The sequence below is a fragment of the Corythoichthys intestinalis genome, chromosome 2 (assembly GCF_030265065.1).
Source record: "Corythoichthys intestinalis isolate RoL2023-P3 chromosome 2, ASM3026506v1, whole genome shotgun sequence".
Lineage (NCBI taxonomy): Eukaryota > Metazoa > Chordata > Actinopteri > Syngnathiformes > Syngnathidae > Corythoichthys > Corythoichthys intestinalis.
Window position 1 is genome coordinate 27,733,539 of NC_080396.1, and position 119,536 is coordinate 27,853,074.

Here is a 119,536-nt window from a genome sequence, read left to right on the forward strand (position 1 = left end):
GAAACAAGCATTTTGACATGTATAAGAGAGCTGCATTTTATTTATATATATATATATATATATATATATATATATATATATATATATATATATATATATATATTAGGGCTGTCAAAATTATCGCGTTAACGGGCGGCAATTAATTTTTTAAATTAATCACGTTAAAATATTTGACGCAATTAATACACAAATGCCCAGCTCAAACAGATTAAAATGACAGCACAGTCAAATGTGTACTTGTTGTGTTTTTCGGAGTTTTGGCGCCCTCTGCTGGCGCTTGGGTGCGACTGATTTAATAGGGTTCAGCACCCATGAACATTGTGTAAGTAATTACTGACATCAACAATGGTGGGCTACTAGTTTATTTTTTGATTGAAAATTTTACAAATTTTATTAAAACGAAAACATGAAGAGGGGTTTTAATAAAAAAAAATCTATAACTTGTACTAACATTTATCTTTTAAGAACTACAAGTCTTTCTATCCATGGATCGCTTTAACAGAATGTTAATAATGGTAATGTCATCTTGTTGATTTATTGTTATAATAAAGAAATACAGTACTTTTATACCGTATGTTGAATGTATATATCTGTCTTGCGTCTTATCTTTCCATTCCAACAATAATTTACAGAAAAATATGGCATATTTTTCAGATGGTTTGAATTGCGATTAATTGCGATTAATTACGATGAATTAATTTTTAAGCTGTAATTAACTCGATTGAAAATTTTAATTGTTTGACACCCCTAATATACATATATATATATATTTATTTATTTTGCTATATATATTATATATATTGTTAGAGGTTAGGAAAATCGCACCATATATAACTGAATTTATTCGCATGCATTCTTATTACCTTATATTTTAATCTACAAGTAAAAGTGCCTTTATTGGCCTTCGCAGACTGTAAATTTTGCCTCCGCAGGAAAACTGTAAGTAGTGAAGTTTCAAATTTCTTCTTTACTTCCCCATAAGTGGGCGACTCAACCAGTGATATACGGTACAAGGGTAAGTACGCATTGTTTAGCGGAAGGGCGCTAGGGTCACAGAGCGCCACAGCCAAAGGCTGACATAGGCGTCTAGGCCGGTGGTGCTCGAGAGGCCTTCTCGTCTGGACACCTGCTCTCCACTACATTTCAACGTCACTCCATGTTCTTAGTATGCTAATTTTCTTACGAATGGAGTATACAGTGCCTTGCAAAAGTATTCTGCCCCCTTGAACCTTGCAACCTTTCGCCACATTTCAGGCTTCAAACATAAAGATATAAAATTTTAATTTTTTGTCAAGAATCAACAACAAGTGGGACACAATCGTGAAGTGGAACAAAATTTATTGGATAATTTAAACTTTTTTAACAAATAAAAAACTGAAAAGTGGGGCGTGCAATATTATTCGGCCCCCTTGCGTTAATACTTTGTAGCGCCACCTTTTGCTCCAATTACAGCTGCAAGTCGCTTGGGGTATGTTTCTATCAGTTTTGCACATCGAGAGACTGATGAATACAATATGGTCATAGTGAGTGAACCAAAGTCTTACCAAACACAGCTATTCAGGTCTGGCGAAAATTCTTCTAGTTTTAATCTCGCAATATATATCGCAAACACCCAAAAAATCGCAATGTCAAGTTTTTTCCAATATCATTCAGTTCTAATACCAAGAATGCTTGGCCCGGTGCGTAACCTCTTCAATCGCAAATCAACCTGTGTTAATGTCAAGGCTCAACTCCAAACTCATGTATTTAAAAAGTAAAAACAATATACGTACACTCCATTGCATGATTACCTTGATGGTGCCACAGGACATAACTCAGCTCTTGAGTCATAATAAATGCAGCATGAGCAAAATCTATTTTAATCAACACACCACATTGGCACGTGGGTCCTCCTGGAACAATCCCAATAGGATTTAGTCTCCAGTCATGGGATGAGATCTGACACGCTAAGATACAGGGCACATACAGCTGGGAAATCAGATGATGATGATGATGATGATAAGAAGGGCACCTTTATGTTGAACTATAGCCATATGAGCCAAGGGATTATTGGTATGACCGTGCACTCTAGGGTCGGATGCATAGGAATGTATAGTGTACTAGTAAATGAAAGTACAACTGGTTATATAGACAAATAGATGACTGGTGCATTGCAGTGGTGGAGCAAACCATTTCTTTAGCTCATCCAAAGCATGCAGTGATAGAAATTGGACCTGACCACGCCAGAGGCTGGAGATGAGACACTCTGGCACACACGCACGCACGCAATAACACACACACACACACTGAGAGAAACATCATAAAGCTCAGAAGGACAGCTTTTGACGTTAGCAAACTTGGAGGCCCTGCAGTGCAGAAACCCAAGAGACAACCTCGGGTCCTTAGAGTGGCTGCAGAGTCGGCAGAACCAGTTCGAGATGCTGCGCTTGACTGGGTGGTTACACAGTAAACATTTATGAGCTGGAACACAAGAAAATAAGGCGCATAGGTTTAGGAAGGCTTATAAGCTTTTGATGATTTGTTATGGGTGCTTGAGAAATTGAAATGAAACATAAAAATCTCATGGCTCTTAATTGTAAGACGGGATTCGTTGAGGAAAGTAACTCATTTTAATAAATGGGTTTAGGGGATTTAGCGGCCTCGAGTGGTGAATACCTATCCTGCAACTCAACAAAAAAGTTTTGCCCCGTGTGACCATGCAGCTTTAACCAAACTGCTAGGACAAAATATTGCCACGATGAGCAGTGTATGTCATAGTTTATGTATTTGGATTTCCAAAGTTGACCTTTTCACTCCTGAATTTCTTCATCCATTAAATGAGATGGAAGTGAAATGTTCTAGAAGCTCCTTGTAACCGAGCATGGATGGCCAGTGTGCAAGATAATCATTCAGATCACATCCGCTACACCCCTTAGACCAGCCCACCCCATCTCCCCTCTGCCTTCTAGCTGAAACTGCCATTGTGGCACAACCAGTTGCTTTGACAAAGGACACAAGTTCCCCTGGGTGTCAGAATGGCTAAAGCCTTCATGCTTTCAATTGACTGAAAGCGTGTGTACGTGTGCGCGGGTCTGTGTGTGTACAGGAGAGAATGTTGGGATCTATTTTGCAGTATTTAGTGGCTGTATTTACGTGACAAAGTTATTTTCTGTTGCTTCTGGCTAGGGCCTGCATTCTTGATGCGAATGCATTATGTGGGACACAGTTTCTAATACTCAACCCATGGAAGCAGCAGCCATGGCGATGATTTATGTTTTTCTTCCCCGTTGGACTGCTGATTACATCTTGTGTATGTAAATGAACAGACTGGCATGTTTGTACGATAGAAGATTTGCAGTTCCAGAGGTTAAGTGATTATAATTGCCTATATTAATATTTACACCATAATTATACAACAAACTAGGCTGCAGTGGCAGATTGAAAGTCTCGCATTGGAATGCCACAGAGTGGATGTAGGCCTATAAAGCCGTTAGCGCTTAATCCGAAATCCAGAGTGTCCATAAATTGGTGGTTGAATACAGTAGTTTAACGATGTTGTTTTGAAGTTTCATCGATTTTTTTTGTTTGTTTTGAGGGGGTGCATGTTTAGTCCTAGTTGGGCTAAAAGACTGGGGGCTTAGGACAAAAGTTTCTCAAGTTTAAAATTAGGAATGCTGTCCCATTCTTGTCTGATACTGGCATCTAACTGTTCAACTGGGCCTTTTTCACACCTTCGTCTTCATGATGCGGAAATTGTTCTCTGTAGGTGAAAGCTTTGGGCTGCATGCTAGCCATTTCAATACCCAAATACCTTTTCTTACACAGCAGGGATGTTGTAATTATTGCTGTGTGTTGTCTGGCATGATTGTGTTGAAAAAATGCAAAGTGTTTTATGAAAGAGATGACATCCAGATTGTAGTATACAGTGGGGCAAATAAGTATTTAGTCAACCACTAATTGTGCAAGTTCTCCTACTTGAAAAGATTAGAGCAGGGCTCGCGTTAACCAAATATTTTCCGTCGTTGACCGGTTTTTTAAAACGGTGACGGAAAAAACTGAAGTCCATCCGTCATTTTGACAGGTTGCAATTCACACCACAGACCACAGGGTGGCGAGTGAGCATATTAATTAGCTATTGTCTCTCTTGATGCATGACGTCGTTGGCCTTACTCGGAAAAATGTCAATGCAACTGAGTGTTTGCCTGGCACGGGCAGACTGTTCTCCCTGTATTTTTCAAACACTGAGAGCAAAGTCTGGGACACAGTCACACGGCCTCTCGAGTAGGTACAAAATCAATCGACAAATCAGATTTGTTTATTTGCGTGACGTGTTCTTCACGAGCAACGTCACTCTTGCGCGCCGAAAGTCGTCTCTACAACAACACTGATGGCGGGAGAGCCGAGAATATGTTCCAATCCGCGGTAAATTCAGTTTTAAATGAGCTAAAACACATCGACACGAGACATTGACAACAGTCTGTCTCGCGCTAGCCATGTTGAATAAACTCCGTTCTCCTCGTATGTTTACTTCCGCGCGTAAGTCCCTCGTCCTGCCCTCGTCGCTTTGCTAACGGCACGTCTGCCCGTCGCTGATTGGTGCACTCCGCTGTCTGTTTGCCTCTTGTTAAGCTTGTTCGGACAGAATATTAATTAAAAATGAATGAAAACTAAATACTATTGAATATGTCATTATTATCATTTTAAAAAATGTAAGTGACGGGTAAAAATAGATTATGACCGGATTTTTATGACACTGTCAGTCAAAATGACAGACAACGAAAAAGTCTAGCGCAACCTCTGGATTAGAGAGGCCTGTAATTGTCAACATGGGTAAACCTCAACCATGAGAGACAGAATGTGGAAAAAAAACAGAAAATAACATTGTTTGATTTCTAAAGAATTTATTTCCAAATTAGAGTGGAAAATAAATATTTGGTCACCTACAAACAAGCAATTTCTTGCTGTCAAAGAGGTCTAACTTCCTCTAACGAGGCTCCACTCGTTACCTGTATTAATGGCACCTGTTTGAACTCATTATCGGTTTAAAAGACACCTGTCCACACTCTCAGTCAGTCACACTCCAAACTCCACGATGGCCAAGACCAAAGAGCTGTTGAAGGATACCAGAGACAAAATTGTAGACCTGCACCAGGCTGGGAAGACTGAATCTGCAATAGGTAAAACGCTTGGTGTGAAGAAATCAACCATGGGAGCATTTATTAGAAAATGGAAGAACTACAAGACCACTGATAATCTCCCTCGATCTGGGGCTCCATGCAAGATCTCACCCTGTGGCGTCAAAATGATAACAAGAACGGTGAGCAAAAATCCAAAAACCACACGGGGGGCCTAGTGAATGACCTAGAGAGCTGGGACCACAGTAACAAAGGCTACTATCAGTAACACAATGCGCCGCCAGGGACACAAATCCTGCACTGCCAGACGTGTCCCCCTACTGAAGCCAGTACACGTCCAGGCCCCTCTGCGGTTCGCTAGAGAGCATTTGGATGATCAAGAAGAGGACTGGGAGAATGTGTTATGGTCAGACGAAACCAAAATAGAACTTTTTGGTAGAAATACAGGTTTTCGTGTCTGGAGGAGAAAGAATACTGAATTGCATCCGAAGAACACCATACCCACTGTGAAGCATGGGGATGGAAACATCATGCTTTGGGGCTGTTGTTCTGCAAAGGGACCAGGACGACTGATCTGTGTAAAGGAAAGAATGAATGGGGCCATGTATCGAATGATTTTGAGTGAAAATCTCCTTCCATCAGCAAGGGCATTTAAGATGAGACGTGGCTGGGTCTTTCAGCATGACAATGATCCCAAACACACAGCCAGGGCACCAAAGGAGTGGCTTCGTAAGAAAAATTTCAAGGTCCTGGATTGGCCGAGCCAGTCTCCAGATCTCAACCTCATAGAAAATCTGTGGAGGGAGTTGAAAGTCCGTGTTGGCCAACAACAGCCCCAAAACATCACTGCTCTAGAGGAGATCTGCATGGAGGAATGGGCCAAAATAACAGCAAGTGTGTGAAAAGCTTGTGAAGAGTTACAGAAAACGTTTGGCCTCCGTTATTGCCAACAAAGGGTACATAACAAAGTATTGAGATGGTATTTTTGGTATTAATACTTTTGGTATTGACCAAATATTTATTTTCCACCATGATTTGCAAATAAATCCTTAAAAAATCAAACAATGTGATTTAATGTTTTTTGTTTTTTTTCCACATTTATCTCTCATGGTTGAGGTTTACCCATGTTGACAATTACAGGCCTCTCTAATATTTTCAAGTGGGAGAACTTGCACAATTAGTGGTTGACTAAATACTTATTTGCCACACTGTATGTTCTTCTGGATATACAGTACCTTTCAGCATTGACGTTGCCTTTCCAGACGTGCAAGCTGCCTGTGCCAGAGGCACTTATGCAAACTCATTTTAAATAACTTGTGGTCCAAAGATATGTCTGCACTTCTGGGTCCTGTTTAGAAGAGGCTTCTTTGACTACTGTCGATGCGTGGGTAACGTGTCTTTCATACAGGCTTTATTTAATCTGTAAAAACACACCGCTGTAGAATGATGAGGGTGTAAAAGAAAAACATAATAAAACTAACTGTCAACTTTAGCTCGGTAGTTGTTGATGGATAAAAGACCAAGTAGCACTGGTGCCTAATGTGCTCCAACACAGCAGGTATCATAGGTCCCTTTCACACATGCCGAAACACTGTGGAAATCCAGGGATTTAAACGGACAGCCCTTGTGTGTGAACACACTTTCCTGGGTCGACTGACATGGAGATTACGCCAACATTTCATGGGTCGGGTCTTAATATAAGCCTCCCAGAACAAGGCTTACGTGAACGCAAGCGTTAAATTCCCAGGTCACAGCACAATGGCTGATGACGTAAATATCATGGTGGGCTGATCGTCACTTCCTCTTTCTTCCCAGTAAGACGAAAAGCGGTAAACAAACATCACAATTATCAACATAGCAAGCTGGAAATAGCTAAATTAAACCGAAGAGGTGTCGAATGGCACCCAGCAAGATAGTATCTCGGCACCCTCCTCTTGGCTCGCCTGGGCTTACAGTCTTGATGAGCATGAATTGGCTGCAATTGGCTACGACATCCGGAACGCTCCCACAAACAGCTCTGTAAAAAAACACGATTTGACCAACATTGTGACAGCCGATGCCGACCAAAAATGATGTAATGTCCGGGTTATGAAATCGCGCCAGCAGCCCTCCCCACACAGAGAGTGCCAGTGGGTAACACGGGACAAGCCTGTGAACGTGTCCAACCCGCATCATTTCCAGGATATCTCTACATGCATGAAAGCAATGACGCGAGTAAAGGGATGCGAGGGGGCTGGGGTTTGTCTGGGGCGGGGGTTGATCGGGGCCCTGGCGCTTCCCCTGCCATGCGGCCGGTGGCTCTGGTGGACGGGGCCCCGCCTACGGGGCCACGCCTACGGGAGCCTGCCTCTTAATTCTCGCTCTCCTCACTTTGCACTGTAAATACCTCTCAACCTAGCACCTACATACTCATTCATTCATTCATGCATCACACACACCAAGGTTGTGGGATGATGGGACCTGTTTGGGGGGGGGGGGGGGGGGGGCATCACGGTTACGTCTTCACGGCAGGCCAGCACACACATCATACTCCACGGGGGAGCTCCTGCAAAGGGCAGTGGGACGGGCAGCTGGGAAAAAATTCCATGCGGGCCCAAGCTGAGCTCTCCTATTTTAATGCATACATTGTACTACCCTCTCCACACAATCTCATCACAGTGCTGGGTAATGGCTGCCAGTCAGGGACCTGGCAGCCACAGTAATAGGGTGGTAGGTGGGTCCCACACTTTTTCTATATGGCGTGGACCCTGGGCGTGGCCTCTCCTATGCCTGGGCTGCCGGCCACAGGATTGGGGGAAGGTCAGGGCTCCGATCTTGGGTCACCCCTCGGCCCCTACTCGGTGTTCTCCTGCTTCCGCCTTCCCCTCTCTTCTCTGCCTGGGTATTCGTTCCGGCGCGGGTCACTGGCTGGATGCCTGCGTGTCAGCTGGGTGTCGCTTGCTCCGGTGGGGGGCCCTGCCCTGGGTTTGGTGGGCCATTGTGTGTTCTACGATGTGCCGTGCCGGCTGAGGGCCTGCGGCAGTGGCTCGTGAGCTCGGTGGGCGGGCGGGGGTGAGAGCGGGCATGGGGGTTGGTGGTGCGTCCCCTCTCCCCATCCCTGAAAGCCGGTTGATGGGGGCACGGGTGGCCCAGGGAACCACCCTGGATCCCTGGGGGGTGATGATGGCCCCTTAGCTGGGCTGAAGGAGGAGGGATGGGCTGCGCTGGCCCCTCCTCCTCGCCTAATGGGTCGGCTGGGGGGAGTGGTGGGGGGGCGTGGCCCTGGGGTGGCGCCCGCGTGGCGTCTCTGCTTGTCTGCGTGGCTATCACATGTTCGGTGGGATTCGCGGACGGCTGGATGTGAATGGGCGCACTCGGATGGGGGTTCTCGGTGCCGGGATTGGCGATGGGGTGGCATAGGGTGGGTTGCCAGCGGGCTCACACTCACAAGGGATTCACATTACTGGGTTCTAGATCACAGGGCTGATTTGTGTAAACTCCACCCCTCCCAATCACTTATCTTCTAGACCCCCCCCCCCCCCCCCCCTCTTTCCCTGGTTAACAGCCCCCCCAAATGGTGTCAACCGGTAATACATTTAGCTGACGATAACACCAACATATTCAGTTAATGTAGGCGTTCAATGTATTTCTTGTTGTTTGTCTTTCTTTCTCTCCTTCTTTTCTTCTGTTCCCCCATAACCCCTTCTTGTTCGCTGCTTTGTCTAGATAAACGAGATATGTTGAATGATCACAATGGGAGCATATCATACTCCACTGTGAAACAATAAAACTATTCAGATCAACTGGACACTCAGACTTCCATTCTCCGTGTCAAACAGCTGAACAGGACCGGTTTAAAAAAAAAATGACGCGAGTAAATCCCGCGTCACCTTCAGTGTTGGTAATTATAATACAATTAGTAATTAGTTACATTAGTCACTACTTCTTCCAAAAAGTAACTGAGTTAGTAACTGAATTACTCTATAGTAAAAGTAACTAGTTACCAGGGAAAGTAACTATTTCCGTTATTTTAAAAAGAACTTGTTGTATGTCAAAGAATTTGAAATTTTCTGATCAGTATTCGAGTCAGTGGAATAGAGAAGAACAGACAGGTAGTTAACTTGTTAGGTGCTTCAGCAGATTTGAATTGCTTACCACAGATGTCGACAAAAGCTTTGCCCCGGGACATAAATTACACATTACATACAGGTTCTTTCTTTTAATTTCGACAAACTTGAAATAGTGTCTTTATCTCCACCTCTTAAAGGACAATTTTTCTTCTGAATGCTCTGCCATCCCGACCCTGTGCATCTGTTTTGCGTATGTGTGTTTGCCGCACGCGCTGTTCCCGTTTGCTTGTGAAATCACCGGCTCTGATTGGCCTACCACGACACATGACTCTAACCCTCAGCCAATCACAATAACTTCCATCGCATCTCTCGAGGGGCTGCATTTAGGTAGGCTCGTTTCCCGACAATTCCCGACACCTTCAAAGCGCCTGCTGTCCTCAAGATGGAAGCAGAATTGTTGCTGGCTGACAGTGGGAGATGGGAACGAGGCTAGCATCAGGTGTAGCAAACACAGAAACGTTACCAAACTTTGGAAAGCATTGTCTAATTGAATGAGCAGGGACAAACAGCTTGGAGTCAGAAGTTGGTGCGCTATTCTCGAACCTGAACGCACCCCAAGTCTTGGATGACAAATCAACAGAGCAGAGAGTCGACTCGACACGGCTGGTAGTTTATTCAATTTATTCAGAGTAAGTAACGCACCGCTTTTGACCGTCAGTAACGGTAACGGCATTGTAACGGCGGAAAAAGTAATTAGTTAGATTACCCCGTTACTGAAAAAATAACGCCGTTACGTACATAACATTTTTAGGTAAGAAATAAGAATGTTTCTGAATAAGTTTTTTGAGTGAAAGCAGTGAATTTGTTGGTTTTTTTTTTAATCACATCTGAGATGCAATTATTGGCCGTTTTCAGCAATGTACATCTAAAATAAAGACATAATTCTCTAAAAATTCAAAGTTGAATATTTGGTGAAATGTCTTGTTTTCTCATGTATATTTAAAATTGCTCTTTACCTAATTACCTAAAAAAAAAAAAAAAATGTTTTATTCAATTACTCAATTAATCTTTGGAATTTTCAGGTGAATACTCGATTACTAAAATATTGGGAAAAAAACAGTAAATTAAAGCCGACGTTCCACCATATTTGCTTGTTTGTAAACCCATGCCGAAAGTGACTTGTGCAAGTGTTGACGTCACGAAGCAAGAGCATTCTATTCATATGGTTGGGGAGCAATCCCCGCAATCGAATCGTTCCGCTTTGGAGGCCAGAATCAAAAGTATGCGTCTTCACCTGCTGTTTTCACCATCACCGTGTAAAGGTGAGGCCATTCTGCAACACAATCGTTGCGTCTTGCTGTCGCAGTGTCCCCATGTACTATAAATGGCCCCTAAGAGAGCGCTTTTTATCCTCAATTATGTTGCTACTTGACCTAATTAGTGGTAATTGGTCTTTCAATGTGCAAGGTGGATGACAGGTTAGCATGTTCGTCTCACAGTTCTGAGATTTAGGGTTCTATGCCAGGCTTCGGCCTTCCTGTGTGGACTTGCATGTTCTACTCGTGCCCGCGGGTTTTCTGCAGAGCTTCCTCTGACATCCCAAAAACATGCATGGTAGGCTCCAAATTGTCCATAAGTATGAGTGTGTGCGTGAACGGTTGTTTGCCTCATTGAGCCCTGCGATTGGCTGGTGGTAACTGATTCAGAATGTACCCTGCTTACTGCCCATAGTTTGCTTGGATAGTTTCAAGCACCCCCATGCCCCTTATGAAGATAAGCGGCTCAGAAGATAAATTAATGAATGTCTTTAAGTTTTTCATTCCACAGTATGTGCAATTGACTTTACCAGTGTCTAATTGCTACCTACCCCAACTTTTATAAGATTTGTTGTCACCGTGAAATTTAAAATCAACATATTTTATATCAGTTAACTGCTGTATGTTCTATTTTGAATAAATTATTGAAATTTGCTACTCCCGCTTTATTGTATTGAGGTTTTTTATTGACTGTTTGTAAAGTTTCCATACATTTCAGGAATGCAGTTGTAATAGAAAAAAAAAAAAGGTTAATTGATTAATGAAGTCACGTTTTCCAAAATGTTTTTCCAAACAAAAATAGAGAATAGATTCCTACACAAAATATTGCCAAAACGGTAATAGGCAGGAATTTAATATACATACTTGATAAATTTGTCCTCAATTGTGTAAGATGTTTTCACACTACACAGGTATGTTTTAAATTGATGGAAAAATAGCTATCAGAACATCCACTACTGCCCTTCCATAAACACCTGCCCAATATAAAAACAAGCTGATTGCTGTTAGGATGTAAAACAGCCTACATTTTAGATTCGTCATGGTGCTGGGTGTGTGTGGGTTGACGATGGATGGCCGCTTACTAAAAGTGACTTTCCTCACGGCCACAGCACACGGCAGCAGAGCACCATATGTGGAGCTACTCACTTAGTTTATGCATGGCTGCCTCTTCTAATTAGCAGAGAATAAAACAAATCAAATTAGCCCTTGTAATTTCAAGATCCTTCTCACCCCCTTGAGGAAAATTACGTTTTCGAGCATGCGGGGGGGTCTCTGATCTGCTTAAAAATGTGGAATAAAATAACATATTACCATGTCATTTGAGGTGCATGCAGACAGGGAAAAAAGAGATTCATGATGCAGATGTCATGTCAGGCTATTTTTACTCATAATTCGCCACAATGTTTTAATCTGCATGCATTTTGGGTTACAACACACCAGGAACCAGTCAGCTGTGAGGAATTAAAACGAGCCCTACAGCTCAGCACCTAGTTTTTTTTTTTTTTTTTTTAAACCGGGATGTTTTTGTTTTTCATGAGCTTATGCATCTTAAAATTCAGTGACTATTCCAGGAGTGAAGTAAATGTAAAGATTCACATTAAAAAAAAAAAAAAATCTTAAAATACCTGTATTTACAGTGGATTTTGGATGTACAAAGGTACAATAAATGTGCATAAATTAGTGGACTTTTTGGGCAAAACATTTTAATTTTCTTTATATTCTTTTTCATCAAGAAATTATTGGGGCGAAGTGGAGTTTATCTGAGCTCACTTTGGTCAAGAGGCAGGGTACAGTATGGACTGGTTGCCAGAGAATTGTAGCGCTAACAGACAAACAGCCACTTACAGTTAACCTTATGGACAGTCTTCAACAAACATTCCAAGGGTTTTTTAAAATGTGGATTTCAACCCCCAATGTCAGAACCTGTCACATGTCACAATCAGAGTAAATATTTGAAAGAAAAGCACTTACTTGCCATGAATACAAAACAATAAGATAAAAAACAATAAGCCACATGTAATTATGAGGTTCCTTTTTACTTCTTTCTTTACTTAATGCCGGGAATCCCCCTGTAGTTCTTTTTGTGTTGTCTGATGTTCATCTTTTTTGTCATAAAAGCTATAAATACATGTAAACACGTGAATATGAATGTAAAATATGTCACCACCTGAATTAAGTAGCCCCTCTTCACTGGGCTTGCACAGCATGCGTGTACTTTAGTGTATCTGGAGGAAGACGCGTTGTGAAGTTTCTTGACTCACGCAGGGCGCCTTTGCATCGCCAAAGGACAGATGAGCTTATGCAGGATACCGGCTCCCCCTGCTGGAATGTATTGGTCAACGGCGATCCCACTTTAGAACTGAACAGCCGTTAAAACAAAACTACTATGCAGGAAGTACGAGGCAAAAGCATTAGCGACTAATGATGGTATTGCTGGGTATTTGTTGGAGTCCTCAGTGACTACTGGAGAACACTATTGATTAGGTGGGTAGTACCGCGTTACATGTACTCCGTTATATTTACTTGAGTAACTTTTTGAGAAAAATCTACTTCTAAGAGTAGTTTTACTTAGCCATACTTTTTATTTTTACTTGACTAGATTTATGAAGAAAAAAACGCTTCGCCATTATTTTGAGCTGCACAATAGTCATTACATTGTTCCTCTTTATTCTACATAATAGATTTTTTTTTTTGCAAGCAATGCTTTTGCCAAGCATTGCCAAGAGTAGCGCTACTAATTTCACTAATGAGCAGTGTTATTCAATCTTACTTTAAAAAGTAATTAATTATAGTTACAAATGACTTCTCCCAAAAAGTAATTGCGTGAGTAACTCAGTTACCTGAATGTAAGAGTAATTAGTTACTTGGCAAAGTAACTGGGGATAATTTTCATGTTTTTTTTTTTATTTTTTCCTCAAAAAAACAAAAACAAAAAACAAACAAACAAACAAAACAAAACAAAAAAAACCCATAGGTCACACTATGTGAAGTTTAAAAGGTTTTTGGGACAAATGGCCCTAGCCCAATTCTTTACCCTAATTTACCCTTTACCCTGAATCAACCGTTAAAAGTTTTTCAAACTGATCCCATTTTTTGCCGATTTAGGAGCATTTTCGATAAAAAGTTAGTTAGGTTCGCTAGGAAGCTTCTCTACAACAGTGCCTTCCATCGAAGTCTACTGCTTTAAGATGGCAGCCGTTTACTAACGCATCTAGTTCCTATACTGTACATGTTGCTAACGTTGCCGTGTTTTTTAGCATCTAGTTCTATATATATGTGATATCTACCATATCTACCATATCATGTGGGCTTAGTTTGTAGGCTATCGGCTACAGTCAGGTATTATTGGAGCCACCTAGCATCGCGTTTGCTCGGTGTCACAACTTTTTTCCCCCCTCCCCACTCCTGCTCTGCTCTGTCGTCTCGGTGAGTCCGTCTCCCTCAGACCTTTCTCGCGTCATTCAAGTACGGTAAGTAACGCATCCTCAGTAACGTAATGGCGTTGCCAAGATGGGAAAATTAATTAGATTACTCACCACTTAAAAAAAAAAACGCCGTTAGTAACGCCGTTATATTCTAACGCCGTTATTAACAACACTGCTAATGAGACATCCATACCTGTCAACCTGAAGCCGTTGGCAATCTTACAGATAGTGACGTACGCCCTTACAAATTGGTGACTAATCTCACGTTTTATATAGCGTGCAATATGAAACAAAAATAAAACTCAATTTTTAAAATAATATGAATTTATTTGTAATATTGTCACATATAACCTGGCGCATTCAAAGAACAATCAATATCTTCAGCTACATCATGATTACAAAAATTTAACAGTCACTTTTGTTATAATTGTATGTAGCACTTTTGGCAATTTTAGCATTTAATGTTGTGAATCAGCCGTTAAAATTGCACCCGTTTTTGCATTAGTTTCCTTCGTTCTACTTTTGACATATGAAAGTTTTAAAACTGTTTCATCATTTAAAGATAGATTCAAGTCAAGACTTTGCCAATTTAGGAGTATTTTAGATAAAAACTTACTTAGGTTCGCTAGGAAGGTTCACTACAACAGAGCCTTTCTGAGAAGTCTACTGCTTTAACATAGCGGCTGTTTACTAACACCGCCGAGTCTGTCATTTCACATCTAGTTCTATATGCATGTGATATCTAATGTAGCATAAATTGGGCGTAGATTGTAGGCTGTCGGCTACAGTCAGCAAATATTGGAGCCACCTAGCCTAGCATCGCGTTTGCAACAGTGTCACAACACTGTTCCCTCCTTCCCACTCCCGCTCTTTCTCCATGTCTCTGACTTTTCTCGCGTCTTTCAACCAACGTGGTAACGCATAGCAACGCACATTGTCTCGTTGCTGAAACGGTGACAAAATCCGAACGGAGAAAAAAAAAACGTAATGCACGAAAAACATACAGATTTTGAACGTACGGCGAACACATTTAGAGATCAGTGCTCACTTGTACAAATTACGCCGAAACTGTACAACTTGACAGGTATGGACATCGCGACAATAATCACATGACTCCATTACACCAATCAGACGCAAACTTGCCGTTTTATGAACTTGCTAGCCTGTTCAATCACGTGGCGTCTTTAAAGCACAGTAACAAATAAAGTATCTGACATAGAGCGCTGCCCTCAACATGAATCGAGAGTGTGTATTTAAAACTCTCTCCCAGTTTTTATTTGGCACAGATTGACTACGGAAAACCAGAGATATGATATTTTTAATTTCATAATAGCAACTATGAAGAAATTACAGTATTCACTATTCAAACTCGGAACTATTTTCTCCACTAGAGGGCAGGGCACTCATGCTCTTTGGGCAAATGATGCTTCATTACTTTTTTTTTCTCTCTCTTGCTGGAATTTAATGATTTGTTTTTATTTATTTCTTTGGCTTAATGTGGCTATGTACTGGGTTATTGTACAGTATCATTATAACAACAGTTCATACAGATAAGTTTGGGCTGAGAGAAAAAAATACCATTGTTAAAAAAAAAAAAATCAAAACAAAAATAAGCAGTTACTCAAAATGTTCCTCATTAGATAGATAGATTGCAAGGCAAAGGCCCTGATAGTAAAATACCTTAAGTTTTTGCTTGAATGGCATTTCTTCAGTGCGCTGCACAGCCTGAACCGTTTGACCGATCAGCACAGTTCGAGTATAAAAACGACCGTAATTTTCGCGCGCAGGGAGTTTTTCGAATGACCCCAGAAAATTTTCCGTCTGCCCGTAACGTTGTCAACATGGTTAAACCTCAAACATGAGAGACAGAATGTGGAAAAAAAAAAAAACAGAAAATCACATTGTTTGATTTTTAAATATTTTATTTGCAAATGATGGTGGAAAATAAGTATTTGGTCAATACCAAAAGTTCATCTCAATACTTTGTTATTTACCCTTTCTTGGCAATAACGGAGGCCAAACGTTTTCTATAACTCTTCACAAGCTTTTCACACACTATTGCTGGTATTTTGGCCCATTCCTCCATGCAGATCTGCTCTAGAGCAGTGATGTTTTGGGGCTGTCGTGGGGCAACACGGACTTTCAACTCCCTCTGCAGATTTTCTATGGGGTTGAGACCTGGAGACTGGCTAGGCCACTCCAGGACCTTGAAATACTTCTTACGAAGCCACTCCTTTGTTGCCCTGGCTGTATGTTTGGGATCATTGTCATGCTGAAAGACCCAGCCACGTCTCATCTTCAATGCCCCTGCGGCTGGAAGGAGATTTTCACTCAAAATCTCTTGATACATGGCCCCATTCATTCTTTCCTTTACACAGATCAGTTGTCCTGGCCCCTTTGCAGAAAAACAGCTCCAAAGCATGAGGTTTCCACCCCTATGCTTCACAGTGGGTGTGGTGCAATTCAGTGTTCTTTTTGCTCCAAACAAGAGAACCTGTGTTTCTATCAAAAAGTTCTATTTTGGTTTCATCTGACCATAACACATTCTCCCAGTCCTCTTCTGGATCATCCAAATGCTCTATAGCGAATTGCAGACGGGCCTGGACGTGTACTTTCTTCCGCAGGGGGACACGTCTGGCAGTGCAGGATTTGAGTCCCTGGTGGCACATTGTGTTATTGATAGTAGCCTTTGTTACTGTGGTCCCAGCTCTCTGTAGGTCATTCACTAGGTCACCCCGTGTGGTTCTGGGATTTTTGCTCCCCGTTCTTGTTATCATTTTGCCGCCAGGGGGTGAGGAGGGAGTTGAAAGTCCGTGTTGCCCAACGACAGCCCCAAAACATCACTGCTCTAGAGGAGATCTGCATGGAGAAATGGGCCAAAATACCAGCAACAGTGTGTGAAAAGCTTGTGCAGAGTTACAAAAAACGTTTGGCCTCTGTTATTGCAAACAAAGCGTACATAATAAAGTATTGAGATGAACTTTTGGTATAGACCAAATACTTATTTTCCACCATGATTTGCAAATAAATTCTTTAAAAATCAAACAATGTAATTTTCTGTTTTTTTTTCCCACATTCTGTCTCTCATGGTTGAGGTTTACCCATGTTGACAATTACAGGCCTCTCTAATATTTTCAAGTGGGAGAACTTGCACAATTAGTGGTTGACTAAATACTTATTTGCCCAACTGTAGTACTGATGTGTTCTAAGTTTTAACCTTTGCGTTGTTACCTCCTCTTGCACCGAGAAAATAAATTTGTTAAAAAGAATGAACTGTTGGTTTTGTTTCTAGGGGGCGCTACACACATTTATGCATATTTTGATTTTTTTTTTTTTTTTATTTACATTTTGTCAGAGTTTTCACCAGTGTTCACCTGGCTGTTGAGTTTGGTGAGTTTTGAAGCATTCGGAGGGGGTCAAAGTAGAGCTCAAAGCATCGGCGGGACAAAGAATGACTGCTAGGGGGCGCTACATAGTGAATTTGGAATTTGTCTTTACACGGTATCAAATATTGCACCTGTCTTGACCTGCCTGCCGATTTTAGTGCATTTTGAAGCATTCTCAGGGGGTCAAATTGAGCTCAAAGGGGCTGCGGAACAAAGAATACCTATGATAATAATAATAAAACCGAGGAACCACAATAGGTTACCTAAAAAAAAAAAAAAAACATTGTCACCTGCATGTCGATAGTCTTCAGTTATGTACAGAGCCCCCCATGTGCCAGGGTAGAAAAAATTAAAAAAACATAGCTAATCTGTACACACAGATTACTAATTTGTACCCACAGTTTACTAAACTGTACCCACAGATTACTAATCTGTACCCACAGTTTACTAAACTGTACCCACAGATTACAAAACTGTACTCACAGTTTAGCAATCTGTACTCACAGTTTACTAATCTGTACCCACAGTTTACTAAACTGTACCCACAGTTTACTAATCTGTACCCACAGATTACTAAAATGCGGTTTTAAAAGGTAACTATTGCACATTTTCTTTGGTAGCCGTCTACATTTGCAGGTGTCATCAATCAATATTTTTAGTAGCCGCATTAGCGGCTACTAAAAATAGCTAACTGACAAATGAACACTACTTGAATTAAGCACGCACGGACACGACAGCAGCACAGAAAACGTGCAAACACAACATGCCATATTGATTGATGACACCTGAAAGACGCCTTCCAAAGAAAACGTGCAATAGTAACCTTTTAAAAAACCCTTTGTTCGCCGAGGGCAAATGGTGCAGATGGTTGCTCGGTCGGTCCCTCGGCGTTTGGACTTGCTAAACATTGGCGACTACTGTTTCCGGGACATTGCTAAATTGTGGGTACAGTTTAGTAAACTGTGGGTACAGTTTAGTAATCTGTGGGTACAGATTAGTAAACTGTACCCACAGATTAGTAAACTGTGGGTACAGATTAGCTATGATTTTTTATGTTTTCTATCCTGGCACCCGGGGGGCTCCGTAGTTATGGATGATTCTTAGTCAAATAAAATAAAATCAACTTTTATTTGTTTAGACCAAATCACAACAACAGTTATCTAAAGGAGAAAACAAAACATGTTTTAAGGTGCAGTCGCCCCACACTGGATTTCGACCTACTTGAGCATTGTACCTTTTTTTTTTTTTTTATTTTTTTATTTTTTAACCCCCCCCCCCCCCCCTCACCCCCCAGGTAAGACTAATGCCCACCCACACCTGGCATCCTGGTAACACCACTGACAGGATGTGTCCCTGAAATTTCTTCACATCAACAGGAAGTGTCCCTGAAATGTCCCCAAATCAACCAATCAATCAATGGTCGAAGATCTGTATAAACCACTGCAAAGCCCCATAGCAATTTCTTCAGAAATTGCCATTTCTAGTTACTTGAGTATTCTTTTTACTGGATACTTCTTTACATGTACTTGAGGACATTTTTATTTTTTTTATGACTACTTTTACTCTTACTTGAGTAATATTATTATTAATTATTATTATTATTATTATTATTATTATGGCTACTTTACCCCCTTCTGATTAGAAGTAGCACAAACTTTTTTTTTTTTTTTGCTCACCAGCACATAAGGGATTTTCTCTTGTGTGTGTTTGAGTGTTTTTGTATGTGCATATCGGGGGGGGGAAAAGGTTGTAAAAGTTGCCAATATGTTCTCTAGAGAGTAAGGATAAGACACATCTTTCAGATGCGATAAGTCAAATTCCAACAAAAAACATTCAAATGTGACTTAATAAATCAATACTCACTCACCTACTGTATGTCCCTCAATGTGCCCGCTTGCAACAAATCAATTCAGCGGAAGCCATTTTGCAGCAGACCTGCAGGTGTTGGCAAACAAGATGTGAACGGAGACGCGGGGGACCTTTCCTGAAGGCATCCTTCTTGCACGCGACACATGCACCTGCAGTCTTATGGGAGTCACACTGTGCCATGATCAATTATTCATGTCTTACATCTTTATCACAACGTTTTGCTCTAACAAATCCTATACCATTCACTGAAATGGAAACAAAATTAAACTCTTTTTGTTCATAAATGTTATAATCATTAACATATATTTTATTTATAAATACGTGTTTACATTTAAGTTTAACATATGAGTGGAAGACATTTAAAAAAAAACAACAACAAAAAACAGTCGTGTAGATCTTTGATGTCATCGTATGCAGCACATACACGCGCACGTGCCCACCCCTCATTCAGTCATCCTCCCTCCTTCCCTATCATTTCCCCCAACTATCAGATGCAGTGCAGCTATGGGCTGGACGCATCTCCATCTTTGCCCTAAAACAAATCCAGAGCTCCTCTTGTTATTTTTTGAGGAATCCACATTCTGCTCTTCAGGCGAACAAACCACCACCACCGTGTTTGTCGCGCACCCTTTTGGCGCAAAGCTCTCACCGCTGGATGGACGCGGAGCTCCAACTACCTGTTAGCACCTCGCATTAAAAAACGGAGGAATTTTGAGCGCACACTCGTTGATGGACAGTGTGAGAGTGGAAAAGACCAAAACAGCTTAAGAGGAAAACTGCGCTGCATCTTTTCCTCACCTAATTTTTTGCCATTTTTCTTTTTCTTGAGAAGATGTCAAGTGGTTTGTGGTGACCTTGAGGTCGAAAAATCCCGACAGTCTCGCTGTAAGGCGGAGGTGGAAGAAGGTGCGCGCCGAGGACCCAATCGTGGGCGCACTCTCATCAGGTTATGACCGCGTTTTCTCACTTGGACACCAGGCTGCTCCTGCCGCTGATGATACTGATAATGGGATGCTTGATGGTTGGTGGAAGTAAGTGTCTTAACTATGTCCGTTGTCAGTGCTGTAGTGCACGTGTCGTTTATTGATTGACAGAAATATTCAGAATATAATAATAATAGAGGAACACATTAAAAGCAGTATACAGTGGCCGTGAGTCATAGGACTATTATGTTGTCAACTTTTATCATATTATAATTTCATTGTTTGAGTCATTTAGTCATTCCCCTTTGAGTTCTTGGACAGTTGAAAAAGTATTGACTGATTTTGAAGTTATCTTTCCCATACAATTTACTTATAAGGGTATAAGCACTTCTACAAAATACTTTTGGCAATTATGTGCAGCTGCTTTAGGTCAGTATCACATGAAGATTATTCCTTTTTTTTATTTTATTTTTATTTTTTAAATTAATTTTTTTTTTTTTTTAAATATATAGTACCCTTGACTCAGCTAGGGGTCTGCAAGTCCGGTCCTCAAGAGCCGGCATCCAGCTCATTTTCCATGTCTCCCTCCTTTAACACACCTGAATAAAATAATTAGGATCGTTATCAGGCTCCTGCAGAGCTTGCTGATGAGCTGATCATTTGATTCAGGTGTGTTAAAAGAGGGAGATATGGAAAACAAGCTGGATAGCATCTTTCGAGGACCGGACTTACGGACCCCTTCCTTAACTAATTCACTGCCAGACCTCTGTTAATGGCAGTCAGTGAGTAAAGAGCTATAACGCATTTGAGTGCTAACAATGTTTAAACAGTATTGCATATCAATAATAATAATAATTTAATAAACAAAAATTTACTTTAAAAACTTTAAATAAAAATAAAATTACTCATTTAACCTTTTAAAGGGAAAGAGGTTTTTTTTTCTGTCATTTAAAATAACACAAAAAAAAAACTTCAGTCCATAAAGATCAACATACTGTACATGCATCACATCATGTATGGGGGCCACAATATTAACATTTGAGCCTACAATACCAAAAATGTGATATATTTGGATGCCGGGTTTCAAATTGCAATATATTTTAATCTATTTACCAATATTGTATTTTAATATTATTTTTAACATAATATTTAATATAATTTTATCATTAAATACATGTTTAAATTAATAACATATTAATAAAAAAATACTAAGATTTAAATGAATAAAAACTCCCTGGGTATGTCTCCCAATAGCACTCTAAAAGTATAAAAAATAAAAAATAAAATGTTTTCTTTGTGCCTGCCGTTGACAACAACAGATCTCCCATTCATTTAAAGTGGGAGGACTGAATGTGAATACTCATGCATACACTCCATCATCAATTGACAAGACAGCTCCCACAGACATTGCGCCACACCTTCCAGTAGGGGGCCGACCCAGGCAGAACGTTGAGTTGGCTTTCACTGCGTTCTAATGCCGGATTTAGAGGGAAACAGGACGAAGGTTTTACGGCATACAAGCAGGCAGGGGTGTCTCACGAGGGTTTTGGTCGACAATTCAAGGCAATTATTATATTAAATAGCACTATGCATGCACTTTGAAACGTGAAAAAATCAATGGCTAAAGTTAGTGTAACTTTGGCTTGAAATATTTACGCAAAATGAATGATAACTACCCGTTTTTTGCTTTTAACCCTTTAACACCGAACATGTCGGCAGTGACGCGTTACGCATATCGTCTTTGAAGCTTCGTCACGCTGTAATTACGTCACTCACGTGCCGCTGGTTGGTCTCTTTTGAAAGTGCGGAAGATGATGTCCACACCAGTTTTTATTTGAAGTCAATTGACCAAGAAAACCAGGAGATAATGTCATTTGAGTTTTATGGTTTTATTGCACTCATAAATATGCATTAAAACGCTGCATGGACCATGTATCTCCATATTTCCATTATTTCTTGTCCTTTATCAAAACCGAAAGCACCACAAAAGACTACGTATCCCAAGAGCCGTTGTGATGTCAAAAAGGACGAACCGAATGTGATCATTTTTAATAAATTTCCGAGCGAAGCGCCAACTAATGAAAGGGAGGCATGCGAAGCAAGCAACGGCTGGTTGGTTTGAGCGAGCGTTTTTGAAAGGTGCAGAACGAATCTAAAACTACATTTAGTGCAGGCTAATGCATTATCTCATTAACTCAAGGAAGAAGATGAGCCGTATTTATCGTTGTTTTCTTTGGATGAGTCGGCGTCTTGGCGAGTAGAAGTGACAGAAGCGCGCAGACGGCGAAAGAGTAGGCTGTGTGACGTTGTGTGTGACGCAGCTCCATGACCTGTCCAAGAAGACGCTTTATTGAGTGCGCAAAAAAAAAAAAAAAAAAACTTTATTGGGTCACATGCCTGAAAATTTTAAATTGAACTGAACTACTTGTCAATATTTTTTGAAATACTATTTTCAATGTATTTTTCTTCACTATAATCTTTTCAGTTTTTATGTAGATGTGTGTTCGAGAGGCTTGATTGCATGTACGTATATACTTTTGATAAGGTGATGGGTAAAACACCTAACTTCACAAAGAGATATCCTCCAAACCCTTTTTGTGTTAGATGATATATATTTTTTTTTTCTCACTATTTTGCAATGTATATAACCTGTTTTGACCATAGTATGTGTAAAGGCCAAAAACGCCTATGACCATACCTGCTGTTTGTGTTGAATTGTCAAACATAAAACTATTCAATCTTATTTTTTTATATTGAATGTTTATCCTAAAAAGTTGAACAAATATTATCAAGCTTCAAAATGGTTGGTTGTCAATGGGAAATCAACATTACAAATTTTGAAAAAAGATTTTGGGATTTTTTTTGTCTTTTTGGGTCTAAAATGTGGATTATAATTGGTCAGTGACGAAATCAACAGTTTGGACATGAAGTTCAAGGTGTCCTAAAAAAAGGGACCCATCTTGGCCATTGTAAACAATTTTTTCTTTGAAATATAAAGGCAACATCAAATGCATGCAAATTCGGCCAAAATAGGCTTAGGTGTTAAAGGGTTAACCAAGAATCTAGACTGTTTTACGTTCATATCTATAGAAATTGCACGATTTATTTGCAAGTATTTCCAATTTAAAAAGCTCTTTGTTTCATGACAGCCACCACGTTCGATTACACAATAACGTAAGTTTTTTGCTTAAAATATTTATGTAAATTGAACGATAACTGCCCGTTTTTTGCTTTTAATCAAGAATCTAGACTGTTTTACGTTCATATCTATGGAAAATTTAAGCATTTATTTAAAGAATTATACACTTAAAAAGCTCTTTGTTTCATGACGGCCGCCACATTGGATTACACAATAACGTAACTTTTACTTAAAGTATTTATGTAAATTGAAAAATAAATGCCCGTTTTTTGCTTTTAACCAAGAATCTAGACTGTTTTCCATTCATATCTATGGAAGATTAAGCATTTATTTACAAGAATTATACACTTAAAAAGCTCTTTGTTTCATGACGGCCGCCATGTTGGATTACACAATAACGTAACTTTTGCTTGAAATATTTATGTAAAATGAACGATAACTGCCGTTTTTTTGGTTTTAACCAAGAATCTAGACTTTTTTACGTTCATATCTATAGAAGATTTAAGCATTTATTTACAAGAACGTTCTACTTAAAAAGGTCTTTGTTTTGTGACGGCCGCGCATGTTGGATTTTGTATCGCTACACATGACATTTAAGTTGCTATTTCTGGCAAAAATGTATATGATATGTTAGATAATGCCATTGATCCTGAAAATATAGGTGATTATCTCTGCATTTGGTGATTTTTGTGCATCTAGCATGAAATCGGAGAATTTTATAGCCATTTTAAGTGTTGTTATACTTATATAAAAATAATTAATTCAGATTTTATTATGGAACAACTTTGATTTTTTTTATGCCACTGCTCATGGAGACTCATATATGCCTAAGGGAGGTGCCTGTTTTGGTTTTAGGTCGCTAGTGGCTTTGATTTTAAAAATATTCGAATTTTAAGTTTTTTAAAATATGCCCCCTACGGATCGGCTCCGAGCCCCATGTCCTGTCAACTGATAGTGAAGTCTACGACTCATGTTTGAGCGCCATTGACATGCAACTAATTTTGACTGGGAGGATTGGCAGCGATCATTCAGTTTCTCCCAGTCAAAATCGATTGGACATCTAGCGCCGTCCATGGAAGCCAATTCGATATAAGGGGTTGAACTGATTCAGAAAAACAACGCAAGTGCTGATGAGCATCTATAGTGTTAACAGAGCGGGCAGTACAATCACAGTATGGAACTTTGATTGTGTCCCCTCTTAAATACTTTGTGTACTTCTCATGCTTAGAAATCAGTGCAAATATCCGTGTGTTTATGTTAGGATATTTTTAGGGGTTGGTGCAAATTTTAAATCCAGGGGTGCTTGGTAACCTCTAAAGATGGTGAATGCCCACAAGTGAAGTTAAACAACAAAGTAGAAAAGACCATTTAATGCACTGACTTTACAACTCATAACATCAAACTGTCATGCCTTTGTGCCCTAGTGTGTCTTGTCATTGTGATTACCCATTGATTTCACCTGTGTGGCTCGCCTTGTGTATCCACCAATCCGCTGCCTCTTGTATCCCCCACCTGTGCTTCATTGTCTCGTTACCCCTTTTCTGTGTATTTAAGCTCCCAGTTTCTGTTCACTTCTTGCTGCGTCATTGTCGATTTCATGTCAATTCCAGTGTCTAGTTCACCATCCAAGTCCTTGTTCCTGGTTTTTTGATACCCAGTTTTTTGTTAGTACCCTCAGTTGTGTTTGCCTTGCTGTTTTGTATCACCTGGACTTTTGTTTGAACTTTGTGTATTTGTTATGATTATTAAATCATTTTTGAGTTGATCTCCACCTTGCCTCGCCTCCCCGCTTCCCTGAATTTGGTCCACCTCGTCCACGCATCCTGACATATTGCGTCATTATGTGTCACAAGGAGTGTGCTCGCCAGACTCAGAGTATTCCTGGCAAGGATTCAGTGATCTAATAAACTGTTACAACTTTTTGAAGCAATCTCTCACTCGCTGTAGGTTTGCTAATGGAGCCTGATTGTATTGTTGAACAAGATTTATAGTGAGTAAACATGTGCAGTAGTAATTAATCATTCATACAGTTATGTGCGCTACATGTACTAAGATAGCCATATGGAAAACATAAACGCCACTAACCAAATGAAGTGATTTTGTGGTGATTGAATTCAAATTAGAAACCTAACATTGATGTGCCTTGTAATATAGTAGTGCTGCAACATTTAATCGATTAGCTCGAGTAATTCAATGAGAAAAGATTTGTATTTTGCTGCTTCAAGTATTCGTTTAATTAAAGTGGTGTTGTAATGGTTTGTTTTGAAAGTGTTTGCATTTAGTTTTATTGATTGGGTTGCATAGACTGACCTTTAGTGGCAGCAGTGCATATGACATAGCTCATTTCACATGGCTGAATCCAGCTGCTCCAGTTTTTGTGGGAATATGTCTTTGAACCGTTTAAGAGCATTGTTTTAAAAAAAAAAAAAAAAAAAAAAAAATTAGCATTATATAGCATTTAAGTTAGCTGACTTTTGCTATGTAAGTTAGCTAATTGTTCTTTTGTTGTACTTAGATCCTAATTATTATTTTATATATATATATATATATATATATATATATATATATATATATATATATATACCTTTGAGGCTCAGATCAGGTATTTTAATTTTTTATGTTCCTTATCATATTACTCGCTTATTTAAACTAACTAGTTCATTGATTAATCGACTACTAAACTAATCAATACCTGCAGCCCTATGATATATACATCTCAATTTAAACAGGGGCGTGTACCTATTTTGCTCAATAATGTAAGCGGGAAGTACTGCTTGAAATCCAGAAGCAACCTCCACTTATTTGGGGCATTTGGATGGTTAACACCTCCATACTTCAACTAGAAAAACAGCTGTTGTAAAGCTGTCAAAACCCTAATCGATTATCCACCAAGGGGGATTCCAAAGCAATACCTCTTGCTGACTGCCTCTCTGGCCATTTTAATTAGCTGCATTGCAAATCTACAGGTGTTTAATTCATCCAGTCAGCCTTCCGCTTACTTGAGCTTAGTTTAAGCAAAGCACCCGTTTTCAGATGAGTCCATCAATGAAGAAGGAGAAGGCTAAAAAGCTAAAAAGCAAAGGAGATCGTATCAGACAAGGCAGCCCTAATGTTACTAAATCATTATCAGTAAAGTACAACTTGCAAGGTAGTTTTGACATGAGACAATAATCATAAAAATAAATGCTGTCGTGCGTTGTTTCCAAAGAAGTCATCCTTCTCCTGTCCAAGTCCGTCTGATGCGATCTCCTTTGTTTTGCTTTTTTCGGGCGAAGGTAAGAAGTGATCTAATTAAAGGGCAAGCAGCCAATCAGAGTGTACTCCCACTAGCTCTGATTGGTTGGTTTGTGCCAAACTGAGCGCGCAGAGAAGACAAACAGCGCGCAGGGGTCGAGAGAGTGGGGGCCCCTTTCACATATACTTGAACACGGTTAAAATAACGGGATTTAAACGGGCAGCCCTTGTGTGTGAAAGCAATTTCCCGGGTCGACTGACACTGATATGACGCGGACATAACCCGAGCAGCGTCTTAGTATAATGTCCGAGACTTTCCATGGATGAGGCATGTGTGAAAGCACGCGTTTGATTTCCGGGTCACAGCACGATGGCTGATGACATAAATATCATGGTGGCCCGATGGTCATTTCCTCTTCGCAGAAAGACGAAACTTCGCAATTATCAACATGGCAAACTAGAAATGGCAAAATTAAACAGAAAACATAACGAAATTAAATTGCTAATGAATCAGAGAACCGAGGAAGAGAGTCCATCGTCCATCTTTGGAAATGTGTGATTTATTTTGTTGCCGATGTTAGGGTCCGCAACTGCGAAAATAGGGTTGTACCTCAAAGCAGAAAACAACGGAGTGATGCATTCAAGGGTTTATTAAATACAAACAAAAATACACACGATCACGGAAAAGGGGGGAAAAAAACACAATGGGTCCGTGACAGAAGACGATCAATAATACTAACCTAAGCGGTAGACAGGGAGCCGATAAGACAACAAAACAAATACACTCAAGTACCAGCAAAACTTGGGGTCTTTCAAAACATGGACGGCAGATGAACAAGCTACCAAATGCACAAAATTTGAGAGTAAAAGGTGTCAAATGGCGCCCAGCAAGTTAATATCTCGGCACCATTCTTTTGGATCGCCTGGGCTTAAATACAGTCTTGATGAGCTTTAAATGGCTGCAGGTACGACATCGGGAACGCTCCCTAAACCATCTCCGTACCAAAACATGATCTGACCAACAGAATGTGACCGCTAATGCCAACCCAAAATGACGTAATGTCCGGGTTATAAAATTGCGCACAGAGAGCGCAGAGTCAGCAAAACGTGACAAGTTTGTGAAAATGTCCAACCCGCGTCATTCCTGGGATATCTATCCATGTGTGAAAGCCAAAACACAAGTAAATCCCGTGTCACCTTACGCGGGAATTTATCGGGATATATTTGTGAAGGGGCTTAATATGCAAAAACAATTATGGAGCACAGAGTAGATTTTTTTTTTTTTTGCTCAATATATTTTTCTGTGCTCAATCTGTTTGCTCGCTCAGACTTGTGGCAAAAATATAACCCCATACAGATGACGCAGCAACGTGAGGTTCAGCACCTTGCTCAAGGATGCTTAGACAAGGTCAGCAGGGCAGAGAATTGAACAATCAGCCTCTGAGTTTGGAAACTACTACTCTACTACTTTGCCACGCCGTCCCACATACAGTATATCAGATTATAAACACACAGACACATACTTTGAACGGTGCACCTCGTCTGGTGTGGCATTTTAATTTTTACAGGTTAATTTAATGAGCTGTATGTCTTCTTGTACGAGCATCTCATAACACAGGGGTGGGCAAACCGGTCCTCAAGGGCCGCAGTGGGTCCTGGTCTTTGTTACAACTGATCAAGCACAGGCATTTTAACCAATAATAGGTCCGGGGAAACAAGATGCACCTGATTGCAATCAACTGATTGCACTTGTATGACACCAGATTGGTGAAAAGGTTTCCTCTTGATAGGTTATAACGAAAACCCGCACCCACTGCGGCCCTTTGTGGAATAGTTTGCCCACCCCTGTCATAACACAATGTGCGGCTTCTATATACTAGTCCTCCTCAAAATAAATTAGCATATTGTGATAAAGTTCATTTTCTGTAATGCACTGATAAACATCAGACTTTCATATATTTTGGATTCATTACACACAACTGAAGTAGTTCAAGCCTTTTATTGTTTTAATATTGATGATTTTGGCAAAAAAGTCAAGAAAAACCAAACATCCCCATCTAAAAAAATTAGCATATTTCATCCGACCAATACAAAAAAGTGCTTTTTAATACAAAAAAAAAAAGTCAACCTTCAATTAATCATATCAGCTATGCACTCAATACTTGGTCGGGAATCCTTTTGCAGAAATGACTGCTTCAATGCGGCGTGGCTTGGAAGCAATCAGCCTGTGGCACTGCAGAGGTGTTATGGAGGCCCAGGATGCTTCAATAGCGGCCTTAAGCTCATCCAAAGTGTTGGGTCTGGTGTCTCTCAATTTCCTCGTCACAATATCCCACAGATTCTCTATGGGGTTCAGGTCAGGAGAGTTGGAAGGCCAATTGAGCACAGTAATGCCATGGTCAGTAAAGCCCTTAACAGTGGTTTTGGCACTGCGAGCAGGTGCCAGGTTGTGCTGAAAAATGAAATCTTCACCTCCATAAAGCTTTTCAACAGATGGAAGCGTGAAGTGCTCTAAAATCTACTGATAGCCAGCTGCATTGACCCTGCCCTTGATAAACACAGTATACCAACACCAGCAGCTGACATGGCTCCCCAGACCATCACTGACTGTGGGTACTTGACACTGGACTTCAGGCATTTTGGCATTTCCTACTCCCCAGGCTTCCTCCAGACTCTGGCACCTTGATTTCCGAATGACATGCAAAATTTGCTTTCGTCTGTAAAAAGTACTTTGGACCACTGAGCAACAGTCCAGTGCTGCTTCTCTGTAGCCCAGGTCAGGCGCTTCTGCCGCTGTTTCGGGTTCAAAAGTGGCTTGATCTGGGGAATGCGGCACCTGTAGACCATTTCCAGCACACGCCTGTGCTCGGTGGGTCTGGATGTTTCTACTCCAGACTCAGTCCGCTGTTTCTGCAGGTCCCCCGAGGTCTGGAATCGGCCCTTCTCCACAATCTTTCTCAGGGTGCGGTCACCTCTTCTGGTTGTGCAGCGTTTCCTGCCACACTTTTTCCTTCCCACAGACTTCCCACTGAGGTGCCTTGATACAGCACTCTGGGAACAACCCATTCGCTCAGAAATTTCTTTCTGTGTCTTAGCCTCTTGCTTGATGGTGTCAATGATGGCCTTCTGGACAGCAGTCAGGTCGGCCGTCTTGCCCATGATTGCGCTTTTGAGTAATGAACCAGGCTGGGAGTTTTGTTAAAGCCTCAGGAATCTTTCGCAGGGGTTTTGAGTTAATTCATTGAGTCAGATGATTAGGTTAGTAGCTTCTTTAGAGTACCTTTTTGTGATATGCTAATTTTTTGAGATAATGATTTTTGTTTTTTCTTGACCTTTTTGCCCAAGTCATCAATATTAAAACAATAAAAGGCTTGAACTACTTCAGTTGTGTGTAATGAATCTAAAATGTATGAAAGTCTAATGCATTACAGAAAATAATGAACTTTATCACAATATGCAATTTTTTTTTAGAAGGACCAGTATATACAAATAATAAAAAAATAAAAGATGGTGGGCATGGTTTATAGTCTTGTGCAGTTTATAGTCCAAAAATTACAACAATAAATGGTTCAGTTTCATTGAATAACAGTCAGTGAAGTATTAAATGAACAATTGTTTTTATTATTAGTGGTAGTAGTTTGCGGTGGCAAAGAGCTGCACTGCATCATACTGGCAAGCATTTCCGAGGAGATTTGCAGCACAGTTTTAACAAATGGACCTGTTGATGAACGTAACGTGTTGCCTCAGCAGTTGCCATGATGCAGAAAAACATTTGAAATGATCACCAACTTCCTGTCAGTCGTCAAGAGGTTCATAAAAATCCAATCTCATCTCTTGATATACTGTATCTACATCAGCATGCGCAGATTTCATTGTCTTTACGGCAGGCGCCGACCACCCATTTATCCTTCACGGAGAGCCATTAGCCAGATGAGGCTGTCCCAGTCGATCAGCAAACTGTTTGTTCCCTGTGATTTAGCATCTGGCCTTGGATGGACCACATGAAAAACGCCAACAAGTAAATAAATGTCACAAGGCTCATATTTGTTTTTAGTGTCAGGGGAATAAAGGCTGAAAGGAGCAAAATTTTGCTGCGCCGTAGTTGTCGTAAATACTTTACAAATTAGTAATGAGCATAAAGTGTACATTTACAACAGTGGCCTCCAAAATGGCATATGGAGAAGCTGCAACATGTGTGGTCTTGTCCTTCACCACAGTTTTTCATAATTTCATCAATCAATACTACATTTTTTCCACAACAGGCTTTCCATCTCTTGCTTTTTCATGACTCTCTCCATCATTGATCTCATCTTCCTCACAGGTCATCCATCTCACTTAGCATCATGCTTCTCTCCCCCCCAAAACCAAAATATTGAATGTTCTCTTGCCATCTTTTTATGCTGTGACTCATTCGTCCCTGTCATGTTTCTGCCAATGTTCAGTCTGCTTATCTTTATGTCTCATTCTAATTCACAATGCCCTCGCTAGAGTTTGACGTCACAACTGAAGTTGATTGGTTTGGTGCAGGAGAGTGGTGGAATTTCACTTCAATCGTGTGCAAGTGAAAGTGCAGTGAGATAAGAACATCCTCTATTTGCTTTGCCATGACAATGTCTCCAGATGCACAGGAAATTTCTCCATGCCCACATTGTCAGGAAATGGACCAGAATGTACTGCAGCAATAAAACAGGTTTAGTAGGTAGTAGAAACTGGGAAAAATCCCATTATGCTGCTGTTTATATTCAATGCACCCACACACATCTGGTCTATAATCCTGTAACAGAAACTGTGGCCTCAAAGAATCATTGTCTGCTAAAGGTCCTGTCAGAACAGTTAGCCCACAAGTTGAGGCAAGGGCGTAGGTTTGCATAGAGATGGTAGGGACATAACACAACCAACCTTTCAGGATCCTCAAATTGTCCCCACCAACTTTCAGGCAACCTTATTTGTATTGTATAATGTTCAGTTATGTAGGTAATTTAGATTCTTTTTAATGTTTTAAGGATAGAATTGACCCTATTATTAAGTGATATATTTACATTATTTTCAGACTTACATTTACCCCTTTTCACTTGCTGAATGTGCCGGACCGTTATTATTTTATTAAACTTTATATGCACGTTTGATTGGCTGATGACATCCCTCCCGCCCCCCACCCACACACACGCACACCCACACAGCCCCGACAAAAATACTTCATGTCGACAACATGCCGCCTCCACCGACCCCTTTGGAGGAGGAGGGATATTAGAAGTTTTTTTTTCTGCCAGCAGCAGCTACCCGGATAGCAGACCGACGTTAAAAAGATGTTGGATCAACATTCCGCTGTCGATCTTTTATCGTTGAATCACCGTCACTTTTGCACCCTCAATTAATGTTGTTTCAACGTTGAAATCCTTACAAAACCTAAACGTTATTTCGATTATTAATAATATTGGAACAAAGCTGAATCAATGTTATGTTTTCAACCAAAACGCCCACACATCCATAATTTCAATGACTTTTCAATCATATTTCCCGGTCAATCATAAATCAACTATCGTATTGGCCCGAATATAAGACAACCCTGATTATAAGACGACCTCCTCTTTTTCAAGACTCAAGTTTGGAAAAAGACTTTTTGAACACCAAATTTTTATACAGAAAATAATTACAGTACATCTGAAACAAATGATTTGAGAGAAAAAGCATGTTATTTTGCCTCATTCAAATCTTTATTTACATTTACATTTAAATACGTAAACTAAAGTGCAACCACATTCGTAAATGAATGGCTTCTGGTTTTTGAAATGTAAATAAACCAATCTATTGTGATAAAACAACAAAATTGTAATAACTGCATTAACCATCATAGTGAAGTCTAACTGTAACTGTCGTCTTGAAACAAATCTGAATAAGGAAAAAAATTGCAATAAAATATGCAAACTGGTTAAACTTTACAGTAGCTGAGATCTGTCATGACAGAACATCGCTTCAATGATATCTGGCACCACCTAGCGTCGTGAATGGGTATAATGTCTAGACCGCGAATATAAGACGACCCCCACTTTTTCAGTCTTATTTCAATGCAAAAAACACAGTCTTATATTTGGGCCAATACGGTATTTGTCAACATTAGTTCATCAACTATAAAACAATGTTAACCCAACCATCGCCTGATATACCATAGAACAACGTTGTTTCAAGGTCACTTGACGTCGAAAATTTTGATGTCAACCATACTGATGATTTTGATGGAAAATCAATGTTTATTCGATGTCGGTCTGCTGTCTGGGTACTGTAAGGAATGTAAAAGACGTCAGTGTTGTGGACATGGGAAGCACATCACTAATTTGGCAACTGAAAGTCCAACCTGCATCAGAGTTGGCATAACATTAAACTGTGTGAACATGCTAACCTGCAAAACTCGAGTGGGAAGCTGCTTAAAACGAAATGTCCTGTATGTGTATTCTGCTGTTAATGTTATGAGTTTTTCTCAGTTAAATTTATTAATTTAGACGGACAATGTTGAGTGGTCTAAGGACAAATGTTTATTTTTTTTTGCATTCCTGAACAGTTAAGAGATTATTAATAGGTTTGTATTCATTGTGTATGTTGAATTTGCTCATAAAATACAGAAAATTATTCTGTAAGTTTTCAAAAATGTTTTTTCAGTAGTTTTTGAAAACAAAGGTTTGAATCAAGCGGTGTATCACCTGAACCAATACGCATGAAAGTCAGTATAAGTCAAAACAGATTTATTTTGCATTGATCATTTTGCCTATCAATTAATTAGGTTCATATTCATGAGAAATGTAGCCCTGACCCCCATTCACCCAATCTGTTTGTCTCTTCCTAAGCAAAAAGTGTACATGCAGGTTATGCTGTAATATCGTCCCTACCAATATTGAGACCAAACCTATGCCCTTGAGTTGAAAGTTCTTATTGAACCTAAGTGGGGCGAAGCTGGAGGCGGTGTCTGCTCCCAAGTCGGAAAGGGGTTCAAAATGAGAAATGCGTGTTGACCAGGCCACCATGTGGATCGGCACAGAGATTCATTCACAGAGCCATGATGCATATCAAGTATACATTATATATGATCAAGATCCAATTAACATCAGTGGCGCCTCCAGAAATTTTTCATAGGAGTGGCCAGATGGGGCCACTTAAAATCTGCCACACCAAAATGATTTATTTTAATATAAACACACACACAAAAAAAAAAAAAATCTCCGTCAGACTTTACCATCTACCTTAGCCGTCAATTTCAATGTTGGGGCCACATAGTTGGTCCGGGAACAGGTCGAAAACCTGTTTTTGCGAAGTCCTGCCTTGCTTCTGTGACCAGTGTTAGTGCTCACTGACTCTTCGAAGCGTCGCTCTTTTGCCAATCCATTTTGACTGGGAGAGCCTGGCAGCGGTCTTCCCAGTCAAAATAGATTGGACGTCTCGCAATGTCAGTGGTGTTGAAAGATAAGCATTAACAGCTAGTCCTCCCAATTTAAAAGAATTGGGCATCTAGAATATCTTTGTCAAAGATAGGCAATGAGTTAAATATAATGGAACGAGATGAGAAAAAAAGGAAATCAACATTATGTTATTCTGCTTTTATTAGTGATGGGAATTTCGGCTCTTTTTAGAGAGCCGGTTCTTTTGGCTCGGCTCACTAAAAAGAACCGGCTCTTTCAGCTCCCAAATGGCTCCTCAGTTTTTTTGTTGCTTGAATTAATTTACTACCTAAAATAATGTAAAATGATGTGTAAAATGAATTACTAATGTAAAAAATATACAGTATATCAAATATTTATATGGCTTTATTTATATTCTTAACATACTCAACATGGAGTAAAACATGGAGTGCTACAAAAAATTATGAAATACAAAAACAAAGACCCATCTCAAAACAAGGTCAACAAAAAGTTCCAATCTCTGTGTATATTTGTAAGCTTTTAACTATTTACAGTAAAACAACATAAGTAAGCTTTGATTACCACACAACAAATTATAAATTAAAATTTGTAAAACAAAAAGAAAAAGCAGCATCCAGGTAAAAGTTGTGGCTAGTCTTTAGCGAAGATTGGCATTAAGAAAAAACATATCATAACCATATATCATCTAAGTATATATAAATTAGGGCTGTCAAACGATTAAAATTTTTAATCGAGTATATCACAGCTTAAAAATTAATTAATCGTAATTAATCGCAATTCAAACATATAAATATGCATATTTTTCTGTAAGTTATTGTTGGAATGAAAAGATAAGACACAAGACATTCAACATACTGTACATAAGTACTGTATTTATTATAACAATAAATCAACAAGATGGCATTAACATTATTTACATTCTGTTAAAGCGATCCATGGAAAGAAAGAAAGACTTGTAGTTCTTAAAAGATAAATGTTGGTACAAGTTATAGAAATTTTATATTAAAACCCCTCTTAATGTTTTCATTTTAATAAAATTTGTAAAAAATTTTAAACATAAAATAAACTAGTAGCTCGCCATTGTTGATGTCAATAATCACACAATGCTCATGGTGCTGAAACCCATAAAATCAGTCGCACCCAAGCGCCAGCAGAGGCGACAAAACACCAAAAAACACAAGTAACAAATGGACATGACACTGTGCTATCATTTTAAACTGTTTGAGCGGGGCATGTGCATTAAATGCGTCAAATATTTTAACGTGATTAATTTTAAAAAATTAATTACCACCCGTTAATGCGATAATTTTGACAGCCCTAATACAGTATATATAGATATAGATTACTGTATATCTAACCCCTCCCCTTCTCCTCATTGCAGCGTGTGTGTGTAACCAACCCCTCAGTCTTCTACCACGGATCTTGACCAATCACGTGCGGCTTTAACCGAAGGAGGGAAAAAACAGGAGGAAAAAAATAGTTGGCTCCTATTAGGAGCCGGCTCCCGTCGTTCACTTCAAAGAGCCGGCTCTAAGAGCCGCTTCGTTTGCGAACGACACATCACTAGCTTTTATTTATTTTATTAATTTTGTTTTTAAATTAAATTTTGTTGATTTATTTCTATATATATATTTCCTCGTATAAATATGTAAAAAAAAATCATGATTAATAACGAAATAATAATAACAACAATAATAATAATAGAAATATAATTTAGACTTGGCATCCACATTTGTGTACGTCAAAATTTGGGTCATGTAGGCCACACTTGGATACCAAATGTTATTAATGTAGCCTACATGACCATAAATGTGATGTGACACAAAGGTCTTTGGTTTATTTTTTTTGTTTTTGTTTTAATTACCAAACATAGTCACTTGTCTGTTAGGCTTATTTCTATTGGTTAAAACCTCTATACCATTTTCATACTTTTATAAAATTGTGTATGTGTGTGTTACCACGGCAACAGCTGCACCAGCTGCCCCAGTGAACGTGTCGGTAACCCAGCTGAGAGCCCATTCGGCCAGGATCACCTGGAATGTTCCTCTGGGAGACACAGTGATTGGATATGCCATCTCGCAGCAGGTACACTATATGCTGTTTTGTATGAATATTTTGCTTTCATGGTGGTAGTCAGTGTGCCACAGGTGATGTGTGAATATTTTCAATAACTGGTGTCCTGCGATTGATCGGTCACGTCCTTCGCTTGTCGCCAGGTTAACAAGCTTCAAGATAATTGTTGTCGCACGCATTGTTAATCTCAATCGGTTCATAATTAAAATCAACTGTAACTTTATTTCTGATCGGTTCAAGGTCATTAACAAACATAGCATCACAGAAATTGGAAAAACTCAACACTTCATTCGATGTACCTTTATTATTTAATAAGTTATCATGAAAGAGCGACCTAAAAGCAGTTCCACTGTGCGTTTTTAGAAGCCTGCACCATGTGCAGGCACTAAAAATAACAGTTGACAAGGTCCACAACATGTTTTAAAGGCAGAGGGGGAGATGCGTTCGTGGCCAGAATGTATTTTTTTCTTTTTTTTTTTTTCTTTTTTTTTTTTTTTTTTTGCCTTGAATGTCAAGAAGGGGTGTTTCTATTCGACTGGGAACACTATTTAAAAGGGGGGGAAATCCTTAATTGGAAAGAAACAATGATAAATGCTAGAATAATTTAGGGTGTTTAATAAGTCAGTAAAAGAATGTCAAAGCAACACTAGGTAACTTTTCAACCTTTTTTAACCAAAAAATTTCATAACATTTGTGTGATTCGTCGACTGACAACTAGTTGAATGACACCTCTTTTATACAGTGCCTTGCAAAAGTATTCGGCCCCCTTGAATCTTGCAACCTTTCGCCACATTTCAGGCTTCAAACATAAAGATATAAAATTTTAATTTTTTGTCAAGAATCAACAACAAGTGGGACACAATCGTGAAGTGGAACAAAATTTATTATATAATTTAAACTTTTTTAACAAATAAAAAACTGAAAAGTGGGGCGTGCAATATTATTCGGCCCCCTTGCGTTAATACTTTGTAGCGCCACCTTTTGCTCCAATTACAGCTGCAAGTCGCTTGGGGTATGTTTCTATCAGTTTTGCACATCAAGAGACTGACATTCCTGCCCATTCTTCTTTGCAAAACAGCTCGAGCTCAGTGAGGTTGGATGGAGAGTGTTTGTGTACAGCAGTCTTCAGCTCTTTCCACAGATTCTCGATTGGATTCAGGTCTGGACTTTGACTTGGCCATTCTAACACTGGATACGTTTATTTTTTAACCATTCCACTGTAGATTTGGCTTTATGTTTTGGATCATTGTCCTGTTGGAAGATAAATCTCCGTCCCAGTCTCAGGTCTTGTGCAGATACTAACAGGTTTTCTTCCAGAATGTTCCTGTATTTGGCTGCATCCATCTTCCCGTCAATTTTAACCATCTTCCCTGTCCCTGCTGAAGAAAAGCAGGCCCAAACCATGATGCTGCCACCACCATGTTTGACAGTGGGGATGGTGTGTTCAGGGTGATGAGCTGTGTTGCTTTTACGCCAAACATATCGTTTTGCATTGTGACCAAAAAGTTCAATTTTGGTTTCATCTGACCAGAGCACCTTCTTCCACATGTTTGGAGTGTCTCCCAGGTGGCTTGTGGCAAACTTTAAATGAGACTTTTTATGGATATCTTTGAGAAATGGCTTTCTTCTTGCCACTCTTCCATAAAGGCCAGATTTGTGCAGTGTACGACTGATTGTTGTCCTATGGCCTGACTCTCCCACCTCAGCTGTAGATCTCTGCAGTTCATCCAGAGTGATCATGGGCCTCTTGGCTGCATCTCTGATCAGTTTTCTCCTTGTTTGAGAAGAAAGTTTGGAAGGACGGCCGGGTCTTGGTAGATTTGCAGTGGTCTGATGCTCCTTCCATTTCAATATGATGGCTTGCACAGTGCTCCTTGAGATGTTTAAAGCTTGGGAAATCTTTTTGTATCCAAATCCGGCTTTAAACTTCTCCACAACAGTATCTCGGACCTGCCTGGTGTGTTCCTTGGTTTTCATAATGCTCTCTGCACTTTAAACAGAACCCTGAGACTATCACAGAGCAGGTGCATTTATACGGAGACTTGATTACACACAGGTGGATTCTATTTATCATCATCGGTCATTTAGGACAACATTGGATCATTCAGAGATCTTCACTGAACTTCTGGAGTGAGTTTGCTGCACTGAAAGTAAAGGGGCCGAATAATATTGCACGCCCCACTTTTCAGTTTTTTATTTGTTAAAAAAGTTTAAATTATCCAATAAATGTTGTTCCACTTCACGATTGTGTCCCACTTGTTGTTGATTCTTGACAAAAAAATTAAATTTCATATCTTTATGTTTGAAGCCTGAAATGTGGCGAAAGGTTGCAAGATTCAAGGGGGCCGAATACTTTTGCAAGGCACTGTATCTTGAAGGGGTCTGTATTGCTTTCACTGGCACTAATTAAATTTGAGAGTGGAAGGAACCCTGCAAACACACAAAAAAAAAAAAACTACAAATGCGCTGACTGCTTTACGGCATACGCCACTTCCCCCTTTTCCCATTTGTTTTAAAGACTGTGTGTCATACATTTCCATAGTCCGGCCCAGGAGCCAAATGCGGCCCGTGGTCAAATTTCATCCGGCCCCCAGCCTTTGTCATAAAATCACTAACGTCTGAGCCGCACACAGACTTAAAAAATATGTCAGGCCTACTGATACCAGCGTATGAAGTAGCTTACACACCAAATGCTGCTCCTCATTTACCCACTAAAAGGCAGCAGCACTCTAAGCAACATTACCCCTTGTGACCCTATACTCCCAATTTTCTAAAATTGCGACAATCAACAACAACAACAACAAAAAAACGGCTTACGCTTGAAGGATAGGTGGAAATTGAACTATTTCTTCACTAAAATATGCAACGACTGTGTCTGCCTCATTTGCAAAAAGACAGTCGCTGTTTTGTGTTCAAAGTGTTAAATGTGAAGCGATATTACCAAACAAGACACGCTGACATGTACGAAAAGATTACAGGAAGATACGTAGTGAGAAATTGAAGCAACTTCAAGCTAGTGTAATTTCACAGCAGCGGTACTTCGCAAGAGCCCGAGAGTTGAAAGAGAACACCACAAAGGCTAGTTGCGAGATTGCTGAAATTATTTAAAAAAAAAATAATAATGCAAATGTGACACACAGAATGGCTTGCTAAAATTTGCTTAAATATATTGTTCTAGGATGTCAGCCAAGGTCAGCCCCCCACATTTTTACTACTCCAAATCTGGTCCCCTTTGCAAAAAAGTTTGGTCACCCCTGCTGTAGGTGCACCATTCGCTCAGGGTGCAAAATCTGCCCGGGGGGCCTGTGCCTTTTGATGATGACGTCACCAACAACGCTCATGTAGCATTCGTGGAACGTGGGGAGTCGGACTTTTCCAATCTCCGATCAGGAAAAATTTAATTGGAATGCCACTCGAACTGGGTAATAATAGTCGCAAAGTCAAGGGGGGAAAAGTACCACTTCACATGTTGGTTTAATCTGATTTCACTCGCTCAACAAAATGGTGCTCAAGACAAGGTATTGATTACACAATAGTGAAGTTAAATTAAGTTTGTTTGAGGTGCCATGTACTTTTTCTCATACAGTAAATTAGCTTAATTAATGTTTTTTATATTGCTTTTCAGCAAGGATGTAACTAAAGATGGCAGTTACAGTGTGTGTGCAATTTATCTCAACCGTCATTTTCCTCCACTTTTCGATCGCTTACGAAAAGGCAGGTTTGCTGGAGGTCAGAATGTCTTTAAATGGCCAAAATAAAAAACAATTGTCGCTATCAACCATCGTTGTTGTTTACATTCGCTTGGAACGCTTTAACGTCGCAACTGGGACCATTCGAGTGGGATAAGTGTGACTTCACTCATTCCACAAATGCTGCTAAAAAGTTCGCAGTGGTTTTTCTATTGTGTCAGTAATGGACGGTTTATCTGAAGAAAATTTTCAATATTTAAAGAAAGGAACATACGACATCAGTGCTGATGTCAAAAACAAGCAAGCAAATAATAACAACAACAACATAACAAACCATAGCACATTAAAAGGGTAAAGTCTGACGAACGTATACAGTGGACCCAATTTATTTACAAAAATCAAACTCGCAATGAACAGGATATACAAAATACGAACGAAGCTGGCTTCAGGGTAAGCCCAGGCCAAAATAACAAACAAAAGGAATCTGCACTTAAACCCCACGCGCTAACTAAACCCTGATCGTGAAAAGGAAATAAAGAAAAGGCAAAGCCACTACCCTAGCTTCTTACACTAAACAAAACAGGAGAAAACTGGTTGAACAGAAATGGCAGCTTACCCCTACTGCTTCAGTGCTCTTATTTACAGTGGTGAACATAAAAACGATCCAATAACAAATAAACACAAAAGACCTGACCGAAAAAGCTGGAGTCTATCAAACTAGCGATCAAATGCACACGAGAGTAAAAGGCGAGCAAACAGCTGGCGAGGAGGACCGTGGCACGAATGCTGTCAAATGCGACCTCCCAGATGCGACCTCCCAGAGTGTTGACAGCGGCAGGTTTTTGAAGCTTGGCGCCCTTTTCGTCGTGGCCCATCAGCGGGGGCGACGTTATCGGTCCATCCGGCAACGATCAGCTTTCGTTACTCCGGGAGGGGAAGCAGCCAGCTGCCAGAGGCAAAGATCAGCTTACTGTTGGCTTCTTAGAATAAAACAGTTAAACAGCCAGGGCCGTCACACACACCCCCACCTTAAAAACAAGCATATACCTTTCTAACAACCGTAACAGCTAGCGGTAGCGAGCTTGACCCCAAGTACACATGAGTTTCTCGAATGGGCCTCCTTCGTAAGAGCTAGAGCTTTGGGATTTGAAAAATTGAATGGGCCTCCTTTTAGCCGAGTGGGTGCGCACATTAGTGTTAGCAGGTATTACTACGACTCTCAAGAACAACTGTCGCACTTTTAACAGGCATTTTACAGGAGAGCACAGCTCTAGGCGTGCATTATGACTCTTCGGCCAATTATATTGCGAGAATAACCGAACGTCACTGTCAAACGCAGGCCCCCCAAGCGGATAGTGCAGGCGAGCGGATAGTGTACCTACACCGGAAGTTGATGCGAATGCTTTTGCGCGAATTCTGCAAAGATGGCAGAGCAACAAAAGACAAAACGTTTTGTCAGAGGAGACAAAAAATGCTACCTGGATAAAAGGACACTCAAGAATAAACTCTGGCCCGGCTTTCACTCGCTGGCGTGACCGCCCCCCTTCCCCAACCCAACTGAGGTACGGAGAGGGCCAGTGGGGGAATGCGGTACAAAATCAAACATTTCTTATTATCAACATCGTCATATGCTATTGTTTAGTTACAAATTGATTCATGACCTCATTACTGTTCATCCTTCACACAGCCGCTGGAAACAGAAATTTTGTTTAATCCATCTGCAGGCGACCGGGAGATCATGATTTTAAAACACGTGCGCTGGTCCTCATGGGAAATGCTTGCCTGGCACAGCTGGACTATTCTCCCTGTATTTTTCAAACACTGTGAGAAATAGTCCGGGACCAAGCCCATTAACAGCCTCTCGAGCAAGCTACAAAATCAACCGTCCAATCAGATTCAATTATTTGTGTGACGTGTTCTTAACGAGTAACGTCTTTCTTTCGTGCCGAAAGTCGTCTCTACAACAACACAGAAGCGAACGGGAGAGCCGAGAATATGTTCCAATCCGCGGTAAAACCAGTTTTAAATTACCAAAAACACATCGACACAAGTCACTGACAACAGTCAACATGGCTCGCGCTAGCCATGTTGAATAAACTTCTCCATTCTCCGCTCACGCTAATTACTTGTCGCTTTAACAACGTCACATCTGCCCGTCGCTGATTGGTCCACTCCGCTGTCTGTTTGCTGTGGCTAGCTGCACCCTCAGAATTTGATCCGCCGGACGGTCGCCAGACTCAATCGCTGGAACAGCGGTGAGTCGCAGTCTTCCTTAAGGCAAAACACCACCACTTTTGTTCACCTGCGTCACTGAAATCGACCAAAACTGAAAAGTTACTTAGTGTTGCTTTAAACTAGCGGTGCATCTTTTAATGTTTCTGAACAGAAACCCGACAAAATAAGTTTGGACATCCCTGTCCTAAGCTGACCTTTGAGGAAAATAAATGTCTCAAGCCATTACTCTAACATTTCACATTTTGTCCAGCTCACCCCAGTCAGCTTTTCAAGCACCCACAGTTTGGCAGCAAGACATCAGCTGCACTCTGAGTGACTGCCGTCAGTGAAAAGTATTTTGCCAGCCACCTACTCTATCTCATAGGGTTATTTGTGTATGAATGATTGAGTGAACCGGTGAATTTAAGGTCTTGTAAAGCACTTTGGGCACAGAGTGGTCTACATAAAGTGCTATTTTGTACTTTAACTGACCTCAAACAACCTTCTTCACGTTAACACATTCTGAAGCAAGCCGCTTCCATCGCCTCAGAGTCACAAATTTTGTTGAAGAGTTTTTATTAGGCACATCTTGGTCATCAGGGATTTCTGTGGATTTACCTGAAAAGACTCTGTGGTTGTCCTTAGTTTTTTTTCCAAGAAGCAGCAAAAAAAATCAATGTTATACTTTCACACGCTGTAACATGCTGAGTGAGAAGGGCAGGACAGGGAAATCTGCAGACGAAGACTTTTTGAGGTTCTGCATCCATTTCAAATCCCAAAGCTCTAGCTCTTACGAAACACAAAATCCATATCGGAGCTGTAAAACCTTTCAGTCAGTCTTTGTTTGTTCTGAGATCCCACCAAACTGATTGATCATTTATCTATTCATGAGCTGCAAGTCAAGTCATTGAGCTCTTTGTGTGCTGCTTGAAAATTACATTGAATAAACGGGAAGACCCCTGCTGAGTGAATGACATTGAAAAACATGCACTGCATTTTGACCTTTTTTTTTTTTTTTATCTTCACGGCATAGTAAATCTTCCATGGCATGTTGCAGCGGATTGAAGGTCAAGCCTGGATGGTCCAAAACTGGTTGCTTTTACCTTTAAACAATTATTGTGATGCTTACCAGCCTACAGATAAAACTTCTCTTTCCGCCTGCATAGACTTTCAGAGACAAGTCATTTTATGCTGGATTCAACTGATATGTGTCTCATCCATAGAGGCAAGACGGCCTGATGCAACGCTCCATTCGCGAAGTGAACACGTCAAGTCGCTGGTGTGTGCTGTGGGACCTGGATGAGGACACACACTACAGTGTGCAGGTGGCACAATATCACACTTCAATGGCTTTATTCATAGGCTGACATTCTACTTTAGTTGGATTATGTTTAATATTCATCAGTGAGCACGTGTCCTGCAAAAGTATCGTTTAAAAGCTCTCATTCCCAGGTGGAATGATCTTTGACCACTCTGGAGGTGAAAGCGCAATCAACTTGCAGCAAACACCGAAAAGGCTTACTATATTGTATTATTATTATCAAGGACGAGTTGACAGATAAGCACAAGGACAGGAGAACGCAGACCTCTGTGTTTTACTGTGAAGCTGTCACAGCAGTCCTCTTTTAAAGTTATAGCCACATTGTGATTATTCTTAAAATGCATGCATTTTATTTTAGATGATGTGTTTTTTTTTTTTTTTTTTTTTTTTTCCCAAAACAGGCTGTTAATACTGACATTTTAGCCGCAGTTTACATTCTGTGAGCTTGCATGGGGCCAAATGGGCTGTGACGTATCCAGCATTTGGCACAATGCGATTGTGTACCATCAGCCACAAAACTGAGCCAGAAACATCTTAATTTTAGTTTTTGTTTTTATAAATACATCAGAACTGGTTGCCATCCGCAAATGCTTTTATTTCATTTGTTAACTGGTAATGACTTAAGGCTTGTGTTGTCAGGCAATAAAATGACTTTATTGTCATATGAGAAGATTATTGCGCCACCTGTTGCGCATCTGCTTGGCAACGTGCAAACACTACATTGTATTTAAAAAATATATTTTTTTTTAAAAAAAAGTTGGCTGACTATTTCAATTCAAACAATTCCACTTGAATTTTCAATTTTATTTATATAGAAAACTCATAAACACAAGTAAACCCCGTAAATTCAGTGAAGTACTTTGAACTCAATATTTTAAATGACTTCAGTTAAGTAAATTATACTCAACAGTTTTGATCTTGCGATGGGCGCTTGGAGGCCAAATATTCAAAGCGCCGCATGCGTCAATCATCGATTAACTTGTTAAACAGTTGCTTTGGCAACTCATTGTGTGTAAGTGAGCAGCTTGACCGGATTTGAGTAGACTCAGTCAATGAAGCATCTGATAAAGACAAGCATTTTTCTACTTTATTCTAGTTTAAAAATAATTCTCATTTGAAGTGCTTAAAAACCATTTATTAAAAATCTACATATATATTAATGTTACACCGATACCATTTTTTGCCTCGATACTTGGCCGTGCAGTATTGGCCGATTCCAATACCAATCAGTTTGAAATATGTATATACTGTTTATATGAAGAGCTACATACTTGAATGTGAAATCATTGCTATCATGGCTTTGTCAAGCGGCTGTTACCTTTGTGAAACAGGAAAAAAGACTAATACAAGGTGAATCCAGTACAACTTTTTATTGCATACCTACCATTGGTGACAAATAATAATAATAATTTAATAATAATTGATTAAGGTATCCTGTCTCGCTATCAGCCTCCCTCTCTGTGCACCAACAGCAACTCTCTCTCTGACACTTAGCCACTTAGCTTAGCTTACTTTGCTTATTTCTGCAGCACTTTTGAACAGGCTAGCCACACCCCCTTTGAAATAAGGAATCGTTCTGAATTGGGAATTAAAAGTTGCGTTCCGTATTGAAACAATATGGAATATATATTAATAGATACATTTCTGTGCATTTTAGAAGTTTTGGGAATGTCCCTTTTTTTTGTCGCCTGTACAGCTTTGGCCACGAGGGGGGCATCCCTGATTTCTATTTCTGAAAGGTGGCAGCCCTACTTTTGAAACAGGTCTCAAATTACTGCAGCATTTCTTTCAGTAAGACACAATATAAGTGAAGTAGACGAAGTGAACTGACCAGGGATTGTTGCTCCGGTCCACCCCTTTCCTCTGGATAGCATTCCTGCTCTTGCAGCCTCAAACTCTTTGAGTTCGTTCACATATCTCGTCTTCAAATGTTTTAACAGGTTCGAGGTATTGAAACTGGCCAATTTAACTCCACCTCTCGAAACTTTCAAGCTGCAAATCGTGCATGCTCCCATTGTCCTCGAATATGCTGAAATATTTCCAGACGGTCGACATTTCTTCTGGTTTGTTTTTCCTCCGTATGAAAAGTTGCCGCGGCAATGGTTACGAGCGGCTATTGGCCCGCTCTCATTGGTCTGGAGCAGGCCAATAGCGATAGCTGCTTGGCATGCAAAGTGATCACGTGTAAGTGTTGTGTGATGATATTTGAAAAGGTAGAAGGCTGCGTTCAAGTGATACCAGTAAATGGTATAGGCGCCCTATTTGTTGGTACTCGCCGATACCGATGCTATCATTTTAGTGCCGTATCGGCCTCCCCGCCGATTCTGGTATTGGTGCACCAGTAAGATGTATATACAGTATGTATATATATATATATATATATACCGTATTGGCCCGAATATAAGACGACCCCGATTATAAGACGACCCCCTCTTTTTCAAGACTTAAGTTTGAAAAAAGACTTTTTGAACACCAAATTAATTTTTATACAGAAACGACCACGGAAAGCTTTTCTCTGACTGAGCATTTTTTAGGCGATCTTTTTGAGCTCTCCATCTCCGTACATTACACTCTGTGACACCATATTTCACAGCCGCTTTGCAGTTGTTTGAAGACACCGCCTCATTTATCACCATCAACTTGAAGTTTGCGTCATAACTTCTCCTCAGCTGCCGGTGTTCTGCCAAAATGTCCTACATCGGCGAAACGTCCTACATTAGTCGAATTTGACACCTAAATTACTACCGTGCGCTCTAAACCTGTTTTGTTTAGATGCATACAGGAATAACGTACTAAAGAAATGCCTGCAGAAAATACTTAAATGTAGTTATGTCAAATAAGGACGATTTAAATACGCTACGTGACTAATGTGGTCAACTGCTTCAAAGCTAACACAAAAAAACACAATGGTTAAAAGTATGAGAGGGTAATACATGCAAAAAGTATCTTTGAGGCTGTGAAAAGGTTCTAAATAACTAAATAAAAACAAAAATAGTGAGTACTCGCCGCTTCCAACCGATGTGCGCATGCGTGTGAATGCATATGCAAGCGCCCTGAGCATTGTGTAGGACGTTTCGCCGCGTAGTAAGGAATGGCCAAACACCGGTTAACCTGGCCAATCTTCGACCCACTTTTCTCCAAATTGTCGCGAAGTTTCTCCATTTTCGGTTATCTCTTCTATTACCGGTATTTTATTCTCTTTTCCTTCTTACCACTTTCTTCTTCGTGTCAGGGGTTCCCTTTGGCCGCCCGAGTCGCGTTCAGCATTCGATTCATTGATGACTGGCGCCATCAAGCGTCGTGAATGGGTATATGTCTAGGCCGCAGTTTTTTTTTTTTTTTTTTTTTTTTTTTTTTTTTAGACCGCAGTTATAAGACGACCTCCTCTTTTTCAATCTTATTTCAGTGCAAAAAACATCGTCTTATATTCGGGCCAATACGGTATATATATATATATATATATATATATATATATATACACACAGTGCCCTCCATAATTGTTGGCACCCCTGAAAAAGATGTGTTTTTTAGCTTCTAATATATATTTTTTAATTCAAATAATATGGGACCTTAATGGAAAAAAAAGAGAAAAATCCAACCTTCAATACAAGTGCATTCATTCAGTGGGGAAAAAATCCCACATAAAGAAAAAAATTATTTGACATCAAATAATGTGTGTCACAATTATTAGCACCCCTGGTGTTAATACTTTGTACAACCCCCTTTTGCCAACAAAACAAGGTCTGGGGACTGAGATGGCCATGGGAGGAGCTTGATTTTGATTTTGATCTTGATTTCTGTGTCGATTTGGCCATATGTTTAGGGTCATTGTCTTGCTGAAAGACCCAGTGACGACCCATCTTCAGTTTTCGGGTAGAGGGCAACAGATTTTGATTTAAAATGTCCTGGTATTTCAAAGCATTCATGATGCCATGCACCCTAATGAGGTTCTCAGGGCCTTTGGAAGCGAAACGTGTGTATTTTTGTATGAGACCAAGATTGAGCTTTTTGGCAACAAACACTCAAGTGTTTGTATTATTTGAATTTAAAAAATATATATATTTGAAGCTGAAAAACACATCTTTTTCAGGAGTGCCAATAATTATGGAGGGCACTGTGTATAATATATATATATATATGTATATGTATATGTGTGTATATGTATGTATATGTATGTGTATATGTATGTGTGTGCATATGTATGTGTGTGCGTGTGTGTATACATATATATATATATATATATATATATATATATATATATATATATATATATATGTATATGTATGTGTATGTGTGTGCGTGTGTGTGTATACATGTATGTGTATGTGTGTGTGTGTGCGTGTGTGTGTATACATGTATGTGTATGTGTGTGTGTGTGCGTGTGTGTGTATACATGTATGTGTATGTGTGTGTGTGTATGTATGTATGTGTTTTTTTTTATTATACTTTGGGGCAAAAAAAGTGAAAAAAACGTGTCTTCTATGTATCTCTTTCCAATGCTAAATCTGAATAAATACAGTGAACGAAATAAACTCTTTGTTTTTCATTAACGCGAAAAACAAGGGATCACTGTAGTTGATTAATATTTAATTAGTTAGTAAATTAATTAATAATTTACTCCAAGCGGGTAACGAATTCAGGCACAGACAACTGAACTCAACACTATGGCTGACTTTGATGATTTTCTCATTCTTGGGTTATTTTGGACACAAACATACAGACAAACAAACAAACAGACAGACAACAAGAATTGAAAACATAATGTCTGCCTTCCATAGGTTTTACCTACTGACGGAGGTAACAAAAAAAAAAAATGCAAAATAGGACAAAAAATATATATATATCCTATTGTTGTCCAGGTGCAGTCCGTTGGACTTCATGGAGACAGTCAACCCAGCCATGCCATCCACTTCAGGACGCTAGAAAGAAGCGACCACTACCCAGCTGGAGTGCTGGACCACCGTGAGCGAGCTTATTGCTTTGCGATGCACAGACCAAATGCTTTTTGATCCATTCACTGCCAATAACTAGACGCCCAATCCATTTTGGATGGGAAGGCTAACAACAATTATTCGTTGTTACCCTCTTCCAATAAAAATGGACTGGACGTCTATCACCATATATGGAAATGGTGATTATATTACACAGAACTCGAGGAATCCCACATGTTTGTCCTCAGACGAACCTGCTATGGAGGGTTTGGGAATGACGCCTCACCTGCAGACTGGAGAGTTGCTCATCATCACCACAGTGCTGCTGCTGTGGGCAGGTCCGCATCCTTTGTTTCTGTGTGCGCGCGCATCTCTCATGTCCACTATAACATGTTCACATGCCACCATTTTTTTCCCCGTAGCTGTTATCGCCCTATTCTGCCGGCAGTACGACATCATCAAAGACAATGACTCAAATGGGACCCGAGAAAAGGCCAAGAGGCCGCTGGTTCCGGTTGCGTCCTCCTACTACAACGCCTCTCCTACTAGCTCTCCCATCTACCATAACGGTGCCATTCACAGTGGCAGGGTAATGCCTTTATTGTTGTTTTTGTTGCTTTCTTTTAGTATGACATCCACAGTGCATTTTTGGAAGCTGAAAATATAACAAGCCAGAACAGCCTCTCTGGGTGCTTTACAGATCTCTTAGCAACTGGAGCTTCCATCATCAGGGCTAAATATAAAACAAGTAGGCAGGAAGAGTATTCAGTTCATTTCACTCTAAATGCGACTTGCTAAAGGCATGCAGTATTTTGGGGAATTTTTATGTGTTAAACTGTTGCGGAGGCTACTGCATTGCAGGAAAACTAGCGTCTTCCTTCTGATACACAGGATACTTTTTTATTCTTATATTTCTTCCAATTTCTCCTTCAAATAACAGTACACCAAACTCACAGACAACAACACAACTTACAAAATTCACTACAAAACTTCCACAACATCGAAAAAAAAAAGTAACTACATTTTGCAGATACAGTAAGCATTCTGCATAATGTAAATATTCCCGCAGCTTGCAAAGGATATGCACACTGTGCACCTCAATGACAAACTATCACTGACTGGTTCTGTGCCTTAGTAATAACAAGGCTTGCTCACCCGTAAGGCTTTACAGTATATAGATATGTTAATCAAATAGATTTTAGGCAGACTCTAATTAACTAATCAAATTTCATCGACAGCGATAGACCTCCAATCCATTTTAACTGAGAGGGTTGGTAGTGATCGTTCAACTGCCAACCCTTACAGTTTAAATGGAATATATGTCGACGTCAGCCAATGAGTTGATATTAGGGCTGTCAAACGATTAGAATTTTTAATCGAGTTAATCACAGCTTAAAAATTAATCGTAATTAATCGAAATTCAAACCATCTATAAAATATGCCATATTTTTCTGTAAATTATTGTTGGAATGGAAAGATAAGACAAGACGGATATATACATTTAACATACTGTACATAAGTACTGTATTTGTTTATTATAACAATAAATCAACAAGATGGCATTAACATTATTAACATTCTGTTAAAGCGATCCATGGATAGAAAGACTTGTAGTTCTTAAAAGATAAATGCTAGTAAAAGTTCTAGAAATGTTATATTAAAACTACGGGTGTCAAACGATTAAAATGTTTAATCGAGTTAATTACAGCTTAAAAATTAATTAATCGTAATTAATCGCAATTCAAACCATCTATAAAATATGCCATTATTTTATGTAAATTATTGTTGGAATGGAAAGATAAGACACAAGATGGATATATGCATTCAACATAAGGTACATAAGTACTGTATTTCTTTATTATAACAATAAATCAACAAGATGGCATTACCATTATTAACATTATGTTAAAGCGATCCATGGATAGAAAGACTTGTAGTTCTTAAAAGATAAATGTTAGTACAAGTTATAGAAATTTTATATCAAAACCCCGCTTCATGTTTTGGTTTTAATAAAATTTGTAAAAATTTCAATCAAAAAATAAACTAGTAGCCCGCCATTGCTGATGTTAATAATTACTTACACAATGCTCATGGGTGCTGAAGCCTATAAAATCAGTCGCACCCAAGCGCCAGCAGAGGGCGGCAAAACTCCAAAAAACACAACAAGTACACCTTTCACTGTGCTCTCATTTTAATCTGTTTGAGCGGGGCATTTGTGTGTTAATTGCGTCAAATATCTTAACGTGATTAATTTTAAAAATTAATTACCGGTCGTTAACGCGATAATTTTGACAGCCCTAATTAAAACCCCTCTTAATGTTTTCGTTTTAATAAAATTTGTAAAATTTTCAAACAAAAAATAAATAGTAACTCGCTTGTCTGGCACGGCCATACTGTTCTCCCTGTATTTTTCAAACACTGTGAGAATAGTCTGGGACCCAGCGCATCAACGGCCTCTCGAGCAAGGACAAAATCAACCGTTCAATCAGATTCGTTTATTTGTGTGACGTGTTCTTAACGAGCAACGTCATTCTTCCGCGTCGGAAGTCGTCTCCACAACAACACAGATGGTGAACAGGAGAGCCAAGAATATGTTCCAATCCACGGTAAAATCAGTTTTAAATTACCAAAAACACATCAACACAAGTCTTTGACAACAGTCTTTCTCGCGCTTGCCATGTCGACTAAACTCCACTCTCCTTGTATGTTTACTTCCGCGCTCAAGTCCCTCGTCGCTTTACTAACGTCACGTCCGCCCGTCGCTGATTGGTCAACTCCGCTGTCTGTTTGCTGTGGCTTGCTCTGCCCTGGAAATTTTATCCACTGAATGGTGGCCAGACTCAATAGCTAGAACAGCGGTGAGTCTGGTGTACCAGGCTAGTAGCTCGCCATTGTTGATGTCAATAATTACACAATGCTCATGGTGCTGAAACCCATAAAATAAGTCGCACCCAAGCGCCAGCAGAAGGCAACAAAACACCAAAAAACACAAGTAACAAGGGGATATGACACTGTGCTGTCATTTTAATCTGTTTGAGCGGGGCATGGGCATTAAATGCATCAAATATTTTAACGTGAGTAATTTAAAAAATTATTTACCGCCCGTTAACGCGATAATTTTTACAGCCCCAGTTGATATAAAATTCATTTTCTTCATTAGGGCCGTGAGTTCAGTGGAGCAGGAGCGGGGTGTTGCAGCACCCCCTAGTGTTGGGAAGGGGGAAAAGTGGTTTGATAGATTCTTTTTGTTTGTTTTGTGAAATATACTGTAAATTGGTAAAACATATTGAAACAATAGATTATTTAACTTTGGGTACTAATTATATATTTTGAAAAAGGTTTTGTTTTTTGTCAATAGCATGGTGACCACCTGACACCTCGCTTACTACCGGGTAACGTTACATAAAGCGCTGCACTATTGGAATGGAAAAGTTAACTGTTGACAGAGGAGGCGTTAACATGGGCCAAAAATGAATTAGCGATTCTTTTCTTTACAAAAACAACAACATTTGCTAAAATGTCAAAAATAAATATGAATATGATGATAGTTCTATCGACCTTTTGGTGTCTTCAAATAGGTAAGCCATGCTTGCATTGTAGCCTTATTATTGTTTGTTGTTGCTGTTGAGCTGCAGCCGTGCAGAGCACTGTTTGATATTTGTGTGCAATTTATTTTAGTGTTGTGGAAAGGGAGTGTTAAACTGAGGCTTATTGGACCTTTTAGTTTTCAAATGTGTTTGTATGTCATTGCTCCATCTAGCTGCACTGATTTGCGTTAGAATACATAGGCGCTTTTATTTCCAATACAAAAACTCCAATGCACATTGTAGGTGAAATAGAATGCTGTCTTTGTAGTAGCCGACAAGTAGTACATAAACTATCCAGTATGTGTGTGTACTGCCATTGTGCACGCCTTGTATGTAGAAAACGCATGAGCATGACAAATTTGGATCGAAATGGCTGTTTTTGGATGGGAAACGCTAAAAAAAAAACATACCCAGCACCACCCCTTTGCTGCGAATGACTTCCAGCGCCCGTGTGAGTGAGTTGGAGTCCACCTTAGACTGGTCACTTGCCAATGGGCACGTGTAGATAAACAACTATTTAACATCACACCTACAGCCTACAGTCCGCTGTAACCAATTTACCAAGTGAAGGTAGGTTATTATGTATTATACTCTAGTACCCTCTGCTGGACATAAGGAGGAAATGCTTTCTTCTTCCTTACCTCACGTGGTAATGAATTTTAACATTCAGTAGATTTTTATGTGCCAAAGCACCACAACCACTTCACATTCTATTCCGAGCAAATATGTGAGATTAGGTAAATCTTTTAGTGTGTATATTTAAATTGGGGTCCAATGTGTACTTTTGCAACCCTATTGTTTGTTTCAGGTGCTCAGATTTTAGGGTGACCAGATTCCAACACAGCAAATGTAGGACAAAGACTACATCTTTGTGAGACGATGCAATTTTTTGAAATTGTTTAAAGTTTAAAAAAAAAAAAAAAAAGTTGTTTTCCCCCTTTCTCTCTATAGTCCACTTTAGCTAAATTTAACAAAAATGTGTTTTATAATACATTGTAGGTTGTTCGGCCTACATTTCAATATATTATAAAATTCAAATTCCAAAGAATTCTGAATTTCTCTTTACACTAAGTATTTTAAGAAAGAGCCCCTGTACAATTTTCAATGAATAGGTGTTTGCTCTAAGAGAACATATCTTAACATCTAAAATATATTTGATTCAAGCAGAACAAGTACCGTATTGGCCCGAATATAAGACGGCCCTGATTATAAGTCGACCCCCTCTTTTTCAAGACTCAAGTTTGTTTGAAAAAAGACTTTTTGAACACCAAATTAATTTTTATGCAGAAAATAATTACAGTACATCCTGAACAAATGATTGTAACAATATATTTGAGAGAAAAAGCATGGTATTTTGCCTCATTCAAATTTTAATATCTAAACATTTAAATATGTAAACTAAAGTGCAATTAAATTCATAAATTAATGGCTTCTGGTTTTTGAAATGTAAAAAACCAATCTATTGAGATAAAACAACAAAATTGCAATAACTGCATTAACCATCAAAGTAAAGTCTAACTGTAGTCTTGAAACAAATCTGAATAAGGAAAAACATTGCAATAAAATAATGCAAACTGGTTAAACTTCAGAGTAGCTGAGATCTGTCATGACGGAGCATCGCGTCAATGATATCTGGTGCCATCTAGCGGCGTGAATGGGTATAATGTCTAGACCGCGAATATAAGACGACCCCCTCTTTTTCAATGCAAAAACACCGTTTTATATTCGGGCCAATGCGGGATTAAGAATTAAAGTATGGCTATAGCAATACAAAATATACTGGCAAACTGAACCATTATGGCACACAAAAATTACTTAATATTTATGGCCATGAAGCTTTCCCCGTCACTGTAGTGTCATGAAAGAAATAAAAGTGCCCAAATATGATATTACAGTATGTATGTATGCGTAATTTTAGAAGTGGGACGTTTACTTGAACTATGAAGTACTGTAAGAACGTCGTAAGTAAGTACTGTATGTTGGCAGCCGCTCTCCATACCTTCTTTGAGGCAGAAATTTGAATGTCACAGTGTTTTAGTGATGGTCAAGTTTCAATGCAATGCATGTTGTTTTGTGCAAAATTGAGCTATGACATTCTGTTATGAATGCCACTCAAACAGGAGGTTGAGCAGGTATGCTAAACAGGCTCTGATATTGCTTCCTCATTTATTTCTTTCCCAAATGATCAATGGACGTTGTCTTTGTGGTTTGGGTTTTACAATATATGTGAAAGTGCATCAATAGGCTGTCACTTGTGTGCATGAACATTTCACTGTGAGTGTCAAAAGCTATTTTGAATGATGTACCTGACAGCCCCTCATCCTATTTGATCCTCTATAGCTTCACCGAGCCTCCTCATCTATCAGCATTATACGAGTCTGATGGCTGTCCGGGGTCCTTGGAGGTACTTCATCAGGGAACTTGCCAGGATTTGATCACAACAAACTCAAAGACTAAACCAACTTGGCTTAGGGCCTATTTTAGTAGAGGATATGACATAAGAAAGGCAACCGAGACTCAAAAACAAATGAAAATTTCCTATCAAGAATTAGGGAAGTGATCAACTTGTTGTGGTCCCGGATGTGGAGGGTCTACCGCTTTCCGTTTCCTGCCTGCCCGAAGGGACTCGTGGAAGACTGGCTCAATTCCCATATCCGGTTTTGCTGCTCAAAGATTCGCGTGAATGTTAGCCAGCATGAAAGGCACATCTGCACATCCCTGTGCTTTTGTTGTTGCTTTTTTTGGCGTATGTGTGTGTGTCTTTGTTACTAAGTGCAGGGCAGTCATATTTTGCAAACCAACTAGAACTTGTGTGGAGTTTCATTGTTTAGTCAAGGATTGAATATTATATTACTAACACAAAAATAACAATAATAATGGCTTTTCCTCTGAGCGTATTTTGTGGTACTCAAGACCACTTTATACAGGATTAATGCAACAAAATGAATCTAAATGCTTGATCATGATTTTGATGTCTGCCAATATTGTGGGGTCTTATAGGTTCAAGACAGTTCTCTTCATATGCCACATTTATGCATTGTGTACACCTATCACTAACCTACCTTAGTAGTCAAGTCATGATTAGAGTATAGATTTGTATGAAAAACACTTCTAGGCCATTTTTGTAAAATATCAGACATTCACACACAAAAAAATAATAATTAACTGCTTTACCACACATGCAACTTTTTGCATGGGGTCCTTTGTTTAATGCACTAATTGACATTTAGCCTTAATTTACACTTTTAAAATAAAGATTCCTGAGTCCTCCCACTCTTCTAATTCAAGGGACAATGTTGACATCTTGCTGTGAGAGGAAACCAAACAGGTTTTAAAACCACCACAGGTTTGAACGTTTTTCACTAGCAATGAATGTGTGTAATTGACAAAAGCAAAAGCCACACGCTTTTACCAGTTGATGATGTGGAATGAAAGAGTGGCAATTTTCACAGATGTATTATAGCTTTTGAAATAGTTAATTAAATGGTCCAATTATTTACATTAAAATGCATTGAGATAATGCACTTTTCTGATGATAAATCCGAAGACAGATTTTAAGGGCTTTATCTGGCTCAGGAAACAGAAGACTATATTATTCTCATACTTTTTAGTTTATGATAAAGATATTCACAATTTTTGGAGTAAACGGATGGAGAGTTTGGGTCCCCAAATGAAGAAATACAGCCCTAAGAGTGACGATGTACTTTTTCCACAGTTTTTCTTGGTAATATGTCGGGAAATATATATGGATGCAGAGGATGTCTGATCAGTCTGATATAATGTACAAAGAACATGGTCTATTTCAATAAAAACGGATTTTGACTTTCTTATGCATCGCGTCATTTCGTCTCACGAACAGCAGATGTCGCATTAGCGCCATAGTAATTAATACAAAGTCCCACGCATGTTCTAATCTACACTCTTTAGCAGCTGATAACTAAATTGTCTGTTGTTAATTTTGGATATTAAACTCGTTGAATCAATGATGGCAGACGGAATGAACTTTGAAGGAAGGAAATGTATTTTAAAACTCCGATAGAACTATAAAAATGCACTTCAAGTCTGAACATGTCATGTTATTAGCTGCAAAAGGATGTTTAGATTTTTGGGGGACGGCCTGTATGAATTAATAAATACATACATGAATGAAAAAGTATCTGAACCTTTTGAAATTTCATTTCTGGGTAAAATCACCATCAAATCTGATCTTTGTCAAAATCACACAGATGAAAAAAACTCTGCTTTGACTAAAACATCCCAAACATTTATAGGTTTTCACATTTTAATGAGGATAGTATGCAAACAATGACGGGGGGGAAAATAAGTAAGTGAACCCTCTGTCAAAGGAGGCTTAAAGAGCAATTTATACCAAACAATTTGTCAGGTGTGTGCCTAATCACTGATGAGAGGTTTAAAGCTGCCCTGCCCACTATAAAACACACACCTGGTAAGAATTGTGATTTTATGCAGAAATGTGGCAAATTCCAAAAGGTTTAGATGCTTTTTCATACCACTGTACATACGTACATGCCCATTCGTTTTGTCAAACTGGTAATCTGCGAATTATTTGTTCTGTGTACAGAAATGGCATATTTTAGTTGAAGGCAGTTGTAGAAATCTTGCTAGTAAGACAATTGTTCTACTAGTGTGGCAAATTCTATTTGTAAAGAGTATGCTCGTGCATGGCTGTACCTCAAGATAATTGCATCGAACAAATGCTCAAATGCCTTTGCATACAGTTACTATTGCATGGTAAAGTGGGCTCTCCTATTTTAAGTCATGGAAATTTATTCATTAATGACTCCAAATTGGGACTAATAAACTCTGATTAGAATACAACCAGAGGTGGGTAGCGTAGCCAAAAAATTTTACTCAAGTAAGAGTATAGCATTTCTTCAAAATAATATTACTCAAGTAAAAGTAACAGTAGTCCTCCCAAAAAATGTACTCAAGTACAAGTAAAAAAGTATCTAGTTAAAAAAAAAAAATTCAAGTAATGAGTAACATTGTAACTGCTTATTTTTGTTTTATTTTATTTTAATAACAATGGTATTTTTTTCTCTCAGCACACATTTATCTATATGAACTGTTGTTGTAATGATACTGTACAATAACCCATTACAAAACCACATTAAACTCAAGAAATAGAGAAAAAAATGAATTCCAAAAAAAAAAAAAAAAAGATAGGGAATGGAGATGGAGAAAATAGTTCCTAGTTTGAATAGTGAATAGTTCCTTCATAGTCAGGATTAAGAAATTAAAAGGATCATATCTCCGGGTTTCTGTGGCAAATCAGTGCCAAATAAAAACTGGGAGAGAGGTTTAAATTCGCGCACTGGAGTCATGTTGAGGGCAGCGCTTTATGTCAAATGCTTTATTTTTAATGGTGCTTTAAAGACGCCACGTGATTGAACAGGCTGGCATGATCAAAAAACGGCAAGCTTGGGTCTGATTTGTGTAAGGGAATCGTGATTATTGTTGCGACGTCTCATTGGTGAAATTAGTAGAACTACTCTTGGCATCGCTGGCAAAAAAATAAATAAATAAATCCAGTATGTAGAAATAAAGATGAAAAAGGTAAAGACTCTTGTGTAGCCCAAAGTAGCGAAGTAAGAGTAGCGTATTTTTCTTCACAAATCTACTCAAGGAAAAGTAAAAAGTATGGCTTAGTAAAACTACTCTTAGAAGTACATTTTCCTCAAAAAGTTACTCAAATGTAACGGAGTACATGTAACACTACCCACCTCTGAGTACAACTTTTGTTAGATTGTGTCAGGAAAGGTGTAGATGTATTAACGGGCACAAAAAGAGATGAACAAAGCTTCGTGTCCACTGCTGAGGCAGCGTGCATATTTTCCAAAGAATGCATATTTCTGCTTCATTTGACTAGTGGCAAATGCCAGCATGGGGTCAAAGTTCAGAGGAAGATCAGGTACCGCAGGCACTCCTTGACCTTCTTTCTTAAACAGAAAATATGTTCCTGCTCTATTTTGCTTTTGCTTCACCGCCGCCTTCAGTTTTCACCTCTCACATAAGATGGAGCACAAAGAACAGGAAGAAGGTAGCTTGAGTGGGGGTGTCTGAGGTAAAGGGCAGTTCAAACCTGCTCTGCACATCAAAATACCACAGCCTGCCTGGGGCCTGTCACTCTCTGTCATACTGAGGGGAAATCAGTCAGTAGGAATATTGAGGGAGGGACAAAAGATCGATCTAGCAACTGAATCATATCTCAGCAGCTCATTATGTGACATGTGGTAAATTACAGCTTCCTTCTGTGTGACATTCATTGGAGTCATTAAGTGGTCCTGGTTGGAAGGGTGACAAAGGCGAGCATGAATTTGAAACAGGACACCAGTGAGTAAATTTAGCTGTGCTAATTATGAGGATAATTTTAGATTTAAAAAAAAAAAAAAAAAAAAAAAAAAAAAAAAACTACATGTATGTGCAAGTATGCGTGAAGCAGTTTTGCTTTACAATTGCCACGTTTACATGGAGCCAAATATTCCAATTACAATCGGAATATTTGTTCAAACCGAATAAATGTGTTTCATATAAACACCTCATTCGGAATGAACAGGCCCAAACCGAATGGAATTTCATTCCGATTCACAGGGGTGGAATCAGGGCCGGAGTGGGACTCATTTTCGGCCCTGGAATTTCATGCCTCAGACCGGCCCACTCATTTAAAATTATGTCATTATGCATACACGTGTTAAGTTCAGTGTTCTCTAAAGCCGTGTACTGTAATTCTGTGTATTCCAATTCAGTGCAGGTCATGGTTGTTTAACAAGGTGGCTTTATTTTAACAAGTGCAACACAACATATTTTGAACAAATTTAAAAATGGATTTTAAAAAAAACTATATTAAATGATACATTTGAAAAATAAATTAGGCCTGTCAAATGATTAAAATTTTTGATCGTGTTAATTACAGCTTAAAAATTAATCGTAATTAATCGCAATTCAAACCATCTATAAAATATGCCATATTTTTCTGTAAATTATTGTTGGAATGGAAAGATGAGACACAAGATGGATATATACATTCAACATAAGGTACATAAGGACTGTATTTGTTTATTATAACAATAAATCAACAAGATAGCATTAACATTATTAACATTCTGTTAAAGCGATCCATGGATAGAAAGACTTGTAGTTCTTAAAAGATAAATGTTAGTACAAGTTATAGAAATTTTATATTAAAACCCCTCTTAATGTTTTCGTTTTAATAAAATTTGTAAAATTTTCAATCAAAAAATAAACTAGTAGCCCGCCATTGTTGATGTCAATAATTACTTACACAATGCTCATGGGTGCTGAAGCCTATAAAATCAGTCGCACCCAAACGCCAGCGGAGGGCGGCAAAACTCCATAAAGCACAATTAACAAGTGGGCATGTCATTGTACTGTCATTTAAATCTGTCTGAGCAGGGCATGTGCGTTAATTGCGTCAAATATTTTAACGTGATTCATTTAAAAAATTAATTACCGCCCGTTAACGCGATAATTTTGGCAGCCCCAAAATAAATGAATAAATAAGACCTTTTCTGCAACATCAAATATTAACAAAATGAGTGCTTACAGATAAAACAAACATAGCAACATAACAATATGAAAAATAAAGAATACGTATTGCACATTGTAACAACTTCTAATGATACTATTATCCATTTTCCATTTCCACTTTAAAAACGCCACGTAATTGATTATATTAATTCTAATGTTCAGTCGCTGAACGACATGGCAATCCTACCTTCCAGCTCTGCACCTGTGGTGTGTTCATTATGGCTAATGCTTGCTGCTACATATCCCTTGTGAGGTGCTACAAGAAGCCAAAGTTTCCACAATTACATATTGTCGTATCACACGGTGCAAGTTGCATTTTATTCGCCATCTGGCCTTACCACTTTCGTTGTAATCCTCTGTAGTTTGAGGCAGCAAGGTCGTTGCATGAAAAAAATTAGCTATTTTCGCGCATTTTGCCGATTCTTTCACGAGTGCTTTTCTCTTTTTAATTCTTATTTTTCAGCGCCACCCTTGCTCTTTTTATCCATCCGAGCACCGAGATAGCAGCTAATTTGGCTCAATACAGACTACAATTAGGGGGCGGAGCTGCATGCTGTATTTTTCGTCTGCACACGTGAGGATGAGTCTGGAAAAAAAAATAATACTGTTTTTTTTTTTTTAAGACGGCCCACAGGGACAGCGGTAACAGAATGTAAGTTATACTCAGTGACACTGTCATAAATAAATACCAAACAAAAAATGATAACAGTGTAATTTTTTTTTTTTTTTTTTTTAATAAAACGCGGACCGGCCCATCTGGCCGGCCGGCCCTTCTGGAATCGTCCAGAAGCTCCCGATTAGTCACTCCGGGCCTGGGTGGAATATTCCTTTTCCCAAACCGATTCGAAGTAAAATTATATCATGTAAACAGGGAAGCGGAATGGTGTCTGGTTGCGTTCTTTCTGCACATGCTCCGTACTGGCGTGGTGACGTCACTTGGTGACGTAAGTAACGTCACTTGCAACATGGCTTCCAAGCACACGCACAGCGCACCCACACAACTTTTTAAATGAACGGCGTATCATTCTGAAGTTTTGTTTCCACTCGAAAAGTTAAAACAGCAGCTGATCTGACGATCGATCTCCATGTTTTGCAACGTGACGCTTTGTTTTGATTAATCTGCGCATGTCAGACGGCAGTTGTCAAACGTCCTTTCGGAATAAAGGCAGTCACGTGTAAACGCTGGATCGGAATAGATGAAGTGACATGTAAACAGCTGATGTGAAATTTTCATTCGAAATGATTTGAATCGGTATGAATAAAAGTCAGCATGTAAACGTGGCTACTGACTGGCTAAGTGAAGAAGAAAAAATGATTCAGACCGTGAATGAAGAATATTGTTCAACAGGCCACCATTAGCTTTTGGGTTTGTTTTAAGCTTTAGAAGCATGATAATGAAATTGGTTAATCATTTGAAAGCCATGTTGCTTTAGCCTTTAAAGGTCTGTCCTGAGTGATCATCACAAACTAAACTAACTTGCAGCGTTACCATAGCGTTCGCATTAGCATAGCATTAGCATTTAGCACAGCGACTCGGTCTCTTGGAAAACATTTTACTTACAGTTTGTGGCATTCAGGTGAATTTAATTAATTATAAATAATGTGCTGTTGTCTTGCTGAGTGTGTATTATCATCATAAAAATGATGTCAGGTTCATTGGAAATTGTTGGAAACCTTTTTATTCATTCTGTTATTTATTCATGGACTAAAACCTTTTAAGTTTATAGACGAAAAAAATTTGAGAATTGTCGACTAAAACTAGACGAAACTTTTCTGAGTTTTCGTTGACTAAAACTCCACGAAGACGAGCAAATTCTGAAATGACCAAACTATGACTAAGACATTATAATAGGTATTTTCGTCCAAAAGACTAAGAAGAAAATTAAAATGGTTGCCAAAAACAACACTGGTGGACAGCAAAGTAAGAATGTCATTGTGCAGTCAACTGTGCTTTTACTGTGCATATGACAGTTAAACACGTTGACTCTCCGAATCACTGAGAAGTCATTTTGCTCGGTGTCCTCACAAAGGAGAACAACAAAGTGAGTGAAACCTTCATTTCCCTGCGGTTGTTCCCCAAAAATTGTCAGGTTCCCAATATATAAATCAGGCTGAATTATAACGCTTTAGAAAAAAGGAAGTGTGGAGTGACTAACTGTATTACAGTTTCTTTTGTATGCAGAGGAACTCGGACCTTGGCCCTTTACTGCAACTGCCACACCTTTACGAAGAATAAATAAAACTGACAATCTGAGCCTACATTAGGAAAAAGCACTAAGATGAATAATAAATGGTCGCTGTGAAAAAGAATGTAAATTATAAAGCTAAAAATGGGGGAGTGCAGAACATCATGAAACATTTGATTTTCAGAGTGATAACGGCAGGGGTTAATTTGTGCCAGATCCTGCTGGAACAGGATCCAGCACCTCTTGATTTTGGTCTCCCTGTGTTCCGGGACTTATTTGGGCAGATCCGGCACTTCTCGTGTGACATAAAATTTTTTTTTTTTTTTTAAACGTTGGAAGTTTGCGTCATCTGTTTGAGCAAGCAGCCAGGATCAAAAGGTATTTCAAACATGCCAAAGAGACAGTTGAATGTACTGTCTTTTTTCAAAAAGAAGGAAGATGGTTAAAAACGAGTCAGACAAGCAACAACCGGCGATGAGGGCAGCTGCAGCAATCATGCTAACGGGCAGCTATATTTAAGTACTTTCTTAAGGCATTTTTTTAAATACGTTCTGCCTGTATGCACATAAACAAAACAAGTTGAGAGCGCATGATAGTACTTTGGGTGTCAAATTTGCCACATGTAGGCATTTTGCCGATGTAGGACATTTTGGCAAAACACAGGGTGCAGCAGGTTCACGAACAGCCAGCCAAGCTGGGGCAGGAGGCTGCTACCGTAGCAGTAGCTGGTCAGGTTCAGCGCCACCCAGAGCCAGCAGTCAGCCAGATGGACCACCAACAGCCAGAGCAACAGGCCAGTACCCTAATGGGAAATTCGGGTTTGGGCTGCAGAGAAGAAGGGGGGATGAAACTTGCTAAAGAATGGGTTTGGGGGATGACACTCTCAAAAGAATGGGTTTGTGATATTTATTGTAATCTCAGATTTTTTTGTTTTTTTGTTTTTTGTTTTGTTTTACAAGTTAGACTGTATGTTACTAAGTCCCACCTGTGGTTACGTGGGCAATTGCCCGTGCTGTGCAGAGTATAGCCTAAATCATTGTAAATTGTTGTCATAACATTTATACCATGGATATTATCTGATTTTGAGGGTTGTAAATCCCACAGCATAGCAAATGGGCACTTGCGTGTTGTTTTCAGCACCATTTTCTGCATATGTTCTGGGACCTGTGCCTGTCTCGTCATCCCTGCGCTGTCATATGTACTTTGCGTTCCGGTACCTTATGGTTTACAAATTAAGCACTGGATAACGGTCCTCTGAGAGAAACTATAAATGTGATCATGACAGTACATACTATACATGTAATCACAGTATAGCTAGGAGCAACTAGGAAGAAGTAACTAGGATTCAGGGATGAGTTCAACTTTGAATTATGGGGAGCTCTGCTATAAAAATGAAGGTAAGGATGTTACAAAAGGATTCAATCTAAGAGCTCCCAAATGCATGAAATCCCAATCATAACTCAGTAGAAGCCTGTGACATTGTCTAAATATTCCAGTGTAAAAAAAGGGTTTTTTTGCCAGGCAGTGTCACAACACAACACACAATTTGCGGAAGAACTGTATCTTCTCGATAAAATTCAGTAACAGAAAAATGTCCTCCTTTTTACTATCTGCATTATTGTCTGCTTTATTCAAACAAAAAGACCCTGTTTCAGCCAGATGAAAACATCAATTGACGTTCCACTTTGTGTCTTCATTTGGCTCTTTGGATGATTGGCATGCGTCTGCAGTGAAAAAGAGCGTGTCCGCCAGGCAACGACGCACAGAGGCCGTTTGTGACGCAGCTAAATGTCAGGACACCTTGCAGAATGGCGCTTTGTTCCACCGAAGGAGGCTCACAAGTTATCTGGAAAGGTTCAAACCATAAATCTGAGACAGTTACAGTTCGCTGGGTGTTTTTTAACCTTCTTCCTCCAGTTGGGAGCTCTTCCACACTCACACATCCTCTTAAAATGTCTGAGCTGCTGATAACATTTTTAGGTTAAAGGTTACAGGACTCTGCTACACCTGCAGTAATTGAAAAGGGAACAGAAAAGATAGAGTTGGGACCCCATTTGCTGCTATAAATGCTTCAATTGCTTTCAGACAGTGTCGAGCGTGTAACAAAGAGTTGGTGTAAAAAGATCATAATAGGAAAAAAAAAAACTCAAAACCACTATACTTGTTTACTTATGAGTTGTTCAACAGCAGAATCGTAAATGTCTGGCTTGGTCACATTTTTGTGAAGCCATCTTTTCAATGAATGTGCCAGTCCAGACAACCTCAAGAGTAAAAAACAAACTGCATTAGTGACCGCATGACAAGCACATTTGTCCCGTGATTCATTTCAATTAATCGCTTACGCATGCTTCCGGCCTTTCCCAGGGAGAGGGCACAAAACCACAAACGCCTCAACTGCAAAATGGAATAGGAGGACTTAAAGCTGTCACTCAAATCTCGTGGTGACCTTTTACAAGAAAAGGCTCAGAGATTTCTGTGTGTTTTCCCGCGTTTATATCCTTGACAGAACTAATGACAATGAGAACATTTTGTTCAGCTGGAACTCGATCGGGTGGCTTCCAATGCTTTGTACTGTAACACTCCATGGGAAACCAAATCCCATTGTAATATCACTTTCAAAAACAGTTGCCTCTATAGTATTAAAAAATGTCTTACGTAACTTACTCAAATGAATAATTGCCAAAATATTGTAGTGTTCTTTTACTGATAAATATTTTAAATAGTAGTTGTTTACAAAATATTTTTTAATTTAAAACGGTAAAATTTATATCTCTATCTTTCACAAAAACGGCATGGTGCACTTTTGGACAATGTCATTTAATAGGCTGAACAAAAGGACTGCTTTTTATGCTAACAGCCCACCTCCCAAACACTGATATATGTTCACATGATGCCTTGTCACTCGGTGCCCAGTGGGAATGACGTCAGACAACATGAGACAAAAACACAAAGCTGTTCGAGCAACAAGATACATTTAATTAGATAATTGTGTTGTCTCTTCAGAATACTGGCTCAAAAGTATTCTTATAGTACAGGTGGTGGCAAAAGAAAACGGAACATGATTCTCTTTGAGCAGAGATAAAGCTGTAATTTCATCCAAAAGGAGACAAACATCGGGATACCCGTTAAAGCAATGAGCAAAAGTTGGCAGTTTGACGGTCTTCACCGTCAAAATACACAAGACAAGCCCAATGTGACGACACACTCAAAGCACACTGTTGACTGTGGGAAGAGGTGACAAGTAACACAGAAGCATGTGCTGACATGAACTCCTGGAGGCCGGATGGATGAATAACATTCTTAAAGATTTATAAAAGCTAAGTGTGCGCTCCTGCAGTTGAATTGTTAAAATTTAACAAATCAAAAGCACCTAGAAGCACATGAAACCTTGGAAATGTAGTGAGATGACACGGCAGTATCAGCCAGTAGCTTTGTGTCAACATGGAAGGCACACGTAACATTTTTCTTCTTTCATAATTCGAACATTAGGTGTGCAGGCAGTGTTGTTTTCATCAACGATGACTTTAACGAAAGTATTTTGTCAACAAACAATTCATGACGATGAGACAATAACGGGCTAAAAACGTTTTTTGGGGGACTAAAACATAACGAGACCAATGCCAGTTTTCGTCTGACGAGACAACGAAACGAAAATGCGCCATAGTTTCCGTCACGTTTACAGTGTGTGACATTTTAAGTGTAGTTAGCCTGCATCATAGCAGTGTCTGGTTGTGTCACTCATGTGATGTGCTGCTGCTCTCCTATGTCCAGCATTGCACACACTGTAAGATTTGTTTTCTATCTTTGCCAGAGAAAACATGCAATGTTGCTTGAGCCTTTAAAGGTCGACGCTGACTGATCATTACACACTAAATGTAACTCGTAGCGTTAGCTTAGCATTCACATTCAACGCTATGCTATACTCACATTAGCATTAGGCTAATGCTAATGGCAAGCGTCGTCTTAAACTCTCGGACAACTTTTTTTTTACGTACAGTTTGTGGCGTCCAGGTGGGTATAATTAATTGAAAATAATATGTTTTCCTGCCGAGTGTGTATCATCACTAAGTTAGCGTTATCCTTGAAGACGCTACAATATGTGCTCGTATGCCAATATTCATTCGAAATAGTTGGAAACCTTTGCTTTTGTAAAGAGTACTTTTTAAAAAAATTTTATTTTACAGATGAAAACATTTTTTGTTAACGTCGACGAAAACTAGACGAAATTAGTCTTGAGTTTTCGTCAACAATAACTAGATGAAGACAAACATTTTGACAATGACTAAAATATGACTAAGTCTAATAAGTATTACTAAGAATAAAACGAAAATTAAAAGGGCTGTCAAAAACAACACTGTGTGCAAGACATGTTCAAATTGAGCAACTCACGCACGATGCTAACACAACATTCCTCAGATCGAGTTTCACATAAAAATATAAATGCAACTTTAAAATATTACAAAATATGTTACAATACTTGAAGAATAAGAGCATGCATTTCCACTAAATAAAAATATATATTCCCTTTTCAACCTTTTTAAATAAATGTCTATGTATTTTATATGGAAACCATCAAATATCTCTATGCCTTTATATTATATTCTCTATGCTAATAATTTATGTGGTTTAAAAAAAGGTGTAAATAATTTTAAATACAGCAGAAACAGTACAGCTAAAGCTCAAAACCTGTAAACATCAGTATCAGTAGGAGTATGCAGGTGCTTTGGCAGATGTTGAGCAAGTTGTACACCTTCAGCTTCCTAAGAGTCTCTCTTGCATAAAATAAGCTGTAAATAGGTGTTGAAGTACAAGTCAGTACCTGAACAGTAACGCTGGGTTCAGAAACAATTGGAAACTTACTTTGCAGGTCTACAATGTCTTGTTTCATTTGGCAGCTTACAACAAATATATTTTTAAAGGGAAGAGTATAAAGAAGTAAAATACTTGGAGTCATCTAATTAGCATCAAATCAATGTACCACCCTCATACAGTATTAAGAGATTGTCGACCTGTAAAATAAAAGCTAAAGTTTCCATCAGTATTTAAACAACAATCAGTATCTAGTTTAAAAATGAGTGTTATAAGGCTATAAAAGTAAAAACATTTGATTTTAAAAAAAGATGCTATAAATAGACACATTGTGCACTGTGGAACATTGGAGGCACCTGATGCTGAGAACAAATCAACGCACAAACAAACAGGCGGCACTGGAAAACAAATCTCAATCATTGGATTCTATTTCACCCCAAACATTCAGGAGCGCCACCGATTTCCTCTTGATTTGGCCAAATACCCTGCCTGATTGCATTGTCATTCAAATGAGATTGTTCACAAGAGACGTTCACGAAATCCTGGATTCAGACTCCACCTCCGCTGCGGTCCACCGTCACAGGTCCCCTCATATCCAGTGTTTCCTCGGCTGATTTCATCAAGATGGCCAGGCGACTATCGGACACATGGCCCTTCTTGACGGCGCTCATCAACTGAGTGGCAGATAATAGTGAAAGGCATGAATGTACTGTACATAGAGTGAGATGAGAGGCAAAGGTCTGGTTGATGCATGGTGTATGAGTGGTCCGACCACCTTCACATGCTCCACTAAACCCAACACCTCCTGACTTGTTGTGTTCCTGATGTGTTAAAGCTGAACTAAATTGGATGAGACGGATTATTTTCTCACCACGATCAATCCCCAGGGAACAATCGGAAACAAAAGTGCATCTGATCGATCTGATAATCCGGTCGATCGCTAAACATTTAACCAATCTTATATGAATAAATACAAATATAATAACACAAGATTTAGTGAAAAAAAATAAGGATTGGCAAAAATTAAGATCAGTCAGGCTTATCAAATCAGTGATCGGTCGTAAAATTGTGATTGGCGCAAGCCTAATCGGAACTTCATTTTGGTGGTCTTGGTCATGCTGATTCATTTTGACACCCTAGTACACATAATGTAAATTTAAACAGACAAAAGTACTCACAAAGTACCAAAAGTTATGTAAAAGTACCCACAGTCCTTAAGCTTAAGTGTGACTGTTTGTAAATTGGTCTCTTTTACTCGCTTTTCTCAATGGTTTCATTGTTTACACCATGTCCAGTGCAGCTTTAAAACATATTAGCCACATTTCTACTAGGTTTTTTCATCCATCCATTCCACCAGTCATTCCAGAGTTATTTTTTTGTCCACCAGTGCTTTGCATAAACTTCCTTTTAGAAGCCTCTAAATCAGCCATGAACAGGACGGATACATGCAAAAACAAACATTGACATTTAGGGACAGGCTTAACACAAATTTGCATTTTTGTTTAAAAAAAAAAAAAAAAAGGGTGGGGGATATCGTTACAAAAAAAAAAAAAAAAAAAAAAAATACTGCTGTCACTTAGAGCTTGGCCGTATACAGTATGTGCTGATGAGTGGCTTACGCTAACGAAGACAAAAGCACGCACTGTCATCACGTGACCTAATAATGACAATTTTCTCTCTTTCTCAACTCGTCACCAAAGTGAGAAAGGAGCTGAGCCCTCATTATATTTGTCGCACATTCTACGTCCTAATTAGCTTCATCTAGTTGAGTAGAGTTCACACCTGCTGTGTACAGCAAGTCTAAGGTAGACAACCTGCTTTTCTTTCTTTTGTCTTGTCTGCTGTGAAAAGCAGCATGGCATGGTCATCCAAGTGAAAATGACCAATTGTATCAGTTTAGGAGGAATTAACATACAGGTCCTCCCCGGGTTACGATGGACCCGATTTACGCGATTTTGAATTTACGACGCCGGCATGTCATCGTTTTTTGTTTTTTTTCTTTGTTGACTGTTGAATGTTGACTTATTTTGGATAAGACTTACTTCTGCACGCGAGAGCCTTTACACACCCGCCCATCCCACACGCGGTGGTGACTGCACCCGCACATATGAGGAAGCAGCCAAGTGAAGAGGTGACAGCTTGCGCGCACATTTGTTGCTTGTGAAGCATCCAGAGGTGACGGCTGTATATACATAACTTTGTACTGTTTATTATCGTTTTCAATTGTGGTCGAATACTTGGAGCGAGATTATGTGATCGTTTTGATGATGTGCGGACTCTAACTGATACATGCTAATCGTTTATTGCTGTATCAGCAGCTACTTGAAAGCACAATTTTTTTAAATTGCTGTAATTGAAGATGAGACTGATTTAATTTACTTTTATTTTAGTTTCATTCTGCAAGTGTTGATGTCATGCGCAGCTGAATAAATTCAGCAAACCACTCGGACGTCTGACATTTCGAAGCTTAGCTCACTGTCTAGCTAGGACTTAGCTCCAACGTCTTGGCGAGGACAGTACTGTGAGAGAATTTCATTCATGCTTAAAACACAACCATTATATGTCATATTTTGTATGCTTTTTGTTATGCTTGCATGAGAACATTGTAGCATTAATCTGTTGAGTGTGCCTTCTCATAGGCTTCACAATATGCTCAGATATGGACTGTTATCTTCCTGTTTTCCAATATGCCCTGAATGAATACAATGAGCGACTATGGCTTATCAGACTAAGCTTATTTTTCAAGGTTCAAATACCAGGTTTGTGGGATGATGAGTTTCGTTTCTTAGTAAGTTTCGTTTCAGGATGGGCTTCGGCACCGCCCTTTCAACAGTATAAATGTCCAGCCTCTATTGTACTTCTCTGTACTTTCTGGGTGATCACAGCTCCTTGCTGGGTCACATAATTTTGTACCTGAGAGCTCTTGTTTATAAAGTCTTCGAAGAAAAGCAATCCATGGTTGGGGTCGTATTAATTTCTATAATCGAGCTATCGAGGTAACACTTGTCTTGGAGTTCAAATTTGAGCTTCCCTGACAAGTACAAGTACAGATAATACATGTTTTGGGATGTTTTTAAGTTAGAGGGTATTTGAGGTATTTAAAGTGTTAATTCTGATTTACGTGGAAATCCGGGTTAAATCGCTAGTGCAGGAACGGAACTAGTTCGTAAACCGGGGACTACATGTATTTAGTAACACTCGCACGTACAGTAACCAGCCATTTCCTACCTTTAAGAATTCATCTATTTCAATCTGTCCATTTTTGTTGACATCCACCTCGTTAAGAATGTCATGGAGAGAATTCCCATCAATTTGGACATTGATACTCTGTTGAAAGATGAACATTGGGTAGATGTTGGCCTCAGTAACAGTAAAAGAGAGAAATGAGGATGAGGAAACTCACATCTAGGACTTGCTGGAGATCAACTGTTGTGATGAACCCTTTGCGATCTTTGTCAAACTTCTGAAAGCGCTGCTTGTACCTGCCAACGACATTAAAGTTGAAGTCATTCTTCTCCACGCCTGAGCCGAAGTCAGTTCATGGTTCTCCTCCTTCTACCTGGCTATTTCCTGGTTGTCCAGAGTCATTTCAGATGTCTTGTTCAACTGCTCAGAGCGAGATCGGTAGCCCATTTCAGTATACAAGAACTTCTTCGCGGCTTCCAGCTCAGTCTGGATTGTAAAAAGTGTCATATTAACAGAACTACAGTTGCTGTAGGATGTTTTGTTATTCCTTAAAATGATGTCTCAGTTTACACATCTTTTAAGGAGGACGTCTAATTTCCTATTATATTCTGGTGAAACGAAATTGCAGAGGGGACTAAAATCTTTTTGAGATAAAATATTACCGTCTTGCGTTCCTGGCTCCAGCCCAACTCTTTACCCATGATCTGTACAATGCGTGGGAGGGCCTCGTCAGCTGCCTGCACATTCAGGAAGCCTAGTCTCGTTCGCCGGGCTAAGATGTCAATGGCGGTGCACGCGTACTCCTTTATAGCGTATAATATCTGCAAGACACATTGTGTTCATGTTAGCATTTCTTGACAGGAGGAGTGATCATGATGTGAAGATATGCAAGCCATTACCTCAGCCTCAATGTATGGAAATTCAGACACCAGCCTTTTCCCGACGATCGGCCATCTTTGCCCCGTGACATGTGCCATCTTGGCCACGTCATATGCCTTACCTCCATACGTAGAGGTCAAATGTTGCGCCACCTGACGACACATAAGAGGCAGCCTGTTAATTCAGTTTACCTTGTCTTGACAGCACACATTTGCTGTAAAGAATGATAGATTTCTTTGGCACCATGTTGTCGAGTTGTCACTTTAACAGAATACACAAAAGCTTTTTGCTATTCAGATCGTTGGCTTGCCCATCATGCAAAAGGGCAAACGCTGTCCAAATATCAGCAGTGACCTTTTAAGAATATTCGGCACCGGCTGCGAGCGACTCTAATAAGGAGTAAGTTGACTGCAGAAACACTTTCAATTGGAACAAAGTTCTATTGAATATTATAGCAAAATGGTGGTTAGCAGTTGCATGTAGCTGATGGTGGACTAAATGCTAATGAATTGTTCAGCATAGGGACTCTTCATGAGTCAAGTCTTCTGTTGGACGGAAATGTCGACAATGTTGTTGTCAACACCTACACATTAAACGTGGAAGATGGTTAAGGGAATAGTTACCTTTCTCGCAGACACCATATAACTGTCTACATTAGTGTAACACATTCATTATAGTAAAGCATTAAACATAGTTTGAGGGACGTCACTCCATGCCATTTGACACAGTAAAGTGGATCACCTTATCAGCCCTAGCCTGATAAGTGAAGGAAAGGAAGTCAACAACTCTTCGATGAGATCAGAACGCTCTCGCCCTACCAAGACAACAACTTGATAGTGTGGCGCCTTGGACATCAAGACATGCGTCGTTTGCCGTGGCAACCACGTCACAGCCACGAAGGATGACACACGAACTAGACCGCCCAAACCTGCCACAGAGGGATGATCCCAAGACAATACCCAGACACGCCTTCCGCCCCCGGCCCACTCCACCGCAGCTTTCGAAAGACTGAACATTTTAGCGAACAACGGTCGGTTCTCGGGGACATTCCGATATATCCGTTGTTTTGTGGACCTTGGATCCAACATTGCCTCTCCGTCGTCTGTTTTTGCCTTGTTTTTGACCATTGTCGACGAATAAATTGTCAACCTGTTTTCGGTGAGCCTTCTTTAAACCATTCAAAATGGAGTCAGCACAAAGGGTTGACACCGGAGTGGATGCGCGGGAGTTTGCCCTCCCGGCCGACTTGCTGGGGCTGCGCCAGCAGAACACCATCTGTTTAAGCTGTCGCTGTTCCAGCGGCTTGGCCGGGAGGCCGAATTCCTTCAAAGACAATGTATCAACACACGACAGCTTCTACCTTCTTAACCGAGACCATGATGTGGTGAATAATCGGGCTTCCCAATTTCTACTAAATGTAAGCATTTGACACAATCAGTAAATGTTAGCACTTTTAGCTTAAGCATTCTTAATTAATAAGCGTGACTTACTTCCTGCTCCAAGCCGTAGTCTTGCACTAGCCGGATGTAAAGTGTTGGCGTCCAGCCCTTGGAACCTTCCAACATCAGACCCACAGTTTTGCATTCCTCAGCTGGGAGGTTGTGTGCTTTAATGGCGGCATCCAAAGTCTCTTCAGCCATGGATCTATAAGTGGTCCACTTTCCCCCTGCAAACACAAGTGGTGTAATAAAGAAAAATAAACTGCTCAACATGGTCACACACAAAGACAAACTAACCTGCAATGGTGACCAATCCACTGTCACTGATGCTGACAATGTGATTACGGCAGATGGACTGAGTGTCTTTGGAGTTTGGGTCTGTCACTAGGGGACGGATTCCGCTCCAAGCTGCCAACACGTCACCCCGTCTTACTGCAGGATACAAAGTTTACAATTCAAATTGTCTTTCATTGTCAGGCCAGTAACCAACCTAAAACTCCTACCTTCCACGTCTGGGCTGAGATAGTTGCGGACCTCTCTTAGGATGAAGTTGATGTCATCCTCCCCAGGGGTGGGGTGGGCTGTTACGTTGGTGGGAGTGTCTGTAGTTCCAGCAATGGTCATCTTCTCCCAAGGCAGGAAGAAGATGACTCGGCCATCGCTTGTGGCGGGATCCAGCAGGCCCATGTTGTCAGGGCTGTGCACCCACAAAAAAAGGACTTTTTTCAGCAATTTAGAGTGAGTGAATCAAAATGTTTGGCCTTTCTGACACAGCTCAAATGGCTAACGCTTTCCCTTGTTTCATTTAATTGGCTAAAGTTTAAAACTCCATAAATGCTGCTTTATCTTTTTCAGCTTCAATGTCAAAAACACATTGCAAATTTATAACGTTTTAAAGAGATTATTTTTCTTAATTGGTCAAATCATTTTCTCCATATTGTTTTGAGTGCTAACGACTAGTTAACCGATGAATCCGTCAGATTATTACACTTACTTTAAGTGAATATTACTATTTTTCTTATTAAGCCCATACATCTAATTTTTCACCTAAATCAAGAAGAAAATTGCTTTGAATAAGATCTTTTCTTAATTTGAGAACTATTCTGACATTTACCCCCCCCCCTTAAAATAAGAAGCACTCCAATAAAACTTGAACAAATCACTTTAATTGACAAAGTTCATCTCAAACTTCCGAACAGAATTGATTTTTGTAGGTTAAAACAAAACTAAAATTAAGATGGATACACTATGATCTGCTTCCGTGTTTTTAGTTATTCCCTTAATCAAAAAGCAAAGTAGTTTTAATAATATTTGTTTCATTTTTTTTTACATAGATTTTTAAAATAATATCCAAGGTAAGAAATAAAACACTAACCTTAGAAAACAAGTGTTTCACATGTTATGCTTTAATTGAGTTCTGTTGCTCAGAATGAGTGATTTAAGCTTTTTAAAGGTTTTATTTCTTAGATTTTGTTGCTTAGAATTATTTTTTTTTTTCTTGTTATAAGCAACACGATGCTTGGAGTGAGTGTTTAATGCTTAAAGCAACACTTGGTAACTTCAATTTTGGTCGAATTTAGCAACGCCGGTGGACAAAAGCGGTAGTGTTTTGCCTTAAAGGGATCCACGGATAGAAACACATTAACTCTTAAAAGATAAATGTTTGTATGAGTTATAATAATTTGATAATATAACCCCTCTTAATTTTTTCGTTTTAATAAAATTTGTCAAATTTTAAATAAAAAAAATTAATGAGTAGGTCGCCATCGTTTTTTTTTTTTTTTTTTTTTTTTTTTTTTTTTTTTTTAAACCTGTCCTGTTCAGCTGTTTGACACAGAGAATGGAAGTCTAAGTGCCCGGGTTGTCTGAACAGTTTTAATGTTTCACATTGAGAATCTGATATACTCCCATTGTGATCATTCAAAATACCTTTTTATTATGACAAAGCAGCGAACAGGAAGGGATTATGGAGGGACAGAAGAAAAGCAACACAAAAGAAAGAAAAGAAACACAAACAGCAACAAGAAATACATAGAACATCTAGACTAATTATTAATATGCTGGTGCCATCGTCAGCGAGATGTATTTCCGGTTTACACCATGTGGGGGCCTATTGGCCAGTGAAAGAGGGGGACAGGGGTGGGGGTGTCTATAAGCTAAGTGATTGAAAGAGGTAGAGTGTACACAAATCAGTTCTGTGATCTAGAACCCAGTAATCATGTGAATCTCTAATGAATGTAAGCCCGTTGGCGACCAACCCTACGCCGCCCCATCGCCAATCCCGGCTAGGTCGCCATTGTTGTTGTCGCAGGGCGGTGACGTCACATGGATACGCTGCCAGACTTCCACATATTCACTCTTTAACTATCTAAACATGTCGTCGGTTCTGCCCTTCCAATTTGAACCTGAGTGGAATATGAATGAGAAGGACAGCTCTGTCGATATTTCACAAAACGAGCAGCAAAAGCTAAATGAACAAGAAAGACAGAATGAGAGGAGTAGCATACATGCTCAAGTTTGCTAGTGACAGTTAGCACTCTCCTATATTATTATGGACATAGTTAGGACCCAGAGCTGTCGTGTGCTTTACATATGATTAGGGTATACAGTGAATCACAGCAGTTTGATTATTTTTTGCATCACACAAAAATGTTGATAGTTTGCCTCTACTGAGACGTCTAATGACTGCTTACCTTATTTTTGTCACGTAAAAGCGCTCTCCGCGTCAATCATTCTGCCAGTGCTCTCAAAATTGTCAGATACTGTTAACGAAGCTTGCTTCCCAGTGAATAAGCGACACAGAAAACGAATTTAAACTTAGTTCGATTGCTGGCTTTATGTACAGTGCCTTGCAAAAGTATTCGGCCCCCTTGAACCTTGCAACCTTTCGCCACATTTCAGGCTTCAAACATAAAGATATAAAATTTTAATTTTTTGTCAAGAATCAACAACAAGTGGGACACAATCGTGAAGTGGAAGAAAATTTATTGGATAATTTAAACTTTTTTAACAAATAAAAAAACTGAAAAGTGGGGCGTGCAATATTATTCGGCCCCCTTGCGTTAATACTTTGTAGCGCCACCTTTTGCTCCAATTACAGCTGCAAGTCGCTTGGGGTATGTTTCTATCAGTTTTTCACATCGAGAGACTGACATTCTTGCCCATTCTTCCTTGCAAAACAGCTCGAGCTCAGTGAGGTTGGATGGAGAGTGTTTGTGAACAGCAGTCTTCAGCTCTTTCCACAGATTCTCGATTGGATTCAGGTCTGGACTTTGACTTGGCCATTCTAACACCTGGATACGTTTATTTTTTAACCATTTCATTGTAGATTTGGCTTTATGTTTTGGATCATTGTCCTGTTGGAAGATAAATCTCCGTCCCAGTCTCAGGTCTTGTGCAGATACCAACAGGTTTTCTTCCAGAATGTTCCTGTATTTGGCTGCATCCATCTTCCCGTCAATTTTAACCATCTTCCCTGTCCCTGCTGAAGAAAAGCAGGCCCAAACCATGATGCTGCCACCACCATGTTTGACAGTGGGGATGGTGTGTTCAGGGTGATGAGCTGTGTTGCTTTTACGCCAAACATATCGTTTTGCATTGTGGCCAAAAAGTTCAATTTTGGTTTCATCTGACCAGAGCACCTTCTTCCACATGTTTGGTGTGTCTCCCAGGTGGCTTGTGGCAAACTTTAAACAAGACTTTTTATGGATATCTTTGAGAAATGGCTTTCTTCTTGCCACTCTTCCATAAAGGCCAGATTTGTGCAGTGTACGACTGATTGTTGTCCTATGGACAGACTCTCCCACCTCAGCTGTAGATCCCTGCAGTTCATCCAGAGTGATCATGGGCCTCTTGGCTGCATCTCTGATCAGTTTTCTCCTTGTTTGAGAAGAAAGTTTGGAAGGACGGCCGGGTCTTGGTAGATTTGCAGTGGTCTGATGCTCCTTCCATTTCAATATGATGGCTTGCACAGTGTTCCTTGAGATGTTTAAAGCTTGGGAAATCTTTTTGTATCCAAATCCGGCTTTAAACTTCTCCACAACAGTATCTCGGACCTGCCTGGTGTGTTCCTTGGTTTTCATAATGCTCTCTGCACTTTAAACAGAACCCTGAGACTATCACAGAGCAGGTGCATGTATACGGAGACTTGATTACACACAGGTGGATTCTATTTATCATCATCGGTCATTTAGGACAACATTGGATAATTCAGAGATCCTCACTGAACTTCTGGAGTGAGTTTGCTGCACTGAAAGTAAAGGGGCCGAATAATATTGCACGCCCCACTTTTCAGTTTTTTATTTGTTAAAAAAGTTTAAATTATCCAATAAATGTTGTTCCACTTCACGATTGTGTCCCACTTGTTGTTGATTCTTGACAAAAAAATTAAATTTCATATCTTTATGTTTGAAGCCTGAAATGTGGCGAAAGGTTGCAAGATTCAAGGGGGCCGAATACTTTTGCAAGGCACTGTATATCATTTTCTGCCCAATAGATTATAATGACGCCATATTTTGCACATTGAGATCTTAAGAGGACTGTCGTGTACTTTATTTGTACCTTAAGCACGTGAGACACATTGTGAGCAAACGTGATTCTCATATTCCACTTCGCACTGGAACTTCATTAAGGGAGTGTTCAAGACCACCCTTTTGGCAACAATCAAGAAACACCACAATGACCATGTTATTTTTTTCTTCATCGATAGTATGTGTATTGTTTATCGATCTATTAGCTGCAATCAGTAACTCAAGTCCTCAGATGAAAAGCAACAAACGGTCCGCGAATCCGGAAGCGAGGCTTGACCTAAATGCAGACAACAAATGCAGAGGGGTTGCGTACAAGCGTTTATTGAACACACAAAAAGCACACGATCGCGAAAAGGGAGACAATAGGAGAAAACTAAGGGAAAACTGCGGCGAGGAGCCGTAAAAGGCGAAAAAATACCTGCACATGGGAGAGGATTCCAAAAACCAGGGCGGCGGGCAAATGAAAAAACCCAAAGTCGCTTATTCCCCGGGAAGCAAGCTGAGACAACTGAGAACACTGGGAGGATGATCATCAACATGAAGAGCGCTTTTACGTGAGAAAAATAAGACAAACCGTCATCAAACGTCTCACTAGAGGCCAACTATCAACGTTTTTGTGTGATGCAAAAATAATCAAACTGATGTATTTCACTGTATACCCTAATCATATACAGTATAAAGCACACAACAGCAATCTCCGTAATAATATTGGAATAAGTTGGATCACACAATAGTTTACCGTGAAGATCTGCAAATATTTTGTGACATCACACACTCTCCTGCTCCGTCACTAGAGCAGGAGAGTACTTGCTGTCACTAGCGAACTTGACACATGTATGCTACTCCACTCATTCTGTCTTTCGTGTTCATTTAGCTTTTGCTGCTCGTTTTGTGAAATATCGACAGGGCTGTCCTTCTCATTAATATCCCGCTGGGGTTCAAATTCAAAGAGCAGAACCGACGACATATTTATGTAGTTAAAGAGTGACACTGTGGAAGCTCGGCAGCGTGTCCATGTGTCGTCACTGCCCGGCGACGTCAACAATATTGGTGATCTACTAGTTAAAATAATTTTACAAATTTTATTAAAACGAAAACATTAAGAGGGGTTTTAATATGAAATTAGTATAACTCGTACTAACATTTATCTTTAAAGAACTACATGTCTTTCTATCCGTGGATCCCTTTAAGGAAGACTGCATTTCCCATGAGGATCAGCGCAACCCCGCACAGTGTCGTAAAATCATCAATCAATCAAAAATCAATCTCCCAGTTGCCTGCAGATGCAGATGGATTAAACGACATTTCTGTTTCGACAGCTGTGTGAAGGATGAATAGTGATAAAGTAATGAATCCAGTTGTGGCTAAACATTAGTATATGATGGTTAGCAACCGAGTGGCTTAGTGTGGCTAACCCCACCCACCCGGCGAGTGAAAGCAAGGCCAATGTTTATTCTGTATATCCTGATAACTTCCCAATTTTTTTCCTCCTCAGACAAAACTTTTTGTCTTTTTTGTTGCTCTGCCATCTATGCAGAAGTTGAATCGACTTCCGTCTTTATAATGAATGGGGAAAGAGGTAAGTGACGTATGCCGTAAAGCAGTCAGCACATTTGTAGGTTTTTTTGTGTGGCAGGGTTCCTGCCATCCTCATTAAAGGTAATTAGTGCCGGTGAAAGCGATACAGACCCCTCAAGATATAAAAGAGGTGTAATTCAACTAGTTGTCAGTCGACGTATTATCACAAATGTTATGAAAATATTCTATAAAGGTTGTAAGGTACCTAGAGTTGCTTTATTTTCCGCTTAGAATAAGTGATTTTAGAATATGTGATTTTTGCTTATTCTACAAAAAATATTACATTCATTCAAATGAGTGTTTACAACTTTTTTGAAGATTAATATACTAATTTATTGCTCGAAATAAGTTTGATAAGCTGATTTTCATCTTGATGAAAGCCTAGCTATTAGCACTGCCAGATAATTTCACTTATTTCTATTAGATTTACACTGGAAAAAAAGGGAATTTAATTAGTTTTAAGGAAGTGTGTTTTTGCAGTGCAACAGTTTAAATCTAGGGCTGTCAAACAATTAAAATTTTTAAGCGAGTTAATCACAGCTTAAAAATTAATCGTAATTAATCGCAATTCAAACCATCTATAAATGATGCCATATTTTTCTGTAAATTATTGTTGGAATGGAAAGATAAGACACAAGACGGATATACACATTCAACATACTGTACATAAGTACTGTATTTGTTTATTATAACAATAAAACAACAAGATGGCTTAAGATTATTAACATTCTGTTAAAGCAAAAAACTTGTAGTTCTTAAAAGATAAATGTTAGTACAACTTATAGAAATTTTATATTAAAACCCCTCTTAATGTTTTCGTCTTAATAAAATTTGTAAAATTTTCAATCAAAAAATAAACTAGTAGCTCGCCATTGTTGATGTCAATAATTACACCATGCTCAAAACACCAAAAAACAAGTTACAAGTGCACATGACACTGTGCTGTCATTTTAATCTGTTTGAGCGGGGCATGTGCGTTAAATGCGTCAAATATTTTAACGTGATTATTTTAAAAAATAATTACCGCCCGTTAACGCGATAATTTTGACAGCCCTATTTAAATCTTTTAAGTTTTTTTTTTTTTTTTAACAGCTTAAATCGCCTGTTTAGTATTCATTTCTAAAACACATCCTTAAGGAAAGTGACTTCTAGCCTTTGCTATGATACATTTGCTGCAGTTTATAATGTTTACACTGTACTGAACAAAAAGAAAAGTGGGATTAATTGAAGTTCAGTGCATATTATATTGACATAACACACCTGTAGTAACCGGGGATGACAATGTGCACGCCGGCACTGGGCTGGCAGATGTTTTGGCTTTCCTGGCTATCCATCTTCCTCACTGAGTCCGTGAAAGGCCCAGTGGCATTGATCACACATTTGGCTTTAATGTCGAACTCCTCTCCTTTAAAATGTAATTCGTTGATTGTAATCATGTGATGAACAGTAATGGACTTCTCTTTGTACGTGGCAATCTTTTCCCACCTGTGAGCACATCCCGGCAGTGCGCCCCGCAAACCTTGTCAATACCGGTCTGAGGGTCCTTACTCTTGAGCAGGTGAACCACCTCAGTGTAGTTAGCTATGGCAGCACCGTAGCGGGCCGCAGTGAGGCCGATGGCCAAGTTCATTCGGGCATCATTGTGCTGTCCTGTAGGGCAACAGGGGCAAAGTTTGAAGAGGGGAACAAGTACTTACATAGCACCGAACGCCGACAAAAGTTAAATTATGGCTATATCACTAAGTGAAATGAAATAAAAAGACAAAGGCCAATTGGTTGCCTACTGAGAATAAAGCCAGCCAAAAGGCAGGAGACATTTGTTGCTTAGACAGTCTGCCCAATTGCAGCTACACACCGACGGAGAGAAGGTCAGACTTGGAAATGTCACAAGCGTGATTGTACCAGATGGCATAAATAGAGAGAAAAAAAGATGCACCCCTTGCAAAACATCCCCCTCCCGCTGCCTTGCAGCAGAAGATGCGGGTGGAATGTACAACACTAATCCATGCACAATGTTCTGACGCATTTTTTAGCCTGCAGCAAACTAGCACACACTACATTTTGAGGTGCTTTTTTATCCTGTGAGAAGCCTGGGAACGGAATTCCTCACACCGTTCGTAACAATAAGAAAATACATGGCTTGGGATGTCGAACATGTGAATACACACATCATCTGGAAATTTGTCATTTTCATTGGTTTGGGAGGACAATTGCCTGAGGCCACAAGACTCTGACGCAACTGGACTAGCCCCATTCAAACTCGATCAGATAACAAACAATTGCCTCCTTTCAGACCTGTCAACATGTTTGGAAGGGACTAGAAGTTGCGTGATGGCGTTGGGTCTTTTTAATGGATTTTGTTTCAACTGTCTCTTTGAGTCTTTGCATTTGTCACTGTATGGGATTTCTTGTAATCATCGCAGTGAAATAGTCTGTTTAAAGAAAATGACATGAAGAAAATAACCAAAAAATGTGTTACTCTGACCATCATAATAGACGATAGCTCCCACCAGCTTGTCTTTCTTCAGCATGGGAAAGAGCTCCAGTGCTTTGGTCTTACTGAGGACGTAACTGGTCTTTAAACACTGGATCCCGGCTACAAGGTCGTACATCTTGATGCCAGCCCAATAATACGGAAGCTGCCACCATCTTGGACACAGATTATAAAAAAAAAAAAAAAATACTAGTGAAACTACATGTTTTTATATTTTCCATACATTATTTTCAGGAAAATTGCTTACAAATGGTTGGCAAATTTGTTTGCCAATCAAAATTTTTCTACGTGACAGATAATTGCTCACCTTGAACAAACATATTGACATGTTTAGAAACACTGGCAAAATAACTATGTATTCAACTCCATGACTAAATTAAAAGCACTCTTTGACGCATGCTTGAACACTTAGGTGAAAATAAAGTTTTACTTGCAATTGCTTAAATTGATATTTTGGCACAATTTGGTAAAGTTATTTACCCTCTTTAGCGGTCATACTGCGAAGAAATAAAATGACTGAAAATGCAATCAATATAACTCATTAGCCTAACTTTGCTTACATTGTGAAACGACTAACAAAAAATACTAATGAAACATCATGAAAACTGGAAAAGACATCTTAACAGCATGTTTTTCTGTCATATTAGGATATGATTGGATTAAAACAAAAATTCGGCTGGCACAAGGATTCAGGGTTGTTGCACCGTTTTAAAAGTCAAAACTTATGCTTTTTAAAACACTTTTAAGACCTTAAAAATATCATTTACAACCAAAACATCACAAGAATTTCTGACAAAGAAAAAAACAAATTTTATTTAACTGTAAACACAGAGCTGCTGCCACAGCCCGCTGGTGTTTTTCTCCTATCATGGGCGACTCGATGACTTTGACCCCTTTTTTCCACCACTGTGAAGTTGCCCCCCCCCCATCAGATGCAAATGTATACAAAATGATTTCAATAGTTTGTGCTACATTTGTGCTGTAAAAAGTTTCGTTTGTGCCACTAATCATTTTTGAGATATTTACAATTTTTTGTAGGTCAATCTGAGGTCAACCAATTTTGATTTGAATCAGCTAAAATTTGTGTCAATCGTTTGTGCTTCGTTTGTGCTGTCAAAATGTTCCTTTGCGCGCAGTAATTTTTGTGTGTGTGTGTGTGTTCAATGTATTTATTCAGATTTAGCATTTGAAAGAGATACATATAAGACATGTTTTTTCCCCTTTTTTTCCCCAAAGTATAATTTTAAAAAAAAAATACTGTTTACTGTCCCACCGAATTATTTTTAAACAACAATAAAGTACTGTACAGTAGTCGAAAAATGCTTGGCTTTGTTAAATGCTTCTGTTACCTCTCTTGCTGTGACTCTTGGAGTGACATGTGGAAATGACAAATTGCTCAAAATCACTTTTAACATTTGGTGGCATTAATTGCCGCGATCACAACACGTCCGGCTGCCTCGAAAATTGCCACACACACATATTCATTCTAGCACCCGCCACCCCCAGCAATGCGCACACAGAGCCTCGCACCAAATCCTCTCACGTACACAAAATGAGTTGCCAAAATAAATGTTTAACAAGTTAAACGATGATTGACGTGTGCGGCGACGACTCTGAAAAGATCAAGCACAATCATCTCTCAACATCGTTAACTTTAATAAGCACCTCCAGTGCACGTGCACTGCTTACCTGGGGAAACAAAGAGCAGGGAGAGAGAGGGAGCGAGAATGAGACTGACAACACGGTCGGCGCGGGACAGCTTATCTGTATTTCTTTTGTTTTTAATTGAAAAAAATTCGTGATAGACTGAGGGCGCGAAGTTTGAAGCGCGAAGTAGCGAGGGATCACAGTATTCTAAGTTAAATTTGTAGTGATGACGTCACACAACCACTCCATCTATAACGGTATGGAACTGCAATGGTGCGGTTTGTTTGTGCTACGTTTGTACGGAGGGCCAGGAGTGCAATAATTAAAGTTCGAGTTGAGCAAATCAAGCTGCATGGTTCTGGAGTCAAGCTAGTGCTCCCTCCCAACATGGCAGCGATTGCTGAGGTTCTGCATGAGCTTTCTCGGGATTTGATAAGGGACATGTTAGCGATTTGTCGTGACAGAGAGCTCATACAGAACCTCAGCAATCGCTGCCATGCTGCCATGTTGGGAAGGAAGGAGCACTATCTTGACTCCAGAGCCAGGTAGCTTGACTCGCTCAACTCAAACCCCGCCTAGTTCACGCCCGCTCACCGAGTTTGTGTTACAAGCCGCCGTCTGCGGCCTTGAATTAGTCCTGCCACATCCTGTTTTATTTTGGTGGGTTCTTTTGTGTTCACTTGAGTCAGCTTTGCATTTCCTTCCCTAATCACCTGAGTGCCTACACCTGTTTGCCATTAGCCGTAGTCCTTATATACTCCTTCTGTTTGTTGTAGTTTGCCAGTGCGTTTTCAGTGTTTTGGAAATCAGTAGGCCATTACGTCACCATCATCCTTCAAAGATAAGTTTTTGCCATTGCCTGTTTTGTGTTGTACTTTGAATCCTGTTTTTACATCTCCTTTTGTGAATTAAACACTTTTTGGACATTGGAATCCTCTCTTCTCGTGCATTTGAGTTCAGCCGTGTGTGCCCCGTTGTGACAGTTTGATGAGCCAATAACATATAAAATTATTTCAAGCGGCACAAGGGGAACAAGAGTGCAAGAATGAAATAAATAAAAACTGAAATAATAAATGTTGAAAAAAATAAATAATGAAATATATAAATACAAAATTGAAATAAATATATAAATGTTGACATAAATAATTATACATTGTAATTAATAAATAAATGTTGAAATAAATAAAAATTGAAATAAATGTTGAAATAAATAAAAATTGAAATAAATAAAATGTAAAAAAAAAATAACTATTGAAATTGAAATACATAAAAAGTTGAAAGAATGAATAAAAATTGAAATAATTATTGAAATAAATAAACGTTGAAATAAATATTGAAAAAGAAGCATTTTAATGAAACATTTAATAATTTATTTAATTGTGTATTTATTCAATTAATTTTTGCACTCCTGGTCCTCCATATGTTTGTGATGCTATGGTTTTGGAATTACAACTCACCTGGAAATGTTACCTTTCATTTGTGCTGTAAAAACTATCGTTTGTGCTGCAACGGTTTTACAGATAGTACACGTTTTATTTTATTTTTATTTATTTTACTGATGGCGTTACCACCACAAACAATGTTTTGGTATGTTTATGCCTTTTTCAATCCATTGTTTAGGATGATGCTTGAACACTGGATGTAAAATGTACAAAAGCCATGGTATCTACTGCAATTTTCCATTAAATTTAAAATAATTTAAGACATGATTATCTGGATTTTAAATTTAAGACGTTTTAAGACTTTTTAAGGACCCGCGGGAACCCTGTACATTTGTCACCCGAACCCATGTCATAAATGACAATTGACCTTCTCATCTAATGTCCCCTGAGTGATGACGTACTTGTAAACAGGAAGCATGATGGGGAGTGGCGCTGATAGGTGAGGTGCAATCTCTAAGAGGTTGGCTCGCTCGTGGAGGGCCTCTTTCACCATCATGTACTGTCCCAGAAAAGGAAAACTCAAGAAAAATACGTACAACCAAACAAAGATGTTGAATAGTAGCGAGGTAAATTTGAAACCTGCTCATAGTCTAGTTTCATGATGGCCTTTTGGAGGTAGCGCACCCCACCGTGGATAAGCTTGGTGCTTCGACTGCTCGTCCCTGAGGAGAAGTCATTCCTCTCGACAAGAGCAGTGTTAAGGTCTGTAAAAGACGGGAAGACTCAATAGACTACTCAAAAAAAGTTCTGAATGAGCTAAGGGGTCTTACTGCGTGTGACTGAATCTAAGGCACATCCGACACCAGTGGCTCCGCCTCCAATTACTAGGACGTCAAAGTCTTTGCTTTTCAGTGTCGCAAGCTGCGCCTGTCTGGAAGGAAGCTCATCTGCAAAGGGAGCCTTCAGTTTTGCTTCTGCTGCCATGTGAGCTAACCGGACCTGAATGTGATGCAGACAGATAAATACATAAATCCCACAGACTCTTGTCCTAATGTCTCAGTAGGCATAATTGTGTAATTCCATTTGGAAATGTCTAGTATTATGGCAACAATTTTCTGAAGATGAATGAAACATTTGACACACCGCAAAGTTAGAAGGCGCATTTTTCGGCTTTCTAGTGACTTGATGCATGCCATTAATATTAATTCAAGACAGATGAGAACAGATCATGCTCATAGCTATTTCTTTGCATCCAAGATAGATTATGTTAGGACACAAACTGTGTGGAGTGCACACAGATGAGAAAATTATACGGAGGCACATGGCCCAACGTACGAGTTTTTCGAGTTCTGAACCGTCACTTAGTTGAGCTTTTGCTCTGTATTGCATTCCAAAATGTTTTTAGAGTGCCAGCTCGATATGCATATATAGGGAATGGGACGTACTACGTCATTGTTTGGACGCGCCTCCATGCTGGCAATATGATTCACTTCCGGGTCGGCAGACTCAATGCGGATTGTAACGTGTGGTCGTGCTAAGCTAACTCTTTCGGTGTTTTAGAAAGAAATTATGGGTGTGTATTGTTGTGTTACCGGGTGCAACAGCTTCTCCTACGACTAAAAAAAGGGCGAGGAAAACTGGACTCACTTTTCACCGTTTTCCTGCATGGAGGACCAAATATCAGATCACGAAGGCACGACTGATGGCCGGATTGCAGCGGTTCGTCGGAAAAGCATTTCTTATGATCATATTTCTGCTGGAATGAGAGTATTCCCCTCATCTCTACTCTTGTAAGTTGAACGATTTACCCGTTTTGGTTTCAATACGTTTTTTTTTGTGTGTTTTTTTTTTACTGTTGTGTAAATCTGCCTCGGTAGCAATGCTAACCTACTCCTCCTCACCTACCTGTTGTGTTACTAGGAAAACCTGCATATGAAATGCTGACAACACATCCCGATTGGTCACCATATCTCTTCTTGGGTTATTCTGAGGTCAAGCGCACCACATCGGAGCGTTATGAGAGGTTGGAAAGGCGAAGAGTGCACGCTGAAACTTCAGTTTGCTCTGCTCTTACAAACACGATCCCAAGTGTTGTTGTGAAAAGTCAATAAAATATGAATACCAAAACATGACTTGAACAACTTCTTGACAAACTGTAACTGCTTGTTGTTTACTTCAGGTCTTCATAATAAACAGGTGTAATAATTACAAAGTCAGGTGACTTAATTTTGTTATTCTATTTGGAATATGCATTGACAATTTTTGGACAGTGTTGTAGACAAGAACTGGGACTGATAAGTTGCAATAGATTTATTTCAAGTAATGCAATTTCTCCAATACGATATTTTAATTGACAGTTTAAAATCTTTAAATTAGTGCAAACAAGGCCCACCCTCTGACGGTGGCAGCAAATATTATATAATTATAAGTAATACACAAATACAAGATCACAATAAACGTGTCTTTGCCAAAGCAGTTTAAAACACTATTTACTGGCCTTGGGTAAATTGCCAGACAGGATAAATATGTGCTTTAAAGTTCTTGCATTTCCATTTTAAGTATTGCAAGTACTAGTCTCCAACACAGTATTTGAACTGACAGTTTAAAATCCTTTTAGTACAAAATGGCCCACACTCTGGCAGGGGGCAGCAAATATTATAATACATAATACATTATAAAAAGCTATATACTATATAAATACAAGATCACAACAAAACCTGTATTTTTTCAAAGCAGTTAAAAAACATCCAGTGGCCTTAGGTAAATAAAGGTGTAAAAATATGTACTTTACAGTTCTTGCATTTCTATTTTAGGTATTGCAACTTTTCCAACACTATTTGAATTGACAGTCTAAAGTCTCCATAAGTGCAAATAAGAATATTATAATTTAAAAATAATAATAGAATATATAAATTCAACATTACAATGAAACGTGTCTTTGTCAAAGTGGTTTAAAAAATAATAATAATTATAATACGTCACTGGCCATAGTTAAATAGCCAGGCAGAATAAATATGTGCATTACAGTTCTTGCATTTTCACAAGTTAAAAGCCCGCAGTTCATCGACGAGAAGGGCAGACCCAGATGGCGTCTGCAGCAGGGGCTTGTTTGAGTCCGACACAGGACAAATGGAACCACTCCATTGAACAAATGTTCTTTGTCAAATGATCCAAGAAGAGAGATGGTGACAAATCGGGATGTGTTGTCAGCAGGTTTACCTAGGAACACAACAGGTAGGTGAGTCGTAGTAGGCGAGCATTGCTACCGAGGCAGATTTACACAACGGTGTAAAAAAAGAAAAACGTATTGAAACCAAAAGTGGATAAATCGTTCAACTTACAAGAGTAGAGATGACAGGAACACACTCTCATTCCAGCAGAAATATGATCATAAGAAATGCTTTTCCGACGAACCGCTGCAATCCAGCCATCCGTCGTACCTTCGTGATCTGATATTTGGTCCTCCATGCAGGAAAACGGTGAAAAGTGAGTCCATTTTTCCTAACCCCTTTTTTTGTCGTAGGAGATGCTGTTGCACCCAGTAACGCAACAATAAGCACCCATATTTTCTTTCTAAAACACCGAAAGAGTTAGCTTAGCACTACCACACGTTACAATCCGCATTGACTCTGCCGAACCGGAAGTAAATCATATTGCCAGCATGGAGGCGCGTCCAAACAGTGACGTAGTACGTCCCATTCCCTATTGAATATTACTTACTGTACAGTCGAACACGGAAATACTAAATAGGTACTTACAATCAGCTACGCGGAAAGTTTATGTTACTCAAAGGCCACACCCCTTTTGAAAGTACTGTACAGATGTTGAACAAAAATGGTTATTATGTGCTTTATAATTCTAGGTTATTTATACCGTCATCCATGTTTTTTATTTTTATACATGATGGGAGCTATTTTGGAGGGTGGCAAGAGGGTGATGGAATTTACTTGATTTCATTTGAGGATGTTGACTGTCTATATTTGATATGAGTAAATTGAATTGCAAGTTTGGTTGACGTTGTAAACTTTATGCACAGGAAAACATGCTTAAAAGAAGATTTTCTATGTGCTCCCCCCATGTTAAAACCTCACTGTTTAGGGCATACTGTACATCATTTTATACTGCTCACCTGTGGTCAAAATACACGGCTAACTGTATGCGGAGGCTAAGTGTGGCCTACAGTGATGCCCTGAGGCTGTTGCTGCATGTGCCTAGAGATGGTACAACGCCAGCCAATTATTTGTTAGCTCTGAGTTACCCACCTTTAATGTGCTTTTAAGAAAACTGATGTAGAACTTCATGTGTTGGCTAAATGAGTCTGAAAATAATATTGTAATGAATTTAAGACCCGACAAATAGCTTTAGATATAGTTCGAGCCTGTGGCGCCACTGGCACAAAAGCCTGTTTGTTGTGCACAGATAGCCAGTGCCTTCTTGATGTTGTTTCGTACTTCTATTTTTCCCTTCTAGTCACGTTATTACTATGTCTCTGTATGTAAGGTATTCTTTTCTTTCTTTTGTTGGTGTGTCTGCTATGGACCCATTGTGAGATTCCTGAATAAAGATCATATAAAATTAACAAAAAGATACATAAAATCAAGGTATCGCATTACTTCATATTCTGAATGATCACTTTCCGTTTTTTTTTTTGTTTTTTTGGGGGGGGGTGGGTGTTATATTTCTCATGGAATTTGTCTATCTTCAGTAAAATAAATAAAAAAAAGACATAATAAATGGCAGCAATAACAGCCAGGTCTCATTAGAAAATAAAATATGCAGTATACGAATAAATATAATAGGTATATTCAATTAATTCATTCTGTCCCACTGAAATGCGTCCATGATTCTGTAAGTTTTTGATTAGCTTTTTGACTTGGAGTCAAAATTTTGTTGAACTGTCACAATTCTTATGTGCACTTATATAAAGCAACAACCAACAGGCATTTGTGTAATCATTTTATTTCCCGTAAATAAAACCATAACACTATTGAAAGTGAGTGAGTGTACATACGTAAGCTTAAGGAAGTCCCGTGTTCAGATATTATTGCTGCTACTTTGTGCCTGTCATGTTTCATCCTTTTCAAGTAAAGTGCGGCTAAAAATCAAGACTTTCTTCTTGATGTAATTACTTTCCAAGTGAGAACGTGCACTAGGGGAGTTTGGGGTGAGGAGTAGGGGGTTGGTACAACCTGCTGCAGCATGCTACTTATCTTTGCAAAACCCAAAACACAAATCATTGCAGTCATTCATGTCTTGCATTTGATTAGCGAATGATTTTAAGTCATAATCACAACATCAATCCCCCCCTGACACCAAGACGTGCCATTTCACCTCTAATGAAATATTTATTCTTTTTTTTTTTTTTTTTGCTCCATCTTAATGATTGCATCAAGCTGCTTGAAAGCACATGCGGCATTTGACTTGCAAATGCGAGCCAGCTTTTGCAATTTGCTACTAAAATCATTGTCTCCTGTGATGATATAGACGGACAAATGCCGCCACAGAGTTAAATGCTGGAGATTAGAATTACTGGGATTAGAGGCATGCATGATTACAAACTATTGTGAAAATGATTATATTTCATCAACATTGGCTTCTTGCTTACCAATCCATTCTTGGTTGGCTGGGCCGCGCCAGGCAAGAGACGACATTATTGCAACGGGACACAAACAAAGTTCACATTAGCAGGCACAGTTAAATAAAGGCCGGTATGTAGCTTTGTGGGAGTTCAAATTCTCAAAGTCTATGTCAGGTTAAAGGTCTGAGGAAACAGCTGCTTAGCCCTCTCAAATGAAAATGACTTCAGTGTCAAGGCTGGAACACTAAAACTAAAGCATCAAGCTTCATCTAAACAGAATAACCCCCCAAAAATGCCCCGATGACTTTTCCTTGCTGTTTCAAAGAAGGAAGGGCGTGTTTATTTATACAACACAAGGCTGCTTTGACAGCACCTTGCAAATACATACACGCGATAACCTCATGAAAGAAAAATTTGTTTAATGTACAAAGGTTGAAAAGGAAAAATAAAATGTAGGATGTACTGTGGAATATCGGGTTGCAACAGTAATTTTCCCCATGGAAATTAATCAATTCAAGCTCCAAAACTAAATTATATTTTAATGACATACGTGCATGGATCGTGGTTCCATTGCACTCATTAATAAGGTCATCCGTAACCCGAAGTTCCACTATATTGAATTCATGTAACCATTCACAAAAGAAGGTTCTTGATACTTTACAACTTGTAAACAAACACATTTTTTAGGTTCTCCACAGAAATGTAATAAGAGACTTGCAAGACATTAAAGGGGAAGTTTAGAATTTTTGACATCAGACTTAATCTTCGAGTCAGTTAGTCGGTGGAGTTGATTTCAACAAATTGTGTGTAGTTTGTTATTTATTTTTAAGTTTCAGGGCTCCGGAGTGGCTAAGCTAGCGCGAGTCAATTGGGCCGAGTTAGTATAATAATAAAAAAAAACATGTAGATCAACGAGCAGATTCTACATAGTCAAATAAATTCAAAATGCAGATTTTTGTACCAAAACAATGTCAAACCAAACTGCCGTGATTATTTTCATTCTGCAGGACTAGTTTTTTAAATGCGCAATATGACCACAATAGAGACGAGTGTTTCAGCCACTCATGCTCACACTGAATTCGAGGAAGGTGGGAAGTCGGACTTATCCCGGTCAGATGGTACCAGTTGCGACCTCAAAGCATTCTAATCGAATGTAAACAGCAACGATGGTTGATTGCGACAAGTTGTTTTTCTTTATTTTGGCCATCAAATGACATTTTGACCTCCAGCAAACCTGCCTTCTCGTAAGCGATCAAATAATGGAGGGGCTCCAGTGATATTTTTCCAGATCGGAGGTTGGAAACTGACTTCCCACTTTCCTCGAATGCAACATCAGTCTGCCGGTAACATGGCAAAACGTGCATTTAGAAGGTGTTGAAACAGACAGAAGAAATGGGAAAAGCAGTTTCCATACATTTCCGATGAAAAACAAGGAACAATATAAACTGGTTACTTGCTGCTGGCTACGGCATAAAAATCTGCGGTTAAAGAAACCAATATGATATCACTCCACCCTGCTCCTCTGCAGAGCTGCTGGATTATAAATGTTGCTGTTCATACAGCAATTATTGACATGCAATAGTAAGTTTTAATAACTTTATCCTGAAAACATAGCCAACACTATTGATTGCATGGGTCATCAATGATTTTCATGTGTGCAAATGTTGTTTTTTATTGGCATGCTAAGTCAGCCCTATTGACTCGCGCTAGCTTAGCCACTCCAGAGCCCTGAAACTAACAAATAACTATCATACGACACGGAATTTGTTGAAATCAACTCCACCGACCAATTAAACCCTCGCTAACTCTAAGATTATGCCTGATGTCAAAAATTCTTAACTTCCCCTTTAAGGCGGTTACAGAATACTACATGACCTGCAGGCAATCAGATGCCTTTTATAGCCACACCCCAAATGACTCAACCAACAAGTTATACAGTTACATTTGATTTCAGTAAGTGACTATTGACTAAACAGTGAAGGTAGCGGAAAAGTGTGATCAGGGTGAACCAGCAGCAAAATCCACATTTTATGCAAATGCTTCCTGTGCAGCAGCTGACAAACAGGGGAAGGGCTTTACATATATCCTTAAGACGTGAATTACATTCCTAAATCCTGATAGAACTTGCACCGGCAGACTGTTTATTGCACAAACTTAACAATGTTTGTTAGCAACTTACCTGCTTTTTCCGATACTCTATGAGCTGTGACAGACCAAAAACGGTGGCGGCAGCCCCACCACCTATGATAGCCGTTCTTTTGAGGGCCTTCCTGAATGCCATATTACCTGCGGAGAGAGCAACGTGCTATGAGGTGTTGACAGGACTGAGAAACATGTGGTGGAGGAAAATGGACAAGGAGGATCCAAAGAAGTGGCAAGAACGGCAAATTCTACTCATTTCATGTTCTGACATTTTCCATTAGCTTTTTTTTTTTTTTTTTTTTTTAAATACAGTCAACACTCTCATTCCCTTTACAGTGCCTTGCAAAAGTATTCGGCCCCCTTGAACCTTGCAACCTTTCGCCACATTTCAGGCTTCAAACATAAAGGTATAAAATTTTAATTTTTTGTCAAGAATCAACAACAAGTGGGACACAATCGTGAAGTGGAACAAAATTTATTCGATAATTTCAACTTTTTTAACAAATAAAAAACTGAAAAGTGGGGCGTGCAATATTATTCGGCCCCCTTGCGTTAATACTTTGTAGCGCCACCTTTTGCTCCAATTACAGCTGCAAGTCGCTTGGGGTATGTTTCTATCAGTTTTGCACATCGAGAGACTGACATTCTTGCCCATTCTTCCTTGCAAAACAGCTCGAGCTCAGTGAGGTCGGATGGAGAGTGTTTGTGAACAGCAGTCTTCAGCTCTTTCCACAGATTCTCGATTGGATTCAGGTCTGAACTTTGACTTGGCCATTCTAACACCTGGATACATTTATTTTTGAACCATTCCATTGTAGATTTGGCTTTATGTTTTGGATCATTGTCCTGTTGGAAGATAAATCTCCATCCCAGTCTCAGGTCTTGTGCAGATACCAACAGGTTTTCTTCCAGAATGTTCCTGTATTTGGCTGCATCCATCTTCCCGTCAATTTTAACCATCTTCCCTGTCCCTGCTGAAGAAAAGCAGGCCCAAACCATGATGCTGCCACCACCATGTTTGACAGTGGGGATGGTGTGTTCAGGGTGATGAGCTGTGTTGCTTTTACGCCAAACATATCGTTTTGCATTGTGGCCAAAAAGTTCAATTTTGGTTTCATCTGACCAGAGCACCTTCTTTCACATATTTGGTGTGTCTCCCAGGTGGCTTGTGGCAAACTTTAAACGAGACTTTTTATGGATATCTTTGAGAAATAGCTTTCTTCTTGCCACTCTTCCGTAAAGGCCAGATTTGTGCAGTGTACGACTGATTGTTGTCCTATGGACAGATTCTCCCACCTCAGCTGTAGATCTCTGCAGTTCATCCAGAGTGATCATGGGCCTCTTGGCTGCATCTCTGATCAGTTTTCTCCTTGTTTGAGAAGAAAGTTTGGAAGGACGGCCAGGTCTTGGTAGATTTGCAGTGGTCTGATGCTCCTTCCATTTCAATATGATAGCTTGCACAGTGCTCCTTGAGATGTTTAAAGCTTGGGAAATCTTTTTGTATCCAAATCCGGCTATAAACTTCTCCACAACAGTATCTCGGACCTGCCTGGTGTGTTCCTTGGTTTTCATAATGCTCTCTGCACTTTAAACAGAACCCTGAGACTATCACAGAGCAGGTGCATTTATACGGAGACTTGATTACACACAGGTGGATTCTATTTATCATCATCGGTCATTTAGGACAACATTGGATCATTCAGAGATCCTCACTGAACTTCTGGAGTGAGTTTGCTGCACTGGAAGTAAAGGGGCCGAATAATATTGCACGCCCCACTTTTCAGTTTTTTATTTGTTAAAAAAGTTTAAATTATCCAATAAATGTTGTTCCACTTCACGATTGTGTCCCACTTGTTGTTGATTCTTGACAAAAAAATTAAATTTCATATCTTTATGTTTGAAGCCTGAAATGTGGCGAAAGGTTGCAAGATTCAAGGGGGCCGAATACTTTTGCAAGGCACTGTAAATGTGGTGCACACACATCTTGTATAGAGACATGACAGGGCCTGCACAAATCTCAAAATATGCGAGCGTATTCACATGCACTGTCAACAAAAATAGAAGCAAATAAGTGGAACAAAAGAAATTATAATTCATAATAGTGCTGCAACGATTAATCCATTAACTGCAGTAATTGTATTAGAAAAAAAGATTCAAATTAAATTGCTGGTTAGAGTATTCGTTTAATTAAAGTGGAGTTGTAATTGTTTGTTTTGAAAGTTTGCATTTAGCGCTATTGATTTGGATGGATACACTGCCTTCTGGTGGCGATAGTGAATATGACATAACTCATTTCACATAGCTAAATCTAGCTGCCTCCTGTTAAGCCCAACATAAGCTAAGTTTATGTTTGAGCTAATGTTTTTTATGCATTTGTAATCTAGTTTATAGGTGTATATGGCCATTTTTTGTGGGAAGATATGTTTGAACCATTTTTTAAGAGCACTATAAAAAAAAAAAAAACGTTAACCTTTAAGCATTTAAGCTAGCGGACTTTTGCTATGTAAGTTAGCCAATTGTTCTTTTGTTCTAAGCGTATCCCCATTTATTTATTTTTCTTTTTATACCTTATGAGGCTCAGCTCAGGTATTTTAATTTGTTATGTTCCTTATCCGATTACTTGATTATTCGAACTAACTAATTCATCGATTAATAGACTACTAAAATAATCAATAGTGCAGCCCTAATTCATAACATTCTGTATTTTACGACTTTGATAGATGCTTTCAGTGATCAACGTGTTACTCAAAGTGTTGCTCATTGTGTGAGTGTAACTACAGTGGTATGAAAAAGTTTGAGCACCACTGACAATTTCTGTTATTTTCATTTATAAATCTTTGGCTGTTTGGATCAGCAACTTCATTTTTATATATCATAAAACTGATGGACAGAGTCAGTGGCGTCATTAGGGTGTTTTAGAGGGGCTTCCAGACAATTGTTTGAGGTTGTTTTATTTACCTGACATGTTTGGAGGACTACTTCCGGAAGTAGTCGCCAAACGTCAGGAAAAAACAATTAGTCTGGGATAAAAGAAAAATTCATAATAATTTGGCAGGATATTAGTTTAAATTAATAATCATATAACCTATCATTATTAACGTAAATATGTTCATAAATCTGTCAGTTTCCCCTTACTTAATACAGTAACGCATAGAGCCCCTTCAGTGCATTGCTATCCAATCCATTCCGATTGTTCATATAGAGAACGCCCATATCTGTGAAAATCCAGTCCGTGTTTTACCTGTGACCTAGCTAGCAGTCTACTAGGTACTCCTTTTTTTTCTTTTTCACAGTCTATCTCTGCGCACATTTTACCTTTGTTTTTTTTTTGCGGTCAAAATTTCTACCCCAGCTCTAAAACAAAGCTGCTGCTTAGCTGCTGCTAGCTAGTTAGTCTGAAATGCATTGTGAAGGTCCTAGTAGAGTTAGGTGTACAATCTTGTTACAGTTATCTTTGGGGTGACTTCCTTTTGGAGCATCAGTTGTGTTTCTCACTTTACGCAGATGAGTACAGGAGCTGAACTCTGAGCTATGATTATCATCAGTGATTATCATCAGTGGATAGTCATAATAATACACTTATAATAATCAGTCCACCACCTTTATTGACAAGCAAAGAGAGGGGAGAGACCACTACTTAAAAGGTAAGTAGGAGATTAATGATTAGAAAGTGGAGAAAGCCAAGAAGATAATTATATATAGCATAAATACACCCCCCCCCCCCCCACCACCACCACCACCACCACCACGCACACATCTCTACACACACATATACAGTACAGGCCAAAAGTTTGGACACACTTTCTCATGAGTCCGTTTTCTTTATTTCCATGACTATTTACATTTTAAATAAGCCCCCCTGTTCTTTATACCTAGTGACGCCCCTGTATACGTGTATGTATCAATCTTTGTTAGCTTTTTGTGAAGTTTTGTGCATGTACGCTACGTTCACTTACATCCTGTGTAACTCCAGGGGGCTAAAGATCCCCTGTTCTTAAAACCTAGTGACGCACCTGGACAGAGTAATATTTAAAAACTGAATCAAGTTTTTTAGACTAACGGGAGATGTGCAATATGCATTTAAAAATGACACAGGTGCAAATGTTTGGGCAGCCAAACAGGAAAAAGAACCGATATTCGATAGATCTTCCTTTTACCAAAACAACAGCTTGTTGACATTTTTTATTACTTTCCAGTACTTTTATTTTGACGCATATTGCACATCTTCTGTTAGTCCGATAAATCCAAATCTAAAATCTAAAATATTGCAACTCCATTATTTTTTTTTTTTTATCGAAAGTGAAGTTGATCACCCAAAAAACAAATGGTTTATATTAGGGCTGTCAAAATGATTAAACATTTTAATCGAGTTAATTACAGCTTAAAAATTAATTAATCGTAATTAATCGCAATTCAAACCATCTATAAAATATGCCATATTTTTCTGTAAATTATTGTTAGAATGGAAAGATAAGACACAAGACAGATATACTGGTATACATTCAACATACGGTACATAAGTACTTTATTTGTTTATTATAACAATAAATCAACAAGATGGCATTAACATTAACATTCTCTTAAAGTGATCCATGGATAGAAAAACTTGTAGTTCTTAAAAGATAAATGTTAGTACAAGTTATAGAAATTTCATATTAAAACCCCTCTTAATGTTTTTGTTTTATTAAAATTTGTAAAATTTTCAATAAAAAAATTAACTAGTAGCTCGCCATTGTTGATGTCAATAATTACACCATGCTCACTCCCCAAACCCATAAAATAATTTGGACCCAAGCGCCAGCAGAGGGCGCCAAACAACAAAAAACAAGTAACATGCAGACATTACACTGCTGTCATTTTAATCTGTTTGAGCGTAGCATGTGCGTTAATTAGATCAAATATTTTAACGTGATTAATTTAAAAAATTAATTACCGCCCGTTAACGCGATAATATTGACAGCCCTAGTTTATATAAGTGAAAATAATGGAATTTGTGGCCAATGTTTTTCATACCACTGCAAGGGCGTAGCTTTGGTCTCAACATTGGTAGGGACCATACAACAGCATAACCTGGATGTACACTTTTTGTTCAGAATGGGACATTAATAAGACCAAACAAATTAGGTGAACGGGGGTCAGGGCTACATTTCTCACGAAAAGGAACCTAATTAATTGATATGTTAAATCGGGGTGCTCATTACGTCGATCGCAACGCTAGTGTGGGTAGCTCGCGGCATCCCAAAAACAAAAAAAAAGTTTTTTCTTTTTATGTACATAGTTAATTAAGATTATGTTGTGTTGTGTGAGCAACATTTGAGGTAATGCAGCACCCATCTCTCGCTAAGCAGCTTCTTGCTCACGTTTTTCTGGTTCTATAGCTCAGCAGAGTTCACTACATTTCTCACAATTTAAGTAACGCTAACAGTAGAAAACACAAACAGAAGGACACTTCTCTCTAAGCAGCTCCCTACTCAAGTTTTGCAGGTTAGCAAGTTCACAGTTTAATGTTATGCTAACTCTGATGCAGGTCGGACTTCCAGTAGCAAAATTAGTGGTGTGTTTCCAACCTCCACAACACTGGCATCTTTTTAATTACTTACAGTGGCTGCTGCTGGCTGGAAAAAAAAAACTTTCTGATTTAGCTCGTTTTCAAAGCTGGTGGAGGAGGCGGCATGTTGTCGAGATGTATTCCTATCGGGGCTGTGTGAGCATGATCATGCGTGTGTGTGTCGGGGGTGGGTCAAGTCATCAGCCAATCAAAAGTGTTTTGGGGGGAGAGGGGGGAAGCGGCGCGGTCAGCAAGTGAAAAGGGGTAAATGTAAGTTTCAACATAATGAAAATAATTCACTTAATAATGGTTGGGTCAATTCTTTACTTAAAACATATGGAAAGACCATTTTAATCATATGTATAACTGAACTCATTATATAATGCATATAAGGTTGCTTAAAGTTTGGTGGGGACAATTTTAGCCTCGTGAAAAGTTGATAGTGTTATGTCCCTACCGTCCCTATGCAAACCTACGCCCTTGTACCACTGTATTTTTGATCAGATGGTACCTGGTTTAAATGGTTTATCAAGTGAATTTAAGAGTGCATGCTTCCTCTTCTTTGACATAATTTGCTCCCTCGAAGAACCCTTGTTAAACAATAGCAACACATGTCCATATTCACACCTTTCATAGGTTAGCTCATTATAGAGGGCTATAATGGCAAAAAAAAGAAAAACAATAATTAGGATAGAAGACGCACTGAGAAAATGGATAAGGCTAGTCATCAACACTTATCAGACACTTGTGCAGAAAAAAAAAAGAAAAAGAAATAAATAAATATTAAATTTTTTAAAAATCTGGTGGATGACGCCAATGCTCCTCTTACATCAGCCAACACACTCATTATGAGTCAGCATCAGAGGGGGCTTCCTGGCTAGAATGCAAGACACGTGAGCGTTTTTTTTTTTTTTTTTTTTAATTATTCTTTTCCATTGTTAAACTCTACTACAAACAGTGGGCATCCTGAGCTGACATCTTGCTATGGATTAAAATGCCTACTAGTTTGGGCTTTACAATCACTGACGAATAATGATATAAAACACGTCATGCATACAGATTAATAGAGAAACATTACAAGAACCCTCTTTTTCTTTTCTTTTTCTTTCTTTTTAGTTTACAGACTGCTTGTTCATGGACAATAACACACACTGAAGGTTATTACTGTGTGTTCTTAAGAGCCGCACACTACCCGATGGACAATAGACAGGTTTCCGTAAGGTGGGAGAAATAGGTATGTCAAAATTCTTCAGAACGAAGACATATGTGATTTCACTTACAAGCTGTCTTGGTTTGTGGAAGATAGAAAGTCGCTCACGCTCAGGGCGATGCAGGGCGGCGACCGTGACATCGGTTGTTGTCCTAGCCTGCTGGTAGCCAGAGTTTGACAGCTACAACCAGGAAGTGGAGCAAAACTCGAATGACGTGAAAAAACACCAATCAGAGGACGTGCGTGCAATGTTCTCCACCAATTATATTCAAAGACAGATCGCGCACCCTTTGCGTGACGTAATCGGAGAGAAAGCTCGCACAAGAGGAGCGTCGACTCTTCAGTATATTAATAAAGAGCCAAGTGTCACCGACTGTCGTCTTTCTGCACATGACGTTTGCACATCAAATATCAACCTCGATGGTAGCATTAAGAGTCTTGCTTCAAATGGACTGTTGTCAAACTTTATATACCCAGCGCAGCCTCGGAAAAACACTAGGCTCCTAAAATATCATTATGATGATGACAATTAAACATTCAAATCAAGTTGCAACATAAATTGCTCTTAGTTTTTTAAAAATTAGGCCAGAAAATATTTGCAAACACTGACTTCGTGCAAATTCCTTCCATCTCCAAAACCTGTGAACAGAAAAACTGCATGTCAAAGAGAGAGACATTTTTCAACACAATATTTTGGTCAATAAGTTATTTTTCAAAAAAGTGTAAATCAACTGGGGTCTGAAAAATATAAATAATTATTCAGAATATGCAAGACTGACCAACTATCTTGTACCTCTATGTAAAATACAACTGAACTGTACTTAAGAAATATACTGTAATGGGGGAGGATTACTTGAAAAAAATGACCTGCAAAACTTTACACCACTGTAAAATTTTGTTGTTGCAGTTTGAACATTCGTATTGGCCTGAATATTAGACGGCCCTGATTATAAGACGACCCCCTCTTTTTCAAGACTCACGTTTGAAAAAAGACTTTTTGAAAACCAAATTAATTTTTATACAGAAAATAATTACACTACATTTGAAACAAATGATTATAACAAGAGAAAAAGCATGTTGTTTTGCCTCATTCAAATCTTAATATCTGAACATTTAAATATGTCAACTAAAAAACAATCACATTCGTAAATGAATGGCTTCTGGTTTTTGAAATGTAAATAAACCAATCTATTGTGATAAAACAACAAAATTGCAATAACTGCATTGACCATCAAAGTGAAGTTTAACTGCAACTGTAGTCTTGAAACAAATCTGAATCATGAAAAGCATTGTAATAAAATAATGCAAACTGGTTAAATTTGAGAGTATCTGAGATCTGTCATGACAGAACATCGCTTTAATGATATCTGGCGCCATCTTGCGTCGTGAATGGGTATAATCTCTAGACCGCGAATATAAGACGACCCCCGCTTTTCCAGTCTTATTTCAATGCAAAAAACACAGTCTTATATTCGGGCCAGTAGGGTAATTCTCATATATTTCTTGCCAAAAAATAACGAACAGTAGCCTTCGACAGTGATCCCTCACTACTTTTCGTTTCAAACTTCATGCCCTCAGTCCATCGCAGATTTTTTTTTTTTTTTCAATTAAAAAAATATATATATACAAATGAGCTGTCCCGAGCCGATCACGTCTCACTCTCCCTCCCACTCTCTCCCTGCTCTTTCTTGTTCAGGCAATGCACTGGAGTTGCCCATTAAAGTTAACAATGATTGATAGACGTCTTCTGTGTGACCTTGCCACAGATTCCTGGAAGCCTCAGCATCAAAACACCGCATGCGTCAATCATCTTTTAACTTGTTAAACAGTTGCTGTGGCAACTCATTGTGTAAGTGAGGAGATGGAGCAGAGTTCAGTGGACTCACTCAATGAAGCATTAATAAAGACAAGCATTTTTATACTTTATTCTTGTTTTAAAATAATTCGGTGGGACAGTAACATGTTTAAAACTTATAATTATTACATTTGAAGTGTCTAGAAACCATTTATTAAAATATACATATACATAAGTTATTTTTTTACTATACTTTGGGGGGGAGTAAAAAAACATGTCTTATATGTTTCTATTTCCAATCCTAAATCAGAATAAATACATTGAACACACACAACAACAAAAATATATTTTTTGGGGGGTGGGGGGGGCGCTACTTCACGGTTTTTTACTTGTCGTGGCGGGTTCTGGTCTCCATTAACCGCGAAAAACGAGGGATCACTACCACATATTGAGAAATCATCAAATTATGTACTGTACACATTTTTCCCCAACGTGAATTGACTGTGACTTAATGACATACCTTTGACATGAATACAGCTCTACATATTCATTCATTCATTTTCCTTACCGCTTATTCTCACGAGGGTTGTGAGGGGGCTGGTGCCTATCCCAGCTATTGGGCAGGAAGTGGGGTATACCCTGAACTGGTCGCCAGCCAAACGCAGAGCACACATAGACAAACAACCACTCACACTTAGAATCACACCTATGGAGAAATTAAGAGAGTTCAATTAGTCTACCATGCGTGTTTTGGAGATGTGAAAGGAAACCGGAGTACCTGGAGAAAACCCAAGCAGGCACATGGAGAACATACAAACTCCACGCAGGAAGGCCGGAGCCCGGGATTGAACCCTTGATGTCAGAACTGTCAGGTGGACATGCTTTGCACCCTTCAACCGACAGAGCAATTTACATGCTTTTTGTGTTAGAATTGCTGACCTCAGCCTGTAAATGGGTGACTTTAATTCCAACTTTGACGCAAGTGGAGACAGAGGCTTGTGATAAAGCAAGAACCCTTAAAGACATTATTAGGTGAATTGATAAACTGCTCGGAAGATGAATGAATTTTCTCTCATGTATGTGGTACAGTACTTCAACACCAAACTGTACTGCTTGTCCTCATTTGGGTTGATGGTGGAGTGTTTAGCAGCTGATTTTGGGTGAAAACCAGGATACACCCAAGATTGGTCACGAGTCTTCAGTGTCGTCTAGCCATCATGATCAATTTTCACCCAGCCTATATATTCATCAATGACAGAAACTCTTTACTGTAAAAATAATACTAGTAACAATAATAAAGTAATTACGAATAATTACTAAATGTGATTTAAAAAGTTAAAAAAAAAAACAGGAAGAACCTAAAAGATTTCCTGTCTAATAAACATCAAACTATAATGTCAAAAGAACATTTTAACTGTTGTAAAAAGTATGTGTAACAAATCTGTAACCCCTTTCCCTTTGTTCCCCTCTCCACCTTGGGTTTCAAACCCACACCACCACCGTAGTATTCAAGCATATTGACTATTGAGCCAATAGCCCGATCTATATAGCTTCGACTACCATCACGCTCTTTACAGTTCTCAAAGAGTAAGGTTTTCCTACACATACATCACTTGCTGTTTTGGAAGCCCAGTAGTCAAAATGCTCGATTTCCATGGTGATGTTGTGTGTTCAAACGCAGGGTTGAACGAGTGCAAGAGCACAGTGAAATATTTTTACCATAATTTGGTTACCCCCCCCCCCCAAAAAAAAAAAAAAATCTACCGTAAACTTTAGTTATAGCAGAATGCCATTTTAACGTGCCCAAATTTTACGGTGTGTGTGCATCGTTGGTTCAGTTGCCACCTAGTTAGTCAGATGAGTGACTGACCCTGCCTGACCCAGGGTGAAGTCCACTGTAAACACCTAAAACCAGGGGCGTTACTGGGGCAGTGCCCACCCACGGACACGCCCTGCCCACCCAAAGAAAACTGGATGTAGTACTATCGACAGTCTGGGCACCGCGTATGGTATCCCATTCATACAGTACTGATGTGTTCTAAGTTTTAACCTTTGCGTTGTTACCTCCTCTTTCACCTTAAAAAAAAAATGAAATGAAATGTTGGTTTTGTTCCTATGGGGCGCTTCCCACATTTACGCACATTTTATTTTATTTATTTATTTTTTAATTTTTACATTTCATCAAGGTTTTCAACAGTGTTCAGTTGGCTGTTGAGTTTGGTGAGTTTTGAAGCATTCTGAGGGGGTCAAAGTAGGGCTCAAAGCGTCGGCGGGACAAAGAATGACTGCTAGGGGGCGCTAGGCGCTATATAGTGTATTTGGAATGTCTTTACAGGTATCAAAGATTGCACCTGTCTTGACTTGTCTGCCGATTTGGGTGCATTTTGAAGCATTCTAAGAGGGTCAAATTGAGCTCAAAGGGGCTGCGGAATAAAGAAGAAGTATAATAATAATAATAATAATAAAACCGAGGAACCACAATAGGTTACCTAAAAAAAAACTATTGTCCATACTGTCCAGTTATGGATGTGTTCTATGTCAAATAAAATCAAATCAACTTTTATTTGTTTAGACCAAATTACAACAACAGTTATCTCAAGGAGAAAACAAAACATGTTTTAAGGTGCAGTAGCCCTACGCTGGATTTTGACCTAATTGAGCATTGTAGCTTTTTTTATTTTATTTGTTTATTTATTTTGCCCTCCCAGGTAAGACCAATGCCCACCCACACCTGGCATCCTGGTAACACCACTGCCTAAAACTATATTAAACCATGTGTGATTATCCTGTTCAGTTCTCTCGCACAACACAAACTGCCATACGTGGAGATTAAAACCCTCCATCCCCCTTCCCATGGTGGCCGAAAATTTCATTGCATGTAATTGATTTTCCAATACATGAATTTAAAATTAAGACTTTGCCAGCAAAACGTTGTCTATAAAATTTGTACAGCAATAAAACTAACAACAAAAATGAATGAAATGAACAAAAAAAATTCATAATGGGTCAAAATTAATCTTCGAATGGATCATGTGACTAGCACCTTAGAACACAAAAATCGGCATCTACACAGAAAAAAAACGTGTGTGCTTACACATGCACGCGTGCACACAGAAATAGCTGGGATGCCTGTATTTACGAGCATGGGCTAAGCTACTAACCGAGCATATATCTTGTAAATTAATTTAATTGTTGACAACGTATTTCCGCGCCATCAACATGTTTTGCCCCCTCCCCCCACCCCGCCACAAAAGTCAAACTCCGCCTATGCTTAAACCATGTTTGTGGCTACCATCAAGTGCAGCGCATGCAAGAAGCTTATTGGGGCTCCCACCGTGGGGGCAAAGTAGAGAGACCGCCCCCTAGCTCTGTGCGTAATGGTTTGGGCCCACACAGGACATAAACAAAAGCACATTGTCGTAGTCTTGTAGCGGGACGCACTGCAAGCCATCGCTTCACCTTTGCAACCAGCAAGTGCACTTGATGATCGCTGCGTAACTCTTTATCGACATCCTGGATTCATGTTTAAGGTACATGCCATTTCCAGAAGAATAAGAAGTGATGCTCCATAATCAACACTTTTTGTCTGATTGCAGTGACCATGCCTTGCGTGCAGACGCAGTGCAGCTCCTCTCCTCAAGGAGCCAGCCCAGCGTCTCAAAGCGCAGGACGGGAGCGGAACTGTGACTTCCTCTCTCCAGAGTTTGTCAAGTTCAGCATGGACCTTGCCAATAGTGAAATATCCGCTACATCACCCAGCGCGGATGCTTACGCTTATAGCTACGACGCGAAGCCCCAGTGTCTCTTCCAAATGCCGCTTCACGGGGAGATGTCATCGTGCGTCAAGGCGGAGGATGCGCGCGGATACCCAGCTCGCGTTCAGTCGAATCAGCAACACCAGCACCTGCAGGCAGCTGATTTGTTATCCTCCACGAGTTCTGTTTACTATTATCAGTCTCCATCCTCGCGTGCACCCATCACGGCCAACTTCCAAACTCCACCGGGAGCGATGTGGGAGGACGCGCATGGTTCTCTGTTCCGACAAGAGTATTTAGCGGCTCAGAGGAAAAACGCTTTATCTAGATTCTCTCTGTTTTCCATCAAACATTCACAAGAAGGCAACCTGAACTTTTCCTCATGCGGTCCGATGAAATTTGACCGACCTTTCCACGTGTCCTCTAACGTTGACCAAGCACTTGACACTCCAGGGCTTCTTTGCTGTGCTGGACTAGGGAAGCAACCGTGTGCGGCTTTTCACCCTCTCCAACTCTCTCACAGTCAGCAATTCATGAACAATCTCAGTTCCCCCACACCCGCATCCGGCCGAGGACGTCTGAGCGCGGAGGGATTGTGCGCGGTGTGCGGGGACAACGCAGCCTGCCAGCACTACGGAGTGCGGACGTGCGAGGGTTGCAAAGGTTTCTTCAAGGTGGGTTCTTTGGGCGCATATATGCGTGCACAAAATAAAAATGCAATATAAGTGCTTCACATGTTATGTAAGTGCATATAACATTAATGTTCACCAGTATAGACTCGTGTTTCGCGGATATAATTCCTTAGAACAACTTGGTTCGTCTTTCGAAGATAATGGTTTGATCCGGCGGTCCTATCAATAGTACCCAAATATTTCCCCTATATGTGTAAAAAAAAATTAGCCTCATTTGGTTGCTATATAGAGGATGCAATCTGTTTAGAATTATTAAATCAACATGGAAAGGCAAGTTATTTTGAGTGGTGGGCAACAAAGGTGTTCAAAGCGACATCAGAAGGTTATAAGAAATAGTTGAGATGTCACATATACAGTCTTTTAAGATTTACTTATATGGATTTAAGGGTCTGTTATGCAACATGTCGCAATTTTAGTTTTAGTCCTCGAAAAGGTAAAACGATGTTTTATATATTAAAAAATATACATTATAAAATTTGATTAAAAGTAATAAACCACAACAGTTGAATTTTAAATTAATGAATTCATCCAAGAAAAGAAATACATTGTGGAATAGATGACTAACACAAATACTATAACATGTTTTTTTGGGGAGGGGTGGGGGGGATATTTATTTAAATAGAAAATTAAGACATCAGGCAAATACTAATAACTTCTTGCGTGAAGAAAATGACTTCACCAATCTGAGATCTAGACTTTTGTTAACCATTCAATACATTTATCAGATTAGCATGTGCTGAATGAAGTGGATTTGTTTTGGGATGTGGAAAAAGTCGGGAGACAGCTGTAATCTACAAAGCAGCCTATTTTCCAAATTTTTATTTCAGTGTGAATTGCGTCGAAATAAATCAGTGTGATAAATATGATGTCACTAAATTAACATAATCCACAAACCACATTGTTATTTAACTTTAAACCAATATGATATTGCTCTGTTCTTTATGTTTCTACCAGCAAGATTGTTGCGTGTGTGGTTTTGAATCTCATCTGTGACCTTTCTATGCTCATTATGTATGCTTCTGTTTTCACGAATCATGCAAATTAGTTCAATTAAAGACTCCAAATTTTCCATAGGCGTAAACCTGAGTGCTAACAATTTTTGTCTATACTTATGTGCTTTATGATTGATTGTCACAGTCAAGGGTGTAGCTCACCTGCAGTAAAAGTCAGCTGGCATAGGCTTCAGCTCACCCATGACCCTGAACAGCATAGGCGGTAAAAAAAATGGATGAACAGATTTTACCTCACATGCCTGCTTTTGACCTGTTGACCTCAACGTTCAAAGGGCCAAATGTCTTGTTTGAAAATGGCCATTGACGTGCTGTGAATAAGAAACCTTCTTCTTCCCTCTTTGATAAAGATTCCCAGGACAATTGCCGCAATTATGAATGCCCATGACCCTGTATTTACCCAGACTGACCTGTCTGCAAATTGAATGCTTTGCAGCACCTCACAGAGCCCACAGGACCAAGATGACTGCTCCTGATTTTCAAAGAGGCTTTCAGCAAAATGGAATTTCTTAGCACCCCAAAAACAGTGGAACGTTGATGCTCATGTTTCTTTTAGAGTCATGGTCTTTTTATCAAACTACCGCCAGCTGTTTGTGAAATGTTTTAGTGGCTCCACATCATCTCTTTGTCAATAGAACGTTTGTGCAGTGACCAACTATTGTAATCTTCCTCCAGCGCACAGTGCAGAAAAATGCCAAGTATGTGTGTTTGGCAGCCAAGAGTTGTCCAGTGGACAAGCGCCGGAGGAACCGCTGCCAATACTGTCGCTTCCAGAAATGCCTTGCAGTGGGAATGGTCAAAGAAGGTAACCTTTGACTGCTGCCAAACAGTTTCTTGAACAGTGACATCATTCTTTACAGTCTTTTTTTGGTGTTTCTCCACATGCTCTTCAGTGGTGCGGACTGACAGTCTAAAAGGTCGCAGGGGTCGCCTTCCCTCCAAACCAAAAGCTCCTCCTGACTCGACCTCACAGCTCAACACGTTGCTGAGTTCCCTCATCAAAGCACATGTAGAGTCCAACCCTTCAACCTCCCGGCTTGATTACTCGAAAGTAAAAAACGCTCTTAATATCGGAAGTTTCATTCCATGGAACACTTACCATACGTTTTCATTTTTCGTGGCCTTCTGGAGTTTCACGAAGGTCTAGAAAACCCTTCAGGAGATGATGCTCAGCACGTGCGGCAATTTTACGACCTCCTGACCAGATCAATGGAAGTGATTCGGGCATGGGCACTGAAGATACCCGGATTTGTCTCTTTGCCCAAGCATGACCAAGACCTCTTGTTCTATTCGTCATTCTTGGAGCTTTTTGTGTTACGTCTGTCATACAGGTGAACAGAGAATGTTACTTAAAAATTTTGTGAGTCAAACATGTTTGAATTGTCTGTGATAATATCAAAGAATTATGCACCTACCGTATTTTTCGGACTATAAGTCGCACTTGAGTATAAGTCGCACCAGCCATAAAATGCCCAATGAAGAGGGAAAAAAAACATATATAAGTCGCACTGGAGTATAGTTCGCATTTTTGGGGAAAATTCACTTAATAAAAATCCAACACATAGAACTGATATATCCTCTTGAAAGGCAATTTAAAATAAAAATACAATAGAGAACAACATGCTGAATAAGTGTACAGTATGATCATGTTATCTGATGCATGAACGAAGAAATGCGATTAAGGCCATTATGTTAACGTAACATAGCTATTAAGAGTTATTCAGATAACTATAGCATAGAGAACATGCTAACAAGTTTACCAAACCATCAGTGTCACTCCAAAACACCAAAATAACATGTGAAATGATATAATATTGTGTTAATAATTTCACACATAAGTCGCTCCAGAGTATAAGTCGCACCCCCAGCCAAACTAGGGAAAAAAAACTGCGACTTATAGTCCAAAAAATACGGTACCTTGCATTTCATTAGGTGTTATTCATGCAACCTGGTTGATACATTAACATTTAACTCACTGGTTGCCACTGACATTTTGACTGGGAGGGTTAGCAGCGATTTTTCGCTTCCCAGTCAAAATGGATTGGATGTCTTTCGCTGTCAATGTCGCAGAAACTTAATCATTCACTTCTAGGATCTGTGTATCTTTTGGACTTATGTATTTTTTCTTCTAATTTTGGAAAAAGAAAATCGGGAAACAAGCTTATAACGATTGTTTCACTATGAGTTTATTTCACGCAAGTCGTCAAATAATACACGATCACTATTTGCTTTCCCCAAGTTTGTGACCTGAGTTCTTCATCGACTGCTAATTAGCCGGGGTCTTGCTGACCTCTGGTGCTAATATTAGCTAGTGTTTCAATTTCGGGATCTCGTGTCAACACGCCTGAAAAATTCTGCAGATCTTTACTGTCGTGTCATCTTCTTTCAGAGTTAAATGTTTACCACCATGAAAGAATACATATGACTCAAATCATGCTCATTGATTTATAGGAATGTGAACAGTAATGCCGGTTGTGTCATGTTTCAAAGTCTGGAAGCCTCGAAATTTTTAAACTAGCTGATACAGTATTAGCACCATGGGGTGAAAAACTGTAGATGCAAAGCTGAGAAACGACAGAAGAACGTCTTCCAGGTCACGGTAAAATTCTACTTTATTTCCTGATTTGTGTCGGATAAACTCTTAATAGAAAAATGGATAATGGTTGTTTCAATTCAATTCAACTTTATTTGTATAGCCCTATATCACAACAGGTTTGTCTCAGAGGCCTTTACGGAGTCATTTTGATACACAGTCAGATACAGTAGTTCTCCTTGTTTTTCACTTTTTAATAACCAACACTGAATCATGAAACGGAGGACAATTCATTTCCCATTTTTTGTTGACACACACAAAAACAAAAAACAATGCAAATGCTCATTTTCAGTATTTCCTTTCTGAAATTAGAAGAAAAAGCAAATGGCAGAATGGCACACAGACCTTCCAGCCAGTCATCTTGGAGACTTCGCTTGTGTTGCTGCTTATTGTATTTTACACCCCCTAAGAGTCAAAATACATTTGATGTCTAACGCCCAAGGGCGTAGGTTTGCATAGGGACGGTAGGGACATAACACCACCAACTTTTAGGGATGCTCAAATTGTCCCCACCACCCTTTAAGCAACCTTATTTGCATTATGTAATGAGTTCAGTTATGTAGGCATTTTAGATCGTCTTCCCATAAATTGTAAGGATAGAATTGACCCTACATTATGTTCAGACTTGAATTTACCCCCTTTCACTTGCTGAATGTGCTGGTCCATTTTTTCCCCTTCAAACGCACATTTGATTGGTTGATGACTAGAACTCCTCCGCCCTCCTTGAAGAGGAAGGATATTAGAAGGTTTTTTCGGCCAGCAGCAGCCACTTTAAGTAATGTAAAAAGACGTCCATGTTGTGAAGGTGGGGAACACACCACTAATTTTGCAACTGAAATTCCGACGTGCATCAGAGTTAGCATAACATTAACCGTGTGAACTTGCGAACCTGTAAAACTTGAGTAGAAAGCTGTTTAGTGACGTGTCTTCCTGTACTTTTTCTACTGTTAACGTTAATCCAACTGTGCATTTTGTGCATTTATTCCCTAATTAAAATGTTAAAATGTATGTATTTTCTATCTCTTATTAAAAAAATATTTTTATTTGCAGCCGATGCACATTTTTACCCCCCCCCCAAAAAAAAAAAAACACACCCACTGTAAATTTCCTTTAAATGAAGCAAGCATTTTGAAAAATGACTTTCTCCGAAGAAAATTTTTTTGTAACCTTTTTTCATTTTTACATAGGAACCAGCTATATTTGAGCTATATTTGAGAAATGTACCCAATCTGTTTGGTCTTATTAATGTCCCATCCCCAGCAAAAAGTGTACATGCAGGTAATGCTGTTTTAGCGTCCCTACCAATGTTGAGACCAAACCTACGCCCTTGCTAACGCCGTCAATGGCAGCCAAAAAAATTAACTCACCTGTCACTGATGGATTATTAATCCAGAGTGTACCCTCATCCTATATCTATGTATGGCTGGATAATGTTTTGTTTTGTTTCAGATCCAACCCTGATGAAGGAAAGCTAGTTTTCTGCGATGGTTCTGTGTGGCACCGCCTTCAATGTCTGCGTGGGTTTGGTGAATGGATTGACAGCATTGTAGAGTTTTCCACTAACCTTCACAGGATGAATTTGGACATCGCTACCTTCTCCTGCATATGTGCTCTTGCCCTGGTCACTGGTGAGACGCCCATAAGATCTCCTTTCTTGAATTTTGCCTATATATATGAAATCTATTATTTTGGACAGAACGGCACGGACTGAAGGAACCGAGGAAGGTGGAGGAACTGCAGAGTAGCGTCGTCAAATGTTTAAAGGAAGGAAGCCTACACGCAGAGAGAGACTCAAACACATGGTCAAACCATTTGTTTAGACTGGTGGAAAAGCTTCCTGAGCTACGTACTCTGTGCGTTCAAGGCCTGCAGAGGATTTTTTATTTAAAGCTTGAGGACCTAGTACCGCCACCTGCAATAATAGATAAGTTATTCCTCGACACGTTACCCTTTTGAAGACCCAAGAGCATTTATTCAAGGACATTGCCAGAAGTTTGTGCTGTGTAAAGTGAAGATTCCAGCACACAACTTTTCATTTTGAATCGTCTTTACCTCTAAATGTTAAATGTGAATTCCGATGGATTGTGATTTTTATGCAACTTCCTCCGTTGTTTTGATAGGACGATTCGATTTGCAAATTCACAATTGACTTGTCAACATAAATCTGGACTTCCAGTTCCGTGTCCTCATGTGGATGTAATTAGGGCCCGAGCACTAGACGTGCGAAGGCCCTATTGTTTTGCAAAGGATTATTATTATTAGGGCCCGAGCACTAGGCGTGCGAAGGCCCTATTGTAATGCAAAGGATTATTATTATTATTATTATTATTATTATTATTATTATTATTCTTCTTTTTTCATGGCAAATGAAAATGGCCAATTTGGAGGCCTGAACATGCACGAAAAGTCACCAAAATTTGCACATACGTGCAGGTTCGCGTAAAATTTGATAATCTAGCGTCGTTTTCAAAAAATTTCAAAAAATGGCTCAGTGGCGCCCCCTTGACCCTTAAAATTTTCAAAAAGGCCTCTCCTCTTAGGTTTTCAACGTAGAGCGATGAAATTTGGGGAGTAGATACCTTATGCCTAACTGTTCAAAAAAGCCTCTTGCACCCATATTCCAAATCCGACAGGAAATCGGATATTTTGGATCAAATGTGAAATTTTTTCGGTTCACAGTTGGAGTTTACGTTTGGAGGCCTGAACATGCACGAAAACTCACCAAAATTTGCACATACATGCAACTTTGCGTAAATTTTGATAATCTACAAAAAAATTTAACAAAATCGCTCAGTGGCGCCCCCTTGAAATTTTCAAAAAGGCCTCTCCTATTAGGTTTTTTCAACGTAGAACGATGAAATTTGGTGAGTCGATACATTGCGTAAAACTGCTCCAAAAAGTCTCTTGCACCTATATTCCAAATCCAACAGGAAGTCGGAAATTTTGGATCAAATGTGAAATTTTATCGATTTACATTTGAGACCTTGTCGCTGAAGAAAATAGTTGGATCGTCTTCAAAATTGGTCAGACTATACAGGAGACATATGAGATCTTAAGTTTTCAAAATGGTGAGTTTTCATCCAACGGTCTGGCCTGGGCGTAGTCCCAAAATTGGCCATTTTTGGGCAAAACACCAAATTCAGAAAATGATTAAAAACTCCGTGATACAACGTTCAGTCTTTTTCATTTCTAGCAAGTATATGAGATATCCCAGCCTGAACACGACTGCATTGAAATATTACCCATTAGGCTTGGCGCCCCCTAGTGGGAACAGGAAATGGCCTTCTTTACGAGACAGGCTCCTCCTCCAAGGGAAAAAAATCTATTGACCTCAAACCTGTTTCAGGGGAGCCTCAAGACATGTGTTCAGGTGCCTAATGAAAAATATTGAGGTTTTGTAGAAGCGGAGAGGTCCAAACTGGAAGTGAAAATGACCGTCAACAATTTGTCTCGCCAAAAACTTTGAACAGTCATAACTCGGCAGATATACAACATATCTGCGCCAAACTTCCCGTGTTTTTTGAGAGTCATACCCTGAAGGTTCGTGTAGGGGTCATTTGCATCAACTCTACAGTGCCAACTAGTGGCGACAGAAAGAAGTTTTAAAAAAGGCCTTTCCTATTGGGTTTTTCCAACATAGAGTGAGGAAATTTGGGGAGTTGATACCTTATGCAAAACTGCTCCAAAAAGTCTCTTGCACCCATTTTCCAAATCCAACAGGAAATCGGGTATTTTGGATCAAATGTGAAATTTTTATCGGTTAACAGTAGGAGTTTACATTTGGAGGCTTGAACATGCACGAAAACTCACAAAAATTTCGACATACATGCGGCTTTGCATAACGTTCAATAATCTTGCAACGTTACGAAAAAATGTAACAAAATGGCTCAGTGGCGCCCCCTTGAAATTTTCAAAAAGGCCTCTCCATTTAGGTTTTTTCAACGTAGATGGATGAAATTCGGAGAGTCAATACCTTGTACAAAACTGCTCCAAAAAGTCTCTTGCATGCGTATTCCAAACCCAACAGGAAATCGGGTATTTTGGATTGAATGTGAACTTTTTATCGATTTACAGTGTGCACATTTTACACCTTGGCACCTAGGGAATTAGTTTGATCATTCTCAAAATTGGTGAGACTGTTCATGAGGCATATGAAATCTTAAGTTATAAAAATGGTGTGTTTTCATTCAAGGGCCTGACCTGGGCGGGGCGCCAAATTCTTCCATTTTTTCGCCAAAACACCGAATTCGGAAAATGACTGATAACTCCCTCATACAACGTTCAATCTATTTTAAATCTGGCATGTGTGTGAGGTATACCAGCCTGAGCAGGACTGGATTGAAAATTTACCATTTGTGCCTGGCGCCTCCTAGTGGGAACAGGAAATGCCCTTTTTTACGGGACACACTCCTCCTCTAAAGGGAAAAAATCAATCGACCTCAAACCTGCATAAGGGAAACCTTAAGACCTGTCTTCAGGTGCCTGATGAAAAATATTGAAGTTTCGTTGAAGCGGAGGGGTCCAAACAGGAAAGTGAAAATGACTGTCAACAATTTTTCTCTCCAAAAACTTTGAACAGTCATAACTCGGCAGATATACAAGATATCTGCGCCAAACTTCCCGTGCTTGTTGAGAGTCATACCCTGAAGGGCCTTGTAGGGGTCATTTGCATCAACCCTACAGCGCCAACTAGTGGCGATAGAAAGTCACTCGTTTTTCCAAAACATGTCCAGTTCTTTTCATGTTGGTCATTGTAGTTTCAAGACCTATTAAAATACTTTTTTACGGCCCATGTCCACGTGTCTCTGTCTGTTGCCGTGACGACCCTTTGTTCGCCATTTAAAGGAAATATTTTTTTTCAGAGACTCAGGGAGCTTATAGAGCCACAATAGTTGGCACACTTGGTCGAATTGGCCCAGTTAGAAGATTAATTTTGGTTTTGAATAAGGGCTTGGCTGCACAGCTCAGTAGTGGCTCCTTTTTTGTAGTACTCTCTCCAATAGGGGTTTTTATCTCTTGGGTGTGGGAATGTAAATAGGCGACTTTCGAGCATGTTAGGTTCTAATGAGATGATTAGAGAGGATGATCTGCCACCACCCTGACCTGCACACAGTCCAAGTTGCGTGACGTCCGAGTTGCGCTAGATTGCGAGGGCCCGTTCAGTCCTGCTTGCAGGCCTAGTTATTATTATTATTATTATTATTATTATTATTATTCTTCTTTTTTCAGGGCAAATGAAAATGGCCAATTTGGAGGCCTGAACATGCACGAAAAGTCACCAAAATTTGCACATACGTGCCGCTTCGCGTAAATTTCGATAATCTTGTGTCGTTTTGAAAAAATGTCAAAAAATGGCTCAGTGGCGCCCCCTTTACCCTTAAAATTTTCAAAAAGGCCTCTCCTCTCAGGTTTTCAACGTAGAGCAATGAAATTTGGGGAGTAGATACCTTATGCCTAACTGTTCAAAAAAGCCTCTTGCACCCATATTCCAAATCCAACAGGAAATCGGATATTTTGGATCAAATGTGAAATTTTTATCGGTTCACAGTTGGGGTTTACATTTGGAGGCCTGAACATGCACGAAAACTCACCAAAATTTGCACATACATGCAACTTTGCGTAAATTTTGATAATCTACAAAAAAATTTAACAAAATCGCTCAGTGGCGCCCCCTTGAAATTTTCAAAAAGGCCTTTCCTATTAGGTTTTTTCAACGTAGAACGATGAAATTTGGCGAGTCGATACATTGTGCAAAACTGCTCCAAAAAGTCTCTTGCACCCATATTCCAAATCCAACAGGAAGTCGGAAATTTTGGATCAAATGTGAAATTTTATCGATTTACATTTGAGACCTTGTCGCTGAAGAAAATAGTTGGATCGTCTTCAAAATTGGTCAGAGTATTCAGGAGACATATGAGATCTTAAGTTTTCAAAATGGTGTGTTTTCACTCAAGGGTCGGGCCTGGGCGTGGTCCCAAAGTCGGCCATTTTTGGGCAAAATACCAAATTCAGAAAATGATTAAAAACTCCGTGATACAACGTTCAATCTTTTTCATTTCTAGCATGTATATGAGATATCCCAGCCTGAACACGACTGCATTGAAATATTACCCATTAGGCCTGGCGCCCCCTAGTGGGAACAGGAAATGGCCTTCTTTACGAGACAGGCTCCTCCTCCAAGGGAAAAAAATCTATTGACCTCAAACCTGTTTCAGGGGAGCCTCAAGACATGTGTTCAGGTCCCTGATAAAAAATATTGAGGTTTCGTTGAAGCGGAGAGGTCCAAACTGGAAGTGAAAATGACCGTCAACAATTTGTCTCGCCAAAAATTTTGAACAGTCATAACTCGGCAGATATGCAACATATCTGCGCCAAACTTTCCGTGTTTGTTGAGAGTCATACCCTGAAGGTTCTTGTAGGGGTCATTTGCATCAACTCTACAGTGCCAACTAGTGGCGAAAGAAAGAAGTTTTAAAAAAGGCCTTTCCTATTGGGTTTTTTCAACATAGAGCAAGGAAATTTGGGGAGTAGATACCTTATGCAAAACTGCTCCAAAAAGTCTCTTGCACCCATATTCCAAATCCAACAGGAAATTGGGTATTTTGGATCGAATGTGAAATTTTCATGGGTTCACAGTAAGAGTTTACATTTGGAGGCTTGAATATGCATAAAAACTCACCAAAATTTGCACATACATGCGGCTTTGGATAACGTTCGATAATCTTGCAACGTTACGAAAAAATTTAACAAAATGGCTCAGTGGCGCCCCCTTGAAATTTTCAAAAAGGCCTCTCCATTTAGGTTTTTCTAACATAGAGTGATGAAATTTGGAGAGTCAAAACTTTGTGCAAAACTGCTCCAAAAAGTCTCTTGCACACACATTCCAAATCCTACAGGAAATCGGGTATTTTGGATTGAATGTGAAATTTTTATCGATTTACAGTGTGCACATTTTACACCTTGGCACCTAGGGAATTAGTTTGATCATTCTCAAAATTGGCGAGCCTGTTCATGAGGCATATGAAATCTTAAGTTATAAAAATGGTGTGTTTTCATTCACGGGCCTGACCTGGGCGGGGTGCCAAAGTCGGCCATTTTTTCGCCAAAACACCGAATTCGGAAAATGACTGATAACTCCCTCATACAACGTTCAATCTATTTTAAATCTGGCATGTGTGTGAGGTATACCAGCCTGAGCAGGACTGGATTGAAAATTTACCATTTGTGCCTGGCGCCTCCTAGTGGGAACAGGAAATGCCCTTTTTTACGGGACACACTCCTCCTCTAAAGGGAAAAAATCAATCTACCTCAAACCTGCAAAAGGGAAGCCTTAAGACCTGTGTTCAGGTGCCTGATGAAAAATATTGAAGTTTCGTTGAAGCGGAGGGGTCCAAACAGGAAAGTGAAAATGACTGTCAACAATTTTTCTCTCCAAAAACTTTGAACAGTCATAACTCGGCAGATATACAACATATCTGCGCCAAACTTCCCGTGCTTGTTGAGAGTCATACCCTGAAGGGCCTTGTAGGGGTCATTTGCATCAACCCTACAGCGCCAACTAGTGGCAATAGAAAGTCACTCGTTTTTCCAATACATGTCCAGTTCTTTTCAGGTTGGTCATTGTAGTTTCAAGACCTATTAAAATACTTATTTACGGCCCATGTCCACGTGTCTCTGTCTGTTGCCGTGACGACCCTTTGTTTGCCATTTAAAGGAAATATTTTTTTTCAGAGACTCAGGCAGCTTATAGAGCCACAATAGTTGGCACACTTGGTCGAATTGGCCCAGTTAGAAGATTAATTTTAGTTTTGAATAAGGGCTTGGCTGCACAGCTCAGTAGTGGCTCCTTTTTTGTAGTACTCTCTCCAATAGGGGTTTTTATCTCTTGGGTGTGGGAATGTAAATAGGCGACTTTCGAGCATGTTAGGTTCTAATGAGATGATTAGAGAGGAGGATCTGCCACCGCCCTGACCTGCACACAGTCCGAGTTGCGTGACGTCCGAGTTGCGCTAGATCGCGAGGGCCCGTTCAGTCCTGCTTGCAGGCCTAGTTTTATTTGTATTGTCTTGTCATTGCCAAGTTTGTTTGAATAAATAATGTTTGACAACAACTGGACTCCTTTACTTTGGCTCATAATAGGTTAAGAAACTCTGAAATGGAGCTCAAGACTATTCACGTTGTCAGAGGTGTAAAAAAAGGTGCTCGGCCCCTCTCAGTAAACAATCTAATTCACGGCTGAGAGCAAACATCTAAAAAAAAAAAAAAAAAACAATTTCCAACCACCTCATGAGGATAAGTGAAATGGAAGATAAATGTATGAATGAATTAATTTACAGATGGATGGAAGAATGGATGGAGAAGGAATACATGTGATTGTTAGATTATTTTGCCCAATCTTAATTTAACCTCTAGGTGCCAATCCAATCCACCGAAACTTTCTGAATCAATAGTGGCTACGGAAAATATTTTAAATAATATTAGCACTGGAGTTGTTTCTTTAAAAGGCACATTTCTAATGTATCCTCCTGGGAAGAGAACACTTTTTATGTTTAGGATACATACAGTATTTATTGTGAACCGCAGACATTTCATGTGGCACGCCATTATAATGTATTGCATTTTTGTATAGTCATAGACTTCACTATCAATTGACGGGAAACGGGACACGGGGCTGCTCCGTAGGGGGCCAATTTTCAGAAACTTAAATTCAAATATTTTCAAAACCAAAGACTCTAGCGACCTAATACCAAAACAGACACCTCCCTTAGGCATATATGAGTCTCCATGAGCAATGTCATCAAAAACAAAAAAAATCAAAGTCGCTCCCTATTAAAATCCAAATTATCTTTTATATGAGTATAGCAAAATTTAAAATGGATATAAGATTCTCAGATTTGATGCAAGATGCACAATCACCAAAATGCTGATATAATCACCTCTATTTTCAGGATCATTAACTATATTTAGCATATCATATAAGTTTTTGCCCGAAATAGCGACTTAATTTTTTTTTTTTCTTTAGTGCAATTTTGACATAAGCTTTCAACAGATAATAAATCACTTAATTTTCACATCGGAAACCTAATATTTGAGGAAAGCATGCAAAATCATCTTAATTTGACTCAACAAAAGCAAATTTTGCATTTTTCTATACACAATCACAACTTATTTAGGTTGAATTCCGATGTCACTATTGCCCAACAACATCTTGCCCCCGTCGTTTTTAGATTAAAATGTTACATAAAATAAAACACGTAAAAGACGAATTTATTTTATGTATGGACGCAGAAATGTCTAAATTACTAGTTTTTTTTCTAAAACACACAAAAAAACGGGCAGTTGGCTGAAAATTACTTTATGATTTGAATGTAAAGTTACATTATTGTGTATGGATACAAAATCTAACGTGGCGGTTATCACAGAACAAAGCGCTTTTTCAGTTGAAAATTCTTGTAAATAAATGTATAAATCCCGGAATTTCTATAGATATGAACGTAAAACAGTCTAGATTCTTGGTTAAAGGCAAAAAAAAAACAGGCAGTTATTATTCATTTTACGTAAATATTGCAAGCTAAAGTTACGCATGATTTTTTTCCATTCACTTGATTTTTTTCACAACGTTTCAAATTGCATGCATGGTGTTATTTATATAATAATTACCTTGAATCCTTGACCAAATCACTCTTGAGACACTCCTGCCTGCTTCTATGCACTAAAACTTTCAATCAATCAAGTCCTGTTTCCACCTAAATCCGGCATTAGAACGCAGCGTGTTTGAGTTTACCGCAGTGAAAGCTTCCTTGACGTTCTGCCTGGCCCGGCCCCCTACGGGAAGCCGTGGCGCAATGTATGTAGGAGCTGTCTCGTCAACTGATAGTGGAGTCTATGGTATTGTATTGATAGTATTTCATTGAGACGTGATTAGGGCTGTGTAAATAAATTTGACTTTATTTCGGCATAGGGTGAGTCTCAGGGGCATTACCGGGGGGTCCAAGGGTGGGCACTGCCCACCCCTCGGACACGCTCTGCCCACCCAAAGAAAACGGGATGTAGTACTAACCGCAGTCTGGGCACCGCGTATGGTATCCAATTCATAGTACTGATGTGTTCTAAGTTTTAACCCTTGCGTTGTTACCTCCTCTTTCACCTTAAAAAAATTTAAAAAATTGAAATTGAAATGAAATGTTTGTTTTGTTCCTAGGTGGCGCTACACACATTTACGCATATTTAGATTTTTTTTTTTTCACATTTTATCAAAGTTTTCACCAGTGTTCACCTGGCTGGTGAGTTTGGTGAGTTTTGAAGCATTCTGAGGTGGTCAAAGTAGGGCTCAAAGCATCGGCGGGACAAAGAATGACTGCTAGGGGGCGCTACATAGTGTATTTGGAATTTGTCTTACACCGTATTCTAAGGGGGTCAAATTGAGTTTAAAGGGGCTTCCGAACAAAGAATAACTATAACAATAACAATAAAACCGAGGAACCACAATAGGTTACAAAAAAAACATTGTGACCTGTATGTCCGTACTGTTCAGTTATGGATGTGTTCTAAGTCAATTAACCCTTGAGAGTCGAAGGACGCGCCGGCGCGTCCTCAGCGCACGTCGTCTTTGAAGCGCCCTCACGTTTCAATTACGAGACCCACATGCCGTTGGTTGGTCTCGTTTTAAAGTGCGGAAGTTGCGGTTTACTCTCGTTATTATTTGAAGTCAATCGACCAACTAAAACGTGAGATATTGTCATTTAAGTTTTATAGTTTTATTGTCCTCTCAAAAAAACATTAAAACGCTGCATGGATCATTTGTTTATGTCTATATTTCCATCATTTCTTGTCCTTTTTCAAAACGGAAGCTCCATGAAAAAAACACAAATCAAACGAACCCTTTCGAAGTCACAGTGGAAGCACAAAATGCGTTTTTTAAATAAATATAACTGCCGTGCGAGGTTCCACCGAACGAGAGGGAGGAGTGTTCTGAAGCAGCGAGGTGGCGAGCGACGGCCGTGTGGCTCGAGCAGCGACTTTGTGTGACTTTGAGAATGAACGGAAAACTAAATTTAGCGCAGGCAATTGTGCTTTTTGATCAACTTGAGGAAGAGGATGGTCCAAATTCGTCATCATCGTCTTCTTCGGAAGAGTCCTCGAGTGAAGATAGTGACGGATTTGAACACGTGGGTGACGCCATCGACGAGCAGAGGTAAGCAAACTCACTTTTTTTTTTTTTTGATGCTGAAAAAGTTTATTTTGAAAGTTTCTTTTGATATTGCAAGACAAAGTTAATTTTGATGCAATATAAGTGTGTGTTTGTGTATATAATAATAAAATGTGCATATCAGATCAAAGTCGTACGTGCACTGTGTATCCAAGGCAGGAATTTATAATTGTGATGATCTTCTTTCTATATGAAGATTAGGGATGTAGCACATATTCAGCTATGGTATTCTTTCTATTGTCATACATATAGATTTCCATTATTATTTATTGCTGTATATATTTTTATTTTATACTTTATTATTTTCATAAATACTGACTTTTTTTCATGTACATTTATAGTGACAATGAAAGTAAAGTGAAATGAAAATGGAAGGGTGGAAAGAGGACCGACACCCCATGGAAGTGTGGGCTGTGTGATGTCGCCCTGTGTCGAATTCCAGGACGAAACTGCTTTTCGGAGTGGCATGCCTGAAAAAAATTTAACTTGTTTATTGTAAATATTTTTGAAAATACTTTTTTTCCCAATGTTGTATATATATATTTTTTCCCCACAATCAGTCTTCTCAATTTGTCTATATAAATGTGTGTTCAAGAAGCTTGATTGTGTGTACATAGTTTTCATCAG

At 39.3% G+C, this 119,536-nt stretch overlaps 3 protein-coding genes across 4 annotated transcripts; 2 read left to right on the forward strand and 1 right to left on the reverse strand.

The window, feature by feature from the left end:
• Positions 1-19,613: 19,613 nt before the first annotated feature.
• Positions 19,614-55,574, forward strand: LOC130912422 (fibronectin type III domain-containing protein 4-like). Its single transcript, XM_057830502.1, has 7 exons — positions 19,614-20,190; positions 35,834-35,949; positions 43,064-43,165; positions 48,021-48,123; positions 48,341-48,430; positions 48,515-48,681; positions 54,020-55,574. The coding sequence occupies exons 1-7, from the start codon at positions 20,109-20,111 to the stop codon at positions 54,059-54,061; spliced, it is 702 nt and encodes a 233-aa protein (XP_057686485.1). The 5' UTR covers positions 19,614-20,108; the 3' UTR covers positions 54,062-55,574.
• An 8,734-nt stretch (positions 55,575-64,308) lies between these two features.
• gpd2 (glycerol-3-phosphate dehydrogenase 2 (mitochondrial)) lies at positions 64,309-98,069 on the reverse strand. Of its 2 annotated transcripts, XM_057829323.1 has the most exons (18): positions 97,926-98,069; positions 91,135-91,241; positions 88,983-89,000; positions 84,208-84,376; positions 84,017-84,141; positions 83,839-83,936; positions 80,340-80,503; positions 79,340-79,504; positions 79,115-79,259; positions 72,251-72,444; positions 72,045-72,179; positions 71,799-71,974; positions 70,329-70,460; positions 70,092-70,250; positions 69,803-69,915; positions 69,647-69,725; positions 69,472-69,570; positions 64,310-66,917 (listed from the first exon to the last, which is right to left on the reverse strand). In XM_057829323.1, the coding sequence occupies exons 2-18, from the start codon at positions 91,234-91,236 to the stop codon at positions 66,792-66,794; spliced, it is 2,199 nt and encodes a 732-aa protein (XP_057685306.1). In that variant the 5' UTR covers positions 91,237-91,241; positions 97,926-98,069; the 3' UTR covers positions 64,310-66,791. The 2 variants fall into 2 exon arrangements, with proteins under 2 accessions (XP_057685307.1, XP_057685306.1); XM_057829324.1 differs by lacking the exon at positions 88,983-89,000 and having other exon boundaries at positions 64,309-66,917.
• Positions 98,070-103,016: 4,947 nt separating this feature from the next.
• LOC130910405 (nuclear receptor subfamily 4 group A member 2-like) lies at positions 103,017-109,804 on the forward strand. The gene is made up of 7 exons (XM_057827667.1): positions 103,017-103,180; positions 103,247-104,079; positions 105,783-105,912; positions 106,001-106,158; positions 106,239-106,438; positions 109,150-109,328; positions 109,397-109,804. Exons 2-7 carry the CDS (start codon positions 103,252-103,254, stop codon positions 109,654-109,656), a joined length of 1,755 nt encoding a protein of 584 aa, XP_057683650.1. The 5' UTR covers positions 103,017-103,180; positions 103,247-103,251; the 3' UTR covers positions 109,657-109,804.
• Positions 109,805-119,536: the final 9,732 nt, after the last annotated feature.

Bases quoted from the DNA above. Each gene is read 5' to 3' on its own strand.
- LOC130910405 (XM_057827667.1), top strand. From the start codon at position 103,252: ATGCCTTGCGTGCAGACGCAGTGCAGCTCCTCTCCTCAAGGAGCCAGC. The intron at 106,439-109,149 runs GTGAACAGAGAA...GTTTTGTTTCAG, and splicing joins GTGTTACGTCTGTCATACAG to ATCCAACCCTGATGAAGGAA. The intron at 109,329-109,396 runs GTGAGACGCCCA...TATTTTGGACAG, and splicing joins TGCTCTTGCCCTGGTCACTG to AACGGCACGGACTGAAGGAA.
- gpd2 (XM_057829323.1), bottom strand. From the start codon at position 91,236: ATGGCATTCAGGAAGGCCCTCAAAAGAACGGCTATCATAGGTGGTGGG. The intron at 72,445-79,114 runs GTGTGTTATGTC...GTGGGTGCACAG, and splicing joins GTCATCCCCGGTTACTACAG to CCCTGACAACATGGGCCTGC. The intron at 69,571-69,646 runs GTGAGTTTCCTC...ATCTTTCAACAG, and splicing joins ATCTCCAGCAAGTCCTAGAT to AGTATCAATGTCCAAATTGA.
- LOC130912422 (XM_057830502.1), top strand. From the start codon at position 20,109: ATGACCGCGTTTTCTCACTTGGACACCAGGCTGCTCCTGCCGCTGATG. The intron at 35,950-43,063 runs GTACACTATATG...TCTCATCCATAG, and splicing joins GATATGCCATCTCGCAGCAG to AGGCAAGACGGCCTGATGCA. The intron at 48,431-48,514 runs GTCCGCATCCTT...TTTTCCCCGTAG, and splicing joins AGTGCTGCTGCTGTGGGCAG to CTGTTATCGCCCTATTCTGC.